Below are 141,365 nucleotides of genomic sequence, written 5' to 3'. Positions count from 1 at the left end.
AACGCCGCAGGCTCGGTAACTCCTTGGTTATCCTCGACAAATGACCGTGAGGTCTCTGCAGGCCTTCGACTTTGTTCGAGTTCAAAATGGAGCGAGCTGACAAAGCAGGCAGCATCGACGTGGATCCGCAGACACAGATCCCCTGTCCGAGGAAAATCGATTGTTTTTAGCCTTGATGGAGGCCCCCCGGCAATCCTTTCGAGCGAGGGGGGATCTCCATGATATTATCGAAGAACGGGACAACTTTCGATTGCATTGAAATGCATTACCCGTAGCTCACAATTAGTTCGTCCCAGCGCTCCTTCCCTGAGGACCAATGTGTTCTGACTCCGACGGAGACAGCCGACTCCTCGCGAAATATGTATCCGGATTGAGCGGCGGCGCGCTGAAGGACCGGCTATCGAAGATTTTTCACAGCTTGAATAAGACTGGAATCTGTCGCGACATTTTTCCCCAGGTTCTCGGACCATTTCGGCTCCCGTAGACTCTCTATGGAGGATCGCCTGGGGATGCCGAATATATTCAACGGGTTCCTCTGTTTCCATGAGCCATGACCCATTCTACTTCGGAACCTAATTTCTCCTATAGGATCTTTGACAAACATCATACAAAACATCATAGTGCACAACTTCGAGGACGGCTGTCAGGGGCCGTGAAAAACGCGACTCTTGAACCCTTGAATTGTCGCAGTCCACGTCGGAGCGCTCCCAGCGCAGTCCCGCACTGACTGCTCTCGTCTTCCACCGTCGCGGCTGTCTGCATGCCGCCGCGACGTGAAGTATAACTGTATAAGTATACCTCTCCGCTTCATCGCGAAACGAGTGCACACACAACTCATTCGCGGAAGATTTATTTGTTCAGCGGCAGATCGCTGTCATGTAAACAGGAATCTAGGCGCCCGAATCACAAATCTGCGAATGTCTGCTGAGCTGAGAAGATGATGCTAGATGTTTCCGGAAGTAATATTTCTCCCAACGCTGTGTACGAGGGGACTCTCCTCTCCCGATCAAATAATCCATTCATAGCTTGTTCTCCGTTTGAATATCCAGGTTCTAGGATGTTAATGTGTTGTTTGGGCCCCACAATAGTTTCTCCCTCGAATTTCATCAAGAAGTGTGCAGCTGAACCCGCTCGCGAGAGACCCCGCGGGAAAGCCAGGAATTATCCTCAAATCCGGTTGCGGTTGCCCCGTCTTCATGTTCGATGGCCACTCATGGAACCGGGAAGGTGTCTCGCATATCGAGCTTTCTCCTATATCCGAGTCTCTTGGAAACGGTCTCTACTGTAAGGGGTCAAGCATCACCACCCACTGAACAACATAGACTCGCTTAGCTCTCCCGACAACCACGTTCCAGAGAGCAGATAGGTTTCACTCGACAGTGGCGAATATACTCCTGAATTTCTCCATATCGGAAGCCAGGTACATTAGTCGGAGTAAGAGAGACTCGATGAAGCGGGCGTGCAATTCGATACAGGGGAGATCGGTCTCTGTAGAAGCTTACCCGGCAAACCGCCGCGCGTGGGATTCCTGCGCAAACAGCTCAGACAGAGGCTGCGAGACGAGCTGGATCGAATTCGGAAACTGAGGATGGAATTCAAGCCATATATATCGCACAAACAAGCAGACCACAGGACCCACCGAGGAGACAGGGACCGGAAAGCTCATGATTGCCAGACAACTCTCGGCAGTCAGCTTTTGACGGTCCTACGAGCAGGGATACTCAGCACGGGGAAGCGTCAGCATTCTCGTTATCTTCCCGTCGACTTCAGCTGCCTCCCAGGTTCGGTGAGCCCTGAAGGAATGAACTTCTGTCCACGCACAAGCCTGAGGAGTTGGAGTAGACCAGGCGCCATCATTCGTCCTCTCCTCGTGTACAAGCCAGTAACAAGGCGTTGAACAAGATTATCGTTCATTCAAGATTCATCGTACTTGCCAGGGATCTTTCGCTGGTCGTTTGCCACTAGGGACCTATATTCGCTTCTTCGGAAGACTTGAACAAATGACGGGACAGCAGTGGCACAAAGAACATATGCGAATCACATCGCTGCCAGCCGCTGTGACCAGCTGGTGCCGCTGTAAAGGTACGAGACTCTGATTATCACATGTGTTGCCGGGAGGAATGGGAGAAAGAACGTCATTCCCGCGAGACGTCGGGCTGGAGACGAGCTCGACGACCGTGTAGATGGGAGAATACGACAATACTCTGACCAATCGCGCCATGCCTTGAAGCGTTCCATGTTGCTCGCGATTCGGCAAGGAGGGTCGACCAGAGACACACGAGTAGATATTCTGTTTGAATACCCGTCTACGGTCGACATTCCGAAACCTGCCTCTTTGCCGCATATTGCCCTTCAATTAGAGATTGCCCATCGATTTCTTCCATCCACCAGCCATAGTTATGAGTCCGTCTGCTCCCGCTGGCATGAAGTACTGAATCATCCAGATGACTATAAAATGCTTCCACGTAAGAAGCTCTTCTTTCTCCCCCTTGGGGATCTGAATCTCTCCCATGAGGAGTACTCGCTTCATCATTCATCAGAGACTGCCTCGCTGCTGGAGACTGCCCGAGTACATTCGCGAACGCCCCCCCTTATGAGAAATTTCACTATGGTGTAAAGTCCCGCGAGGATAACGTGTGGCGGAGAGCGTATTTTCTCTTTTTCGAGAGTGTACTGGCCGCCTATCAATTCCAATCGAGAGGATGCAGAAGTTCTGCTCCCCTTTATCCTAGGTGTCTTCAATCTCGGGATGTGACGCGAGCCGGAAATTTCAGCGGGAAAGGAGCACCTCGATAGGTCACTCCAAGCAGAGGCGTTAGCTCCCGTAGCTTGATAAGTTAAGCACCTACATGGATTATCTCGATGAAAGGCGTACGGAATAAAGCCTCGAAAGAATCCATTACTTCCCGTGGCCGCGACGCCGTAATCGCGGCTGAGAAGCGCAGGGAGTCGCAAATTGGGAGCCCTCGGAAAAACCATCAACCAATCGATTCTTCCTCTTCATCTACTCGACTTATAGAAGGACGCAGGTCAGAACAATGAACAATCAATGTCCCCTTTCGAAAGCAGTCACAAGATCTTACGATTTACGCTTGATTCAATCCGTTCGATCGATGCTCAGGAGAGTAATTCACCAGCACACTTCTCGGAGCAAGCAAAATCGCGAAGAACATTTCTCAGGACAGTTTCATTTCTGCAGAGCCTCTCTCTGATGTGAAACGCTTTCCTGAGCACAAAACACAATCATCGAGGCTCTTCGGCTTGAGTCGCGCGCGACGCTAGTCCAACGCAAGGAGGTCACGCCTGCGCCGGAGTCCCGTTCGGGTTGACCGGATGCCGGGGGCACGGATTGGAGGATTTTTCGGAAAAGATCGACAGGATAGCCGCGCCCCCCACCGGCCTGGCTGATTTTTCCCGAAGATTTTCCTCCACCTAAGCTCCGGGAGACTCGTCGGATGCGAATGAGCACGATGTAGAGGAGCAGATATTCTCTCGGGGGACAATCCCCTGTGACCGAGTGATTCAGGGTTTGCTTTGAGTTCAGAAAGTCTGATGCGTAGACTTGAGAAGAAGCTGACCAATGCAGTCTGCACACACCGCGGAAGGCATCGACATCAGAAGCGATGTCGACCCTTCGAGATGGCGCGGCAGAGGGACGGACATTTCATCAGCATGCGCCACCGCAACGCCCACGTCGCAGATGAGCAGATCGAGCTCATCGGACGGAGCAGATACCTTACCCAAATTTTCTCCCGCGCGGGCGTACCATGCCTAGAAGCCTAACACATTGATGAGTGCTGGGAGTATGTGCATGGCTCCCTCATTGTCAGTCACGGAGAGCGTTGAGAAGCACCTCGTCCCGTGATCAGGAATTGGTTAGAGCTATCGACCGTTGTGCTCCGCCCTCGTGGTCAGACACCGAACTCCAACCATCATATCGGATGTTCCTTGAAATCGCGCGCCACTGGTCTCAAGCATTCTGTCATCTCGCCAACGGGGACACTGGCTACATAAGGGGAGGGGGCGCTTTGTACCGAGTTTTCGACCGTCTTGTTCTCGACCTCTCTCCGCGATCGTCGTCGTGAATGACCTCATCGTCTGAATCCTCTTCGATTCCGAGACCGACGTACTTCGGACTCGAGAGGATACTTCCCTCACCACCCAGTCAAGTTCGGGGGCGAAGCTTCTTTGCTGTGTGAGCCTCATCGATTCGACGGTCCTCAAACAAAACCCTACCGGCACATCACAGGCAACAGCAAGATTCCGCGTCGCCAGGACGTCTTCAATGAGCAGCGGCGTTATGATATCTCTGAAGTTAGTATTCTCAGCGTAGTTCTCACGCAGCAGCGCCATCTCGATCAGAATGAGCCGCCAAGGATTGGGTCTGCATTTAGCGTGTAGCGACGGTCTCCTCCGATCATCCTTGCCTCGTCGAGAGATATGCGCGCGGCCTGCGAATGGTGAGTTGGATTACTCGAGAACGCATTCGGAAACCAGAGGAGGTGCAACACGGGGGAGAATCTCGAGCCTTTCGTATGAGCCTCCCGCAGCGGGAGACGGAGTTTGTCTCTCGCGGTTTCTAGGAACGGACGTAAATATCACCTCGATGTAATCCCGCGCTTCCGGAGCAGCGGATCGCTCGGATACATCCCAGATAGCGACCTCGCTAGTGTTTCCAAGGTTACGACCTGGTTGATGTTTGACTCGCAAATCGAGCGGAGTGCGTCACTCCTCAAAGTGTTCGAGGCAAGGAGAAGAGGCTCCATTTGAACGGCCCGCCGACGCCTTCTCCGAGAGCGGAATTTTCCTCCGAAAATACCGGTGGTTCCTCCGCTTCCGCGAAATCCGTGACTGGGTCTCGTACGGAACGCTGAGACAATTGCTGACTGCTGTGCGTCCGAGGCGTGGAAACAGGACTGATCCTTGCGATGCCGTGCTCTTCCATCAAGTGCTTCATACGGGTACTCGCGTTTCGTCTGAATCGGCGAGCCTAGAATTCAGGGATAGGGGGATCGAGGGAAACCTAGAGTCTATGAACGGAAGCACGCACGAGTGTATCCTCTGGAAATTCCAATGTCATTTACTCTGCGCGGTGCTTCTCAAGGTGGGGCGCAGGCCCAACCAGGGGGGCACACGGAATTGACGCCCAACCAGCAATCTTTGGCAGGTGGGGCCGGGAGAAATGCCGCTGCAGTCAGGCCCGAATGGCACAGGCCTCACTAGAGCAGATCGAAGTCTCATAGTTCAACTCATCCACGAAGCAATGGACGGAACTCGTCAATCCGAATCTCCATTTTTAAATGCGTATGTGAGATTCTGATCCACCCTCCCACGGATGCCTCCGATAAATGCAAAGAAATTAGGAGAAAATAAATGATTGCGACTTGTTGTGACCCATCATTTCGGAGGCTCAGCGCTATCTGCACAACGACTTACTTTTCCATCATGAAGAGTCCAGAGCGAAAGAGGTCTAATATTCCCTTGCTCGGAGTTGAGCATAGAGCAGAACGGCGTACGCGTTTCTGCCCGCCGGCGCAAGGCAAAATCTATGAACAGTGGCGAAGTTCTGACATTGTGCAATCAGTATCCAAAAGAGAGTGCTCTAATATCCTGGTCGGAATCTTTCTGTCCACTGTCTTTCAGGTTGAGCTCATCTACTCTGCTGCCCACCACGTGCTATGCATGTACATACATACAGACAGTTGAGAGACCAAAGAGACGAAGACGCCAAGGAAACGGGGAAGGCTCCAGCTCCCGTACCCGCGTTCCGTTATCGCTGGCGCGCTTGCCAGTTGATTCAAGCTTTCACCCCCATCGTGGCTGGCCTGCCCGTCTGTTTGTGGTTCGTTGGTGCTCTCCGTGACGATGAGCATAGAACTTCGGGAGAGGAGCTAAACGAATTCGGGAGAGCTTGGGCGGTAGCATTCCGCTTGCTCCCTTTGCCCCCCTAAGGCGGTGAGGGAGGAATTAGAAAAAGAGAGCGTCAGGGGTTGAGTCGTCTCTACCATCACTGTTTTCTATGTACACTGGTGCCCTCCTTCGGTAGTTTTGGTGCCGTGGCTGCTGCTGTTGCCACTTTTTCGGGGTGAGGGAACGCGGACGAGCCCAAGAAGAGACAGAGGGAGGAGAGGAAGGCTCCACAACTGTCTCCTGGAGTAGCTGGCGGGGAGAGTCGGTGAGGTGGGGAGGGTCAGTGCGGGAGTCCCTGCGTCGTCGGATCGAGGGGGACAACTAGTGCGCACACAGCCAAACAACCTCATCAACGGACGTTCTAAGCTTCATTTCCATCAGCAGCTCCCTGGACGCAGAAAGGAAACATTTATTATTACGATAGTGAAATGAAAAAATATCCGCTGGGAAGCAGCTCGATTATCGCGAGCCCCATGTGCTCGATGGAGAAACTCGGCGAGGGAGCCGAGATCGATTCATGAAAAAAAAACGCCCGACTGCTCTGAAGTTATGTTCGGAGCTTGCTTTCCTTCCACTTCGTCGGCGCTGTTCCCCGCTCCCGAGCCGCACGTATGTAAATGAACTACCTGAGGCAATGCGTCGTGTAGTATTCTCGTATTTGGTTTGGCTGGGTGGGCGACTGACTGGTCTGCTCGCGCTCCGGTTTGCCGGCGGGAGCACTCGGACCATGGGTTCGTTGTGGCAGCAGCAGTTTCGATGGTGGAAATCCATTCGCTACTCCCATGACAAAGCCGCCGAATCCCGGGAGATTTTCGTTCTCCTCTCCACATTCGATGAAAGTGCAAAGACTCACCTCGCGAGCGTCGGTCGCTTTCAAAGCCCCGAAATGCTTGAGCTGAGCTCGCGGTGTTCCTCTTGCTGTCCATACATACATATGTATACGTTCGCCTACCAAGCTCGCCAGCATGTCCGCACACATTGATTACCGCTGTACCTTGTCGCCGCCGCTCATGCTTCTACAAAACGTCCCGTCTGTGAAGTAGTTAGTGGAAGAAGTGGTCAGGTAGCTCGGGTGAATGCTACTAACAGCTTTTGACTAGCTACGAGGTCTATTTCGGCGCAGTCGGCGTCTGCTCACCCTCGTCAGACAAGTGACGTAGAGTGCTCCGGGCAATGCTCTGCTGAACAGAGGTGCAAGGGCGTCTCGCTAATCAACTTCGGCATGCTCCGAGCCTCTTGTCCAGTTTACCGCTCACCCGCCGTGAAAGGGAACATTGCCCGGACATTCACTCATGTGCTGAAATATCCGATTGAAGGCGCAAGTTATTAGATACGCTCCAGAGGAAGGCCGCTACCCCAGAAGGACTAAGGAGAACACTGCGAGATGGACGAGGAGGTTCATCCCTCTTGATCTGGAACGATTTGTTCGGCCGACATTGTTCCGGCTCGATCTGTTTTCTGTCGTTGGTAAGATAAAGTCGACACTCGGTCGGCATAGAGACTTCAGCGGGCTCAGGTCGCTCAAAAATCCGTTCGAGTAAACGAGTTGCCAGTTTGTCTAATCCCGTGGCTCTGATGAAGCCGTGGTATTATCCTGACTGACTCATCGACCGGAGAGTCCGCCAATCCACCGGCACCGTGGTCTGGGAACCAGCCCGTGGCATGATTTGTCTGTCCCCGAAATGCTGATATCTCCGGAGCAGCTCTCGGGCCTTGGACCTCTCACCGAGCTTGGCGCAAATCAGCAGGAGGGCGGCTCCGAGTGGAACTTCGTAGGGGCGATCTATTCTCGAAACAGATAACCTGACACTGACGGAAAGCCATCAACGCACTTCCCCTCCGCATCCCGCCAGTGAAGCTCGCGGACTCTTGCCGTGTACAGTATGCGGACCCTCGGTACAGAAGATTCGGTCGAGTTGTAAGTTGTGCCGGGCCGATTGCTTGGTCGCGTTCGAGCGTAAAGTTTCTGCCATGTTGAATACTCGCTCATCGCGGACCCTACAACGGCTTTCGGAAGCAAGAGACCGATTCCTCGGCCTCGGTCCTCCCACGGGGATCAAAACAGTTATAATGGGCCGCGGGTCCGTTTATCGCGGAACCTCACCGATGGCCTGTCGACCAATTCTCGAAGTTCCTCGTATGCATGCACGTCGCACGGAGGTTGCAGCGACGATTCCCACTTTCCATCCGACTCAGAGCCCATGATCGAAATTTAAGAACCTCCCCGGCCGGTCTCGTAGAGTCCATAAGGACGTACGTTCTACCGTATTCCCCAATACCGCATTCGAGCTCACGTCTATCAAGTTCCTCCGAATGGCATCATTTGGTTAGGCCGCTTCGGCATCTCGGTGCGGTTTCGGCATAGATATCACACGATGCATGACCAGCTGGCCTAGTCGAGACCGGAGAGACACATGATCATTCGATCGCATGGCTTCGAGCGTCCCGACTTGAGATCGATACGGAGCGTCTGGGTCTCTGGTGAAGGCGAGAATCTCGATATCATTTACCTACCCGAGGGCGTTCTGCTCTAGCCTTCGAATGCGGCTCTCGATTGCGCTAATTCGCCGGTCAATTGAAGTGGACGCCATTTCTTACAGTCCCTAAAGTCAACGTTTGGAGCCTGGGCGCCGAACTACTCGCGTCATCAATGCATCCAGGATCGGAGTCGTTGCGAGTGTTATCACTTCATTCATCTTGTCGTTGTTGTTGGTGTTGTTGTTGTCGTCGTTGTTGTCAATGCTGCTGCTATCGCCGGTCAACGCTCCAAGCATTGCTTTCATAGCAGTTCTCTGCATCGGAGCCAAAATGAGACTGTTCTCCCAACCTGCACCCTGGCGCTCCGCCCCAGGCAGAATGGAAAACTGAACGGCCGTCATCAGCTTCAAGAGAGAATCCTTTGTTGCCGTGGCCTGTCGGCTGGTTGGAGCGTGTTCGGCGAGCTCAATGTCGCGCCTATACTTGGGTAATTCTGCAATTATCAGCTTTTCTCGAACATTATCATGGCACGAAGAGTCTCTCTCACCAGGCAGGAGAAAATCATAGTCGTACGATGGGAATCGGAGCTCTTCTCATTTGAATCATCCCCCCACGGGCTCTCTGTTGCGCTTCAGCAAAGTCAAGCGGAGCCGGTTCCGCATGTCGAGTCGCGGAACATCGCGGTTCTGGCTTCGGAAGGGGCAAGAGAAATGAACGACTGAGAAGCTTGCTCGAATGGAGCTTTCCCATCGATCCCGACGGTTCCTCGGAAATCCTCGTTCGGTCAGTTCCAGGACGTTTCATCGAACGGCCTCAAGCGCTTAGCCATGCCATCACGCCGGAACCCGACTAAGTGACTGACTGATGTTTCTAATTTGTATAAGGAGAAATTTATGATACATACATATGTAGGTGAACAAGGAAACCAGGATTTCGGAGGAGGCCAGGATGCACTATTCTCGATAACTCCCTCCTCCGGTTCTCCCTGCGTTTATCTCGTCGTCTATCCGCTGGCGCCACCTGCTGTTCGTCTTGCTCTGACCGCTTGTTCCTGGCTAGGTTTTTCCGACCGTTCGAAGAAACCTCTGATATTCTTCCCTTGATAGTTCCTCCCCTCTTCATGATCCGCGTCTTGCGTTCCCATTCTTTTTCGCTCGGGAGCTCTGGGTTCAGGATCTCTGGCACTTTTCGGGGTTCGATTCCATGTCTCTGAAAACTTCTTTCTGTGCACTCGAAGATTTCTTCGGTCGTGCAAACTTTGCAGTAGGTTTTCGGGCGGCGCGAATCTCCTCGTTCGACTGGTGAGCTCTCGGCGCTCTCGCTCGAGCCAGCTGTATCGAGCCATCTGCCTAGCGTCTAGCTTCCCCATGTGCTTCCCCACTCTTACACCATGCAAGTCCTGATTCCCGTACCACCCGTCACGACTCTACAAAAGACATTCCAGTGAGTCCGAGGGCGACTAGACACTACGGAGTCGTCCGTGCCACAACGAGAGCGGCTTCTGGCGAGATCTCCCTCCAGGCTTCGGTGATGAGGATTGACTAGCCCTGGCTAGGTTTCCCCCAGTCAAAGCAATGCGAAGCCCAGCCTGCAGTTCAGGATTGTGTCGGCGGCTTTTGCAGTCATTTCCAGCGAGAATATTGCTCTGGAGGCACCTGATTCCCTGCTTCTGGCATCAGACTGACTCAGTTTTGCCGTGTCCCATCTTCGGGGAAGAAATTCTCCCGTCGAGATATGCTCCATCGACGAACTCCGCAAAATCTTGGACGGGTCGCTCGGGATGGGTTCCGTTCAGGGAGAGCTCCGCGATCGTTTCGTTCATTTTCTCTCTGGTAATTCCGAGTCTCCATCCTCGGACTTTTCTCTGATGATCTTGTACGGAAGCCCCCGTGAGGCTTCCTTGACCAATTCGCATGACTCCTCCCATTCTTATCACAACTTTCTTTTCAGTATTTCGCCTTGATGGCTATCTCTCGCGGCCTTATCGGCCATTCTGAGGGCTTCGACTCCAGCCGGGTTCTGCCAGGTTCGCTTCCTCGCGCGGAAACAGAGTCGTCCCGCGTCGAAACATCGTTACCTAGCTTCACCCTCGACCCCAGACCACCAGCACACAGCTTCCTCCTTGCTGAAGTGATTAGGGGTTGTCGGATCAAGGCGTCGCATGCTTAAGCGAGGAGCTCCAATATGAATTTGGCGTCTACGATCATATTGCCTTTTGCTCTCTTTGATAGGATAATTGTTCCCCTCCTGCTTGTCGTCCCCTCAGGCGGTTCTTAGGCCTGATTGTATCTGTGGGCCCTGAATATTCCCGTGGTGGATCCCGAATCTTGCGCCACGTTCATTTTGAGAGGAATGACCGCTTGCTGTTTAGGCCCGTCCTCGACTTCTTTATCATGTACGACAGCCCCTGTCTTGGGGCTGAACTCTTAGTCCGTGGGAGGCTTCTCGCTCCGGTGATCTACATCTACTTCGATGGGCAAGTGTCCTGCTTCATCTGCGAGCCTTCCGCCCGCCTACACTGCGCTGCGTGTCATTTCCGTGCTGTACACCTTAATGTTTTGTTGAATCTATCTTTCGTCCTTGCGTAGTGCGGGCGGGCTGTTCCTGTGCTGCTGTCGTCTTCCTTGGTTCGGGTTTACCCCGGATTATTTCTGTTTTCTTCCCCGATAACTTCGTTTGCTTTGCCGCGTTCAACGGGACTGGAGCTAGAACTTCTGCCACTGCCTCTCCATAATACTCTATCGGAAGAACCGGCTTCCCTGAATTCCAGTCTATCTTCTTTGGTCCTCTGTCTTCTTTTCCATCGATTCCTGTGTCTTCCGTCCTGTCTTTCCACTTATATAGGCTAGGAGGTGGAAAAATCGCGATGCTGCGGAAGCGGGGAGGCAGAGTAAGCTGGCTTTACGGCACTCCGCTTCCCCGTAACACCGAGGAATGATATCTCGCATTAGAGCTCTCTTCGTGGAGCTCCGAATCCTCATTCGCTTGAAGAATCATTTTTCCTTAAAGCCTTTGTAAACAAGTCCTTTATTTCACTGACTGGCTGACCACGCGCCGCCGTCGTGGCAGGCGCTTGTTTTGGGAGTTTTGACGGGAGAGCTCAATAAATTTCTGCAGCTTTTCGGAGAGTTTGCTCGATCCATTTGTCGTACTAGTCGTCAGACACCTCTGCTTCCCGTACATCTCGCGTTGTGTACACCTACGAGTCATCATCTCTTCCGGATTATAACCCTAAATCACCCAGCGCGCTCTTTTCTTTAAACGTCGACGGGAATCGATCGCGTCAGTTTTGAGACAGCTCTCGGGCAGTGTACTCCAGCTTTTGGACCATCCCCTACATCTGGCTGGCGTCGATATGAGTCTTGGGAACACACTCAGGAGGGATTCGAGTCGCGATGAGCGGCAGGGAACGGTATTTCGATCGACAATCATCAGCTCAAGATCCGCATCCCCCTCCGTCGTCGAGGATGCGGATGCCCGCGTGAAGAATCATCACGCGGAATCCCATTTATCTCGGATCAACAGAATTATTCGCGATGCTAACCTCAAGCGAAGAGGAAGTTTCGTAGCGGGCGTGTATAAGGGAGACAGCTCGAATCCCAAATAGCCCCTAGGTACGTTGGTGACCGGTTCCGGATTAGGCGCTTTCAAGACAGCGCAGCGGCTAAACGTGGAGACGAAGTTCTTTCCTCCCATAGTGTTTTTAAGGATGACAGGTCGTTACGGAATAACCAAGGCTCGTTACAATTATTTCCTCAATTGCCTTTGTAGTCCTCTCGTCTTCATCTGATGTCCTCTGCTGCCGTGCTGAGAGGATTGCCGCTCGCCGCTCGCAGGAAGCCGCGCGGAGCAGAAGCGCCTGGCAGTGGAGAATGGTGAAACGCTGGCGCAGCTTCACTCCATCCGATAGTTTCCGAGCCCATTCTTTTCGTTATTTATCTCCACTAATTATCCACTTTGCTAATGTTTGTCTCCCCTGCGCCATGCAGCCAGCTGGGCAAGAGATTACCTACTCACTTCCATTCAGGCCTGTATGTTCATCTACAGCTCAACGACCAAAAAGAAGAATGATTGAAAAATCAGTCCCCCGAGCGAAGGCCGCCGTTGTCGGCCCGGAATTAAGCACCGTCCGGTGTTTTTCGGAAGTTGGACCTCCCCACTAGGGTGTCACGTCTAATGCGCCGACAAGAGGAGCAAACGAGCGAGCGAGCCAGCCAGCCAGCCAGCTAGCGAACAAGTGGCTAGTTCGCTGTCGCAATCGAGTTACTCTGCCGGGTGGGAAAGCTCTTTGAAGCTCTTCAGCCTGACAGTTGACAGCTTTCTGACGGCTCCTGACGCTGCAAATCAAATCCAAAGCAGCCGTGAGACCGGCCGACCTACAAATCTCCTCGCGGATGAACAGCGTATATGCTTCCTCCGTCTTCCGCGACGGAAACAATAGGAAAAACGCGTACACAAGAACATTGTCGCGAACCCTGGTCGATGGTTTTTCCGGAATGACGGCGAATGAAGGAAGCAACGCATTCTCCGACGACATCCTCGGAATGGCATCGATTGACTCCACAGCTTATGAGTATGAATAGAGGATCAGGCACATCGGCTTCCTTTGATCATACTCCTTCATCTTCACGGTTTCGCTCTCCCTCGATTCGAGTTTGACAAAAAAGGGATCGAGTCATCGACAGTCTGCCGCTTGTCGAGGGAAAATCGCGGGCGAATTCCCGCTCCAGCAGAGAGCTCGTGAGCGAACAAGCGAGCTCGACCCGAGACGGAACCATTCGATGCAGACAGGCAGAGAGGCCTCGTATAGCAAGCGGGATTGACAATAGCGAGTGCTCGTCGCCAGGGCACCAGCGGTGCTTAAGATATTAAATACGCGAGGCTCATTCCATTCATGCGTGCTGATGATGATGACGACGAAGACGGCGGCGCGCAGGCGTCGATGATGAGTGGATCGGCTCCCTGGCGATGGGAACTCGGCGATCCCGGTCTCCGAGTTTCTTGTCTCGCATTCAAACATTTCGAATTATTCGCCCCTGGATCCTCCGAGTCTGTGTGTGCGGGAGCCTCCGTCCCGACATTCCTCTATTGGCGATCCTGAACGAGTTCGAAGTTTCAATTCGAATCATTCGCCACTTAGAGTTCCGGGATAGGGATCACAGAATCTCGCTCACGCGAAACTCGACAACATTTCTCTGCAAACAATGGCGAGACTTGACCGAAGTCGAATCCGCTCCTTATCGTTCCAGCATGATTCCAGCAGACTAATTGTAAGTCTCAGTAAGACGCTCTGCGGCTGAGAGAAAACACCACAGCCAGGATGACAATTAATTCGAGACGGCGATTTTTTAGATCGAGACGCTGTTCGAGCGAAAACGGAGAGCTGTTCAAGGGTATGGCGGTGGCTCGGTGAGCGCTGCGTACTGGTGTACTTTGTTCTTCTTCTTGCTCGCTCGCTCGTTCGTTCTGTCCGTCCGTCCGTATGTGACTCTTTTCCCTTCTCGTCTCTGCATAAATTTCCCCGCTCGAAGCGGAGAGCTGTGTGCGCAGCCGAGAACAACACCGACCGACGTCGTTGCTCCCGTGCGCTGCTCCTGTTTGGATCGGCGGAGCAAGCACCTACGGTTTTCCTCACATTTCCTCTCCGATTCTGGCAAAGCTAGATTAGCGGTCGAAGCCGCGGAGATCCCCCACCATCAGACTCCCTCTTCTTTTGTCAAAGATACCTCTGGAGCGAAGTCGGATTCTTCAATCGTCGTCGTTCCCCTGAGAGGACTCGAATATTCTCCGAGCAGTGGCCTGGGAGCTCGTTGCGTATTTCATGCTTTGCAGCGATCAGAAAGATCGAAGGCCAAACAGTGAGCTCAAAAGCAGCCCAGCGTTCCTCGGCTCACAGTAACTGCCTCGTATCCTTTCCTCCTTGTTCCTGGCGCGCGTCGGCCCGGTATCCCATCCTTGCTCCCTTATCTTGAGCTTGCGGCAGATTCGGGCCGCCATCGCCAAGTGCCTTTCGGCGGCGTTAGTTTCGATTCTCCGCTGTCCTCCTATGACGACGCGATCGGTCGGATCGTCGTCCTGCGTTAACTCGTTTGCTGACCAGTGAATGCATATGCATGTAGAGTGCTGTTCACTCAGCAAGCCGTCTGTCCACGTTCTTTTAATGAGTGATTCGCGATTGTATCGCTGCCCCTCGCTCTCCAATGAGCGAGGGGCAGCCTGGGAAGAGACTCTTATTTCTCGATAGTCAACTCCCTCGTTCTGCTCCTTGTTTGTTCATCGCTGATCCGCTATACCGACGGGCGTTATCTCGTCCGCGAGGCTGCTATTCGTTCGGAAGAACTCTGCTAGGGGGATGGTGAACTATACTGTGGACTTCGCGAGAGCGGCGACCTGCAGCAGCCATCCGAGTCCAGGGTACACCGTGTCACTGACAGCGTCGCTATCTACTTGGGCCTGAGACGTTATCGAACCTCGCAGCAGACTTAGTGACGATGAGGGCATAGATGGCATGGAGGGGGAAACCTGAAGCGAGTCGAGTAGGCCACTCCCATCCGGAAAAAAAGCATCACTCCACAAAGGGCCCGTTTGAGCAGGAAGACTGACATTCTGGAATTTATTCTATCTTGCCAGAGGGAGCGGGTATCTCTCATCTCTAATAGGCTACCGCCGGTGAGCCTCTCAACCGAGCAGACTGACCCGTTGACAGACGGGATCCCAACGGTCACGAGGACCGCCACTGGGGACGGCCACGAGGACCGCCACTGGGACGGTCACGAGGACGGTCACAAGGACCGCCACAAGCACAGTCACGGGGCCGTCGAGCTACCGAGTCGGAAGGAGGGTTTCGTCTGGAGTTTCCGAAATTTTTCTTCTACCGTGGTGCACTCAGCTGTCCATGCGCCGCTTCGTCTGCTACAACCGCCGCGCCCGCGCTGCTTCAGCCGTCGCGAGAGTCGGGCAAAGCGCCGTTCGTGAACCTGGCTGGAGTCCATGCGAATAAATCTTCGCTGATGGCAGATTCCCCCTTCCCTCACCCCGCCCGTATTCTCCCTCCCGCCTTCTTACAACTTCCCTCAGCCCTGTCGCCTTCGCTTCGTCAGGCGAGAGTCAGCAACCAGCATCGAGAGCGGTATGGGATCCAGCAATAGAACATTTCCATATGTGCTCCCGCAAGGAATACCAGCCGCTCGATGAATCTCTAATGGCATCTTCAAGAAAGTCAGAAGGAGAGCCATCTACCGGCTGACTAGCTCCTTCCAGCTGGCGCATCGGAGAGCCACTCGTTGGCGCAATCGAGGAGATTTGTGCCGATGCCCTTCGGCGGGATGTCGATTGAGACCAAAATAGGAGTAGGCCGGTGATTCGTCTTCGATAGTTTCCTTGTTTCTTTCCGAAAGTCCACGTTTGAGTATACAGTGCTCTTTCGATCGTCAACCTGAAGTTAACCCGAACCGAGCTCGGAGGGAACCGGAGCCGGTAGGGCGAAAACGATGGGGCTCCATGGGCCTTGGCTACGGATGATAACCTAGCACTCTCTAAAGCGAACGATCGATCCCGTTTCGTCCGCCGTTCATCATGGTTCTGTTTCCTGCTCGCGCCCTAATAGCCAAATTGATCTTCCGACTAGCTGACTGACTCAGTAGATTTCCTGTCGATTCGTGCCATTCAGCCATCGACTGCGTGGAATCGAACTTCAATCGCACTAAACACATCGTATCGTTCCCGACACCGGAAACGACTCCGATTTGGATCTCGCCGCGCCGTAGCACGTCAAGCAACCCGACCGTCCGTCTCCGTTATTTTGCTTCGTCTCCGATCACAGCTCCTTTCGGGATGCCCGGATCTTATCCGCCTAATGCAGTTGAAAGGCTCCGTCTGGCTCTGGGGTTTCCTTTCAGTTTCCATTCGATCTCGCGAAGCCCCAGTCAGCCTTCCCGCATGAAATCATGATGGTATGCCTGCCCGTGCTGATACATCTGCTGTGAACGTTGGATCGAGGAGCTTCCCGTCGATTGTTCTCAGCCCGACCCGACAGCCGGCAGCAACCTATGATAGTCGTTCACATTTTCCAAAGAGGGCGGGGAGGGAGGGGGGTGAAGGATGTCCAAAGGTACTAAATGGCACAACTCGCAATTAGATAGAGGACATGTCGGTTCACGTCAGACAAGGAGCTGATTCGGATTTGAGGTCCTGACGAGCATTCGGGGAAGCATCCACATTATACAATACGCAACTCGTGTCGCTCGTAGGAACGGGGCGGAAGTATTGTCCTCGCCCACGACTTGCCTTTGTCTCGACTCCCCATTTCAGCGAGCTCGACCCAAATCGGAGCGTGGGAGGGAACACAACAGATTGGAGCAAAACACGAAGAGTGGATCCATCTTGGGGGAAATCATCAGTTGCTAGCATGACTGCCCGAGAACCGACAAAATTGGATTCCGGCCTAGCGTGCTTCGAAAATATGTTCTGGCAAGGAAACGCTCGAACAGGATCGATGCCCGTGAGAGAGAAGTGAGGAAGATGAATGAATCAAATAATCGTGTGCTTTCGAAATTCCTCCCGGAGACCGCAGAATAAACGATATCCAGGAGCTCAGGGAGCAAGAATACATTAATGGAGTGAAAGCTCCCTACGTGATCCTGGAGTCCACGTTTGATAAAACCTTCAACGTATGCCATTCCAACAGACAGACGGACGGACAGAGGAACACGTTGATGACACCGAGCGCCACCGCGAATAGCTTGTGAACGGGAGGTTGTACCGCCAAGATAAGCATCATAAATAACCTCGATAGGCTCGTGGAATGGTGGCATAGTGCACGTAGTTGATGCCGACAGCGACGACTAATACGGCCTCCGCGACTGCTACGACCACGGTCCGGAGCACAGTCAGCCGGACAAGCAGTACCTATCGTATGACCGTTACGCAGCACAGCCGAACCCTACCTCACACGAACGTCCAGCTGAGCTGTGTTTCAGCCACTCACTCAGCCAGAGCGCAAGACCGAAACAAGCCGTGCTGTCATCCGTCGGCCCCGATGCGCGCGACAGGCTCCATGTTCACACTGGAACTCGCGCTCTGAAGTTCGCGCTCCTCTCGCTCCAATGGAGTGAAATTAATTAAATTACGCGAAATCGACGGGTATTCTGAGAATATCAGTGTGTTCTCGCATCGATTCCGCTCCCACTCGGGATTTTGCGGCCCATGACGGCGTCACGTCTCCTCGACGTCCTCAGATGCCGCGCCGCGGACGCCTTCCGTGAAACTTCACATCGCTTCGAGTAGAGACCCCGACCATCGCTCACCTCTGCTGTGAGCCTCGGTGTTCGTGCCGCCAACGCCTGGAAGCAAGCTTCATTGCCCATTCCAACTGGAGGCTGGGACTTCGCTCGACTTCTGATCTCGCCCCCCTCGGAGCTCGTACAGAAAGTCAGTTGCGCAAGCTCCAGAACCGTTGGTGGGCACTCCGAACTTCGCGGAGTAGCGCGGGCTTGGGTGCGAGTTCGTTGTTCAACTTGTGGCTATCGAGACTCTTGGGAGGTTCGGTCCTTCCCTCAGGATCTGGTGATGCGCATCGAGGCTGTTCCGGGGATGGACGGACGGAAAATGTCGCGAAGACTTTCAGTCGAGGTGCGGAAGGGACATGAGGCGGCTGAGAGCCGTTCACTACCGACGGGGGTATTCTGGCTCCAGGATCGACTGAGTCGCTTGCTTATATCCCGTCATCGCTGATATAATTTATAATAATAGTAAAACGTGTCCCATGGAAGCCCTTGCTCGGAGACCCAGCTCCGGAAGAATGTATCGTCCGCTGAGAAATTCGAATTGCGGAACATAATGCTGGGAGCACTGACTCTCGAACTGGCCATGATTCGGCATCGAATGGGCCTCAGGACACTCGAAGAGCATATAACTACTATCCACACGAAGACTTCTCACTGGAAACGGACCCGAAGTCCTTCGTATGTGAATGTCACGGATCGGATCGCATCGCAGTGGCGACAAAAATGCCCACTAGGCTTCTTGACCTCCGACCTGGGAATCGAGAGAGATAATTCGGGCTTTCGCCTTCATTCATTGACGGTACATGCCCCTCCAGAAAATTCCGTGCTCTCAGGATCCCTCCGATGGAGCAATGCGGAAATGAAAATTGGGAGCGAGGAAGCCACACTAGCTCGAAGCTTCCCCACGACCATTAGGTCGCTGAGCCGGGCTTGGCTGGTCTGAGTGTCGTTTCATTGCCCGAGGGATCCGTTTGTCGGAGAACAAATTTGTTCTCCGCGTTCTCCCCTGTGTCTCTGTGCTCATTCTCGTTTCTCTCGTTGTGCCATCTCCCTGAGACTTCGAGACGATATTTTGACGATGGGAGCTCCGCTGAGCAGACAGTCCTTTCGAGGAGGATCGGCTTTTCAAACGATCATCGCGACCATCGGCGCTCGCTCGACAGGGGAATCTGAAGACTCAAGTTTTTGACTAAGGCTCGCCGGAAGTTTCGTTTCTGGAAATATCTTGAATTCGGTCACGTGAGAGGCTTGTCCCTGATGATTCTCATGATTCCATATTCAGAAAGCTACGCTTCACAAAAGCATCGACCTCGAATCGGAATCTGTGCCCTACTGCCAACGGAATTCGTTCCCTGCACTGAGACTGAGTGAGCGTGAGCTTCGAGGCGAGCGTGTGCCCCGAAGCGTTGGACAACGAGAATCGGGAACAATGAATATCGTACGATCTTGCTTCTGAATTTCGTGGGAGTCGACCCCGAGAAGGGTATCTCAGAAGACGCTTGGTACCCAGAGAATCAGGATTGTTAAAGATTTGACGTAGGACTACGTCATTCCGCTCGCTGAGGGGGTCTTCGGGACACATCTTGTCGGACGGGAGTGACCGGTATCCATGAATTCATGATCGAAAATCGGCGTCAAAGACTCGGAGACGGTTTTCCAACGGGGGAAAAACCTTCAACCAGGACTCATACACGTGGGTATACACGTAGGTCGACGGGAGGCTTGTACTCTCGGACGATATTCTAAGGCACCATTGTGAGCCGCAGGTCACGGTCTTAGAGCTTGAAGACTCTGCGTCTCTTGACCGCGAGACGGCAGACAGCAACACCAGCGGCGCTGCTGTGGCTCGCCTCTCCGGCATCTGACGCTACTACCTAGTATTCTAGTATGAACATGGAGCCGATAATCGTCGACGAAAGCGGCAGATAGCAGACTTACCCGCGTGCCGGAGCCGAGGGTGAATTGAACCTATGCTCGAGAATCGGTCATTTGTCGCATGCGGGGCTCAATGGAAATCGTGCGTCGCGTCGGAGGGCATCATTGTGAATCGCAGGTCGCGGTGTCGGAGCCTCAGAGCGAGTCAGGCTCACAAGACAAACGATACGAGCAGTACTCCGGCCGACATTCACCATCATTAAACGAAAGAAAATGAATGAACAGCCTCGGTGGACGATCCTGCGCAGGCCGCAAGAAACCATCCGAATCTGTGAATGAATTCCAACTTTCTCCGGCGGAGTTTCGCGCGAACTCCGCTTTGGCCGAGGCGGAATCAAATTTTTCATCCGACATTTCAATTCACTCCATTCTCGGATCACGACACAGCCGGTGTTCCCGGTGAGAATTCTCCGGGAAGGCGGGGGGGGAGGGGTGTGAGGCTTGGTCTCGCTTGAGATTCCTCGATGAAGTGTTGTCGTCGTGAATATCGATAACGAGAACTTTTGTTTGGAGAGAGGCGATTGGCGTGGGCCGAGCTACAACTGCAGCCAGCAGCGGCAATCGCAGCTGCTTGAGTGAGCTAAGGAGCAGAACGGAAGCGGCCCTTGAATGCGCGGATTTCCTTTCGCTTTTCTCGTAGGTTTGCTTCCTCCCCTTCCTCTTCGACATCGAGGAGCGTATTAACACCCCAGAAACCCTTGTGTCTGTTCCCCGTCCCTCTCGTTTTCTTCTATCGACGCGAGGCAGCTTGCGAGGCGGACGGACAAGCAAGCCGGATGGTAGGCGGACGAACGAACGAACGGCCAGGCGGGCCAGCCAACCGACGCCGACACCACCGCCAAGTCTACAGTAGGTCTTGAGGAGCAACATGGAGACGTGCGGATCGGAAAACGTACCGGCGAGGATGCAACCCTCCCAGGGGAGGAAACAAAAGCATTGGGTTGCATCGCTTCGCCGATGCAGACACCGATCCCTTATACCAGCAGTTTGTTTACGGTACTGCATATTTCTAAGTGCTCATATTCCGCTCACAGGGCGCCTTGTCTGCTGAGCACTGAGCCGTATACCGGAAACCCACCAAACGGCCATGATGGAGCTTGTTTTTCGTGGAAAATGTACAATACGTATCCCCGACGCTGAGTGAGAAGGCATGCGACGCCAATGAAATCCCGACGCCGAGCTCTCAGAAATAAGGACGAATCTCGGGCGGACAACTCATGATGGACAAGCGAGACAAAGAAACTGCGCTAGGAATAAGTTCGCTCTCGAGCGACGACCAGGGAAATTCTCCCGCTGAAGTAGGAGCGACATTACGCGGGAGGGAGGGTGTGGTGCAGACGGAAAATTCGAATTGTTCGTTCTCATTCGAAAGAAAAATGCGGAGCTTGCCAATTATCCACTTTTGATCTTGCCCGCACCTCATGATCATCCATTTCGAGTGCTTTCGAGACTGGTCGTTCGTTTGGCTCGCCGGCTGCACCGCGGCAAATATGCTCTGTATGATGGAATGAGAGACAATTACGTCCTTAGAGATTCGGCCGCGCGAGCGAAGAGGGTGCTCCTTGGGAAATGAGTCCCGAGCTCTTCCGGGAGCTGTTCAACTATCCAGGTACCTAACGGAACGAGGAGATGAATCCTAATGATAGGGATTGATCGAGCTTATCGAGCTCACAGCTCGATGTGCGACATCGATGCATGAAACCTTCTGGAAGTCTGATTTCCCGGAGAAGGAGGAAGCCTTGAGAAGAGCAACTGTTCCACAAAACTGAGGAAGCGTCGCACGGAAATTCCGGCAGTGGAGCCGGAAGACTCGAGCGAATACCCATAGGCGACACAGTCGGGACTCGTGGCAATCCTCGCTCTAGAGTCCAGACCAGCTGTTATCAATCCTTCCCGATCCGCGGAACCCGTGGCGGGGCTTTGGAAAGTCCGCGAGACCCCTCGCCACTTACGCCCTAGTGCAATGGTTCCCGACCAGGGTGGTTCCGCTGAGCCGCAAGGGTTCCGCAAACTTCTGCTCGCGCCTGTCTGAGTTTCTATTTTTCAGCCTGGTCAGACCGAATCGTAAAATCGAACAAATCAAGGGGGGGGGGGGGATAGCACGAAATCTCGCAGCTGGAAGAACGAGAAGGTTTGGGAAGCTTGCCTTAGTCGATCGAGTCACGCTTATTTTCCATGCTTTGCTTCAATCTCGAAAGCCTCGATTATGATAGGAAACAAAGACCACGGGGGATACCCATCTCATCGGAGACAACACTTAGAAGCGTAGCGCCGCAGAAGCCCCGAAAGTGGCTCGCGGAAATCCGGGAAAAGCCCCACGGAATGGAGTCGCATGCATGCTCCTGACTCGACGTCATCGTCGAGATCCACGGCTGTGTAAATCGACCGAGTCGAGGGTGACCGACATGCAAGCGACACATCTTCGAAAGAGCAATGATCGGCCAACGGCATCGTGACTACATCAGCAATATTCTCGACCGAGCCATAGCTGAGCTGGCAGCCGCTCTGCCTGACGCACTCCGTGTTTTGAGGTGCATCGGATCGGTGCTCCGTCCTACACTAAGAGCTCATCATGGCGTTTCAATCATACTTCCGTGTGCATCCTCTGGCGACATCAGAACCACCAGTAACCGGGAAAAATGATAGACCTCCGTCATTAGAGTGGAAATTCCGAGACTATACGTAAATCACCTGAGCTCTCTTTTATAGCTCTTATGTCTCATCCCCATCGGAGTCTCTAAGCCAGCGGATGGAAGTAGAGCAAATTCTCACCAGGATGTCATACGTGTCCGAAGATGAATCTCGCAGGGACATGAAGGCATCGTTGCTGCCGTGGAGCAAGTTCGATTCCGGCTCATTCGCTCACCGGCACGTTCCGGCTTAGATCTGCGGGAAGGACTTCTCTACCCTGCGATGGTCTTGATCGCCGTGCCCTCCCTCGTGGGCTCTGGAATATTCCTGGAGCGAATTCTGTCTTGTAGGGGCCGGGATAAGGGGAATCGAGAGAGCGGAAAGGAATGATCTGTTCAGATATCGGGCAGATTGTTTGTTTTCGAGATGCCTCGCCGGATAGGAGCATGGGCCTCGAGCTCGATAACCATTGCTAATTCGATTTGGAAGGCGATCTTCATCTTAAATTTTCTGCTCACAGTAGAAAACGGAGAGCGCATCGAGCGTGAAGCCGAGTCAGCATGTCGGGAATCGGGGGTGCTCCTGAATTTGATTACTCCGGCACATTCGATCGAACTTGATTCTATGAGTTAGATGAAAAGCAATCCCACCACATCCTTCCTCGAATTCTCCGCTCGGCTCAAGCCTACGGCTCGAAGGGAGGTCTTCCGGATCAACCGACAGAATAGATAAACATGGAGTGAAGTGTCAGATGTCCACTCACCCTTGATCGAATGCTTCCTTGAGCGAGCAGAGGGATGGGTTTCACCTTGGAAACACTCGAGAGACCGTACGGACGGTAAAATACATATGAACTGAGTTATCGGGCGGAACTCTTTCCGGAACTGCGGTCGGGAGCGTCAGCTCTAAACAGGAGCGCTGTCTCGATCAAAATCGCGACTGCCCGTCCCGGAAGCTCCGTCGAACGAAACGATTCAGTCGAGCGAGTTCCGTCCACTTTATTCGGTTCCTTCCCTCGGATTCCAGGAGCAGAGCTGAATTTCCTTTCAATGTCCGCGAGACATTCCTCCTCGACTCTCTTCCGGGAGCATTGATACATATGAACGCATATCTTATCGTCTGCCAGCGAGCGGCTCTCGCATCTTGATCGATCGTCCTCCAGAAAGAGATGTTGCAACCACGGGGGGACATCTTCTTGAAGGGAACTATTTTCCACTACTCCGCATGCTTTTGGGGGGTGCCCACCTCTCCAGCGCGCCCTCCCCCGCCCCCATTCATCCATACCAACACTGACGCCCGCTCTGAATGGGAATCGCGGAAGATTCCGCCAAGCGTCCACACACGGGGTTTTTCGCTGTTACTGTCTTATCGGTGCGATCCCCTGGACTCGAAACCGATCCTTGGGGCTGTGGAAGCGCTTTCCAAGCCCATGTGTCGGTCCTCTCATGTTGTGGGGAGTCAGTCATCATTATAATTATACGACGAGTCGATTTCGTCCGACTATTTTTCATTCTTCTTTCGGCTCCTGTCATGTGCTGGTGCGTTTCACTCGTTGCTCGGGAGCACTCGAAAGACGCTTTTGTCACTCCGTCAGTATGCGGTTCTCTTTCATCGGTGCAGCTCGATGGACTCCGCTTCCTCAATGGGATGAGGTCGGCAAGTCTGATGCATCCAGTGTGGGCTGGCGAGCAGAAAACAAGCCGAGTGGCCGGACGATGGGCAAAGAGAGCGAACCACCGACCGGGCCTTCGGGCCGGCGGTATTGCTGATCGACAGACCGACGCAGTCGGGACTACTAGTAGACGTTCCCTCTTTTCCCATCAGACAATCCATCCGTCACGGACCCCACCGCCCAGGCAAAACCGCACTTGATCGGAGCTCTCTCAGTCAGTCAACTCACTCTCGATTGGTTATCGTTCGCGAGAACGCTCGCATCGCACAACAGTGGCGCTTGGTCTTTCCTCTTGGAAAGCCGATATGTCCGAGGACGAGAGCACTCCGTCCCCGAATCTTCGTATTGCCGGCTGGAACCGCCAAGCGGACGTGTTTCGCGATGGCAATGTTGCGCTTGGTCGCGCCATATTTGATTGCATTTCTCTGACTCATCAATGCCGAACTCGTTTTTCCACAGTGACGCACAGTTCCGAAATCGCCCGTCAGGGTGCTCGTCGTCAAAAGCCCCCGGAAGTCAGGGCGGACAACCCTTGCGCAACAAAAGTGTGCGATATGATTCCCAGCGCCAATAAGATGAAAATGCCTGTCTCGGAATGGAGAAATCCCGACACGACCTATACCGACGCCGACTATCCGGGGACTGTGAACGGCCTGTTTTTGGAAACAAGCTCTGTATCCACGCAGGAACACACCGCAGTGAAGATTCTTCACACTCCGATGGGCTCCGTCGGGAGAGGTCTTACCGAGATAGGATAAACTTGCTCGAATCTCTCGCGATCCTCCTGATGGTCGATTCTGCGGCACAATGGTTTTGGATCAGCACACACGGCTGGCTTACTCGAAGACTATCCCCCTTACCCGAACCAAAGCAATCGGATGATCGAGGGAGCTCGACTTCGCCGGATATTGGGTGTGATGAAAAATCGAAAAACCCTGAATTTGACGAACAAGGGGAAACTCATTTAGGAGAGGCGGGTAGAATGTGTGGAATCGGGAACCCGGTTCCTGCAACAGGAGATTTGTGAGTTCTTCGTAGGAATAGAGCCACACGATAGAGCGAAGAGGCATCGATCGTCCGTTCAAGTCGCGCGCTACTCCACGAGGAGCGATCCGATTCTGCAAAATGAAGTTGCGATACCACTACTATACGGCAGACAGGCTTGCCGATACGCATGCCGTGTCGATTCGATCTCCGGTATTTCCATCGGGGAGCCGCCTTCCGTTCTGAGCCGCCACACTGTGTTCGAACGCTAAGCTCGGACCGGTCGACGGAGCTTCACGCCGCCGAGCGCTGGAAAACTCAATCCACGATCACGGCGAGCACCTCGTCGCGGAATTGGTCGGAGGTGTCACCTGAGTTCACCCGTTTCCATCGTCCTCGCATACATATATCCGTGGGTATATGGGAAGTGTACACATGCTTCGAGACAGACTGAGTGGAAGACCCGCGTTCCTGACCCGCTGCCTCTCTTGAGTTGCGCACCACTCGATCTTCGACGGGATATGTGACCTTTTGTGCGCTTGAGAGTCTATCGTGCTTGCCTGCCCCGAGTCATGGGCCGTATGGGGATGTCAGAGGCGGTGGAGGGAAGACCAACAAGCAACTGATCGGGAGAAAATACCTCGCGGATACTACCTCCCGCGAAAGGCACAGTCGCTGCCCTCCGTCAGAACATTGCTTGGCGAGGTGATCGGGGAGTCGGATGCTCAGATCTCACAGCGGGCGGTTGGACGGGGGCCGAGAGGGTCGAGGAGCAGACACCCTGAAATACGGTCGAATGAAAGGAGAGGGATGTAGTGTATCGAATATCAATATCATCATTTGTTCATCCATATGTGGACCCCCTCGTGATCAATAGGGATCATTGAATACAACAGCCTACTTTTTCGTAAGGCAAGGTCTCTTCGAGTCTGAGCAGCTCAGTCGGCTTGGCGGGGCTCCAGATGTTACTGTGGAAAGCGCCACAATCGACGCCCTCCCCCCTCCCTGTTATTTGCTCGCCCCGAGTCATGTTCAAGTTGAGATTAAATTTCGGCGTTGTCATGAAGTAGCCGACCAAGTCGCACTGGGACTTTGCGGGAGGGAACGACGAAAAAAATTGGGAACATGGCCGATTCTTTGGTCCTCTTCGTTGCACAAACCCAGAAATAGAGGAAGCGAGTCGGAGAGATTGTCGCGGAGATCGACGCACCCGGCAGCGGGATGGCTTATTAAGTCGCCGAAATTAATTTTGCCTCTCCGGCCAGACTCACTCACTCTCAGACAGACAGAGGGCGATCGGAAAAGGGAGAGAGGGCAAACTTTCTTAGAGTAGCGACAGAAGCTCCAACAGCAGTTCGCAGGCAGCGGCAACATCAGAAAAAAGGCCGCCATACACTGAGGAATCTTTATTCCTCCGCCGCATGTACAGCTTCCCTTGTCTACGACAAGGAAAGACTCTCTTCCGCGCTAGATCGGACCCTACCTCGGTTCTAGGAGCCTTTCGATTCGTTGACGACTCGGTCGGCCTGGGTTGGACTCCGCTTACGCCACCGTCGTGGGTAAATTTCGCTGCACTCGTTCTGATTGTATTCGACTGAAACTAACGCGAGACGTTGGATTGGAAACCTAAAACCGGAGTAGGGAGACCACGGTTTCGGTGAGAACGATCTTTAATTTTGTTTGATCTCGTCTTCCCTCCTCCTATTTCTTGATGGAATCCGATGTTGGTCTCATTCGTCGTTTTTCCTCTCTTTTGCGTCTCCCGACGACTGCTTTCGATGTTCGTCTGCCGGGCCGTCTGCCTCCCGCCTGTCTCCCCGCCTGCGTCTGCCGGGTGCTGGCGGTCGGTCCTCTCGAGCCGCAGACTCGTCTCCTTGTTGTTGTTGTTGTTGTCGTTGTTGTTCTCCTCCTCCAGAATAGCAGAGGAAAGGCACGCGGGTAGACCGACACGCCGTCGAGGAAAGGAAGCGGAGGGGGGAGACGCAAGGAAGTAGAGAGTTAGACAAAGAGCGAGCCAAGCTGGCGAGGGAGGATGCCAGCCTGGCGGCGCGCTCGTTCGGGAGACCGGGAGGCAAGCTGGGAAAGACTCCAGCAGAATAGCTGACTGCGTCCCAGGTCTCGCGGCTGCCCGCTAGGCAACCCGACAGACCGAGCTCACCCCCGTCAGCGTTTGAGCATCGCGGATGCCCTCGAGCCAACGATGCGGACTAATAGGCCACCCTCAGAGAGTCGCTTTCGGAGCGGACAAACGAAGAGAGAGTACGCGAACACCGAGCGACGCCACCGAATAATAGCAGCAAATCGGGCGAGAAAGTGAAAAAATTCTGCTCTATGCCAGAATTCATATAAGCTCGCTCAGAGTCTAGTCAGGAGCTGCATTTGATGGATAGCACCGCGTTCCGAGGAACTGGCCCTTTGGGGGAGGGACAGATCGTTTTCTTCCTACTCGCGCCCCAAATAACAAGAGACTCATTCGATGTTGTTTCGATCACCTTCGAGCACAGCGGACGTGTCGGAGGAAGAAATGCCATGTACGAAGCTTGCTCAATAATAATGTTGGTGGTGAAACAGGGGTGAGGCTTCTCCCGAGTCGAAGATAAATCACGAGCGCCAGCGCTGACGGCCCCATTGATACATGCTGCTTTCCGTGTGTACGCTATGAGCTGAGCGCGGGACGGCCGGCCGGCGACGATAACTAGAATACAGTAGATTTTTCGAGCTGCGAAAATATATCGCTTCATTCGCTTTACTTCTCGGAGTCGATGTGAAGTGAAGGTTCGATTCAAATCGAAGGTTCGATTATAAGGCATCTTCGTGTGGTCACTGGAATCGCTCTCAATGCGCACGAGAACATGTGCGGCGTGAGCGTTGATAGTTCCCGCCGAGACGGGATATCAGCGATCATTTTCTCAAGTTCACCACGGTCGGTCCCGATGCACGAGCGAGCTGGCAAGCGAGTGCCGTACCGATCGCGAACGGAAAGAAAAGTCCGTCTGTCAACGTGATATAATGCATGCGTCAGCGCGCCGTGCAGCCTCATCGCATCTGGCAAAAATGTATTAAATCTCTGACCGCGACAAGAAGCGAATACTCATGGAAACTCGTAAAAAATCACTGTTTCATGACGTGATAGCACCGTGAGTAGGCCATCCGCGCCGCTCGTCCCGACGCTTTTCTCATCGTTGAGGAGAGCGTTGCTCCGATGTGGTCGCCGCGTGCGACAGATTCCTGTCTAGAAGACCACGCGCGTCGCTGATATCAACTGGCCTTTATTAACAAGCATCGCTTCTTCTCAATATAGTGTTCCATTCGCAGGATGACGATGTGACAAGAGTCTGAGGGCGTGGCCACAGCTGCATGAGAGTCACCTGCTTCAGGTTCTCCTGCGCGAAATCGAACGACTCGTCTCCGTGTAATACAGAATATTGGCGTCTGCACAATCGTCCATTTCGAGAAAAAAAAACTCGAGTCTTCAGTGGACACAGGGAATCCAGTCACTGAGCCTTCGTGGATCTTTGCGATTGTGTTCGTTCAGGACGAGCATCCCATGCTGCGTGGTTCATCAGGCTCATCGATTAATCGTATCTATCGACCTCTCTCCGGATCTGAACAACCCACGAGAAGGTCGTCCGCCCCCTGAGGTTCAGCATACACCTAAAAATCGCCCGGAAAAGTTCCGGGAGTCCTCCCGGTTTCTGTGAGCGTGAGAAGCTCCGTCGGCTCGGGTTCAAGATGAAGTTCCGCCGTGAGATCTCCCGAAAAATATTTATGAACGTTTCCTCTGATGCCGACTCCATGTCGAGCTGCTAGTCCGTCATGAGAACTGCAGATGACGCGACCTCACCATCGAAGTTTCGACGAGAATACTTACAATGAACAGGCTGGAATCGGACGTCGACAAAACAGGGGAGTAGATATTTGTTTCGAGGGGACTTTGTCCGGAGTCCGTAATCCTGGATTTATAAATGAGCGAGCTAGAATAAAAAATCTGGATTGGTGGATGGCTCGACTCGATCGGCAGGGCCGTGCTAGACATATTCGGGAGATCGATCGCCAAAATAGATGGCGATTTTTCTCCACGGAGTTCAGTGACTGACGACAGACTTCGCGCGGCTCCGATCCGTATCGCTCTCGAGTCAGCGGTTACCGATGAATCTGCGGCTATGCAATGCACTCATAAAATCATAGAGCGAGCAATTTTCGAATTGATCTTCGACCGGCGATCAGCTCGAGATACATTGGATCATATTTCACGACACCGAGCGGCAGACTTGTCGGCAATCAGGCTGCCTGGCTGCCGGGCGTTCGGTCTGCGAGACTCCGAGCAAATGATCACCGATCGGTCGGGAATGCTGCCCGATGGTAAGCATGCAGCGCGCGATCGTGGATAGTGGTTTCAGTTTGAAGGTGCTCGAGATGGTGCGTTGTGAATTGAGTGCGATGAGAGAAGAAAATTCTTGGTCACCTAGGCCTCTCGCTCAGACGGTCGATCGAATGGCTGGCTGAGTAGCTCGCCGGCTAGCCGCGAACGCTGCCGTGACTCGAACGGGGCACCCGAAATCGCGTGCCGACGTTGAAAAAGAGAGCCATTCAGGCAGGCTCCGTACGAGGGCTCCCAAACGATGAATTGACGAGGGGCGAAATCGTGAACTGTAGGCGCCCATAGTGTCAGGACGATCGTATCCCTTCGGTAAATATTAGGTGGTACCTCGGATTTCATCGTTTTCGAGGGGCACCACTTCGCCATTCCAGCTGCATACGCCACAAGCCACGATGACACAAGAATCCATCTTGTGATCATCGCAGATTACGGAACAATCAATATTTGGAGCATCTGAGTGAGGTCGCAAGCACAAGAGAACGCGAAGCGACCGTCATAGAAATCCATCTGAAACCGTGGAATTGCTACGAGTCCTCCTCTGCATGCCTAGTGACGATTTCTCCGTTCGGCATGAAGAAACACTTCCGCATTCAACTTCCTCCGCGTTTTAATTATCGATGCCCGAATTTCGCTCCGAAGGCACTGATCCAGGTAACGGAAAACAGACATCCGAAGAAAAAGCGTGATGCCTCAGCGATTCGTATTCTGATAGATAGAAGGGCAGTCTCCGACATACGGGCAGGCTCTTATAAGCAAGCAGGTTGTGGAGCAGAGACGGAATACACGGCCAGTCTCTGAGTCCCTGATTAGCAGGCTTCTTCGAGGGTGGGGAGGGGTTCGGTGTCGCGGACTGTGGAATCTTCTCTCGCCGCCGGTCCGCATGAGTTTCCAGTGAGCCTTGGGCTCCGTGTGATTATTCGATTGCTTCGATATCGTATGCCAGTATGTGTGACCGAACTCCGGAGTATTACATATATTCCAATCAATGGACTACCTGCTCATACTTGAGAGGCTGTCTTGAGAAAGCTTCTATTGTTCCCGCTGTCTCGTAGCTGGAAAAATTAGGCCCGAATTTCACTCAATGCGTCTTCTTTGAGCATATGGGTCAACGGGTAGAGGAATTGATTGGGAATCGGAAGCTGCTCATTGGTCATCAGTCATCATGGTCGCAGAGAGTTTCGGTTTGCTACTCATCTTTGATCCAGATACCCTCAGAAGGGCCGAATGGAGCATCCAGCAGCCGTGCCCTATCACTCCGGTGAGAGCTGAGAGCGAGATGAAGGAGCTCATTGAATTTCCTAGCCTATTGCAGGCAATTTCGTTTCCGGTACCTAGTAGCTTGGGGCTTGGACCGGTGACGGATACCTAAGGTCGCCTGGTCTTAGATGGTAATTTGGAGTCCTAAGATGATTTTCGATATTCATCCAGACTCTCGAGTTCAGGCGTGGACTGAAAAGAGACTTTCCCGAGAGCATGGCAGACGTCTGGAATTTGTATATGAATTGTCTTTTCTCCATGTGAACTCCGGTCAGAGCGCGCGCAACGGAATTTTCTGAGCTCAGACGCTTAAAGGTCGTATATTCGAAGACTCGATTCAATTCCGATAGTTCTGCACTCATTAACTCATTCCGTCCGTCTGGCCGTTATTATGTTCATGATGACTGTTGGATAAATGACCGCATCGTTGCCGCGCCTGATCGAAATTCGAGAGACCTTTCTTGTTCCAGCCTTTCTGCGACCAATTCGAGCGATTCGGACCCCAGTGGAAAAAGTATACATCGGCGATCGATCACTTCGATTCGCCCGCAAGAATCTCCGTCATGATCGAGTCGTATCCCTCAATGTGGTTCCTCCGAGCCCGAAATCTTGATGGCGAGGAGGGGATGGTTTCCATCGAGCCGCAATCAAGAACGTTCTTAAAGACAATCCTGAAAAACCAAACTCTCGGATCCTGGATTTTTCAGAGGGTGTACTGCAGATCTTAGGATCTCATCTAGGATCTAGGCGATCAAACAAATCTCGCAATCGTTCTTCAATCCGTCGGCCTCAAAGCTCCACCCGTCTTCCTACGTTTTAGGCTGCCCTTTGGCCTAGGCCGACCTCTTCTTTACTGGAGGTTTACTCAGCTTGCTCCCATCACTCGATCGCTGGCAGGTAGGGAACAACATTGTGCAGAAGAGGAACTTATAGTGGAAGCCGGAAGAGGGATCCCCTGCCGGCCCGGATCGCCGTAGCGGTGTACCAGGCATATCCAGCGTTGGAGATGTGACTCGAGGAATTCTGATTCCATTCGACTCTGTTTCTTCCGATATCCGGAAATAGCCTTCGTCGTCCTCCATGCGACCGGTGTACGGACGAGGAACCGATGCGATGGATCGTGCAGGTCGAGACGAGGCGCGACGCCCGTCGTCACAATCGACTCTCACTGCTAGAGGCAAGCAACGGATCGAGCTGACAAGTTATCCACTTTATTTATCGCTCGTGGTTTGCCCCAGTGTTCTTCTTTGTTCCCCCTTGCTCAGACTCCCTCTGCTGTACGGAGGCCTTCTTCAGAAAATGATCGGGATGAAGAGAGCCCACATCTACTGCAGCACCAAGCGACTACGAGGATAGCCAAGCGACGAAGCGATGGAGACGTACAGATCGACAGGTAAGCAGCCAGGCAAGAAAGCGGGAACGATGTAGCCGGCTAGCCAGCGAGCCAACCGGCCGGCCGACGGAGGATCCGCCACTTCGCTTCATCCCGCGCTTTTCGCCTGCGCAGCACAAGATCATTTGAATCGTCGTTTACCGAGGGGCGGAGCTCGTCCGGGCGAAAAGAGGCGAACAGGAGGAGGCCTGCCACTTGCTTTAACTCGATTTCCACGTGATTCAGCGTCTCCAATAGGTGTAGACTTCGCGGGATCTTGGCCACTGGCAACGAGAAGAACTGAGGCGACTGGGGATACCGAGGCCGAATGAATCAAAGTGGAGTACGACTCACAAAATATCGCGCGATTCCCTCAAACCTCATTGGGGAGCTTCCGCCGCTGGATGAAGCGGCATCGCCGTTGCTGGAAACGGAACACTTGCGGAGCAAACTTCCGGAGCGACTCGACCCTGTCAGCTCCAGAGTTCTGGCATCGCGACCAGCCATGATCCTGGAGCCTGGTCAGCTCCCGGTAAGTCGGTTCGAGTACTGTCGATTCTTGAGCGGTCATGGCCACGTGTTCCGCCAAGATGAAAAAGAGGCTGGCTGCGAGAGGGAGAATAATTGATGTCTGTCCCGTCGGTTTTTACACTGTCGGTGACGAAGTCGCTATAGTAATTGAGCATGGTGTCCCTTGCGCCGGTCTTCGCTGATCATCATCGACGCGGCGTTTGAAACGCTTGCTTCGACGCGACCAACGGAGATTGATATTTGAGATGACATTCTGAGCCACAAACCCGATGCTTCTCCACGATAAGAAACCAAGGAATTGAGCGTTTTTCCGCGAGGGTGAACTACAGAACTTCTCTCCTTTCCATCCCTTCAATACCGATCAGCGCGGTGACCGAGGTGGCATCACGCGAACATAATCCGGGAGAACTATTAGCGGCGATGAAACGTTTTCGTTGTATTGAACTTCCTGACTTCCTCCCAGCATGAAGAGCTATCTATCTCGAGCTTGCGAATGTTCGCTACGTTACCGATTGTGACGGGGATCGGGGAAGCTCGACCAAGATCCCCATACATACCTCCAGGCACAGGTACGTGGAGCTTTTTTTGCTGAACTTCCTCCGTCCCGGGGGATGCAGCGCTTAACATTTTTGCCCACCGACGCCGACGTATGTAGGTACATACTCCCGGACGCCGACCATGATACGCTCGTATTTATGCTTCCCTGGGGCACTTCACGCGGCCAGCTCACGAGAACATGAGGAATGCATACAGGACTCAAGAGACCGGCGCGAATTTCCGGGGAAGCTTCGCGCTCCAGAGGAGAGCACCGCAAGTTTTCAGAGTACATACCTAGATCCACTCTGATCTCGGTCTCAAATCCCTAAGAATAACAGAAGGAGTTTCGGACCAATGATGATAGATAAAGACGTACAGCCCTTTCGGCCCCCATTCCTTCGCACGTCTCTGCTGCAGAATCCACAGATTTTCGAAGTCGTGTGATTCTCGATGAACGCCAAGCAATTTACTCATGTTAAAAATGACGAACTCGCTCTCCGGAGAAAAACGATTGCAACTCTTCCCTTGGCGGCATCTGGCGGAACGGAGAAGCCGAAATCCCACTCCGTTCCGTGCCGGACGAAGGGGTGTGTCGGCCTGAATTATAGTGGAGGTGAGTTTCACGCAGTCAACGATATGTTCCATAGGTACAACACATACAGCGAACTCCGCCCCGTCATTCCCGATTCGATTACGCGGTGATTCGATCGAGCGGGAACTCCGAACAGGCATGGTGCGGGTCGCAACACTTCGTTGAAAGCGGCATTGATAAGTTCTCACGGACACGCTCATGAATGACGTTATGACGACTCACAGAGCTCATTTATCGTGTAACTGAAGTCGCGACTGATTTACCTCACAGGATCGGCAACGGTTCAAGTTTGACCACGAGCACACACCGAAGTATGGAAGCATGCGAGAACGAAGCAGATTCGCCGGCTTGACTGGGCTGCGTGCTCGCTTTCTCCGGCTAATTGTGTCCTGGTCGTCACCGACCTCCTTCCGTGTCCCATTGGGATGAACTCTCGAACATCCGAAGGCCCTCTGCTGTGGCGATATGCTAGAACGCTTTTGTCTCATTAGGTGCCCTCATTTCTGGTACGGACAGAGCTTCACGTGAAATGGGGTTGCGACCTGGCTCTGATTTTCATCCGATCTGGAAACTAGCAACGTTGAGTCTCCTATCTTGACTTCCTTGTGTCAGGGTGCGGCACCAGTCTGGTGACGGTCGACCGTAGACCTTGGATGTAGAACCGCATCGCCCCCTCCGTACTCAATATCTGGACTCACGGACTGATACATGCGCTTCAGAGCCGGAAGACTCACTCTTGGCGCTTGTTTACAGAAGACAGAGTCTCCGCCCGTTGGGAAATACAGAATCGAGCCTCGAGTGCCGCGGTCAGCCACATGAAGTGTTTCTGCTTGAACGAGGCGTGCACGGTATCGGGAAGGTGCGGTAAGCGCTGATTGGGGAGGAGTTATCGCGCTTAGCAAGGCCAGAACGTCGGGCTGAAATTGAAAACCAAGCTATGCAAGAGAGTGCCTTCAGATGTATTCGATGGCTGGGTTCACGTCCCCCTCTCCGAATACTGTCCCGCTGAGCTGCCTCTCGATTTGGCTTTACGTTTTTTTTAATTTTACGATTTCGATTTATTGCGATGTCTGTCTGTAGCGATGCAACTAAAAAGCTGTTGTAAACTCGACATCGCTACAGCAGCCGAAGTGCGCCCGTCGTCGATGTCTGTTCGACGGCTTCTTCCGCTGCCTGTACGAGTTCTGGTTGTCGCTTCTCAAGATCTTCATTGGCAGTCAAATGCTGCCGTTCGAGCTGAGACCATCAGACGCTCGATCTGTGTGTCTGGGTGGGGAATAACCGTGAGTTGGTCCACGTGGAGTCGAAAATAGACTCATTCGGAAGAGATGGTCACCCAATTCTGTGATCATCCTCCGGTTTCTAGGAAGCCAACACGTCGAGGGGTTTTCCTTATTTTCTCCGCTGCTCCTTCCCTCCAGGCCAGCGGAGATGCAGAGCCTATCGGAATATCGCACCGACGAGCGATTTTTCGGTCTCGATAGAGGATTCGCCGGGCCGGTGCGACGACGAGAGTTGTTGCGCTTGGATCCCGCTGACCGCCCACGCCTCAGCGGAATTTGCCCCAGAAGGAGGATCCATCCTGCAGCGCTCGAGCGGTCGACTTCTCAAGGTGGAGGGCAACTCTCCCCGTATGCTGCCGTCGCTCCGATGAAGGAAAGGGAAACATCTCGCAGGAAAGTCAGAATTCCACGTCGATACATCTGATTATACTGACGCTAAGGATATGCTGGAATGATACGCTTTACACGACCGTGCAACGGATTCAAGAGCTCATCCCCCAGCCCTGCCAATCAGGAAGGTTCTGAGACATTTTGTTTCCCTCCGACAATCACTCCGAATTCGACGAACGAGATTGGAGCCGACCACATCGGGAATTAATAGAGCCTATTTCGATCGCGTTTCTCGGGCGTATATCAACCTTCCATCGGAAGCCGATGCCCGTGATACATACGTGATTCCTTATGCTGCGCGATCCATCTCGAAAGATCCCAAGTGGATCATTTCCTTACGGCCTGACCGGTAGATTTGTTCTTAATTCCTCCAACAGGGTTGGGATGTCTGGATATGAAGCCCAGTCTCGGAAAGGCGACAGACATTCCATATATTATGGAGACATGACATTTTCCTTCCGTTCGTCCACTTTCTGCCCGCCATGAGGAAAACGTCCGTTTGAGAGGGTTCATCTGGCCAATCATGGATCGAAATGCTTTGTCCGTCGTGCACTCCGACTGATCTTTAGATGATGCGACCCGAATCCAGGAGGGAGCCATCATCCAGCTCTGGAGACACCATGCTCTTTTAATGAGCGGCTCGTCCCATCGCCAATCGAGAGCAGACAAGGCTCGCTAAGGCTCCGCGCTGACATCTAATCGGGGGAAGCGGCACGTTCTCGGAGATTCGATCATGCGAATGGGTCGAGCGATAAAGTCATTCGGAATGGAGCGAAATACAGCCCCGAGCCATCGCGCTTCAAGCATCGACGGGAGAAATGTTTGTGCATCATTGTTCGCGCTGCATGGACGCAAATTCTAGATTCGTTTTTTCAACCGGATCAGGATTTTTAACTTTCAAACATGATAGGCTGAAGCCAACTCGGAACGATTACCATGCCTGTTCTTCTAGTCCTGTTTCCACCAGAAAGTCCGCCACACAAGTTTGCGCTCCCCAGCGAAAAATTCCCTCGTGTATGGGAGGTCTACTTCTCACCCTATTCAATGAGAAATTCGGTTATGAGCCCGTCTTCTCAAATGGGTACATAACCCTTGAGTTGTGCGGACAAGTACGGAGGTAGCATACATTAAACGTTTTTTCCTGAGTCTCGAGCGAGATGGCTCTCGGCTCGTAAGCAAGGGTACTCCTGCTCGGTACTCCTGCCGGACGCCTTCAGGGCGCGAGCTCTCTCTGGAAGAGATCAGTCTGCGCAGCCGCCAAACATCCAAGGTGAATGGACCCCTCCTGAACACATTCCTCTGACTACTCGAAAGTCAATCAATTGACTTGTTCGTGTTCATCTTTTGTACAAATGGATGCTTGCTCCTTGCATCCTCGTCGAGTTTCCCATCACTCAGGACTGACACTCGGCCGTTCAATCTCTCCTCCGAAAGCATCGTCAACCACCGCCTGCGTCGGCTTCAGGGGGGATTTCCCGCTGACTGCTTCAGCGGACGCTCCCTCCACAGAAACCCCAACATCAGGAGCTTCGCACCAAGCTGTCATACACCTTCCAAGACTCCGGAGTGCGGCCTCGCGAAGGGTGGCTGGCAGTCTCTTGCCTCCGCGACCGGTATGAAACGAGCTCTGATGAGACCGAAGTCGAGGACAAGCACAACTTGTCGGCGAAATATGCACCAGCTGCCGTCTGATTCCATGGCCCACATAGCGCTCGATCCCCTTGTTCGCCTCTCGAAGTTCCGATTTGGGATCTACACGCCAGGAAGAAGGCGCCGCGCCGGCTCTTTAGTGGATGTGATTCTTCTTCTCCCCTCCCGTTGCGGAAAAGCCATCAAGTCATAAACATCAGCATTCTGGGACATAGCCCTCGCGACTTTCGGCCGACTGTCTGTATATTCTTGGAGATCGTCCGAACTACCCTCGGAGGCCGAGTAAGATATTCTTGCATTGGTAATGTGGACTCTGGGCGGGACTCAATTCACAAGTTTAGGTGAAACCGATTGCCAGACGAGTCTCGTGAGTTCTTCACTCGACAGTCGATGGAGCCGCGGAGAATTCGTCCAGACTATCTAACTCAGATCTCGCCGCACGTAACGTCTCGGCGAGGCACTTCATGTAATGACCGAGGCGAAGGAATCGTCACCGGTGACATTCCCTAGTCTCAGCTTAGCTGGATCCAACCAGGTCCGGAAGTCGGGTGTCATGTACGCTGCGGAGATACTGTGACGATTCGAACATACAGCCGAGAGTCGCATCCGCTGAAGACGATGCCAGTAGTCAGGCAAGGTCTTCAGCGGATGCGACTCCGAAAATCCATCTCGACCTGATCGTTTTGAAAGACATGCAAGGTGATGTTTAACGAATTCCATTCTCTTTGAATGAGGTGGGCGAGAAGGGCTCCCGAGCGCATCGCTGGCGCTTCATCGCGGCTCTCTGCTTGGATTACAAGCTTGCAGCATGGGCAGACGGTCATCCACGATCATTGGAAATCTTCATCCTCCTAAAAATGACATACGCCGACACTATGCGGCGACTCAAAGAACTATAAAAAATCTATGCGGTACATGATCGTTTAAGAGCTCCCATCGCCCTCACATGCCAAATATCATGTCACGATCCCCTGAGGGTCCTTGTGGACCTCTTTTGGTCCAGATTCTAGACCTATGGCCTCTTTCTCGATAATTGTAGGTCCCTAGTTGAACAACGAGACGCTCATGTCGTCATCACGATTGTGTTCATTTCCGGCGAGTATTCCGGACAAACTTGTTACCGGAGAAATAATGAGTGGACACATTCCTCCCCTTCCGAAAGAAAGCGGAGATCTGCGGACCGCCATAGAGTTCTCATCGTCTCATGTTGAATCGAGAGGGAGGCCTGGAAAACATCGTATATGCCGGCAGGTATGGGCGCGGGAGCTCCTTGAGCTTTTCGCGAGCAGTCAATGAGTGAATCCTTTGATCGCGATCGATTCGATGAATATTTCCGTCGCCGCGAGGTCAGACGAAGATCTCCCTATAATGAGAAACAACTCAGTCTCTTGGGGGCATCCCGACCGCGCTTAACTCCGTCGCCTTCCCGGCGCGGAGCGCTCCAGAAGTTCAGCTGCGAAGAAACCCGCTGTTCTGCGCGAGACACAGAGCTGTCGCTTTGCCGGAGTGCGGAAGATCTCAGTGGATAATTTTACACTCAATTTCACTTTCTCCGACGGTTCATTCTCGTTGCAGATTGCGACTAACGCAAGCTAATCGCAAGTGGCTGCCAGCCGTTTTAATGGTCTGGACTTTAATGGCGCACAAGCTTCGCGCGATTTCGTCACTTGCTCTCTTGACGCCCTGTTTCGATGCCAGAGAAGGGGAGAACGGACTTGAGATAAGTGCCGAAGAGACTGACGGAAAGGGAGCGTGCACAGAGGGTAGTCCACCTGAGAGCCGTGACACGAGAGCACAGAAATTCGTTGTTAAAAATATAGTCTCGGCGTTGACAGATTCCGAAAAAAAACTGTTGTTCGTAGGTTATTTTTAAAGATATTGTGGTGGGCTCTGAGGGAGAAAAAAAACACACACACACACACAAGAGACACAGATCTCTTGGAGGACGAGCGATCTTTGTGACCAAAATACCGGCCAGGTGTTGAGCGACGGAGAGTTGAGCCGTGTCATGTGGAAGTCGACGAGCCAGGGTAGACGTTTGTCCCGCAGAGATTAATGAGTGCCCTCAGGGAGCTGACTAAAATAACATAACCAGCTCGTCCAGAGAATTTTTCGAATCGACTTTCCCCAGATCTATGGATCGAAGATGAGCAACCTTCGGTGGGAGCTGTAAGTTATGATTGCCGATTCAGGGCTAAGTTGTAGTTGCCTCGCTCCCTCGCGGTGCGGGGCTCATACCTTTCCTCCTTTCGCTGGATTCGAAAATCCCTCCGAGAAACGATGGTGACAGAGAAGATCCCTAGGCCCTAATGAGCGTAAATATATATTATCGCCCCGAGATCGATGACGATGAAGCCCAGTCGAGGAGTTCCCCTCAGGCGCGCATGTTGCATCACCGGCGTAGCAGTCCCTAATCAGGAGAATCGATCGGAAAAGTTCATTGGAATTGTTCTTTATTGAGGACGTCGATCCTCAGCCCGGCATTTCCAGAGCTCGCTCGAGAAAGATTTCGCGTCATATCCATAGATCCGTTCGAGTTCAAGATGGGGAATAACCTTTCCTGCACGGATATGACGCGTCCCGCGCGGTTGAGCTCCCTCAGCTCCTGGCTTTGACTTTTCTATTGATTTCCGTCTTCAAATTCCGCTCGAGCTCGGCGAGTTTTCTCCTATCGCCACTACTGAGAGTTTTCTGGATTTCAGCTCTCATTTGCTCGATTTGATCCTTGCGACGTTTTTCCTCCTGGGGTGAAATCTTCCTCGTCGGGTCGACTTGGTCGACGGCTGAGTATTTAACGAGTATCTTCCATGCGGCATCGGAACCTTTTTTGGTCATACCGACCATACGAGTCGCATTCTTGAAAAAAGTTTCGGCTCGACGGCGGAACTCTTCGCTATTCACTTTGGGTAGATTTTCCATCTGACGTGCCTCCTGTTGGCGCGCAGATAGCACCGGCGAATTCTGAGAGCTGACCGTTTTCGCGCGCGTAGGCCTACGTTCAGACCTCACCTGTTGCAAACACAGGAAACATAACACGAATATGACGACGTGCCGCCTCATTCCCGATCACTTGTAGAGGAAATGCGCTCGATGCAGGAGAAGCCGATCCAACACCTCGACTGATGATACTTTTATGCAAAATGACTCGGGCTTTCTCGCGGTAACCTTCACGCTCAGCATTGTTTGCGGCACATGCTGACAAAAGGAACGGGAGGGGGACACCGTGAGCCCTCGGCTTCCGTGCTCAGAGCCAAGGTCCGTTTCCCACCGGGCCGAGTCTTCCAGTGCTTCCGGAGCGTTTCCGTTATGCGGAGAGACGATTGAAAAAAGTCAAGCTCAACCGATACAGAAGGCGATGAGCTATCAAATGAAGCGTTCGTGATGTGATCCCTCTTTTCAAAATTTGTTCACTGCTGGCAACGCGCTTATTATATAGTCCTTCGGATTGATGTTACCAAGAGTGAATGGGTAGCATAGAGTCGCTGAGCGATATTCCTCCAAAGTATCGACATTGGCTCTATCTATTTGTTCAACAAAATGCTATTTTCATGTTCAGCGAGAGAGATGCTCGGAGGGCGTTTCACGGAACCAGTCCATGAAGTTCACAACGGAACTGCCGACCGATCCCATCAATGCCATATCGGGACATTGAACGAGCTCGTTCTCCGACTGACGAGGCCGGACAACATCGATTGAGTTCCCTTCTCGGGGAGATAACTCCTTCCTCGGCTAGAGAGCTCACCTACAACCTGACTCGAATTCTGTCGGGTCACGGTAGCTTCGATGGATTCATCTACAGAATAAAGAAGATTTGGGATATGTGCGCCCTGTGACTGTGGGGCAGAACGAGCAGTACCCGAGTGCAGCAGTTTTGTAATCGGACATGAGAATGACGCTGATAAATGAGACCATCAAGACGCCTAATCAAAAATGCCGAAAAACCCACGGATGAGAGAAGCTCCACGTAGGATCATGGGGAGAAAAGATGAGTTGATGAGAGCATTACGGGGATCTTTCGCATTTGCTGACAACTCGCTGCCTACAAGTCAGGCTAGTCCGGGAACCTCGCGCCTCCCCGGAAAGCAGCTCGCGCCTTCCAGATCGGAAGTCAGCTGGTCCACTGGAATGCAATTCCTTATCCCATTTTCCGTAATCATAAGCCTGGAGATGTCGCGGGGTATCGCCTCGGATAAAAATCGGCCACGGATTAAGAGCCACGTTTCGGTTAAGGAACTTATTCCGTCCTCACTCCTCACTAGAAAGACTTCCCGGAGACGGAGTTCGAGCCTCCGACCCCGTCTCATGATGCCCACGCTCAGTCTGAAGGACTCTCCCACCAGAAGGCAGAAGCGGGGCCGTGAGATCGAGTCGAAAACTCACGATCCCGCATAAGGCACTTTCCACCTAGCGAACGACTTTTTGGAGTGGATCGAGTTCGTCAACCGAGATCCGTTTCAGTGCTCAGGTCTTGATGGAGCGTATCGGATGTTTTGAGATCTACTCGGAGCAGGGGCGACGTTCCCGAGCTTGCTTGAATCTTTCTTCAATCCTCCCGGCATCTCATGCCGACAGGAGGGCTCTCTGTGGACCCGGAAAAGTGCCGATTGAGAACAGGAAACTCTTCGAGTCCGCACTCATTGGACAACCGAAAACTACGCCGTTGAAGCCTCGGACACGAGACGGACTCCCGATATTGAATCTCGATGCAATGTGGTTGGCCTAATTACAGGTCCCGGAAAATGCGTTCTCGCGGCATGCTCGAAAGAGAAGAAAAGAGAATGATCGAAATTCATGGTACCTTTCAAGAAGTAGTCAGGGAATCGGCTTGAAGCATGCGGTTCCGGCTCATATCGTCAAGGACCTGCATACGTCGGGAGCACCAATCAAATGAGACTTCGAAAATAGAGGAGCGATTCACGCTGTTGAGAGACCAGCGTGAATATATCATTCCGTATATCGCGCGAGCCACAGATAACTGATCGCTGATTGTGTCGGGTCTCATCGAGATGAGCTTTCGAGGCATTTTCCCCTTTCCCGTCGCTCTTTGTTTGCCTTATCTAATGTTGAGCACTCTCCGGCGAGTTTCCCGAGCAGACGCTGCCTCCCGGTACTTTTCGACACTTTGCCGTGTGTCCCTTGCGTGAATCCGATCGATGCTCTCCGGCAATGACCTATCCCAGGGGAAACATCATCTACGGAGTGCCGGAAACCTACGGAACATAAGGACTTAGGAGTCGCGTACAAATCCTTCTAGACGTCATGTCTGAGCTCACAGCTCGACGAGTCCTCTTTGGGATGCGACGATCGAACTTCTTCACGTTAGCGCTCCTCGGAGGACTCATGTGTTACTTGTGTTTCGGAGCACTTGTCTTCACCTACCTGGAACACAATCATGAGCAAGAACTCCGTAGAAGATATAGGAACTTCCGCGAGAATTTTCTCGAACTGCACCACTCCAACCTGAGCGATCCTGATTTGGAAGATTTCTTAGAACAAGCGATATTGCTCCACAGAAACCGCATCGACCCTGCGAGGAATGCAAGCGGTCAATTGTTATGGACTTTCTCGAATGCGCTACTGTTCTGCACTACTCTCGTGACAACGGTCGGCTACGGAAGCATCGCAGCCTTGACGACGCCTGGGAGAGCTTTTTCGGTGATCTACGCCATGCTGGGGATACCTCTGACATTATTGCTCATGGGAGCTCTCGTTGAAAGATTGCTTCAACCGTGCAACTTCCTAATGGAGTATTTCGGGAAGCGGGGCCGTACTTCGACCCTTGAGCTGAAAATCGTCAACCTGTTGCTTATCGGAAGTCTTTTCTTTACCTTTTTCTTAATGTTACCGTCTGTGATTTTTTCCTGTCTCGAGCCAAACTGGAACTTGATGGACGCCATGTACTACTGTTTCATTTCATTGACCACTATCGGTCTGGGCGACCTTGTTCCATACGGCGACACGGGCTTGGGCTTCAATGATCGCGAATGGTACATCGTATCTATATCAATGTATTTGCTCAGCGGTTTTTGCTTCGCTCTATTGTTGCTGGCAGTGTTCTACGATGTTCCTCAACTGAATCTTGGGGGCTATTTCATGTTGTCAAGCGACGTTACCTCGATCGACGAAGAAGCTACCGAGAGCGTGACCATATATATCTCGGCGGTGGAAAAGGAACGTTTGTACGAGAGCATGTACAAGACGAGAGCTCGTAAGTTCACTATGTGAGAGATCAGGAATTCGGAAAACACAGGCCGAAGGGAATCTCGTCAAACACGCCTTGCTCCGTGGAAGATGCAACTGTTGAAAGGTCGTTTTGTGTCTCTTTTGGTGTGGGAATATCGCGCGGTCTTCCTGGAGACGTCGTCTAAATTCCTCACGGACTCGCCGAGTACAACCGTTCCGAGTGCAAATCTGGGAAGAGGAATACTGAGGACACTTTGTGATAATGTGAAGCTGAAGTCGGCCTACCAATAAAGCGGAGTTCATCCGAGACCGCGGAGATTTCTCCCTCATCCAAGATAAGGCTCGGAGAGATCAGGCGAATGTGATGCTTTTCTCGCCCTTCCGCTGACCACGCATGTCACGGATTTGGACCACAAAGGAACTTTCCCTCAAAGGGGAGAATAGGAGCACAGACGCCCCGACTTCTCGTTTCCTCTTCCGTGTCAATGCGATGCTCCTCTGGAATTCTTGATTGCTTGCTCGGAGATACAATAATGTCTCGTGTCGCTCAGCCGCACGCTCGTCTCGTAGGCCGTCATTTTATCGAACTGAAAGACCTATCCTCGCAGTCAGATACGGGTCACTAGCCTCTCGGTTCGGTCTTCGATTGTCCCGCCGTTCTGAATCATACAATGGGGTGCCGGTAGACGAACTCGATCGAGTCTGAGAGGAAGTTCGGTATATGGAAAAATCGCTGAGTGAGAGAGATATCCCATTCCAGGCCGTTTCAATGACGAGGGGTGCTCAATTGTTATTCAGGGAAAACTTCAAGCTTCGTGTTTACGGAGGGAATAACTATACATCTCCGATTACATTCATCCTCACATCAAGCGATCGGCGTTGAGGGGAGGAACGATCGGAGGTGAGTCGCTCGCTGCTCCCTCGCTTTCAGGATGCGCTCGATACAAGCAATCGAGTTCTGTCCGAAAGTTTCGCCGCGCCGAAGCGTCGTGCTTCATTGAGAAAAACCAGTGGCTCATATCGCTCATCGGTGCTGCTTCGAGCAATGGCGCTCGCTGTGCCCGCCATAGCCGGCAGCGACCGGCAGCCGAAATTCGAAAGTTGCCGCCAGAAAGTTCTTCTTCAACACTTCTCCGCGGGGCGACGACGGCTCTCACTGAGTTCATCCGTTGAAAGTCGGATGGCAGTGCTCGGATCCCGTGAGATCTGATGTACCGCGACAGAGAACTCCGAGCTCGGAGTTTCTCGTTTCGATGATTATAATCCGCGGGTTTCCATCCGAGGTTCAGTGAACTGTCAGCGTCCGATGACAACAAACATGGCGGCGGTGGCTCCATGGCTCTTCGAGAAGCGGGCCTTAAAAAGGCCCCGCTTAGGGCCACCCGACGTCTATCCGCAAGACCCAAAGCAGAAAGAGGTAGGTGAACCCTCGAGCTTTCGAATGCGACCAAGGGCTCGACAATCCGTAGACAACTCGCCGAGATTCCGACTATCGTGACAGTCTTCGGGCTCGCAGTGGGATCGAATGTCTGATCAGTATTTAAATGATTTAGAAACTCGTCATGATCCCTGAAGGAGCCCCTTTCGCGCCTGAAGTTGGATATGTCTGACATTCGATTACGGTGCTGACTGGCAGGAACAGCTTAGATGTGTCGGATAATTTTCCGAGGTCTAGTTTCTCGTTCTCAACCGGGGGAACATTTCCAGGATGAAATCACCGCCACAAACGTCAAACAGGGCTATTCGGCGAACCCGATCCAAGATGAATGTGGCTCCGCGAGGAACTCGAATATTACAGCGGCGAAATTCGGTGCCTTCTTCTCTGGAATATTGGCGAAAAAACAAGAAATCAATACTTTGATAGACTCCGGTCGGAAGAAACAACAGATCAACATCAAAGAATGCTTCTGGCCCGTCACCGCCAAAAGCAAGAGCTTGTTCGAGGTAGGTTGGACGTTCCAGCTAGATTGGGACCTCTGGTTCGGATTCGATAGTCGCGCACTGAGAGCCGCTTCTTTTTCAGAACTGGTTCAAAGACTTGGCGGGCTCCAAACCGCTCACGTCATTGTCGAAAAAAGTGCCGTTCTTCAATAAGAAGGAGGAACTCTTCACAATACTTTTCGAATTCCAAGTGCCAACTGTGCGGGCGGCATGGTTCGTCAAAATGGCCAGTGTTTACACGGCGGCGATATCTGAGGCAAAGCTTAAAAAACGTCAGCTGCCCGATCCGTCACAGGACTGGACGCATTCTCTATGCAAGTTCATGAAAGAGCTTCTGCTTAGAATGGTTGAACAGCAACAACCGCCCCAGGCATCTCCAGCGGCCGGAAGTCAGGGAACCCCACCGCAACAACAGTCGCCGCCCGCACAGAGTCCGCCGACAGATCAAACTCTTGTCAAGCACTGGCAGTATCTCTGTCAACTGGCGAGCCATTGTTATCAAGACGGTCTACTGGATCAGCAAGACTTTCTAGTCTGGTCGCTGGAGCTCGTGGAAAGGACGAAGGGGCCCGACGATCCCACCCTAAGGATAACGTTGCCTCTGATCATGCAATATTCTACCGACTTTGCGAAGAACGAGATGCTCTCTCGTAGATTGATTTACCAATGCTGTAAAAAAGTTGCGCAGCTCGTTACGGACTTCACGCCGAAAGATGTGGGATCCGTGCCAAAAGTCAAGGAGAATAACTCGAACACCGAACAGGAACTTAGCCCCCTATCTCAAGCTTTCGTTGAGATCATGAGCTGCTCCTACCATCGGAACACATTCCTCAATATCTGTGCCCTCATACAGATGGTGACTCTTGACTGTCCGAGTGCGCTCGTGTTCAACCAGACCGTTCCTGATGGGGTTCCAAAAGAAGATGTTTCTTCGAGACGGATGCTCAACGGGAGCCCGTTAGACATCCTACCTTGTTCTCCCTCTCAGCTCCCTATAGTTCCGGACAGCCCGGAGATCCGTAAAGAGCTCCGCGAGGCCGAAGAGATGATTGTCCAGAGGAGCCGAGCCTGCGAGATGCGGTGGTCCTGCGAAAAATGGCAATCGACCGCCACTGGTGCGGTCATGACGAAAGTCCTCGCCACTCTCGACGCCCTCGATCGACATTCTTTCGACCGTGTCGACAACAGCAACTCTTTCGATACTCTCTACGTGAAAGTCTTCGCCGAATGGCCGAATCCGACACCTAGCCATCACGAACAAGAATCGGGGAAGAACAACTTCGTCCAGGAACTCGAACCGTTGGTAAAGCTGTTCTGCGAATGGGCGGTAACCACGAAGAGGCGCGGTGAGCACCGAGCCCTCATCGTGGCCAAATTGTTGGAGCGCAAACAGCACGAGATCAACCCTGCAAAAGACGACGACGAAGAAGATTCAACCTCTCCTCCGATTTTCCAAGATCTCCTAGTGAAATTCCTCGATAATCAAGCCCCGATACTAGACGAGAAAGTGGAAGAATCCCGACTCGCGTTCGCCAATCTCGTTCTACTCTTCTCCGAATTTATCCGATGGGACGTATTTTCCCACGATTTGTACATGTGTACCCTGATATCCAGGGGATACTTCGCTAACACGCCTGCGGTGGCAGCCATCCAGACAACGACGGCGATCTCTTCGGTTCCGCCACCGGGCGCTTGCTCCTCGAGATCGGTGAACACGCCCCCGGCCTCGTCCCTGGGCTTTCTGGAGCCGAATGTCGGACCGTCGCCGGGCATAGGATTCGCTGATTCGCGAAACAATGCGCCGAACAGTCAAGGCAGTCAATTGCCTCTCTTCGAGCCCGGTGGTCAAGTGAAACAGGAAGATGCTTGGGGAGGCAACGAGGGCCAAATGGACATGGACGATACCAATGTCGACGCAGACATTGACAAAATCGTGCAACGCATCTCGCAAGGTAAGCAAAAGAGCCCTAACTCTTCCCATGGAACAATACGGATAGAATCGGGCTCTGGATGTTGTGCCGCAACGGTCGATGAGTTGGCTTGCGCAGTGTATCATCGAGAGAACACTTTTCAGGACAGCAGAGCGATCAACCCGAACTCTTCTCCGACTCAGTGGGCTCGGATCGAGAAGACGGTAAAGAAGGTTCATCTCATCTGAGCAGCAAACAGTTACGTCATCTTCAGTACACGACGCATTTCCCGCTGCCAACTTCGGATCTCGATGGTGCTTCGCACGAGAGCAACCAGCGTCACGTTCTCCTCTACGGCGTGGGGAAATCGAGGGAGGAAGCGCGACATGTGGTGAAAAAGGTCGCGAAGGACATAATGAAACTCTTCTCGAAGAAGGCCTGCATGGATATATCTGAGGGAGGAAAGATCAAGAAGCACGCGAGGGAGTCAGTGTCCACTGAGGCAATCGTTCAGCGCTTCCAAAGTCTCCCCTACAACGACCAACACGCGGTCGGCGCCTCTGTGGCTTGTCAGCTCCTTGAGATCATGAACGCTTTCTCTTCTGGAGCTTCGAATTACCTCCCGTTGGTGAGTGCCGAACGAAGCGCTGAGCAGGCGAAGATTTCTTCCCTGGTGGCCCGCGTTGGTTTCCGGGCTCCTGATCGATATCGTTCTCCATGAGGGTCTCCAATCGTTGGATTTCAATCCCCGTATACTTACAACGAACAGCTAAATCTCATGAGTTTCGCGTGTCTCATTCCAGGCCGAATACATCTCATTCCTCTTCAGCCTGATGGAAATGGCGCAGAACGTCAATGGACTCCTCGAACTCTGCCTGCAGATGCTCAAAGAAATCTACGATGTGGAGCTTCAGCTCAAGAGCAAAGCTTCCGCTCTAGCTGGAGTTTATGTGCCGACAGTAACGATGAATATCGTAGGCTTATTGTATCGATACCATTGCTGTCTTCTCGCTTCGCAAGAGCAGACAATGCAGGCTTGTGATTCGCTTTGTCGATTGGTCGCCAATATCGAGGACATGAACGAGTGCTCCAGCGCTAAACGATGTACCTTGTGCTACGTGCACGATCTCTACCAATCGTGTATCTTTCTCAAGCAGAAATACGCCGATTCCTTCCTTGGTTCTCTGTGTACGAAGGTCAGTTTACGAATATGCGCTCGCGGATCTAGCGAGCCACAACCCATCGATCGAATGTCGAAAAATCGGTGAACTCGATATCACAGTCGCTGTTCTCCTTTTGCAGATCAAACAGACGCTTTACGCCCCTCAGACACCGAGCATACTGCAGTTGGTTTGGAAACCCACGCAGTTTGCGGAACTCATAGCGTGTCCGAAAAGCAGACCAGAGCCCGCCCAGATCAGCCAGCTAAACGAAAATCCCGCCGCGCGTTTCTCGTTCTTGTGCAATGCTGTGATCGCCATCGCGAACTGTCGTGATCTCGAGAGACTTAACGATGTGTCTATTTTGTGCGCTGAGATGACCGCTGGCTGCTCACAGCTGCCCGCCGAATGGCTGGGTGTACTGAAAGCGCTGTGCTGCTCCGCCAATAATACTTGTGGTTATCCGGAGATGCTGAGTAAGATAAATCTCTCGGACACTTCGATCCATGACAACATAGCGGTATTCGCGTCGATACTTGTAGCACGCCGCTGTTTCAGTTTACAAGACTTTGTCGTGCATGTGGCGATTCCATCGCTTCTGGCGGCCTCGCCGGTCTCTTCAGCGGCTCACGGCGATGAGAACTCCGAAAAAGGAGCTCGGCTGACATGCCACCTTCTTCTGCGACTTTTCCGCACAATGGAGTCGATTACCGGGGCCGTGCCCGTCGGCAAATATCTCATAAAGACCGCATGCGACCGGCACCTCCTCCTAGCAGCTCACAACAGTATGCGCGTTGAGCCTGTACTCGCTGTCCTGAAAGCGATACTCCTCCTGGGCGACACCGAAGTTAGTACGATTAACCCGCAGCTCTTCGAAGACGCCGACACGCTCATCATTGCTGGCAAAGAACCTCTGGCAGCTTTCGCGAAATTTGCTCTGGTTCAAATCTGTTCTCAGCAGTGGGTTCATGAGCGGTGCCTTCGAGATCCAGACATATTGTGTACGCCCGACCTACTTCTCGATCCTATGTTGACCAATCCTCAAGCGGAGAAACTTCTCGGACTCATTTGCTATCCGCAAAAATCCAACGAACACCGACGCAGCGATTCCAATGCGGATCATCGTCAGCAGTTGGTGAAAATCCTCTCGCACCTCGATCAGTGGAGTTTACGAGTCTCTTGGCTTCAGGTACGTATCTCGCGATTCCCGCGAGCTCTCGCCGAGCTCCCCGCAGCTGACAGAGAGCGATCGCGTCTATGTCCGTCGACAGGGATGGGTTCCGGTGTGCTAAGCTTCATTCTGAACTCTTGCAGCTCCAACTGATGCACATGCAATGCCAGCAAAACTCGGCGCTCGACGTCAATCACTGGCTCGATAACGTCGCGCGAGCGAGCATAGATGTTTTCCAATTGAGCGACAATGCTCAGAACCTGCAGATCGACGAAAAGAGGAATACAACGGGCCATTCGCCTGTGAAGAGGTCCCAACACGACACAGAATTCGTGTGGTTCGTCGCTCCCTTGGTTTCGAAGCTCCAAGGCGTGCAGGGGAAAATTCTCCGACAAGCCGGCCATACCCTCGAGAGCGGTAACTGGACGGCTTACGCAGCGAAGAAAGACACCAAAGCATGCAAAGGAGCTGCCCTTCTACACCATCAGCCTTTCTTGTCGTTGATGTTGTCCTGTCTCAAAGGCCATGACGAACACAGGGAGAGTCTGTTGAAGTCGCTGACGAGTCAAATCAACCAAGCTCTGAACACGACTCGTGACGACAAAACGATTCTGGACGATCTCAGAGCGCGCAAGAGTTTCCATGAGGCGCTCCTGCTGAGACTGAGTCTTCTCGGCGGTATGTTCGACATGATACAGCGATCTACAGCCTACACGATGGATTGGGCTCTCATCTTCATCGAACTAATCACGACCGGTCTCGTCGACTCACACTCTCACAAGGAACTCTTCTACACGGTCTTGGATATGCTCAGTACACTAATCCATACATCGTACGAAGGAACTTTCTCCGAGGATTCAAGGCGACAATATTTCGCTCTCATCAAGAAATTGAAGAAGGAAGTGAACGAATCTTCTCAAAACGCCGACGTGCGATTGGTGCTCCAGCTCCTGCCGTTCCCCAAGCGGCAGTGCACGGTCATAACTTGCGAACCGATGGGGTGAGTTTAATAATACCTTCGATTCCGAATCATTGCAACGGGGCGCCGATCTGAGAGAGAAAGATCCGTCCGCTCATCGTCAGCATCATTGGACACAATACTCCCCTTCGTTCACAGGTCTCTGATCGATACGAAAGGAAATAAAATTGCTGGCTTCGATTCGATCGACAAGAAGCAAGGTCTTCAAGTAGCTGAGAAACAGAATATATCTCCGTGGGATCTTCTCGAGGGTCATAAGAACCCCGCGCCTTTGATGTGGAAATGGTTCGGTGCCGTCCGAGTCGAACGGAAGCCGACGCGGCAAGAAGAAACCTACTCCAGTCTGCTGTGGCACACTCATAACAGTCTCATTAAGTCGAGCGACTATTTTCTCGATCCACCCCAAATACCGCAGGAAGATCTGGACCCTCCTCCTTCGATTTCTATGCCTGCAAGCAAACCGATGAGCAATCAGTTGTCCAATGTCATGCAAAACAACAATGGACCCACGGGACCTCATGTTCCCATTACAAACCAAAACCAAAACAATTTGATGAATAATTATGGCGCCCAACAGCACAACAACGTCATGAACACTCCGATAAGTCAACAGAACGCAATGGGTCCCCCCATGATGGGTCAAGGTGTACCCGGCGGGCCGCATCATGGGATGATGGACATCAAACCTGTCATGGCACATCCCAATCATTCGATGATGGCGTCCAATCCTATACAAGCCGGGCAATCGGGTCAGCCGCCACAGATCGAGGGAATGAGAGGACAAATTCCAGGACCTCAGGGAACAAACATGCCGCCCCACATGGGCCCACAGCACATCGGACCTCAAGGTCCGGGAATGGTGCCGGGTGGACCCATGGCGGCTCAGAATACACGTGGGTGTCTGCCGATTACATCAGATTCGTGAGAGAGCCTCTCGACGTCTCAGCAACCGCTAACGATGCTTTGATCCCTTCTCAGGTGTACCGATTGCGAATCAGATGGGTGTCGCAGGTCCCATGAATCTCGGAGGACCGGGTCAGATGCCCATGTCTCAGATGGGACCAGGACCCATGGGACCGGGACAACAGATGCCACCGATGCCGTCTCAAGGGATGCCACCGAGTATGATGGCTCCTCATCAAACGATGATAGGGCCAGCGGGTCATATGGGGCTTGCTGGCAGTAGCAGTCCAACGAGAGGAGCGAGGAAGCCGCGACAAGCTCGAAGACCAAGAAAACCGAAAGCGAGTCAAGCGCAACCGGTGGCTCAAGCTCAACCTGCTCCGACGGCCATACAAGCTCCTCGTGGACAGATGGCTTACGGAGACATGTACCCTCCGCCGCAAGGACCTGGTCAAGCCCAACAGCAGACTTGGGCTTATGGTAATCCTCCCGTCGGTCAACAGGGACAACCGGGCCAGTACTACAATCAAGGGCCTCAACCCTCTCAGCAAATGCAACGCTTCGAAAGGCAGCCGACAGCCATGTCACAATCGAAGGCCGCTCTATCCACCATGCTCCGGCAACGTCACCCGCCTTCGCAGTCCGTTGCGCAGCCCGCGTACCAAGCGAACCAGCCGTATCCCGGCGGCATGCAAGGGAATTCCTGTGAGTACCGATCCCTCATTCGCGAATTCGTGCGATGCCGCTCGACGCTCTCGACTGCCTTATTGTGATGCGAGCGGATTTATCGATTTCAGATATGATGAACAGTCACAGAATGCCGATGATGGGTGCTCAACAGAGACCCATGGCTGCCCAACGGATGCAGAATCAATTCAGCCAAGGTCCGCCCAATCAATTCGTTCAAGGACCTGGGCAGTTTGCTGATCAAGGTGAGACTTTCGCTGTCCCAGACACCCTTCCCATCGCCCTGGGGCCAGGTTCGTTGATTCGTAGGTCGGAACGTTTCCAATATCAATCAGATGATACGCTGTCGACAGGCGTTCCCCGACCACGCGGAGCACCTCCACCCAACATGATGGCGGGCCCGGGGGGCTTCGGGCAGCAGCAAGGGGGCCCCGGAAACTATCAGACTGTGCCCAGTGGATATTCCCATCAGCAGAATCTCCAGAGAGCGCAGTATCCTCTCGGTAATCAGGGTATCGGACCGCAAGGTCAGCAAGGTGAGAGATTCAGTATGGCTCAACGGAATATGCATATACCTACTCGAGAAAGCAGCGACAGTGTCCGAAATCTGTTGCCGTGACTCAGCGAACCGTTCTAATATCTGATCACATTCATTCAGGGGGTCTGATGTCCAACAGTTTCCAACAAAACCAGCAACAAATGTCTAGGAATCAATCGCCTCAATTCATGCAGCAGCGGCCTCAACAACCCGATATGCAAGGTTTACAACGACCGCAGTATCAAGGATGAGCATCGATTGAGCTGAATAGTATCGAAGGAGGGAATCCCCGTCGAGGACGAACCTCCCTTTCGCGATGGGCACGTTTATGCTCTTCTGGATGGAAGGTTGTATATATACTGATTGAAAATATAAGCGCGTTGCAATCATGTACGAATCGAGAGTGTCATCAATGAGTGCGTGATATTCGCGCCGCGGTGCGAATCGGCCGGGAAGCGATAAGAGTGGGGATCCTTAGGAATGCGCTCTTGATGAACGTGCGAGAATCCACGTAAATAGCAAGGGACAAACGACAGACGACCTGTCCGACGCCAATTCGATCGAGCCATGAATCTGAACAGGGATCTTTTTGTGGGGAAACGAATCCATTCAAAGCCGTGAAGAGCTTCGGATTAGAGGAACGTCGATAACGAAAGACTCTTACCTACAAGCATGCGAACGCCTGCCGGTTTGGAACCTCCCCATGGCTCAAGAACAATAATGATCATGGTAGACCCTGCCAATTGGGTTCGATGCTCGAGGGAAGTCTTGAGCCCAGGCTTTCCACCACTCTGTCGCAAATCGAACGAATTCGAACTTTGCCACTCGTTCCATTCTGATGAGGGAATTCCGCGGAGCGTGTCTTGAAACGTTTCGGCGGTCGGGACCCTCCCGGCCGGAACATTGTTCGTGTAGTTCTGAGGAAAAAAATGTGGGACAATCATGGGAATCAAGTTCCGCGCATGTGGAAGACTGACTGGCGTTCATTCCGGAGACGGCATGGGTGATGATCCTGGGCCCGAATCGCTAACGGGGGAGGACAAGTCGACGGGGTCTGCTTCCTCATCAGTGTCGGGGCTCTCAGGAGCGTAGGTCAGATCTTCGTTCGTGAGCGTGAATAGATGATTGATATTTTCGCGCCGATTGGGTCTGTTCGGCGTAACCGATCGAAGCAATCTTCGGACAGCGCCGCCAAGGCTCCTGGTCGTTTCTTCGAATCGTATCCCAATAACTTGAACAAGAAAAGCTTTATCCGATTGCTGCACTCGTGGGTCGGATGTCAAGTCAGACAGAATGTCCAAACTTCGTGAGTCTCCCTCCGAAGGGCTGCCGAAAACCGTGAAGATCTTCGAAATTCGATTCAAGGGATGTTTCTGAGGCAATATTCAGTTTCGATCCCGGTGATTCGAACATACTCGATGTCGAACGCTTGGCAAGCGACGAAGAGCTTGGTCGCCGGATCGGCGGGCAAAATTGACCTCAGGCGATCCTCAAGCAGGTACCTTCGTGAAATAAAAATCATAGTTTTGGAGGCAACCCAAGATCATCGACGATCTCATGGCATTGGCTCAAGTCAAGAACTCGGAGAATGCATGCACTGGAACGACTCAGCTTCAGTGGTGAAAGAATACACGTAGTCGTCCAAAAATGAAATATGATAGAGTGAAGCGCGGAACTAAGTATTCCAACACGTAATCATGGGTGTTAGCGGGAGAGCGGCTGCTTTGACCTAAGCCTGCAGACGTTGCTTGAATCGAGCTTCTGGGGATGCACTCGCTGTGAACGCTTTTTCACCGGAGAGACCAAATAATTTACAGATACGAACCCGTGCTACCACACTTCAGTCACCAGATTCAGCAGATGCGCAGTACATGTGACATGTGAGGCGTTCGAGAGCACGGCTTCCAAGCTGGAGCCCCAAGCTTTGTGCATATAAGCGGCATTATCTGTTGCAAGCGCGCTGACTTTCGAGAACGGTATTCTGTATTTGCAAAGTTCCGTAATGATACTCTGGCTGGAGGTCTTGGAGTTCGTCGCTCCCACAACTATTGAGTCCGGAAGGAAACTCTGTGACTTATGCGACGGCTCTTCTGACTGATTCCGGGGACACGGCAGTGCAAGAGCATTGGACGCATACCGCTCTTCTGCGTCAGTCGTTGGCTTGCATTCTCCTCGAAGGTGTATCCGGGCTGAGGTCAACGGTACCTCTGCGGTAGGTGATCTGTAGATCGTTGCCAGTCCTTCTGCCGGAGTTCACATGCACGGTTACGCAGTCACAGTTCCCAAAACTCGTCAGGTGAACCCTGAATGACGACAAATCGCCTCTGACGCATCCAACGGCAACACCGCCGGAGCGAAAGTTATCGATGGATGCGAAGTGGGCCTCGTATCCCGGTATGTCATTCAGTGCCTCAAGCTCGCTGTGCAGCCAAGTTTTCGTCATGATAGTCCGACATCCTCCTCGGACAGCATTGCGATGTATTTATTGAAGTTCTCCTCATGTTAAGCATGTGTATCCTGACTAACCCACCTGGCCGCCCCCGAGCGGCCTCAGAAGATGCGGACAGGAGGTTTCATTCGACCCGGTGGAGAGATCGCTTACCGTTACAGAATTCCAAGCCCCTGTGGCCATCATTGTACCCTCTCGTATTTGCCTTGGCTGCATCATTCCTCTGTAGATTCGTAGAAGATTTGATTGAGTTTGTCTAGATCATTCACATTCTTTATCCAGGTCGCTTTTTCACCCTCTGCTCTCCCCATTAGGAGTTTCCCCGATGGGTCCATCCAGCAGTAGGCGGAGCCCGGGGCCTCCTTCTTTTGCATCGCTGACCGACGGAGGGACTCAAGCTCTGCCAGGATCTGCTAATTGATTCTGAATTCTGGGGCATCTGAAGGAGACTTTGTTAGAGAGCAGCTTGCCCTGCGAATTTTCGGACTCATTGGCTTCCTTGAGGAGCAGATTCCCGGTCTCCTCGTTCTTGGATGACAATGAGCGATGTCACATTCCGTTGTTGCTGGCATGACTCCCACGGCTCATCAAAGGCATTCATTTCGGCGCTCTTGCGATAACCGCTGAGTGATCCCGATATGACGCAAAAGTTCGTCATGAAATCGGAGACTCATCCATCTACTCCTTACGATTCCATCATTATCAATGGGAAGCTGCTCCCCGCTATTCCCTTCATGCGCGATCACGATCATGACCAACTCGGTCTCGAAGTACCAGAATCGACCCCCTTTCTCAAGTCTACCGACACCCCTCCTAACACCCTCCCAATCCCAAGCCTCTGTCACATTCCTTCATCGTCCCCGTCGGAGTCCAGAATGAGGAACGCGGGCGCGGCCCTTGACCCCCCGGTGAAAAGATACACGTGAAGCGGCAACGCCGAATCGTTAGCTGATCTTTCGGACTCTCGAGCGGATGCTTGCGGAATGATCTGAGACTACTAGATCAACAGCCTTACCGAAGCATGTATCTCTTCGATGAGCGATTCCTGACGAGAGAGTGTGGCAGTGTTGACGTCCAGGCCCCTCCCACATTCGTCAGTATGATATATGAAGATGATGGCTGAACCATGTGAGCTTTCCCTAATTAGTAACCTTACGTTCAGTCACGACTCGAAAAATTTCCTGGTCGGTATTGTGACAGCCATTATTTGAACGAGGCCGCGACACCTGCTTACACCGAGGTCTTCAGGACCATAAGGAATGATATCGACGGAACGACATTCGCGGCTTACACAGGGGATTACGATGGCGCCATGCGAGCCGCCGTTAGGGAGGTATTCCCCACCGCGCTTGAATGGCTGCCGCTCTCATCCGGTCCGAGCGCTGGTCTAAAGAGCTCAATCCGCACCATCAGGCAAGATATATCAGGCGCCCAGGTCCATTGTGGACAATTTTCCGTCTAAGGGGGCTCTCGATAAGGGCTCTCGCTGCTTCTAGTCGCGGATATCCCGGTAGAGGTCGCGCAAGGAACTAATGCCGAGGCTCCAGCAGTCAGTATATCGATCTCGATCTGATCGAATATAGATATAGGTCAGTATATCGAATATGATCGATTCCCTCCGATACTGCATCCTATCTTGGAGGAGAAGAACGCGGAAGCTCCACATACACATGTCCCCGATCCGATTTCCGGATTCGAGTTTCATCTGTCCGAAATTCAGGAATTCCTCCTTCCCGTTCCAGCTCAAGCCATCCGTGGAATATGAGAAGTCGTACTGCAGGAATACCGTGTTCCGGGCGCCGAGCCGCACGAACAACGCCGTCGAGTCCGGCGGATGTATCGCCCGAATACATTTGAGGAAGCAACTGACGAGGGAGACAGAAAGCGCGGAATCTCTAGATAAGAACAAGGCTATCGGGAACGAATAGAGCCACTCATTATTTAGACACTAGATTATTTCCTAAGACGTTGTTAATCACATTCAATCGATTAACCTCTGACCTCGGGTGTTTTACCGAGCGGCTCACGGAGAGAAATCTCTGAGGATAGACTCGTTGCTTGGAACCTTATAAGCGAATGCAACGAGGCATGCTCTCGATGGCTTCCCTCCCGCACAATTGTATTGGTAATCTTTGCTGACGGGAAACACAGAAATATCTCAGCGAGACCATCATCATTCTTCTGAACACACAGGAGACGGGAGAGAGGAGTGCGTCCCGATGATGCGTAGCTTGAGCCAAGAAGCTCCCTCGCAGTCTTGCTAGAACGTAAGTCTCGCCTAAAACATTAAGCGGAGCTTCCGTTTATGAGTTCGCCACCCTCCTAGAATGAAGCCACGAATAGGAGGCGGCATTCCGCGAAACCTGATGGACGACGCTCACACTATCGACGATAAGAGCTGAGCCGGAAATGGAAGCGAGGACGCGATCGGACAAGACATTGGCGCTGAGGTCCGTGACCAAGGAGGACTCCGAACAGTAGCCAGGGAGCGCCCTGCAACAGCTCGAGTATATCGGCACGGGCCCCTCTGACCCCTAAGACGTCGGAATCAGCACCTCCGATGCTCCCACTCATCATCAAATCATCATTGTTCCTGAACATAGTGGGGCGACCTTTCATTCGTCGAACTTGAGACTATTCTTCCCGGGGAAATTCTGGGTTCATGGGGCTTCTTCATCCAACGAAGGAGCTTGATTACTTTAATGGCGCCGAGCGCGAGGAACCATCGCGGACATTGAAGTTTGAGCTGGAAGAGAAACAGGTACATTGTCCACATCAAGGGGCTCTAGGGGGATTCGGGATTTCCCACTCTGAAATCCGCATTCTGCTAAGTCAGTTGTCACCGAGGCGTCGCATCTTCGGGTTCTGGACTGGGAGATCCGACTTCTGAGTCCTCGAGATTACGCTCCTCTTGCAAGTACTCGAAGGACCGAGCGTTCCGCTGGGGCATTACGCCAGAGTTTCCGGCCCCGCGATGGATCGACTCGCGCCCGAACGCCTATACGAGTCAATCAATCTGTGCCAAGCTCGTCCAAGCTGCGCAATGTTTGGAACGAAATCATGCTGTGGAGACCAATCGATGACGCTCCGGATCCTCCGGAAGACTCGATCCATGCCGCCTTTCTTGAGGAGCATATCTTCAACGTATATGTATCGACGGACCGCGATGCAGTTAACATTCGAAGAAGGCCCTCTTGGGACTCTACAGACAGTGATTATTGCAACAGGTAGCACCGGAGGAAGCCGAAAGGTGACGGGAGCGAAGCCGCCTCTCACTCAGTTTAAAAAGTTTCACCAATCCGATACTGGGATGATTCGATGAGGACATCCCCGTTAGCAGAAACGGAACTGAGGGATACTTTTGCGGCTACACCTTGTACAGGGAACGCCAGCTGTCGATGTGCCTCTAGGCGAGTCCGAAGGGAAGTTTTTCCTCTGATTCCCCTCACTCTGGGTGAGGTGCCCGAAACTCGTCGACGCCATAGTTAGCTCAACGCGCGCACCGTTCGTTGGGTAGACTCTCGATGATCAACGATTCTGCTTCAAATGCATTTTCTCCGGAAGACTGCAAAGTTCTCTAGAGGAGAAGCGAAGAATCCAGATGAATCCTATCGAATACTGTTTTCCAGTCAGGATAGAGTCATCGCTGTGCATTCCGCTCGGTCGCTCTGAGTGAGTACTTCGCGAGAGTCTTACACGGATGGCCGCATTTGTTTACGTTTCGAGGGAGCAGGCTGTAGAAATCGGTGACGAGATTTCGTGGTGAGGTCCGGACGGTCGGCCATTCGTGTCACCGAAGCGGCTGGCGTCTCCTCGTATAACTCGAAGCTTCTCGCCGTCGCTGCCATGGGTCAAGAGTCCATGGATCACTTCGGCGAACGAACACAGTCGAACCTACCTACGGGAGACCCCTCACACGATCAGAGGAGCGGAGGAAGTCTTTCGAATGCGGCCTTGTCTCATGTGCCAGGTTCCCAGAATCGGGGCCGATGACGAAGCGGTTAGATGTGTAGCCTATATTCGGCCCCCTCCTCCATCCGAGCTCTTCAAGAAATTCCCCTAAGTTTAAGGTGTCTTGGAGGATCCTATGCCTCCCGATTCCCGTCCGGACACGGGCTTCTCTCTCAAGCTCCGGAGAATTCCATCTGGGAGGGGAGGAAAAATGGCTTTCGAAAGGTCGCCCGCTTCTCTACAATAAGTCCGAGCCGCCCCCACACAATCCGGATGAGTAACAACTACTCACATCCGCCGACGGCTGCGCTGTGGGCGACTGTCATGTTTCCTACGAACGTGCTCTTAAGGGATGAAGCTCCACTCCGTGAGGAACCGCTTACGGTTCGGAGATGACCTCGCACGGGATCTGGCGTGGGAGTGATCTCGGCTGTCCGCTTCCTTACGCAACTCCCATACAGGGTTTCCCGGCGGAATATCTTTGCGGAGCCTGAGAAAAAAAATCGAAATTCCCTCGCGGGGGCGCAGGTCCGGAGTCCGGATCTGTACTCGGGAGCAATACCTAGACGGTGATCCCGGCACCTGGAAGTCTGGCTCGGTGGTCAAACCCGGAAAATTTCGCAGCTTGACGCCGCGAGTCCCCGAACTTCCGCGAGAGGAGCGTTGGAGCACCCTCAAGGTGGAAACGGAGCGTCATAGAAAGCTGTGAGGAGAGGACAAAAAGGACATATCGTCCGATACTTAAAGTCCGCTCTATCATCACCAAAACCGTATTTTTCTGAAATCCTGCTAAGTAAGCTACAACGAGCTCCTGAAGAGAGCCGATCGACTCCCCAGTCGCCGCGGCGTCCCGGAAGCTCATCGCGGTCTCAACTGATGACGCGATCTTCTCGAACGAGAGACGATTTTCTCGTGGCGGAAGATCTGAAGTATGAGAGGGTAAAGGATAATGGTTCAGACAGATTTGATTGAGAGGAAGCAGCCGGAGAAATTGACGCAAGACTGACCAAGATGGACTTCAAAACATGGTATGTTATTCTCATTCTTGTAAGGAAAAGTATTTAACAGTGACTCCAACTATTATTCAGGCAACTGCATGGAAAATCGGTTGTCCATCTCACGCTTCACATTGCCTATTTCCTCCTTTATGTTGACTGGGGCTGCTAGCGCAGCATCTTCGACGGGATTATTCAGCTTGTCTCGAGATCCGCTACTTGATTATTTCTGCGAGTTGAAATCATCGCTATCATACATATGAACCGTAGATATATTCTGAATCATTGCTCCTCTTGCGGGCGTCGACGTTCTAATCGTCATCACAGTCTTTCTCGCTGTGGGTGCCGTCAACGGCACGGCGCTGGTATCGTGGTTTTATCATCCCGCATCCTCGATTACTCCCTCCAAAGAAGATTTCCTCGTCCATGAGATGACGGTACAGGGCTCAGCCAAGCGAAACCTCTTCATCGCTGTGGGTCAATGGTCGGAATTTTCAAGCTGCCCTTCGAATCCGAGCAGAGCGCGGTTCCTTTGCTGCGCAAGGAATTCTCGAATTTCTAACCTGCGCTTTCGTGCATGATCTTCGACTCCACCCGATGCTCGATCGGAATCTTACTCATCCATATTCTTGCATGATCGTAGTCCTGTTCCAAATTACCATGATGGTGGTCGTGATGATACATATAGCAAACAATCGCCGCTGTTTAACTGTGTTCCATAGACTAGCGAGTCCCCCTGATATACCACTGTTCTCCCCTCTGAAAGAGCTGTCCATAATGGGGCAGTATTTGACGATGTTCCGCAGAGCCGCGACTTCGCGACCACAATCGTAATATGTGATTCTCTTTGAGATCCCGGAAACGGACGCAGCGTGTTTCACGGGAAATGGACCGGTGAATAAAATGGACTGCTTGCTGCTCTCTCTTCTCTTTCCGGACAAGAACTTGATCTCTCGATTGACACATTTGGCAGTTTGCGAGAATGGGTCTCATTGGAATTCCTCTCTTGTCTCTTTCTCTGTCGCTCCTCATCGGAACTGTACTTTCTCTCCGCCAGCGTCAACTGACCACGAATGCCCAATCGTTCATCCGCAGGGATATGCGAGGGTTTTCCCACAAGGGCAAAAGCGGGCGAGCAGCCGATAGTCCTTCGAAAGGACCTCTCCATATATCTCATGGGTTCCTCAAAGCAACCTTCCCGACTCCCCGGGAAAGTACATTGAGATGAGGATTTTCCAGATGCCGGATCAATCTCTCGGCCAACCCTGCCGACTGCACCAATAGCAAACAACGTTGGTGTTTGACTATGTTTAATAGACAAGCGAATCCGCCTTATATACCGCTACTATACATATATGATCATGAACATCGTTCCATCCATCTTCGAGTCCTTACCCGCACACATTTATTCACTTGCGGTTCGAGAAATGCATATATCAGGCCGAAGAATTCACTGACAGATACGCTACTTTCATATGCACACCCCAAATCCTTCCCTCACAGTGCTTTCGGTCAACAACACAAGTCAAGAGTAACGATCAGAGTCTTGTTCGAGCAAGGAGACGCTTCGCGCCTCACAAGAATGAGTGAGGAGCACACGGAGCGCTGTCGCTTCGTGGGGGTTTCTCCGGAGGCAGACCGTTACAAATACGACTTCCTTGGCTCAATTGCATCACTTGCGAAATTCTACGTGTTTCAGCCTGAGCAGAAATAGGGACACAGGGACGACTCGCCTATGATGGATCGTCTATCTGATGTTTACGATTGAAGCTTCAGGAGTCTAATTCAAAGCACCTCGCTAGGAGAAGAATACAATCTAATGACGGAAAACTCAGCTACAACGGGTATACGAAGCCCATGAGTGATCGGGTCACTGGTGCAGTATTTATAAGAAATGCGGAAGCCAAGGTCGTGATGAAGAATGTTGATCAAGCCTGGGGCGTAGAGAGAATCACGTCAAGCTCGGAGGATTAGTCTGTTTTCGAAGCTGAAGTAAGAGGATGGAAGAATGCGTAAGTAGGGAAGGATTCTCGCGGCGTCGGAGTAAAAGTTCGCCTCACAAGTACTGTGGTGAATTCGAACGCAATCTACCGGTTTGAGTCTGGATGAGCTGACTCTTCAAGGATTCTTTTGGCTCTCCTCCCACCTAAGATGTCTTCCTTCACACCTATCTATCCACAGATCAATTCGAATATACATGTGTCACTCTACAGAAGACGATTGTGGACCAATCAGATGATCGTGAAGCGATGATGAGATGGCTCAAAACTGGGAGCACACCTGAGTCGACTTTTGTTTTGAGAGTTCCGAGCTAGAGATTGGTGTGAATGTAATGGGAACCCGGCATTTTCGCTTTTGCCGCAGAGGTACACCGCCGACTGAACGGCCGTTCGATACTGGTCAGTCCTTCCGCCCCTTTTTGGCACTGGAGCCCTAGAGGCTTCGGAACTTCGAGTGCGGTCTCAGGAGAGGAGTCTGAGGGCTGAAGCTTGCGATTCGCCTACGAAAGACTGCCTCCGGTCCCTCTGACCCCAGATTAGGATGATCGCGTTCCGGGGGCGTATAATCTCATCATGCTTCTAGGTGCTGTGAAAAAGTGTCTGGCATTGTTCGATCGCCATCGCCTGAGAAACACGCCGGGGTCATTGCTCGAAAAAATGGTCACCGTAGGGACGATACCCTCGACTCCCACGCGAGACATTCAGACCGCTCAGAAGACTCAGCCATGCTGTCGCTAGTCTGAGTATGGAGGAAATTCGACGAAGTCAGCCGAAGATACGAAGTCCGGGCTTGCGTTCGTCGAAGCGATGATCGAGAGTATCGAATAGGAGGTCAAGTGCGAAAGAAGCCCAGCCTGGTATCCAGTGATCAATGAGCCAGAGGGATATGAGTTTTTTTGAGAGGAAAAGAGTCGGAAAAAACATGCTTGCTCCCCGTACGAGCTCTCTCACAGCCGAGACATCATATGGACTTCGTCGTAGGCGTGTAGGGCTTCGGAACTTCGAGTCGCTCGGGGGGCTTCCGGGTACATGATGAGCTCCACTTGTCGAAGAAGATGACGAGCTTCAAGCCGCTAAGCGAAACCAGCTCGCTTCCTGAATCCCTGAGTCAAGCCGAACATCTGTATTGCGGTAGCTTCGGGACGCCGCGCCACCGACAGCTGAGGCTCATGTCGTTCCCGGCCAGAATCGTCGAAGCTAAACTCGCGGATCGTAGCGATGCAACCTTCAACATCGATAAATTCAAGCAGAATACTGCGCTCCGAGCGGTCCTCTTCCGAGCAGGATCCAGGGACGCTTCTTCCAGGCTTAATCGAAATTAGTCGCGGCGTAATGCAGCCAGTCTCTACGAGCTCCTCTCGGGAATCTAGATAATTACAAATACTCGGTCGGAGATAGACAACCTTGAAAGATGCGCAAGCGATCACCGAGGAGTCTTTCAAGGTGAGATGAGGTCCAACCAGCGCTCTATCCTGCACAAGATCACATACCTTTGTCCCGTACTCGCAACAGAATACTAGGGTCGATGCCACAACGGTCGCCGGCCCCCAACCCTCAGTGCAGTTCCGAACGCTCGCGAAAGACCTACCGGCGGCGGCGGCAAGCCCTCGAGAGCATGCCTTCCAAGCGCTACGAAAAAGTAAATTCAGAATGGGGTTGTGGCATCGCGCAAGGAGCCCACGGAGAGCCAACACCTCCATCCCTTTGGAATCCCATTGTAGAACCTCAAGGGTCAAGCTTCAGGCTCGCCATCCCGTGCACACTTCCTCTATGGGATGGGGTGACGCGCTATAGAGCGGGCAGCAGTGGATGTCGCGACGCTGTTCCATTCTCCTCCGACTGGTGGAGGTCTGCCATGATATCCGCGAAAATCCCACCCAGCGAAATAACTCGTCCTTGAGATGGCTCCCCACTGCTTGCTCCGCTGAGACAAGCCAGCCCCCGTTTCCTTATGCAGCTGCCGTTTTCGACTCATTGCATTCAATTGTACGCTCCTCCCCGCATGTGTTTCGGTTGCGCAACACGATTCCTGCCCTGTTTCGATCATCGCATGATTCCGTGAGTATCTCCCTCATGGCGGGTTTCCGCATGGGTGACATGTCTCGCTGCTTTATGGGTACGGTCCTCTCAGGAAAGCTGTTCATCTGACCGGCATTGTTCGAGCGGTATAATAGATTTAGCTTTGACCTGCTCCGGGATGACCATGTCCGAAAAGTCTCCTGATCTATATTGCAATCACTCATTATATGGATGATGATGATGATGATGATATGGATCTTCACGAACTTCTTTGAATGGCTTCCAAGTTTTCGGAAACTGTTCTCTCAGCTGTTCAGCTGATATCGGGGCAGAACATGGACGTGTTCTCATGCTGACGTCTTCATCCAACTTCGGCCAGAGTCTACCGCGTTCACTCAAAGCTGGCGGCGATTGGTCATCATCAACTCCTGAGACTATTATCATTCTCTCAGCAGTGCCCGCGGCATCGCTTATAGGAATCCGTGGAGCGGAATCGGGAGCATCCGCGATCCGTGTCATTCTACCTAAACTTATCATGGTCAGTGTTTGTTGTTCTCCGTCAACGCTATCGGAAAAACGATTAGTTGATTCAAAGGCTGGAGATGCGTACAGAAACTGGCTCGTCTCCGATCTGAGAAAGCGGAGAACGGGGTCCGGAAGTTCGGTCTCCATTGGAGCCGTTCTGCCCTGGAGGGATATTGACTACGGCTGTCGTGGTCACCCCTCCTGATGGGGAACTCATCGTCGTAACCGTAGGGGCAGGATTGTTGAGGCTGGAACGTGATGTCAGGCCGGCTGCCGGGATGACGGTGTTAGTCGGGATGGTTTCTCTCTCTTTACTGCTGATAACGAGGAGATGATCTGGCAACGACGACGACGGAGCGTTTCCGCCCAGTCTTCTCGATGTTGACGACAAGCGGACCTGCACGTCGCTGAGCTCCTCATCGGCAACCCGACTGGCATCCGAACCGATGACGATACCACCATCACCACCGCCGCTACCCGAACGCTGAAGGAAAGGCAACAACGAATGAGAAGAAATCGAACAAGAGAAATAGTAGCGACGGAGCTAAATCGGTGTTCAAGAATTAGGAGCAGAGTCATCTCCTTGTCGAAATGAATTGATTCTAGCAGCGAAAATCAAACTTCCTAATCACGATGATAAACATGGGATGAATGACAATAATCTAAAGATTGCTGCAATAGTCTCAGCCAACGACGACTGCCTCGCAGGCGAATTTCAGGGGCACAATCACCCACTACATGATATTCGCCGACGCGAAAGGTCGAGCAAGAAACGGTCTGTGTTAGGTAAGCAGGTCATCCTCAGAAGCAGGAACGAACGGATCTCCGAATGGAGCGTCGAGAGTCCAGAGCACTACATGACCTCGGAATAACCCTAGGAGTCGATGAACTCAGCCGCCTGGCTTCATTCAAGTAAATTCGAAACATGCCGCCTCTTCAGCGATCGGGTATCGGTACATTCAGCGAGGCTCAAAGCTGGATGGTGAGTGTTCCGCCCATACATCGCGGAAGACTATGAGAGTTCCTGGTCTATATTGCCGGGATAAGGTGTGAGGTCCCTGCCATGCTCCCAGGCGTAATTCTAGTTCGACAACATGGGCTTCCTATCTTATCTCAAGCAAAGATCTAAGCACCAGAATTTCTTGCGCGACGCAGAACTAGTCAATCGATGACCCCACGAGTGGATGCAAACGCCGGGTACAGTTGCAGATTATGATGAGGAATCATTGTGTCGAGGCGGGCGGATCGTTCCTCCACACAGAACATGATTCGGTGAGGCCGGAAACGGGGCGGCTGGCTCACCATTGAAGTTCGGTATCTGTGATCTCAGAGGGAGTTCACAAGTGATACCTGGAGCGGGAGAGTGAAGCGTATCCGGAACGAAAGCACGCCTATCTGCCGGCTCCTGAGAGAGAATTTAAGCGGCAATGGACGGGGAAGGAGTGGGAGAAAAATCAGCTAGTACGAATCCTACGACGGGAGGTCTGCTGAAGCGCTCAACGAATCTACGAATCGATCGATCTCTAAGCATCCGTCTATCAACCAATCCAGGAGTTAATCAGCCATCGCTTGTGCTGAACGCCTGTCACGAACCTGTTCGGGAGATCGGCGCTTCTATTGGATTCAGGGTATCGTTCGATCGTTCCTCCCGATAGGAAGCGTTACGATAAAGAGTCGATGGGGCCGAGCATCAATCGACAGGTCCTGACTAGAGAAGATTTCGTTCCCATGTACACAGTCGAAACAGGGATTCAAGGCCGGAGGGGGAACGTCTTTGCGGTTGCTGCTAAACTAAGTCTCTCCAGCTCAGCTGACCTACGATTCGTCAGTCTATCCTGCCGGAGAAGGCTACTCTAGTCCAACATTCGTCCTCAGCCATGGTGCTGCCAGGAGTGAAGGAAAACATTCCGATTCGTGTAAAGTCAAAGTATCGTACCATTCAAGTTTATTTCTATTGATGTTTGTGGCTTCCTCAATCGCGAAATCGTGTGTTTAATGTTCAGCTGGCTTATTGTTCCTGCCCTCTCTGACTTTCGACCCAAGCTACAATGGGTCTACAACTCCAATTTCGGCTTCTGCTTTTGTTCCTCCGCTGGGTTTTGATGTATGTAGGGTGAAACTTGTCGCCTTGCTGTTTTCCTCGCCTGTATTGTACTTGAATTCGCGGTAGTCCGCCCGGTACCCCAAATTATTTATTGTCGGTTTCTAATTTCCTGTATATTACCGTGAGTGTTGCTGTAGGTGTGCACCTCAATAATTATTGTTCACAATATTATCCTCGGATCGGCGGGCCATCTACCTCATAGACATTTCGGTCAAGTGTTACCTGCGTTGACCGTGAGCCTGGTCGATTGAGAAGTCGAGTGATTCCTCATCCAAACTGAGGGATCGTCTCGCGATCGGGCTTTTTACAGATCGATGTCCGCAACCTAATGACTCAACAACCTGCCTTCGGTGCGTGGGTCATGATTTCGAGCGGACATGCTCATGACTGAGTTGGACCCATATCTTCGGGCTCAAATTGTTTGGGGTTTCTATCTCGAAAGCTCCGCTTGAACCGTGATCAGAGAATGGCCCTGTCTTGTTCTTGTAGATCATCTCGGATTTCAGGATCACTAGTATCAAAGTACTTCTTAGGATTTCTCCCTGCCCTGCCGTCGCTGTGTGAGACGGGATACACTACTCCCTATAGCATTTATGCTCTCGACATGCTGGCGCACGTTCATGTGATCTCACTCGATACTATGTACTGACTCGAATATACGCCCAGTCGTATGTATGATGCATGTCTTTTTTTGTGAGTTCGGTGCATCTGTGTCTCTGGACCGTTTGCAAGCGCAGGGAGGGGAGCTTTCCCTTTGAAATCTGCATTAGTGTTTCCCCGCTATGATCCCTCTGAAAGTCACACACTCGACTGCTTCATGTACATATGGATTCGTATCGTGCGTGGGAAACTCATCCAGCTGACTTTCATTGACGTGATGCCTACGCAACTGGGTTTTCGAGCCGCCTATGCCTGCGTGGTCGACCGATCGAGTCAGGAGAATGATTCTTTTCATTCTTCGCTCCATTCAATCCTCTCTTTCACTTAGTTCGGGTGCATATGTTAAATCGCAATGGAAGTGGAGACTTCCGTTTAAGTACCTACTGAGAATCCCTGGACCGCTCCTGAAGGCTCAATATTGTGTCTGAGAATCAGAGCTCCTCACTGGATGTTCATGCATGGCCAGTGGATAAGGCAGGAGTCTCTGTGGTTTTCTGACTCCTGATCGACGTCCAGACCAAACTCCATGGAGCTCAAGTATGGAGCTCGACGTTAGTAGTCTCCTATAGTTGAACGCGATGTATATTTGACATAATCGCGGCATAGTTCCATGTCTTGGTGTTGTTTCGTCGACAGCTATCGAGGGAAGATCATCAGGCATCTTCCCCTATGCTCCGAACCCTCAATGCGAGCAGTTTGAGGTGGGATTCCCAACAACGTTCGACTGAAGTCCCCCTCGTGGCATGCTCCAGACGTCTCCGAGGTTGGGAGAGTAATCGGCAACTTTCCGCGGAACGCGCGGAGACGCTTGTGTTGAAGTTCGACTTGATGCGACGATCAACACTCGGTTCCCGCATCATCATGTCGCTGCGGGAGACCGTTCTCCATCTGCTAGAGGGCTATAACAGTCGTCGAGGCGGTCCGGCCGTGGTCACGCTGTAGAAATATTCTGAATTGTCTAATGCTTGTGGTCTATTGATCGGTTCGGACTCTCAGGAAGCAACCGCGCTCTGAATCGATACACCCCATTATTGATTCATTCCGTAACTAGGCAGAACTGCTCGAATCGGCGAAAAATCGGATCGAGGAAATAGGAGAGAACCAGCATCTATTCTGCCTTCGATGGGATGGCCATGGGCGAAGCGTGCGAGTTGGGCTTGAAGAATGCTGCTCATCGCGCAACCCACTTACCTCTGTGCCGAAAATCGTGAGCTTGTTCGCAACTCAAAATCTGAATTCTCTAGGAGGGAAGAGGTGCCCGAGAGAAGTCGGCATCAACAGCTTCCAGGATGGAGAAAATTCAGCAGAATTGACTCGGCCCGGTGGGATGCAGGCCGAGTCATTAAAAAGCGTGTCTGCTATCCATGCCTCGGATTGCCGCTTGAGACCGACTCGGTCTTATGTCGATCTCGACAAAAAATTAGTGCTCCTTAAAATTATCGGATAAGATACGATCAGGAAAGGATACGTACATAATTCTCCCAGCACATTCGCCACCGACGTCGGTTAGGTAACGTGAGTCTTATATGACGCGCTTGCATCTAAAATATCGGAGAAAAACAGTACGATCAGCAGATATCGATTCAGGGTGGAGCCTCGACCGTAGATTCGCAACAATGGTAATATTCACTTCATCGTTATGACAGACATCTCATCGCCAAGACTTCATTAGAGGAGAGAATGAAGAAGTTGCTTGCAGATATATAATATTGGTAGCAGGGAGTCCGCTCAGAATAAGAGAAACACCAGAATGACGAGCCGCAAAGATCAAGTCCTGTGGGAGGTCTCTCCGACACATGGAAAGTGAATCGAGATACACATGTCCAGCTGTAGAAATTGGCGGGCAAGGGAAAGGTCTGAGAGATCGGACTAAAGATTGAGTGATGAGTGCTCCAAGTATAGCCGGGAGCTCCCAGCTATAGCCCAGCTATAGGAGGTGCGGCGAGAAAGAGGTTTCCGCAGACACGATTGTTTGATCGCTGTGCTATGAAGAAGAACGTCCGAGAGAAGCCCGACCAGGGACACCGAACCCTCAGTCGGCGGACGCTTGCTCCGTGCCGCGGCTCAGGATGGATAGTCTTGGTGCTTTTGCCAGTTTTTCTGCTCGAGAAGAAGTGTTGGTGAACATTTACGACATTTTCCCACACGTACACTGAGATTGAAGAAATGACAGAAGTCTCTACGCATGATCTTGGCCAAACATCGGCCTTCGGGTCCGTGATTGTGCATGTATTTCGACGGGAGGGCAAATTCAGTTCACAATGAATACCGTCCGATGCTGCATGTTTATTCGAATTACCAATATTCGCTCTTTTTGGAACACTGATATATCATACAGGGCAATCGCATCGAATATCTCATGATCAAAGATCGATCGATGGGTAAAACTAAGGTGACTATTGTGAAAGCACAGTTAGGTGGATGAATAGCAGGAATTGGATCGGGGTTCGATACCTTCTAAGCGGAAGATTGAATAATTCCCAAGAAATAAAGTTCGTGACAGGGAGTACGATCCAGTCTGAGAGGATTCAAACGCTCCTTACGCAGCTATGACAACAAATGAATGCTGGCGGAAAGAATTGTCTCTTCTCCTATGGAGGAAACGCCGAGAGAAGCCGAACTGAATGCTTTGCTGAGCCTCCGTGCTCACCTCCCCGCCTCCGCGAGCATGCAGAGAAAAGCGGGGAGTCTTCGTCAGACCAGGATACGACGCCTGCTTTGAGAGCGCTCTCTTGACCTCAGAGGCTCGTAGATCTACGAGAAAAGTCGTTCAAGATTGAACATGCGTTATCCCCCTTAGGACACTCGAGGCGAATCTGATTCTTCCGACTCGATTCTCATGCCCGGCTCAAGACACTCGCAATATTGGAGCGATCTCATATGAATTGATTAGTATTATGTTCTATGATGATGATATGCAGAGCAGTACACAACCAGGTTGAGAGGAAAATCATGTGGGACTCTGCCATCACGACAGAGAGCGACAACAACTTCTTCAGGAGATCCGAATAAGACTGCCCGACTCATTTCTCCGCAACGTCGATCACGTCTCGGCTGTTGGGCTGCCCCAGCACTGTGATTTCCTAGGTTTACCCTTGAGCGCGATACATCTAATTTTCATCGCTCACCTCTCCTCAAATGGTCAAATGTGAGCTTCTAGTCGATAATATGGAACTTATTCTCTCAATTTTCGGGCGTGTAGCCAGGATGCGATTGAAGTCCATTAGACAGCCCGGTCGTGAGTTGGCAGTGACCTTGCTCGGTCGCTTGAACGATGACATCGCCCCACAGAACTATTTTCAACGTCAGATATTTGTTCTTGAGAAATTACGGGTGTTCAGGTGCCGTCACAATAGTGACAACATCAATTTGGGCATCCTGAGTCGGACCACTCATCAGTTCGTCAGATAGTCTCGCATGATATTATCCATCATCAGATCGAACCCGACAAATTCGGAACCTTCGGAAAAAATCTCAGGCAAAAACTAAGTTTGCTGCTCGGGCACTCCCAGATACTTCTTTCTGCCGCTCTCCCCAATCGCCCATTTGGATTCGGTGTCGATGAAAGACATCCTTGCGCTTTAGAGTATGAGCAATACGCGTTCCCTTATGCCGACGCTCATCGTGGAATGAACAAGACGTTGAGTCCCGAGGAAGTCAGAAGCAAGAATAATCTGATGCCAGTCAACACACAACCTGAGTGATCGTTTTAACAACAAGATGAACAACCCTGAAGGCGGTAAAAGGTCGCCCTTGGAGAGAAAAACTGAGAAGATTCGAATTAGGTCATTGGAACCTGTCCAAATGTCGAATTTGATCGCTTTGCGCTCACTTCGAGGGGGCGATGCGCAGTCTATGGTTCGATCATCGAGTCAATTCGATTGGGGAGTCATTCGAACACGGAGTCTTCGAGGGCACGGAAACGCTCCTGATGCCGTTCAGGATCAACACGATACGAGGCCCCCCGAGACTCCTGACATTTGCTTAGAGACTGTCGTTCCCATGGAGTTCACGGCTTTAGAAGAACTGTGAATCCTATCACGAATGGTCCGACTTCTCAAAAATCACTGCGGATTTCTATCGGAGTCGTCCGTCAATCAATGGCAATCGGTAATCTCCCATTCGGGCGACTCGGCCCGTAACGCTCGAGAGGGACCTCAAACAGCGCTTGCGGGTTTCGTTCTCCAATAACATCACGAGGTGATTTCGGAGCGACGCCGACTCTCGATTCAGCCGGAAACTTCAATTTTTTGTTGTAAAACTGGGCCTTCAATTTAGGTACACGTAGGTTTGCTCGAGCAGAGCCCGTTCCGCGAAGGTGCTACAATTGACTTTCACAAAGTGTGATTCATGTATATTCACTATGAGCTAGCTACATTATCAGTCATCAGTCTTCCGGTGATTCCTGCTGCTATCGGGGTGTTGAATTAGGGTCCGACGAGCTAGTACGACCACATAGGTAAGCGCCCTCTCCGGGAGTCGCTGACGGCTCCCCTCGATAGTTTCATCATAACCTCGAAAATGGTAGCGAGTCTTCCTACTAAGACTTCCGATGCTCCCCGTCGGAATCATCGGACCATATCATGTGATGACATGCGACTCCGGGTCGCGCCCTGCAGTATTTTCCGTATCATCAGTTTCTTCGATTCGCGTTGAAAAAACATTGCGTCATGGTGCTATCCATTTGATTCGCGGCTCGCGTTTGTGAATGTCCCCGACTTCAATGAATCTCGCTCGGAAATCGAATATGTGGGGACCGCTATCCTTATGTGCCGCGACATCGATCTGGGCTGACTTCACAAGGGTCGAGTACCTAAGTGGCTCAATGTAAGATGAGTCAGAGAAAAGTTCACTTTATCATCGGTGCCATCGAATTGAAAGCTTGATTGGATGAATGTGACGCCAAAATGCGCACATATGTAGATAGGTAGATAAGGGTTTGTATGTAAATGAGTGAGTCGATTCCCTCCCTCTCGAAACCCACGCGTTGCTCCGAACGCTCACGGAGTTTCCGAAGATCATTGATACTCGCACCTCGACGGGCAGAATGGGGGAAAATGTTCCCATCTTGAGGGGCTGGACCGGCTCGCATTAAAAACATCGGGGGAGTATCGTTTGCGTTCGTCGGACAAAGGTTCTTGCTCTTCGCAGTTGAGCTCGGGACGAAACCTCGAGTTGAGTTTCTGTTGTAGCTCCCGATTGTCGAGGGTGAGACCATTGGAGCCGACTTGCCCTGAGTTTGAGTCTCACTTGTTCCTCAACCGCTAATTGACTTCCTTAATTCTGGGGCTTCTGGATGACCATCATCATAGTGACGGGCACGTCGCTTTCCGTAGTTCTCGCAGAGATCATCACGTTTTGACACTTTCATGTAGGCTCCTTCGTTTGCTCGAAAGCGCTTTTCAGAGTCGATGAAGGTGCCGTGGATACAGTGGTTTCGGTAATTGCCGAAGTGAAGATGTTCTTTCATGCTTTGTCGTGCTCAAGTATATCCGCCGACACATACGTAGCTTTCGCAGTCGGTTTGCTCCGGGATCTGACTTAATAGATATTCCGATTAGTGGAGCGTCGAACCGTCGGATATTGAGACCGTCGGCGAGAGACGAAGTGGGATCTTCAGCAGATCGGCTGATTGTTTCTTCCAGGATGTTTGGTCGTTCGTTGGCGTACCCAGCCTTCACTGAAGGAGCATCTCTGATATCGCCGTTCGATGTCTGGGTCGACTATCCGTTTCTCTTTCTAGGGCGCGCATTCTGAACGTATCCGCAAATAGATAAGTTGCCAACAAGCGGCGAAGTTCCTGATGTACCAGATGGAGTGGAGGAGTCCATAAAAGCCCTCGGTGTCTTACTCCTTGCAATGTACTTTCGTAGGAGTGGGAACACCGTCTTTTCCGGAAGCATCAACGACGAGCAGGGTCTGAGTCATTGAGTTCTTGTTTCTTCTGAGTGGATGGGACGGACTAGGCCTCTCTGAGCATAGAAGCTGCTCCTAATATCTGCTGCTTCCTTCTAATAAGCGACATATCCGCGGTGCGATCGATTGTCACCAGACACAGACGTGGAGCATCATCAGTTTTGCAAAATTCTATATGATTTCGTCAGAGCCGAATGGATGTCGATCAGTACGTCGACTCTTTTACCAAGTCCATGTCGAATGTTCTCCCAAGTCCACACCAATCGAACCAGTGGTTCCTAATGTTGTCTCGTCGTTCAATCCCGACGCTCAGTGCGCTCTGCACCGAGATGAAGGCGGTGTCAGCTACCTCGTGATCGATCTGGTGGGGTTTCAAGGTGACTCTGAAGCTGACCAGGTGGTGTCCATGAATAGCAACCCGTCACTGGTTGCTTAGGGGTTCTCCATAACAAATGTTGTGCAGGTTACAGAAGGTACCTTGAGGAGGATAGAATACAGATTGTGATTGTGCTTATCCCTGACTCCGAGTGATGCTGTGGGAGAGGGAGAAGTAGTCGCAATAATAGCTGTGATGAAGGTAGTAGTAGTGGTAGTAGTAGTAGTAGGAGTAGAAGGTTGTTCGCAGCAGCAGCAGCAGCAGAAAGGGGATGACAAGAAACTTGACACACTCAATAGCTGTGAGCTTCGTGTGAATTTTTTTTGCTCGGAGACTCGTGCTCGTGTGATGGCAAACATGCTTAGCGCAGTTTGCTGCTTCCGGGAACGGTGCTTTCTGAGCTTCATGAGCTTCGGCTCATCCGCGGAATCCATCCATCAATAGCATCTTTGCTTCGATCGAGTGTCACTTACGGTTGGTTCAGTGATAAGGATGAGCGGTTCCAGCTTCCAGTGAGACGGTGTGGAAGCTTGCGTTTTATCTGACTTGCTCGCTCGTTCGCTTGCTTGTGCTCATAGGCTGATAGTGTATCACAGAATGTAGAGATGACAAAGGGCGGGAATGGCGCAGCGAGTATTCCGGATCAATATCGACGTGACGGCAGTGAATACCCCGCTGGCCTGGGTGACTCCAAGCGAAAGCGGAGCGGAGAGAGCCACCCTGCTCATTTCATGTGAACATCACATTCCAGAGGTGCATACGTGAAACGCAATCTTCCTCATGATGATGGAAGCGTGACCAGAATCTCTGACCTCTCTGAGTATTCCGATTCCCCTCATCGTTCCGGTGTTTTTTCGTGATCGTGCATGAGAGTGGCAAGCGTGCGTTTCCAGTGAATTTCTCGGATCGGACGGCGTCCGGAAGCTTCAGATCTTTATCGTCTGAATCGATTTCGAAGTCGAGTCAGGATTTCTCAAGGATCGATCAAGCAGCCTCCTGACCTCTGTCTCACCTCAGCTGCATGGCAACTTTGTTCGCCGATTATCTCCAAATCATAAATTTTCTGTTCTTACGCTATATATTTACGTATGCCTTCACCTCCGATCCGAATTCTCCGAAGTCGGTCGGCCGTATAAAAGACCCCCATCCTCAGTTCAGAATTTCAGACGATAGAGAACTATCCGCGTCAGTCAGTCGACGGATTCGGCGAGTCATCGGCACCGAATCCCCGTCCCCGATATCCGATGAGAAAACCGATTCTGAAAACGTCGCGTATCGTGTATGTTGTGCAGGTCTAGTGTGTGGAGTATCGCGTCTTGTGCTGCTCTCAGCAGTAGCGGTATTTGCCGTGATCATGGTGAAAATGTTCAGCGTGGTTGCTCCGACAACAATGCTTGCTGTTGTCATTCCAGTCGTGAATGAGGCGTGGATCGAAAGTGCTCCGGAGTGCTGCCGCTGTTCTTCATGAACCATTCATGAAAGTTAGTGATGAAGGAAAGCGAGCGAGGATTAGGGTCGGAAGGAAGAGAAAAAAGAAGCTCTCTAATCGCTCAAAGAGGCAGACAGATAAAAAGTCGGTCGGTCAGCCAATCAGACAGTCAGACAAGGTAATCAACGAATCAATCAATCAGTCAGTGAGTTAGTCAATCAATCAATCAGTAAATCAGTCAACGGAGGAATTCAAAAATCATTGGTTCCGCCTATTTTCGAATGACGCCGGAACAACTATACTACCATGTGTTAGAGCGATCATTACAAATTCGGGATTGAGTGGGCGATGCTGAAGCCTTTTTTGTTCAGCCTGAGAGCGAGAGGTTCGATTGCAATCGATCGGGCATGGAACCTCAAGAGGCAGGCTCTCCCAGGGCCGCGGTCGCTTCATCGAGCCAGAAGACGAAAAATACGAGGAACGCTGGATTGACCCCGTACTTGCGTATCTTTCTGCACATCGTGGGGCGAAATCGATGGGGACTCTCTCAGATAAGATCCGTTCAGTAGAGCGCTGTGACATTTGCCATTTTTTTCGAGTCCGACATTCATTTGACGTCGCATCCATCGTCTAGAGAGGTACAAACCGGTCGGCGGTCTTATTGTGTACAATGTTCAAGAACAGGCTCATCATAGAAATGGCGTGGCTGACAGAGTTCTCCGCTACGACGCGACTCGAGACGTCGACGTCGGTACAGATGAAAGATCCACAAATCGGATCGTTTGGCCATGATCCGTTTGAAAGAAGAAGGAGCTCCGGATCAACGAGCTCGAAAACGTTGGAATGGCTACGTGTCAGTGGTTTCGAGATCGATGTTCAACTGTGTGTGAACGTGCTGCGACGAGCCCTGGGAGGCGTTCCGGAGCCCTGGGTGATGATCTAATTTCTTCAACTTATGTACCTGGTATTTCTTTCTGTTGCAACGCCCCTTAGAGCCGCAGCAGGAATTAAGCAAACCATGTCTCTCGTTGGATGCTTCTGAAGCAGCTGGAGACAGCGGGGGGGAAGAACTCGGCCTATTCGGATTCCCGCCATTGTATGGCACTTCCAGCTCTACGAACTCCCGGTCCTGGAAGGAAAATCGGAGAATTCGAAGTTCGTAAATGAATCGCTCAGTAGCGTGCAGGGGGAGACGGTCCGCCCTGGGGCGGCATTCCTGAGTTCAGCATTCAGGGAAACGGCGATTCCCTTGCAGAATCTCGGCATTCCGGTCGAACGAATCCGGAGAAGAATGGGAATTCTCAGAAGAGTCCCCCTCGAGGGACGGCATTTTTGTCGATTGTGGTCAAAGAAATGAAATGTCCGTTCACCGCCTCGGGCGTCGCAAGGAGGTTGCGCGCCACTGGAATCACTGATCGGATCCGAAGGCGCTGTCCACAGAGAATATTAAGGAAAGTGACCGTTCCCCGGCGAGAAAATGAATAGCTCTGCCAGCGGCCAAGACCACGGCTTTGTCTATATTCTCTCATGACGATCATCTCAAGAGCTTTGCATCACGTCATGAGGCAGGGGCATGATCCTTCCTCCCGTTCGTGCTATAATTTTCAATTAGAAGAAAAACAGACGCTCGCATTGATCATTCCGCGGCACTCCTCAGAGCCCCAAATCACCTTCTTGCACAACTTGATTTAGTCTCAAATCAGAAAGAAGGGACGATGCGACCTCGAGCATGGCGAGTTTCCCCAGAGGGGGCTTAGCTTGGAGGCATCCCCCTTTAAGGGCGCCCCATCTTGGGAAGACTTGACGTAGGTATTGTTGAAAAAGGCTTTGCGAGCTGAAAGCTTTTTTCACGACAAAAGTTGGCGCGACGCCAAGTATCTTATGACTTATGACCGGAGAACCCTCGCGGGAACGGTCCACATCAGGATTCCCCGACCGAGTCTCTGTGGACGCATTTGGGCTGCCCTTCCTGAGTGGTTCACTGCGTCCGCGGGCTAGCTGCAATGTCGGTTCGGAGCTGACGATTGCTCTTGTGCGGATCCTTCCATATGATCGAGTCGGGCGTACAGTGTGTCGGGGTCCAAATTCAAGCGCTCGGAGACGATCGGTCCTCTTATCCGTCTGAGGGTGATCGAATTTTGATCTAACCGCGCTAATATGCATGCGATCGACCATGTCACAAGACCGCCGATAGCGCAGCGACAGACAAAGCTGCTCTCCGCTCTCATGGGGAAGCGGGTCTCAGAGAATCGTCGGTAGCCCAGAATTATCTGTCGCTCCTGATGCAAAGGAGATCCTCCCCAGCTTGCTTGATCTGGCAGAGGTATCCGTGACAATTATTTCCGGTGTGGCGATGGCTATGCCTGCGCCGTTCGCTCATTGCCAAGATATCGCAATCGCCCAAGACTTCGACGATCGTCAACCTGAAGCTATACAGCATGAGCTCGTAGTAACTGACCGTTGTTTTCTCAAGGCAACGCAGCAAATGATGATGCTGCAGCTCGAAGATGTCTTCTGGACCGTCATCGATGTCCTGACCGCTCTCCTGTGCAGCAAGTTTTGCTTCCACCGCCTTCTTCTTGGATACAAATGCCGCGCCGCTTGTAGCCTTGGCTATTCGGATACGTGCCATTCTTGCTTTCTGCAAGGGAAAAATACATAGATCAGGGGCCGTCTAAACTCAATGACTGCGGGGAGCAGATAATCAGTAGTCCAGGTCGATCTTCATCCTAAACCATATCAGAGCCATATCGATGAATTTCCTCGGCTCATTCGCAGTCGGATCGAGTGAGAGGCTTTCTCGAATGTTAGTTGGATGATCCAGAGGTCCCATATGTCCATCTTGAGTGGAGCAGCTCGTCGCCTATACGCCAGAATCGGACGACAAGAGCAACAGAGGCACATCTGCCCCTCTGACGAACCCATCATCGAGATCGGAGGCTTACCTTTTGAGCCTTTCGTTTGTCCGCCCGTTGGCTTTGGTGGTAAATTCTTGAGAAGTTCGACACAATGACAGGTACGGGCAACGCGATCACGAGCACTCCACTCAGTGAACACACGCCGCCCACGATCTTGCCCGTTATTGTACCAGGGACCATATCTCCATATCTGCAAAAGAAAGTCCACCTCAGCTTATCTTTGAGCCCACCAGAGTCTGCACAAGGTCGATCCACGGATCAACACCCAATGTGATACTACAATCGAATAGTACCTTCAAGCCAGGATTGATTAAATACGCGACAAATTCCTGTTCATCAAAGCTCATCTCAGAATGATTCGCCCTCGCCGAGGCTCCCCGTTTCTACCACGCGCGAATTCGGAACGAAACTCGGAAGGGGACCCTCGGCTCGGGCCATGCCTCTCGTGGAGGGATGCGGGTTGCTAGTGGGCAATTTAAGCAAAAAAAGGTTGAGGTTCGAATTTCTGAGGTTTTCGAACACCGTGCCCTCGTTGTAGAAGTTTGACGATTCCACAGGTATGAGATTCTATTCAGGGGGCGTCAGTCGAAGTCAGCGTCTCGTCAGGAAGTACCTAGCCCGGCGGTACATCCATCCGAAGATACGCAGGAGGGACTTTTTCGATTCTGGAAAGCGGTTAGAGACGTGGAAGCCGGCAATCGGTTACGCTTCAGATGAGACTCACGCCGCCTGAACCAGGTTCGCACGGTCATCGAAGAGAGATTGATATCGAGCCATACGAGACTTTTCCTCGTTTGTTTAGCAACATCTCCGAAACGCTTTCATTAGCCTTTTCACATCCTCGAGTTCACCATCATGAGGTAATGAGTTTGCCCCGTGCAATGTGGAACGAATTCCTTCGGCGCATCCCGTGGGCGTTCGAGGCCATCGCAGTCAGCGAACATCGATCCTCGCTCAAAATCATCGCAAGTTGTCTCCTTCAGCAGTCTTGGTTCCGAAGCATACGTGACACGGAGAGCGCTCGGCTCTTTTGTACGAACTGGTGAATGGGAAGGTGGGTCTCTCCGGCATTCTAGGTGCAGCCAGACATCGAAGCCGATGGAAGGTTCCGAAGACTCTACCGTGGATGGCCGAGCCTGTACCAATGGTCAAAATAGCAGCCTGCCGCGAATGGCTGAACCGCGGGCTCGCAGAAGCGGCGAAGTTTCGTCAATGTAGACTGAAGAACTCCGAACCGAACCCTCTGGTCGAGCATGAATGCATTCAACATCGGAATCTATGCTTGGATCCATGATTATACTTCAGAAGTTCTCGTTTGTATCAAGCGATCCGTGCATCCTCCGATTCCATCTAGTCTCTCCAGGCTCAGCATATTTTCGTTAAATGGAAGAGTATGGGATCATCCGATGACGGCATCGGACCCGAGTGCCTCCAAGCTAATAACTCCCTCCTCAAATCGGAGCGTGGAGTGATCGATAAGGTGTCGGCTGATAGGCTCTTTTGAGTAATACGCTTCACTCGAAACGATCATTCCTTCCTTCGACAAACCGAGCTGAAGCAGGATTTTCCATCGGAGGAACTGGCCAACCGACACGAGCTCCGACTCTCCCCAGGATAGCGAAGACGTCAAGAAGTCCACGCAGAGTCGGCTTGAGACTCAAGACCCGGAACGACATCAGACGCCGCACGGTGAGGAGGTATTCCCGAGCTCCTACTGATAGTTCTGTCATCAGTCAATATGATTTAGCGGCATGGGCAAATGATCTCGAATTAATGGAGTATCGTAGATTCCGGAATCTCCCGAATGTTCCCCGAGTACCGACAGAAGAACTGGGGAATTCCTCGCGAAGCCAAAAGAGTCCTGGTAGACAGTCAGCCTTTGCGAACTCAATAGACCTTGTGAAGTCTCAGCATTTTCCGGACTTGTCCGCTCCCAGAATCACTCCGGCATTCGGTCGGCCGATCCTTCCCCGTGTGTCTGCCGCAGTTTGTCTCCTAGTGCTGTCATTTCGACAAGCATTCAGGTCATGCTCTGACGGTCTTGCGAGTTGCGATAGGGAAATTATGCTTGTCGACTTCTTCGTGTCTCCCGAGAGCCATTAGGAACCAGCCTCAGCACTGGGCGGTCGGGTACATGAATATGCAAGTTGGACTCAGCAGAGATCCTCGACTACACGTATCTCGACGATCAGACTCCGACGGAAGCCATAAGAGTGCATATTGTAGATTCGTCCTGAGCTCCCGGGCGATTTCTCTTTCTTCTCATCGCTCGATTCGAGTTGGATATGAGAGCTAGTGAACGAGTCGGAAGTGTCGGACCACCTGAAGATCACGTTGACATCCCAGCCGCTGACCGGCACCCGCCAAAGAGCTTCCTCGCGAAAATCTGGGAATGAGATATCGGCGTCTCTACGCCCGATGGAAAAAAAGGAGGTTTTCTCATGCGTGGAGGTTTTCCGCGGAGCAATAGCTCGTGAGGGATTTCATAAGAGATCAAGCGAACGGCAAAAAACAGGCGGGGGGCACCGGAGCAAATCCTGTCGTCCTTAGTTGCCGAAACGCATCTCCTCATCTATGATCATTGACAAGCCACTGAGAACGAGTCGCGCGGATGAAGTAATTGAAGGAACCTCGGATCAATGGTGCTTTTCGAACTCTGAGCTTTGCCATTCTCTGAATTCCAGATGACTTACTGAAACTCCCATGACGAGAAAAAACAGATCCCGTGTGTGAGCCTCGCAGAGGATTCCTCTGAAGGGTTCTGTCATTGATTCAAGTTCGGACCATCGCACTCGAGTTCGTGGGGCTCCGAACTCACGGTACGCTCAACCTGTGCACTCAAAATCAGCGATACGCTGTTATGGAACATACTTGCGCGTAGACTATATGGCACCAACAGCTTGTATCAGAGGGAGGCTCCACTTCTCTTGGAAACCGGGTGGCCTTCATTCCGAGCAGTTTGTCGACACAGAGCGTTGCTCTGATCGGGCAATTCACCGGATCTGCGATCTCGGTCTCGAAGTGGAGTATCTGTCGGGTCTCCAACGAAAAGTTCCCCAGCCGGGGTTCCCGGCCTAACGCGATCCGCTACCGAGCCAAGATCCTTGTCAGCCTCGGTTCGGCGACTCCTCATGTAGACTTCCTAACTCCTCGTTCGAAAAAGGGGTCTTCGCTGGTCCCGATTGACGGCTATTGATGATATCCGACGATTGGTGATCCGGAAGATCTCATCTAACCAACCGCAGAGGTGGGTAAGATTCGCCCTCAACTTCCCTGATATTTTGCGAACCCCCTCGTTGCAAGAAACGCGTTCCGAAATCCTCTGTCTTCGTATATATTGGAAGGGGCTAGACTGCGGCTCGATGGGCCCTCGGAGGGGATTAATTTCGTGGATTGCTTCTGAAAGGCTCCGAAGTTGACTTGAATTCGACAGCGTTAGGAAATCAGTCAATCGCCACCCTCGGTATGAACGTCAGCAATTCTTGTCACTCGCAGGAATGGTCAAGAGACAGCTCCAGGACCACGACGAGACCGCATAGTAGGCAGGCTGATGTAGCGTGGGACATCCGTCAATGTCGAGCCTGCTCCACGGTAGATAGATGAATACATGGGTGTGGAGGACAGAAATTCAGATCAACACTAGGTTCGGTAACAATATGCGCTCAATAAGTTAAAAAGGAGGAGGCGTCGTACTTCCCGACGGAGCGGCTCCACCATTGTTCGACCGTCATAATTCAAAGAGGCCCTCGGAAAGAGCCTTTGAGCGAACGTCCGAAATTTTTGCCACACTTTGAGCGGGACCGTGATCTCGGTCGGAGTAATGCGGCGGATTGCATGCACTCATCTCATTGACACCAGCATTGGCGCTTCGACCTAAATGAATCTCTGCTCAAGATTCGCACAATCTGACCTCACAGGTTCCAATGGATCGACCTTATCGCGGCTCGGCAGGAATTATTGCTCAATTGGCCGCGTGATCAGCCTAGTTCCAGTCCCGATGATGCGCCGAGGGGCAAAGGCGCCAGAGTCGGGGAATTTCTGGCAAGTTCGCAGATTCCTCGGCGAATTCGTCTCCGGGGGGGCAACATTGGAGAATTTCGTTGGGTGTGGAGGAGCTGCTCCAATCCGAAACAGATGAGAGCCGTGGAGAGGACTTCAGCAAGATTGCTGTCACTCTTCCCGTTACGAATATATTGCCGAGATACGTAGACAATATCTGCGCTCTATCTCGACGGATACGCACAACGGTTCTCGGAAGAGAGCAGAGCTCATCAGAGTTCCCGGGGACGCTAGGTTGTAGGGCTCCGACAGCTATATTGGTAGTTGTTGGTGGTTCATATTTCTTGCGAGGATTTCGCTCGATGAATAAAGAGATGCGTTGCATGAATCACCATCGTTCGCGCAGACTTTGAAGGGACCAGAATGAGCCTCATCGCTCACTGGCAAAATTATTTACGGTAGCTCACTGGAATAGGTGCCATCTCGGCACTCTACCCGTAAGATCCTCTTCTCACGCTTCCGGTCTGACTCTCCGGAATTCTCGGAGGCTGGCTCGGCTCAGAAGATGAGGATATACTCGACGGTGGAGTGTCGTAGGAATATTCCCCTACAAGCATCGCAGGACTTGACTCGCGCATGAGGCTAAACTCGGACAGCATAACTACTCTTGTTGTCGCCCTCGAGTGAAGACTACACAGGTTCTCCGGGGAGTTCTGTCAGTGAATCCGAACGGCTACATCTCGAGAGTAGCTCGTAGCACGGCGACGTCATTTTTTGATCAGAAGAGGCCGCCCTCGCGGACTGTGGTCTTTGATGGGGGCAACACAGGGTTCGAGCCTCGACCGAAGGACGAGAGTCGACGTCGCTTGCTTTCCGATTCTACGAGGTCTTGTAAAATGAGGCTAGAGCAGACTCTCGCTTCTTCCTCTTTCGTCAGCCCCCCGAACTGAGCACGGAGCTCCGCTCGTGCGACGGACAACTCCCTGCTCGTACAGAGCGGAAGGTTTTAGCGGGACCATGCTGACAATCGAGTGTTGGTTGCAGAGTTCCAGCGAGGACCATGTTCATCATTGACTCAGTGCCCGCTCACCGGCTTAGGTGTCGGTTCGCCGAGGTTTTATCCAAGGTGCGAGAATCAACGAAACTTTGAGCTTATTGACCCATTATTCGAGCTCGGTGGAAAATATTCCCCCCAATCGTAACTATAGGCATTGTTCGGCCCGGAGCAGCAGACACTGTTGCTTCCCGTTTCAAAGACTCTCGAAGCAGGTTGGGAAATACCTCCGCAAAAAATTGCCACTCACTCTAAAAATCGTTGTTCATGAAGTTCCCAACCTTTCGGGAAACGCCAGGCCGCTGTACTCCGAACGACCCTCGAGATATCGCCATTTGCGCTTGACGTAGTCTATAGTAGGGACTTTCATCAGGAATACGTGGATCGAAAGACTAACTATGTGTACATGGATCTCGGAGTCACCGTCGACCTCAAAATGAGAGCAGCGGCGTCCAGAAACGCAGGTTCAGTGAACTCTGAATTCGATTCGATGTTGGGACCTGGAGTAATAATTATCACCCCCTTGCCCGGCCTCTCCGCCGAGAAGGAGATCAAGCGAGTCGCTCCAGAAGCTGCATGATCCCGTCACCGCTTGTTGAATTCAGTTCCTGAGACATTCTGCCTGGCGGCGCTTTTTCCTTTTCCCTCCCGGATCCCGCTCCGCCATGGACATTGAAGCCTCGCCAATAGTTCTTTCTCACACTCGCTGATGTCTTTTCGCGCTTCTGCTCGCTCTCTGACTTTCTGCTTCGCTCAAAACTGATATGGCCTGCGGCCTCAACGCCAAGCAACCGCATAGCCGCCGTTTTCCCCTCGTCAGCCTCCATACACATTTGCCCTTTTTGGACCGGGAGCCGATCACTCGCCATGCTGGAAAACGACTCCGTTCATTCTTCGGTATCAAGGGATCGAGGCATCTGTAATGCGTAGGACCTCGCTCACTGGCTGACTGCGTCGAGGGCGAGAATTCGGAGCAAGATCAGAGTGAGGTTCTCGATGAGCACCGATTCTTCCAGAATCAATCATGCTCTGCTCCGCTACTGCCCCTCAAATCTTACGCTAAACTTGATAGGGTAAGTATTATCATCCCACGCCGTAAGTTTGCATATGAAGTCAATTTATAGGTGGTGGCGGGCATTCTTCGGAGTGGGCACATGATGAGACCCGGATCATCTTGCTTACGTATTGGGTGGAATGGGTCTGAACCCACTACTCTGCTGGTTTGCTGCTTTGGTTTGAGGATTGTGCCAGCCATCTCATTCCCCTCAGATGCGGTACCCTCTCCGAGCGCGCGGGAGGAACACACGGTGCAGTCTCTCGATGTGTTTCTCCACGACTTGGGTTCAAGGCTAGCTTTCGCATTGTCTGGTTGTTCAACTCGATTTCGTACCTCTGGAGACGCGACTGTCGAATGCAGCGTGGATAGGACGCTCATCACGGATTCGGCAGTGATCGGAGTTTCTCGGCAGCGAATTGACTTTGGGGTGAATCCATGTGCAATGCTGTCAGAGTCCGTGAGGCGATTGATCGTGCGATTGGAAATAGATTTCCGGCCATGTTGAGCATGGCGGAGGCTTTGCGGTCGAACTCATTGACGTCATCCACTCATCGCGGGTGCCGCTAGAAAATTCATGGAATTTCGGCAAGAATCAACTAAAACTTCCCCACGCTCCCTCGGCTCTCCTCAATTCTTCCATGACTTTCAGGCTCGAATCTCCTGGCCAGGATCATTGCCAGCATGTTCGCCCTACCGGCCCGAATGTAGCTGCCGCAGCGCCGGCTAATTATTCCGCATTCATCCTCTCTCAGCGTCCAAGTTCGAATCATAGTCTCAATGTAGGATGAGAAATTCCCGATTCGAACTCGTCCACGGGCTCACTGTCCGACAGGATATGTCAATCTACGCGGGGAGACCGACATTCGGCTTCCGCGTACATGCATGAAATGACCTCATATCCAATCTTCCTCACGATACTTCGAGTTCATGGAAGTCAGCATCATAAGCGCCAGGACTCTGCTCCGGGAAACGGCAAGACCTCTTGGCCTCGCGACGAATGAATTGCATATGCCCGCAGCTGCGACTAGACCTGATGAAGACCTTATCAGTTATCCGTCTCATCAGTGAAGAATCCGATCCAGCGAGAAATCCCCAGAGAGGTTGGTCGAATCCAGCAGTCGGGCTGATTGGCAATCGGCTTGTGGGGCTCACACCCACGAAGGGTCCGGTCCGGGTGACGCCACGTTAAGATGTGCTATCTCGAGTTTACGAAGTTTGGCGAAACTAACGTATCACTTTCAAAATTACAAGCTAAAGCATCTGGTGCAGCTGCACGACAAGCGGGGGGCACCAGATCGATCGCTGCAAGCTTCGGAGTCTCGAGTAAATCGGGCGAGTCGCACCTTCCGCCGCCGAAGAAATCATAATGATAAAGTCAAGATAAATGATGGAGTCTGCCCAAACTTTCACGCTCCGTCTCTGCCGTTGTCTCGATCATTAATTTTAGGCAGTCACCCTTAATGATTCCTGAGAACCCCGCTGCATGGGACTCTTCTTTCGCGCCAATGTAAGCGATGAATTCCAAGTATTTTCCTGACCCGACCAGTGGTCCGTCGCAAATTCGAGGGACCTCCGTTTATTCCATGAGGTTTCTCGCTGCTTTCACATGGCGGAAGGGGCGATGCTCGAGCGGTCGGCTCGTGGAGTGACCACTTCTAGCGGCTTTGGGACGCAAGCCTCCGTCTTTTCCACGTCGGCACGTTCGCCACATTCTTGTCCGTGCCGAGTCGCAGCCTCCTCCTTGGCCCGACTGACTGAGTGAATGAATGACTGACCGACTGACTCACTGAAGGGCGATGTCGGTTCCTCGTCGTCCACATAAGAGCATATTTTGTCTGCGGTGGATGCGTCCGCCAGCGGGTCTTCCGAAAGGCGCTCGGGGGAAGGTAGAAAATGGAGGAAGAAAATGAGGACTTTTGATGAAGGTCTCGAGCACGGCGCACTCTTTTGTCCCTCACTCGGGACAAAGACGCGGGCGAGATGACCATTCCCGCTCGTGTCCCGCGCGGCACAGTTCCGCGGTGGATCGAGCCAGATCGGGCAGAGAGAAACTTTTCAGGAATAGCAGCCATAGAAGCCCTTGTGTGAGTTTGTCGAACCGCAAGGCGGGCTCACATTGAGGTACATTGCCTCGTTTTCGAGCTCATTTGATGACGACTCTCTAACTTCTACATACCAGACTCGCGATCCTCTGGGAAAGAGCAAAGCGACAGTATGAGGGAGTCCTTAACCCAAAATCATTCTGGAGCCGGTTTTCCAGGTCGAGGAAGAGTGCTGGCGGGGCAAAAGAGCTGCCGATTTCGCGATGTTTCTCCTCAAACATCGAGTTTCGGGGGATGGGGTCCTCCTTCATGAGGAAAACGAGCGATTTATTCAGAAACTGACGACATTGAAATCGCCGACCACCGTGTGTATTCCGATTGAAGGGAAAGCTTATCCATTCTTCGACCATCAAAAAACGGCCCGTCGATCAAAGACGGTCCATCGATTTCTCCCGCCCCCGACGAGAGAATTCAGTCCAGTAACTCACACTGGCATACTATGCTGTACGAATCAAGTACCGGGAATATTCCAGTACAAGCCCCTCTCCAATAGTAGCTCTTGCCCAATAGAAGCCCCTCGGCGGGATTCTCGAGTTTGGAGCCCGTCTCCAATTGAAACCCATCTGCGAAGGGGTTCGAAATAATAGAAGCCCGGGCGCGGGAATATTTACACTATAATTACTTTGAGCTCTGGGCCCACACGAACGAGCCGCGAGAGAAGCTCCGAATTCTTCGCGGCTCGCTTACCGAAACCTCCTGCCCCCAAAAAAGCCCCTTCATTAGAGCCTAGAGACCACCCGTCCTTTCCATCTATCTTCAGAATCCGCCTGTATATTAGAGAGTCCTCGTTTCTTAGAATATTGAGGAAGGTAAGTGAGTTACACGAGAGACGATCATTTACGAGGATCGCTGTTGAAAGCATCGTCTGAGGTAAGAGCCCATGAGATCGGCTCTGCCTAGGAACATCATAGCTCATCGGACCTTCCGAACAAAGAGATTTTGCTGCAGTCACGGAAACGCGATTCTGCGGCTAACGCTTCAAGCGATTAGCGGATGCCGTCTCTATACAACAATGGTACGATGTCGCTCTCTCCGCAGCGCAGCGGTTCTCCGGCAATTACATTACAGAGCCAGCTCTGACGCCCTCCTCTCATGCGAGAAAGCATCCTAATCAATGATCAGGAAAGTCGGGATTGGCCTTACAGTGTTCACCGCTACTCGATTCCTGTTCGCTCTGGGTCTGCAAGCCCGTTCGAGTGACTCCAATCCCGAGAGAGGCTCGTCGCGTCTCGATGCACTAGCCTCCGCTGGCCGAGAAAACACACCGACTCTTCGTCCGGGACACCTACACTGATGCTCAACATGCGATGGACGTCGGAAACGATCCTCCCTGATTGCTGAAGTGCGATATTTCAGCGGAGAGATAGAGTAATCGGTTTCGATCTCTTCATCCGAAATTATTGAAGGGCTCCTCGCTTCAGCGGAGTTGCCTGGAGGGAGCGCGACGAATTCCCTTTACCCTTACATCTCCCGATTCATCATTCATTCCTGACGGCTCTCTTATTCCATCGGGATCTCGAGACTGGCGATGTTCGGTCGCCTTCCGCGGCTCGCACGATCTCTCTCCCACAGTGGATCTCACATTGTGCATTTCACATAGAGCTCCCGGAGAGTCTCCCAGAAATGAAAAAAACGTACCTGATGTGTACACGTATTAGCTTGGTTGAAGCGGAGCTAATCGCCGACGGACAAGAGCGACACGTCGACGATAAGCAAACTCTGTAAGACACTAACGTCACGCTGACCTCAGTCTGACCCACTCTTGTATTCTGAAACAGTCATCGGGGATTCGCTCAGATCCGTATCGATCGCAAGTCAATGTTCAGCCTTAAAATAATCACCCACAGGACAACCAGCCGACGCTGACTGAAAGAGACGCACAGCTCGTCGCGAGCAAGCCATACTCGGGATAAAGAGTATGCGCTGCTCCGTGATGCAAGCGTAAAATGTCGTAAATGGAGGTCGAGACTCGACTTCTCGGGAAAGGGTGATTCGCAGATTCAGCCAGAAATTGCTGTCGGGAGAATCACGCGGTGCTGGAGACGCGAAAAAATATACCGCGGAGAAGTTTTCCGCACGCTTGTCCTTGATGCGTGAAGGGCGGTACCGTATCTCCGGGGACTTGCTAGATAGCGGATCGGAAGAACTCTCGAGCTAGGAACGGAGATCAGAGCCGCCTCCAACGAACTCATCGGGGGCAGCATTTGTCGACCCGCTTCATCGAGAGGTTCACTCGTCCCGCTTTTTCCGGCCCAATATAATCGCGGCGGCCCTTGTCGGGCGCGCGTGGCGACTCTGTCTGGGGAAGAGGGCGCTCAAGCACTCACACAAGGAATCCAGAGCTACCTCTCATGAACGGAGGAGCCACAGTCGGCGTCTGGATCAGAAGCTGCGCACCTCCCGATTTGTATCGACTGCTCGTCAGCGATTTTGGTGGTCACCCAGCCACCATGGTTGCGAGTGGGCTAAACGTGCATTTTCAGCGGAGGAGTTTTGAAATCGGCATTTTTTTATGAGCACTCGACTAACGAATCGCACGCCGTTGATATGACAATGAATCATTGTCAATGACTATTGCATCCTGGGGTTTTCTCTGACGCACAGAAGAGTCCCGATGATTTGCACCTCGACGACTCGCCAATCTCGGACGTCAGCTCGGACGGGATTCGGTCGACTTGCCCTCAGGCCCATGTTCGTGAATCCGTTGATTCGCGGTTCTTGACGGGAATTTCCTCCCCATCCGCGGCAGTGTCAATAGGGGACTGGCGACTCTCCATCCCGTAGGCGCGATTATCATTCAATCCCTTCCAGGGAATGAAGAGCCGTTGAGAGTTGCTCAAACAATGGACTGGTATCTGAACTCAGAAGCAGAAAACGTCTCATCGCGTTCTCCAATCACCCGATTCGGGAACGGTAAATTCTGCTGTGGCATCGCATCACATAGAGCGCTCGGTGATCTACCGGATGGCTCCTGAGACGAAGCAATAAATTGGACCACTCCCAGCGTCCAGATCTAGATAGAGTTCATCCGCTCGGTTCAAAGGGCTTCCGCATGTATTCGGCCCTAGGATTCCTCAAAACAACATGGCGTCACGAAGGGCGATCTTGTTTCACACCTGACCCCTACGGCGGCATGTTGATGATTCTCGGCTGGCTCTCGATGGCTCTCTAAGAGCCCCATCTCCGCCCGCGCATCTTGAACTCGCTTTCGTTCGGACTCCCGGGCTGGGAATTATTCGCAGACCGCGATTTCCCGCCAACTCCAGGAGGGACAATGGAGGCCGCAACATTCCGCGAATCGCGCCATGAGTCGCCACGAAATCTACAGCCTCGCCTTCAAGGCTTTATGCGATCTACCTACAAGAGATTTTCGAGATCTTCAAACTCCTGGAGAATTGATGCCGATCATTCGCGATAGGCGCCCGCTTCCCCCTGAAGAGTACAATTTGTCCGACCTCAACGAAAACTCTAAATGCAAATCGAAATATCGTCACACACGATGAGGCTGCACGAATTGAGATGAACATGACGGGCGGTGACCGCAACCACTCATGCGAGTCGGACCTGTAGTATTCCAATTGAGAGACGGGAGTCGGGCCCATGGGAAGACGTGGGACCGACAGATACACAATAGGGTGTCGTCGGAGTAGGATCCAGATTAGGCAGTTCGCCAAGCGACTAGACGGAGCCGAATCCTCGAGCCATTTTTAGTGATCGATGGCACCAAATATCACACGGCGCCAGGGATCCCTCATCGGCCCACACGGTCTCATCTCGATCTTGGTTCGATTCCGAAGAGGACTAGAGCGGCTCCTAGTTTCTCCATAGCGAAGTGAAATATGTACAGTGAAGCCTCTTCCGTCGTGCCTATTCGGTTCTGCAACCATTCGCGATGGGTGAGAATCCGCATCGTACACACAGGGAATCCACCTCTATCGAGCACGCCCAATTCACAGATAAAACGTCTATATTTTGAATGACAGGTTTGTTGTCGTTGACGTCCTCGCATTCGAGACTCCCTCCTCATTTTGACCATGATTACAATAATAATAATATGCCTGACAATTGATGATACAGAGTCCCGGCCGGAAAGTCCTCAGGAAGTGACCGTGGCCAGCCCACGGCAGTCATTCTCTTCCGCAAACTGCTGGTCTCACTCTTCCACGGTGTATTCGCAAAAAGTCTCCCTCCTGCCAAGGCTTTCTCTGACGTAAGAAGAGACCTAGACCGAGCTGGCTTGCCGACTAGTTCGCTCGCTTGCCGCCCTCTTTTCACTTGCGGCCGGCTTGCTGCTCACCCTAACAAGCTTCCAGACACATCCAAATGAATCCCCAACGTTCCCCTCCCTCATGCATACGGGCAGATGCAATTTCATTCCCCGAGCGAGCGAAGGTGGAAGACACCTCCCCGATGAGACCTCAAGGGTATCGGATCGTCTCAGCGGCATACCCGTTCTCCGTGTGGATTTCAGTCTAGGGAACGGGGGACAATCTGACAACACGACGCACCAGACCGCTTCCCCTACCGCACTCTAAGTTCTTTCACTATACAGGATTCATTGTTTGTCTCTAAAAAATCATGTTCCGATGCGGCGACGGGCATGTCGCTTGTCTCTGAGGATTCCCCAAACCGTTCTCGCTCCCCGCGCGCATACCCATTCACTTGTTGACCATCAAATCTCAGTCACACTGCCGCCACGAAGCCGCTTGACGATCGTCGACCACGTTGAATTCGCTCGTTGTCGCCGATTGGTCGGATCGACTTGGTCTCAGGCGCCGACAGACCGCGGTTTGTCGGTGACAAATAATAACAAGGGAGGAATCCCGAACAGCGAGGAATTTCTAACATGTTCGAATCTCATCGAGTGTCCGGTAGAGACTTTTCATTCCACGGTTCCCGAAGCTGCAGAGACATTTTGCCCTGCTCGGCCCGACAGCCGCGGCGCGGGAATAACGTCACTTTCTTCCTTATTTTTTTTTCATTTCTTAAGACGAGGACTTCGTTCCAGGTCACTTCTCGAGATTCCGATGCCACAGATGATCGGTGGATGGCCCGCCCTCCGGGCGCGAATGGGTGGCAACTGTACGCAACGATTTCGGAATCTCCCTAAGAAGTTAGTGTTTCTGCGAGCCTGTTTGCGCGGAACCCTTCTCCAAGTGTTGTTAATGATCGTATATGAGCTTAGATAAACAGCATCGATACTCCGCCAGATTTACGAGCGTTTCGTTCGTTTTGCGTGAGTGAGAGCGATAGTTGGAGCAAACAATTCGACCTAGCGACCGACGAGCGATCGGGCAGACAGACAGACAGAAGCATGAACGAATTGACTTGCAGACTCGCCGCCACCACCACCGCCAGCATCATCATCATCGCAACCATCATCATCACCGTAGCGAGCCACACCACTATAGAGAGCGCCAGTCGGCTAGCCAGCGCCCTGTCAGCCAGCCACACCGGTAAACTGACCCTCGGAGCAGCGACTGTTATTGCTGCTGATGCTGTCAGAGCTTCTGGCAGCTCTCAAGTGAGCTTGCTATGCAGTTGCTGCACCGAACTCTCGTTCGTCGGACCTGACCCGAAGAACCTCCTGCTCACTGTCGACATAATCCGCAAACGAAAGTCCATCCGACTCTAGGTGGAGCCGCCTCTCTGCCGATGTCCAACTCAGATCGCTTCGGAACGTCGTTCCCCCCACGGCCGCTCCGAACGTCGAGGGCCAAGTGCCGGACAATGTTTCGGTCTGTCGGCCGTCCCGTCTTTGCTCGACGGAGGAGGGGTCAAAGAGTTTCAATGGGGGAACGCCTTTGGAGCGGACTCCAACAAGCTTGCAGGACGCGGAAGCATGTCGTGTGCAGAGATCCAGACGCTTCTTGAGAGCTTTCGTTTTCGGGGTGTCAGAGTCAGACAGTTTTCGACATTTCGGATGACCGGCAGACCGGTCTGCTCTTCTCGTCGTGGCTCGGAGGGACGTCAACCCCCTGCTTCTCTTCTTTCCCCACTGCCCCCTCCGCCCCTCCCCTCCGGCCCCACGACCGTAGCGGCAAGCAACGATCGAAGGCTTCTCTTTCGCCTTCCCCGCAACACTTCGAATACAGCCCCGACCGGACGGTAAGCGAACACCCAACGCTCCGGGACGGCCGACATACCACTGAACGATGAAGCAAACGACCAACCGGATGACGCTCTAACTCGTCGGCGATAGCGGAGCGTGGATTTGAATTACGCCCCCAGATAACGTCTCTCGGATCTGATATGTGCCTCGATTCCCTCGAAATACGCATGTCGGAGGCGTTCAATGATTCAAAGCCTCGGGTCGCCGTGGACCGGAGAGGAATTCAGGGGCTGAGGGATCCCGCTGCAAGCAGAAGGCGGGAACTTTATTCAGGCTCTCCAGCGGAATGCCTTGCCGCAGATCCGAATCATCCGGCCGGTGCGGATCAGTCGCGCTCCCTGAACCTGTTTTTCGACGCCGGCGCGGCGCCCGGGGGCATGGGACAGCGTCGAGGGGAGCATACGACAGACGAGCTGTCTGCAAGACGGTCCACGGGTCTATCCATGGGCGACGAGGAACACTTATTCGTGTGTGGAAGATCACTTGTCGAGACAATAGCTTTATGAAGACACTTGTAGAATTGTATCTAAAAATACAGTCTGATAGAGCAGTCCTTGTTATATATTTAGTTTATACTGAGCCCGGCTAGCTGGCTGCGGGTCTGGCCGGCCGGCCGACCGACCAACCGGCCGGCCTGTCTGCCTACCGAGCCGGCGGCCGAGCGGCGAACCGACCAAGCAGGCAAGCAAGCGACTGAGCGACCTGCGAAGCGTCGGTCTGAGCAGTCGGGCCGCTAGCGAACCAACTAGGCAGGGATGCAGTGCGCGATTGCTTCTGTACGAGAATTGCTTTTTAGTCAAGCACACGCAGTTGTCGAGGATGAAAGTCATTATGCGAGATTTGAAAACACCCTCGTCCGAATATAGCAAGCGGTCCGACTGGGATCTTTTATATCATCTCCCCTTCCCTCGACAGTTCCGGCGCGGCCTTCTTTCTACCACGGGTACGGAAGGGACGGCGGTAACGGCGTCAGCGGCTCGACGGCAATGCGAGCATAGGAGGCATCAAGAGATTCCAGATGAGACGGCTGAAAACGCATGGAGCAGCAAACTCCACACCGACGATGGATCGCCGATCGTGAGAATGCTTCCCGTATAATACGTGTTCGCGCTCAGGTGCGGAGATGTCTCAGCCAGATACAAATCTATCGAGATGCGCACAGAATCACAGACGCCTCCCACTTGTTAAGAGTCAGAGTCGATACGGGAAAACAATAGGAGAAGCAAGTCTGACGGGCAGATGTCATCTTGAAGAACGCCTGTGCTTAGATCTGCACTGAAAGCTAGCGATCCGTAGAATAACATTTCGATCAAACATTCATAGTGCTCGGCGTCTTCGATGTGACAGATCGTCATGAGAATCTCATGAAAAGTCGCTCTTCCGTTCTGTCCGAGTAGCCTGGTGTCGAGGGGAGTGCATTCGCTCCCCGATTGGCTCTGTCCGTTTGGTGTATGTACACGAAGGCTGGTCGATATTCTCAAGTGCGGTATTCCCTGCTCAAGCCTCCAAGTCTTCTGGGCTCGATATGCGGCGATATCTCGTCAATAATATTATGATCACGGGGAGGATTGATCCTTTAGCGTCAAGGGAAAAATACGCGCAGTAGAGCACGTCTTCCCGCTATTCGACGAAAAGCAATCGGACTCGCGTCGGCCGGACATTCAGCAGCGGGGCTCAGATATGATCGGGAATTCTTAGTCTGTCTATGTGAATTTCCTGTGAGGGCAAACCGTCGATTGAGGGTTTGCTCTTTCCGTCTGTCCATCACTGCTTTGGCTTCCGGAGATCACGATGCTCCCCGACAATGATGATTGCAAAACTGAGTCAGAAGATCACGGCGTCGCGCGATCAAATTATTTCGAGAATTCGAAGAAGTCCCAGAGAGATTATTTACCGAGTCACGGTGCATCGTGCATCGCACGATTGCAGAAGCTGTTATTCACTGACATGCAGCCGAAGATTTCTGACATAACAACACTCAGGAGTTCTGCCGGACGTATGACTCAGGTGAGTTAGCCGCAATACGTCCGGGTCCCGACTCCAGATTAACCGTGATACTCGAAGCCTCGTTTCGATAGGCGGAATAGAATCTCCAGGAGCTGCTCTCACTCACAGCCCGATTGGCTTATCACTGTTGCCGTCTCTCTTTTGACGTCTCGGGACTTTCCACGGAGGAAACCTCAGCTCCCATTCAGGAAAAAAACCAATCGCCCCCGGTACGCTAGATATGCCCACGGTTTCGGAGGCTCACAGGCCTCAGAAATGATATTCCGGACGAGTATGCACTATATAATTATTAAGACGCTCGGCTTCTGTGAAGAGCCGTCCGGGACAGCCGAGAAATTCTACAGTTTCATGAAGTGAAGCTGAGGCGGCGAATGTTTCATGGTCCTGAAGTTCGGGAACTGACTAAACTCGCTGAAAATCTTTTTCGAGAATTATCTTTCGAAGCTACTCTACGGTTCCATCTAAGAAATCCAACTCACCCAAGTGTGGTCATCGTAACGATTGTGTACCAAAACGCGGCCGGAATTGAGGTGAATGTGGTTTCATCGACGTTCTTCTCTGCGTAGAACATGACTGTGGCGAAGATGATGATGGCCATGGCCAGCGAGAACACTAGGAAGCCCAGTTCGGAGGCGCACGACTTGAGTGTATAGCCCAGAATTCGCAGTCCTTGTGAATGACGCGAAAATTTGAAAATTCGGAAGACTCGGAACACACGAAGAGTGACGAACGCGCCGGATACGTCTCCGTTGTCCTTAATGCCAAGGCCGATGTAATACGGCATGATGGCGACTACGTCGATAACGCTCATAACGCTGCGTACGAATTTGCAGCGTGCCGGTGCGGCGTATAGCCGCAGTAGGTATTCAGCTGTGAAAATCATGACACACGCAGTGTCCAAACAAAAAAAGGCGACTTTATAATTTTCGCCGCACGGTATTTTCTCGCCCGTCCCAACATCAATACCACAGGGCACTGTTTCCACCACATTGGCTCCGACGGAGACCGCAATGAAAAAGCCTGTCACATAGTAGAACACTAGAGCTGCGGTACTGGTGTGCGGGTTTTCGAAGGCTCTCCACATCCTCTGTCGCAGGGTTGAGTTCGCCAGCTGCGTTTGCTCGTTTCCTTCGGACATTTTGTCATCGAGCAATCGTTCAGCATTCTCTCTCTTTCTGTCCCTATAGTCCTCATAGCAGCAGTCCCCGATGACGTCGGGGACAATGCCGAAGAACGCTAACTCTTCATCATACGACATTAAACATTCGTGTTTCGGGTAGTGCAGCTTGCCCGTCCGATAATAGTTGAGAATATGTCGGAATATGTCTGGATCCCGATCGAAGAAGTATTCCTTAGTCTCTTCGTCGTAGAAGAACTCTCGTTCGTTCGATCCTAACAACGTGTCCGGGAATTTCTCCACAGTGTTCCGCCAGGTTTCGAAGCGTCGCCCGCTCACGTTTATTATGAATTTTTCATCTTCTTTTTTCCGTCTTTCTCGAGTCACTGGAGGGGCCGGCAGCGGATTGTTCGCGATCGGTACCCAACCGATAGCGGCGGCTCGTGCAAACGGCAGCCACGCGGCCACTGAAGCCATGTTTTCTGCTGGTGCTACTCCTTGTTACGGACTCGCCTGATGTCGCTCTCGTAGCTCTGCCGGTTGTCGCAAACGTCGCCTAAGCTCGATTGATATGTTGCTCCCCACTACTGCTTCGAGTGCCGCAGCAGAAAAAGCGTCGGCTGAGCTCACCGTCACTCATAGACCCGCAGAGGAACGAGCAGACAGTTAGACAGATAGACTTTCGATTGATGAGAGGGCGATCTCGTAGATGGCGAAACCTTCAGTAATTCAGCGGGTTGGCGGGCGGGCGGGCGGACGGACGGACGGATGGGAGGTCGAACGGATCGACGGACACAGCGGCAGATGTCACCGCGATCGTTGCGTCCGGTCAGAGCCGTTCGTTGTTGTTGGTGCTGCTGCTGCTTCTTCTTCTGCACAAGGAGGAAGTCTAAGTGTGCAGTCCGTGTGGTCGCGTGTCAGCGAACGTCGACTGGCTGACGCGGCCACTCCTCCTCTCGTTCTGAGAGCAGGGGCAAGAAAGTTGGAAATTCCACAACGAATGTTCAGTGAAGCCTGAATCCAGTAGCTTCGGCACAGGGGCAGAAGGTAGCCAAGAATTTGAACGTATTTTCATTCAAGCGATTGTCGCATCGTATTCGTTTTCTCACGTCCTCTTTCCGCATGCGGCGAAAGCTGCGCTCTCGAGGAGCGAGCATCTGTGGCATTGCATACGCGGATTTCCAGTCTTCTTTCTACCTGTACGTGACGCCAGACCCTATGTGGATTGCGTCGTTTCCTCCAAGGCGAGGCACTGTCTCGCGAGGGAACACACACCTGTTCCAGATGAGTCGATGAGTCAGCTAGTTGTCGGTAGCTGCTTGCTTGGTCGGTCGGTCTGGTTGCGGCGAGCGCTTGCAATGTAGCCCAGATGGTCAGATGTTCCGCTAGATGATAGGTGAAGCAACGATCTCGCGGGAGGGCTGGCGTGAGCGGGTCTCTTGGCTGAATGTACGCGCAGCGACAGCCTCGCGGCTTCGCTGACTCTCCCTGAAGCTGGAGGGGATAGAGTTTCCAATTTTCGGTACGGAAGCGCCGTTTCTCTCCCCGCTCCGTGTCGGGGGTCGCTGACAACGGCTGTTGCGGCTTTCGATGCTTCGGGCGGAGAATGTCGACCGTTCGACTTGGTCTCTCACGAATCGAAGCTCCGGACTCTGATGCTGCTGGTCGGCCCGAATGCTTTATTTGTCGCTTGAGTGCTCGATCGGTCAGCCGAGCATACGTTTATATTCCTTGACGCCTCGCGGGGAGCAGATGCTGGCCGGGAGGGAACCCAGCTCCGATAGGGCTTCCTGGATGGGAATGAGGTGAGATTGGGAGCGCGATGATTGAAACTCTGCATCCACTCCAATCAATAGCGATATCTCCAAGTTTGCCAAGAGTACAGGTAGTGGTCGTCGACGAATATCCAACTGCGTATGATTCTCAGGCAAGGATAAGCCAATCAAAATCCTCGGAACGCTCGAGGGGTCATGCCGCGTCTCGAACGGGACGGTCCTTCATGAGTAGAATGTAAGCCGGATCGATGCGTCGGCTTCGGTCATGTATTTCAGACCCTTGAGGCGGATCCGGTCGTTGAGCACCAGGTCCACGATTGGAGGATAGCGCGAAGAATTAAACGACGCGAGGGACGGGTGGAACGTGGGCGAGTCGGTAAAGAAATTCACAGCGAGTCCGATCACGGATGAATAGTATTATGATATATATCATAATCCATCCAGGTAGATAAATCGGGAGCGGCGAAAGCGAGCGGGGGTTTTCTCTCTTTTCTCTCGTTCCGGGAATTTTTGGAGGACTGCGTCGCAGGAGCTCGACGAGCTTCAAATTTTCTTGATTAACGGCTTCAGAATTAGATATGAGCGTCCCCTCGTTGAGTAATTGGTCGATTGAATAATTGTAGCTCGGCGTCTCGCTCGCTCGTTAAGCAAATCCTTGGTTGGTTGGTTGTTTGGCTGGCTGTTTGGTTGCTTGGTCCTGCGCTCGCTCTCTGGGACGAACGGTCCTATTGTCGACGAATCTGAGCGAGATAACCAGTTGTTCAGCAAACGACAGCGGAACGGACGAAAAGCTGAAGCGAGCGTATGCTCAACGATGTTTCGGATTAATGCATAGAAGGCTCGACTTCCGATAAGAGTCCCAAACAGATAGGCAATCCAGTTCCATGAGACGATGCGGTCTCGTGCGGGATGAAAGCGATCGCAGGGGGATGCCTGAAGATTGATATGGACACGGCTGCGATATATTACCCTTCGGAATCAAGTTGCGCGATCGATCTCTCGACCAGGCAAGCGGAGGGAGAAGCGAGCAAACGATCGCCTCATTGATTGCTTGTTTGCTTGAACTATACCTGATCGACCGAATGGCGTCGACGAGATTCAGTGTCACCGAAATTCACAGTCACTCACACATGCACACACGCACAACAAACACAGTGCGGCGCAGAGAGAGGAAAAAAACTTGGTCGAGACTGTGTCCGATAATTTCACCCGGAGCGACCAATGCGACCGGCTCAGGTAGCTGGCGTTCCGTTGAATTGCGAGTTCGCTGGCTCAATCCTCGGGGGCACTGACTGGTTTTACTTGCTCCATCGATTTCGCCGGATCTGCACCAACCGAGCTCGGAATGATTCCGTCTGGGAGTTTTCCGTTCTCTCCTCTATCGACTTTGCGTGCAAGCGGGAAACCGAGGTACCGCTCAGTCTTATGGGAACACCGAACTGAAAAACGGAAGACGAGCCTTATAATAACGTTCCAAACGCTGCTCCCTAAGCAGCTGTTCAGGTCACTTGACCAACTGAAGGCGACACTCGACAGGCGAGTTTTTCAAGCGTCTCGCATCCTTCCGATCTCGATGTTTCCGCTCGTGATTCTGATATCGCGGTCGGGATTCATATCCTTGTCCCGTTCTCGACAAGTTTTTGCTGTTCGTTCTCTGTCTTCCTCGATCATACCCGAGTAGAGTTCCGCGAGATGATAAATAGAATATAGTCGCCAGCAGAGATCGTTGTCGTCAAGTGGACCTCTCGGCGACTGTCGGCAGGGAGCTCTGCGAAACGGTGAAAGCACTGCAGCCGATCATTGCGCTCAAACTGCTTCCGATGGATCATCGTCGTCGATCGCTTATCACATAGCATTGCGTTGCAATCTTCAATTCATGGTGGCAGAACTTTCGTCTGCTCACGGCGCGGATTGAGGGGGCCGGCGACCTCCTGGCAGAGGTATCTCCCCGTCAAAGGGATATTGCTCCCGATTCCTCGAGATCGAAGCGCTGCTTGCTTTTATCGACACAATTTATCTGATAAAGCTATGTCTCTCCGCCTCGCTCTTCTTATTGTTATAGAAGTCGACGTTGATGTTGTTGTTGCTGCTGCTGTAGTTGCTGATGCCCTTGGCTTCGCTGATGCTGCTTAGATTGCTTTTGCTGCTGCTGCAGCTGCCGTTTCTGTCGGTAAGTCGAGAGCTGTGATGTGGATGGAGATCGTCGTCGTCGCCGTTGCGATGACTGGAAGTAGTTGTTGAGGGGAACGTCGTCGATACTACCACTGCTGCTGCTGCTACTGCTGCTACCGCTGAAACCTTCGACGCTTCCGAACAAGACACTGCAGCAGCTGCTCGTTAAGTTACTTGACTGCACCGAACTTGCGAGAACATCACTGATCAATGCAACACTTGAAAACGTCGCACATATTGGCATGAGGTTTATAGAGCAGCAGCAGCGGGGTGCGATCGAGCTGCCGATGCTTGCTGTCTCTGCTGGAACTCTCTCGCGCAAGGCTCCGGTCCGTGCGCTCATCAGAGCGAGCTCGCGCTGGCGCCCGTTCTACAGCAGACGAAGAGACTCACACACACACACACTCGCGCACACTCGCAAACGGACAAGCTCACACATACACACGCAGATATACGCACGCAAGGGGGCCAGCGAGCAGTAAGGCAGCCGACATACACATACGAACTCTCGCACACACATACAAGCTCACACACACACATCGTACGAAGACACACATACATGCACACTCACTCAAACACATACTTTTGAGAGAGGACTGTCGGGGAGAGTAAAAGGCCCTTGAGCCCGCTGTCGAAGCCCTTCGGGGCTGGGCGAGCCAGCCTTCCGGGGTGGATACGTCAAGCGCCCTAAGAGAGCCACGACTCATGCGCGCGCATTCCTCCTTCTTCTGACTGATCTCTGACTCGGGTCCCTTTCAACCGGGCCCGCGCTAGACCGACTGCAACTGGCGACCCCTCGTGGACATAAATCCCAACTCCCCACAGGTGGTTGTTCTTCGTACTGTTCCGCTACTCCGAGCGCCTAATCGTCTCCTACAGCGCCCGGAAGCCGCTCGTCTCCCATGGAGGCAGATCCAGTTCTGAACCTTCAATCGCACATTCGCTCGCCCAATCACTCGATAGCTCATCAAGCCGTTGTTCTAGTGTCCTCCGGGGAGTGGTATTAGAAATGATCTATCGCGGTGTGCTCGCCGCGGCGTTCTCCGATCCAGCGGCCAATTGACCATGGAGTACCCTCAGGATGCAGTCCGGATTTATTTACCGTGTCCCTTTCCAAACCCGCCTTGGCCCGTCCCCGTTCGCACCGAATTCCCGAAAGTCATGTCCCGGGGCGAGTGATTAACGGTCCTTACGGAAGACCTGGTGTGCAGTGAGCCCCGGAGAGGAAATTCAGCTTCGATTTCGATCCATTATCGTTTGGATTCGTCCATTATCGATTCGATCCTGGCTTCAGCATTCCTCTCGATTCCCTCATCGCGGGGTGCCAGCTTCTTCTGCCTTCTGATTGGAACGCAAAACAGGAGATCCGATCAGACAATCACAACGGCATATGTAAAAAAAATTGCGTTCGGAACCCAGTCTCCGAGTTGATTTCTTCCGAGCGACTGGCCGCAGGAGAAACTCAGCTCGACTCGAGCTTCCTCTCCTTTCCCGATCGCATCAGAAAGCTGTGAAGTATATAGTACGCAAACCTATATCCGCATGCTGAGGGTCTCATCCTCACAGATCGCGCCCGCCGGAACTCCGAACAACCCCCCGCACCGGCATCCTGAATTCTCATCATCATCATCATCGTGACTCGGTCTCGCTCATTGTCAGATCATACAGTACTGGCTTGCAATTCGTTATTTTCGTATCATGGTTGTTGACGTTCCGACGACATTCACGGCTTTCGATAGCGCATGGGATGAGACCGGGCTCCACCAGAGTGAGAGAGTCTCATACGCTCAGCGAATTTTCATCGAGAATCGGGAACGAGTGCCGAAGATGGGTAAACCTTGAACAGCCCGTGGTGAACAGTCCGTCCGATCCATTGTTCCACAAGTTGATATCGTGAGAGTTTCGATAGAGGCCTCGGATCTCTCGCAAAGATTACCGTGGGAGTTACGCAAGGCAGGTTACGAGCAACATGCTTATGGGTTGCAAGTTCAAGGAGCGAGCTCAGCAGTCAGCAGGATGAGTTTGACGGGGCGAAGTTCTTGGACTAGCTCGAATTGAGAAGTCTCATGAGCGGAGGCTCACCTGGAAGCACTCACAGCTTCAGAGGAAAAATGACTGCTGCCTCGGACCCGTTATGACTAAGGCAATAATCACTGATGACGTTCGGAAATTCCGTGGCTCACTCCGAGAGAGTTGGGCCGCCTCGAGAGTGCTGGATGATCGAAGCCCAGCGTGAGTCGAAACCTTGAACCCATCGAAAGCTCGATAGCGAAGTTCTGACCACGACGCAATCGATTGCATGATTCTCAGGAACAAGCATCGCGCTCCCTCCGTCCAATGCCGAGAGACTTCGGCGTAGTGAGCCCGATTGAGCTGAATTGTTCCACAGACAACTTGCATAGCGCACAAGATCTGATGGAACAGAGATACATCTCCGCGGAAGGTTGGGTCAATTTACATCGATCGGCATCCTCGAAGAGCACGATATCAGATCGTACTTGGAAGATCCTGTTCTTTGTCCTACATGCGAAAAAATCTCTTGGAGACGGGCCTATATTTCAGGACGTCTGCACGAGAAGATTCGCACACAGGGGTGACGAAGATCGTTACTCATTGAGAGACAGGTTTCAGCTGCCAAGATCGACACAGATAGCGCCCAATACCGCACAACGCTCCCTTCGGTTCATGCGTCGGCGTCGTCTCTCAGGAGAATATTTGAGGGAGGAATTAAGGTCGAACGGTCGCTCTGCTGCTCCTTGGGGAGAGATGATCCATTCCTGATTCCTGTTCCCGGAGGGTACAGGACTCGAAGTACATCTTGGAATCCTAATCTTTCTATCGGTCGGTCCCTATCAAGGGCGATGGACTAGCTGACGTGCGACGTCTCCAGGATCAAAGCAGGTCTACGATGAAGCCCTGTACCTGAGTGGATGAAGTTTACCGTTAGATATGTCATCAGGTACTATATCTCGAAAGGAATAAGTGGAGAGACAACAGTCAACGGACTAAACTAAGCGGTCCAGACCAGACGCTGATGGTAGTGAACCGCTGGCGGCTGTCACATTCCTCTTCTCGAACCGGAACTCTATGCACCTCGTCGACTCCGGTGCCCTGGGACGCCTCTGATTCTTTTCTCTGATCCGTGGAGGTCTAGCGTCCAATAAGCCCGAGGGTCTTGATTGCAACCCGGTCAACGATGAACCGGCTTCCGAGCTCACCATATTTCGAAAGTCCTCTTCCCTCCGCAAGAATACGAAGTGAATCGGATTTACGAATGATTCTCCCGCGGGAAAGTATTAGTGTCATAATAGGTGGATGATTCTCCCATGAGACATCGCTGCCGGGGGTCTTGGAGTGAGCGAGGCGTCGTCGCAAGCCGGACCACCGCCTGAGGCGGCACTTCGAAACCGTCCGGGAATTTCGTTTTGACAGGAGAACTTCAGAGTGCAGCCCCTTGGAGGCAAAAATATGCGCCGCCCGGAGCGCACCTCCCCGCCTCACGACGCTGCTGGTCTTCCGCTGAGGACCCTTTCCTTATCTCTAATCTCTGTTCCGAGGAAAACTCTAGCCCATCCACTCGAGAGAATTCGGGTATCGATCCAGAAGAATTAAGATTCACATTTAGATACCTGTGGGATTCACATATGGATATCAGCTGGGATAAGACACAGGGTGGATTCAAAGGGTCAGCTTCTGCTCAGGAAGGCTCATTCATCATATTCGGTGTGATCGAATCGTCACGGGCTCCAGGTCTGGTCGGTGACCTCCTTCGACCGTGATCTAATCGGCGGAGGTCCTGAATGCGGTCTCAGCATATCGATCGGCCATGCCACCCTCCGATATCTCCTCACTCAGTAGAACGATTTTGACACTATTCTGTCGCGAAGAAAGTTCCAAGCCATTTTCGGCCTCGCCCCTGATCCCCGATGACGTTGCTCAGCTCCTTGAATGAAGACTCATAACTCACAACCTCCGAGTCTGGTATCACTTTCGCCAATCCACGGACCAAGACGAGCTCTGCCTGCTCTCTGTCTGTCGGTACATAATATTCAATTTCGTCGCGGCCCTATTCCGAGGAAACCCCCTCTCCTGACTGCGCAGCACGAATCCATCATCGTAGTGAAGATACCTAAGGAGTTCTCTTAGGGGATTCGATTCAGCGCTATGGAGCAAAGATATCAAGGCGACCCGGCTCCGGTGCTAGTTTTATCAAATTTACTTCGGACGAGTTTGCGCTCTCGAGCGAACTCGGAACAGGGCTTTTCGGTCAATGACAGCGCTTGCGAAGCCTGCTCAGAGCACCATCAGGTGAGACCGATGTGACTGCTCCATTGTGGCCACATTGGCCTGGATCCCAACATGAGAGTCGTCCGTATCTATGCTGCGTCGCCCTGGCGAGTTGGATTATTATCGACATCGGCCTCTGCTCTCCAATAGCGGTTACGACCCCTCTGAGTGTGAGTGAATCACAGATTCCGTCCTGAAAGGTCAGAGTGACTTTCTATAAGGCTTGAAGGATCAGCCGCCTGATGCTTCTGGACAAGCTCATGACTCATGATCGTACATGAGCAATAGGCCACACTGCGATAGAGGGTTGCGGAAAAGTTCACGATGCCCCTCCGAGCGGTGCATCACTGATCCGTGGTACATGCATACCTGGGCGCAGTGGCGGATCCAGGGGGGGGGCCAGGGGGCCATGGCCCCCCCCAAGAATCTTCGATCCCCATACAAAAGCATGGGCCGCGAGGTGGCGCGTCATCATTTTCGGCTCTTTCCCCCCTGAAAATATGACTTGGCCTCCCCCAAGAAAAAAAGCTGGATCCGCTCCTGCCTGGGCGGAGTTCTCTTCCTTCTGGTGAAGCAGCTCGCGAGGGAGGGATCCCATTCCTCCTCAAAAGGAGCGGCGATTGCGGAGGTAAGCTGAGGTACGTTGAGGAGGAGTCTGACGATTTCAAATAATCCCCCCTGCTCGCCGCAAAGATCAGTTTCTATCTTATTTGAGTTCTTTGATCTCTCTCCCGTATGGCGGGCTCGGTACGTCAATCGTCCACGGGATCTGACATGGCCACGGCGGCTACGAAAAATCTCACGCCTTCGAGATAGAGCACCGTGACGGGAGGCCGAGTAATCCCGGCACGGCGCGCGACCCGCATTATTGGTTCGGAGCGTCTTCGACTCGATAGCTCAGTCAGAGGAATCTCGGCCTGATCACGGGACAAGAATCTCCGACGAATCGCGCGATCCACATGAATGTTTCTTCCAAAATGCTCACAAGAATATCAGAGCCATGTTCGGGGATGGATCACTGAGTTCCTCCATGGTGCTACATGGTCAGCACGAGATACATGGCTGTCCCCGCTTACGATCCCTCGCTTAAGAAATCACTGGCGCTAATCGTGACGATCAATCGAGTGTTTCACAAACGACAACTTGATAGCCAAAGCATGCATCTCGCCAATGATCCGCAAGCGGGCTCGATTGACGATTTGGCAGCCGAATGAGCTTGTCGGGCGACTCATGGAAAATGACTCGAATCGTAGAAGAACCTACGATTCGAGCAAGGCTCTCACCGCTCTAGAAGAGAGGATTATAGATTCAACGCCATCGGATACTCGACTCTCACCCTCCCGGGGCTCTCTTCTGCGCCTGTGGATGAGGGCGTCCGTTTCCACGTTTTTCGTTGCTCCCCAGCTACGAATCCGGGCGAGAACAAGGGAGCGAAAATCCCGAGACCTGCGATTTCTTGAAAATTTATTTTTATTGTCTCTCATCCGAACTTTGCGTTCGATGCACGGAAAACTTTCGAGGTTTGTCCTTCTTGCCGAGCACGACGACCATTTTTTCCGTGGATTTCTTCGTCCGGGACAGAATGTGCTCTAATTTGGATATGAATGTATCCACATCCTGTAGCGTGGTCCCGACGCCAACCGCAGCCGTGAGATAACTATGCGGGTATTCACTGTGATGCGAGCCCCATCCAACAAAATGATAGCCTTCTATGTCTTTGACTGCTTCTGGGTTGACCGTTCTCGTACCGAAAACGAATCTCGTGAATAACATTGAGCCTATCGAGCTCACATCATCTATACCTTCGAATCCGTTCAGAGTGAGCCCGATAGAGATGTCGTTCGAGGCGATTTTCAGAACCATCTGGTTGTGAGCCTCTGCTAGTTTCTCAAGCTCTTCGCCAAGGTAGTAGAATGTCCCCTTACGTTGTTTACATATTTCTCGATAGCCTTTTATGCCGACTGTGAGCAAGGTTATGAATAGATCCATCGTAGGGGATGAGGAGCCTCTTCCCGGATAGGATCGAGCAATAGCCTCGATGAACTCTTTATCGAATCCGGCTATAATGGCACCTCCCACCGGCACCATGAAGTTTTTGTCGGTGCTCTGAACGTAAGCGTGTATGTGCCCATGTTTGTGGGCTTGTTCCAGGCGGGCCATACACTTCGTCGACTGCACCCCGTACGCATTGTTTGTTAGGTGCATGAGATCGAACTCTTTGCAAATTTCCGAGATGCTGACTATGTCATCCGGTTTCCTTGGAGCGAAGCACGAAGTTGTGGATAGAACGCATAATATATTCTCTGCGCCTATCTTCGAAATTGTCTTCCTCATCTCTTCGGTGTTCGTGCATAGCTCATGACCTTGGAGCTCTTCCTCAATGATTACAGGTGTCAAACCGGCTGTCAGAATGCATTTGAAGCATGTTTTCTGATCGATTCTCGGCCATAACACATACTTGGCCTTAGGTTTTATCGAGCGGAACGAAAGTAAACACAATACTAACGCCATTCCAGTGGCCGTCGGTACAACGAAGCAGTGTTTAGTGCTTGGTGCGCCGCTAGCTTGGAGCACATGAAGTACCATCGAATTCGTCAATCGATTCATAAGTGTCGATCCAGCCGCCTTGGGCTGCTGTTCCTGAATGTCGCCTGAGCGCCCTATACCGTGGCCCATTCGAAAATGTCTCTTGCGGACGATGTCCGAAGCAAATCGACCTTCGCGTTCTCCGAGCTGTGTGCATCCTAAGAAGTTATTGCTGTCCATCAACGAGAGATTCTGGAGGAGAAGTTCGATGGTAGGTTCTTCCCATCCCACGTCGGGACATTTTCCTTGCTCCAGCAAGAGGTTGATCCGGCTCTGATGGATTCCAAGTGCTTGCTGAGCTTGTCTGGAGTAATTCGTTCGCAGCTGGTTCACGCTTAGCGCGGCAAAGCTCTCTTCATTCATGCTCGGAAGCTCCTCGTTGGGGTTTTCGAACGCTCGAACGTTGGGGGTTTCGCTCGCACCGCGAGAGTCACATGCTTCTCGGATGGAGTTCTGACGCACACGACACTCTTAGACAAACACAAGCGGTCTAGCGCCGCTCAAAACCGTTTCGAGGCAACCACAGTGAGAATCTATCCTCTAGTTTACGACCATGACAGAGCGCTCTCTTCTCCACATTGCTGTTGACTCTGCCTGTGGCACGACGGCAACGTCGGCGACCCGCGTCGATATCCGCATCGACGGTCAGCTGTTCCGAAGGGAAGATGGATTCCCTCTAGCTCTAGATGATCTCATGAGAAGCTCTAGCGCAAGGAACCATGTGCACGATCGCGCAGTGTATTTCTGAGAGATTGGGGAGCTGTATCCCGTTGATCGATTGATCTCTCGATGCGGAAGATTGGTCCGGAGACACCCCTTCCGGTAGAAAGCGGTAGCCCGTAGGGACGGACAGCAGGCGAGCTCTTCCCCAAGGGGGAGCCGCGCGTTCGTCGGTCAAGTGCTTTGTTGTTGATGGTGACAGGGGCTTCCCGACGCCGCTCGCGAAGGAGGAGGGTTCTAGAGAGTGATCGTAGGTGATCCGTTCCTAATGCTTGCCATTGTCTCGCGACTGATGCCAACGAGAGAGTTTTCGGGGACATAACTGACCCATGAACATGGAATTCGACTCGAGCGCTCCTTGGCCTCGCGAATCGCATTATTGCGCACAGGATACCGGAGAATTTCGACTCGATTCGATGGGGAGGCCAGACCCACGGACTGGATATCAAGATAAGCCGAGAACACACCGATGTAGAACGTGGCTGTTGTTGGATGAAATGCTGATTATGATTCATGGTCTCCGGCTCCGGGCAGAATCGAGCGCTTCCTCTCGATGCTTTTGCGCTCGGGAGCGAGCGATCATCGATATCCGCAAGCTTTTGCGGGTAGAACCTCCTCAATCCCCGTGCCGCGGATTCTCGCGCCTGAATGCGGATTCAAGTTTTTCCCTCGAAAGTGACCCATGTGGGGTGCGTGAGTAGAAAGGAACGGAAGGGCATTTTTCATCGGCAAGGTCCTCCGATGGTGTATCATACATATAAACAATATATACATATCACAACAATATCATACATATATCATACATATCGAACACCCGGCTCGCCGATCTGCATACAACGGCTCTGCCAGTATCCCTTCCTACTGCCATAGACCGGAGCCTGGAGCGCTGCGGGTTAGATAGACGTCCGGAGTTCGGGAACCTAGATCACGTGCCATAAATACTTCATCGTTCTACGAAGAGTACAAGAAAGTATTCGTCTTCATCCGAATATATTCAACGGGGGAGAAACCGTAGCGTGATGAAGAGAGCGGAGAAACACAGGGCAACTATTCAACAGTTGGAGGATGGAGTGAGCCACGGGCGGGTATGTCTTCCTTTGAAGAGATTTCTGAAGTTGGGCCAACGGTCAATACATAACGGATTTCAAGGAGGTAGGGTGGTAGTGATGCAGTAAATTCAGGCTCTTCGTGTTTTTCCTTGTCAAGCTCACGATGAACTCATGTCAAACTCCGGAACAGCATAGGGAGAATAGCGAAACCCCGAGTCCAAAATATCCATCTTCGTCGGGAACTGCGATGTTCCCAAGCGTACAGTCTGCTTCGGAAGCTCGTTTGGAAGATGGGGAGTCGTAGGTTGGGGCTTTTCGAGGAGCCGACCCGGAACGAATCACCATAGAAGAGGGAGATTGACGAGACGGTCTGGGAAGATGTTACCACCTCTTCCGATGAATTTCCGATAGACAGTCTCACGTCCGCCGCGCGAAAAGGTGATCATGCCGAAAGGAGTCTTTCGACTGGGGAGGTACGACGGAGGGGTGGAGCAAGACGGCCGTGCTTCTTTTTCCCAGAGAATGGGTCGCTTTTGAGCAGTTTCATCGAGAACATTTACTCGTATCCACCTCGCCGCCCAGAAATTTCCGAGTTACCATCAACCTGGTGAGTGCTTACCTACACGGCAACTTGCAGGAATGAATGGATGGAATTGGTAAGCAGGAATTCATGGAGCAGCCAGAGTTGTTCCAGGTGGAGAACAAAATTCTTCTCTCGATAAGATCCCTCTGCGGATAGGAGGAAGCGGCCCGGGCTTGGTTTCGAACTGACGACATGACCCTCGAATGTTAGTTAAGAGCGGATTGCTCTTGTGTATCACCGCTAGGGGCGTGTAAACTAGGTCTCGGTCTTGGACATTCTACGTTGATGATTCCCTGACATGTGCCGGTAATCCGATGACGCGGTGTCAGATCTCGAGTGATATCGGCGAGGGTTCTCCTGCACAAGATTTTCTAGGGAGAAGTGCTGATGAAAATCACGCAAGATCTCGACAAAATCGCCATGTCTTGTCAGAAGGGGAATTACTCACGGGTGCTTCGAGCGTTCCGATTTCGCAGGAGCGAAACCCGCATCGCCGCCGATAGGAGCGGTATGTGAGTCATCGAAGAGGAGTGATGCTGAGTGCCAGAGCGATGAACCCTGTCGGCTGTCAATATGCCGCGCACCCGATGAGTCAAGTCTCCGAAGATCCTCCGGAGACCTAATGGATCAAGATCCGTGAGGAGGATGATGCACAGCCTTAGGGGCACCTTGGATCTACCTTATTCGTTCAAGGGACAAGACACCGGGGCAGTCAAGGGCGTAGACGATGGATCTTCGGACGAAGATTTGGAAGGGAGCCTCGACCGTAGAGAATCGACCTCCCACCGGTTATGCTTTCATTGAAGAGCTTCCAATATACCCTGGAAACGCGGGAAGCAGCCGACCGACGCGTCGTCGTCGAGCAAGACCGAGTATCTGGCAGGTTCGGCCGCGTGCCGAGAGTTCAAATGGCCGCTGGACCTCGATGAGGTGCTCGCTGTCGAAGTCAGAAATCCGCTCTCGCTGTACTGCGACAATCGGGTTCCTCTTACAATCAGGTCAAGCGTACGATTTCGTGCGCATTGATGACTTTTATTTACAATGAGCATCAATGGAACATCCCTAGGCGAAATTTTCAATTCCCATCGATTCCAAAATACAGGCCGCACAGAGCGCTCTGGATAGCACGCTCACAAGCGATTTTCGATTCGAATCCACCGGCTTTCTCCTGCTCTTCTGCTCCTCGGATATGATTGAGATAACCAAAATCTTCAAGCTCCTCAACGGTAGGTGCAGGAGGTCCCATGATGTCGATTATTAGCGGTTTGTATTCGTAAGGTGGCGCTTCGGCAGCTTTCTTGACTGGCAGGAATTCTGAGCCCTTGGAACCAAGTTTGATTCCGGTTGAGAAAGCTGTCGCTGGTCGCGATCTCTCCTTTGCCTCCTGTTCTTCCTTCTCTAATAGCTCTTGTTTCTGTTTATCGTGGAGCGCGACGATCTGTGCAGCTGACAGGTCAGAGAACATAAGCTCATCGATGAGATCCTCTTTTTCTTTGAGTAGCGCTTTCTTGCGCTCGAGGTCTTCCCGTTTCTGCTGGTCGACTCGAAGATCTGAACTCATTTTCTCCTCTTCCAGGAGGCGCTCGACCAAAATGTCATCCTTGGTCTGACGTCCGCGGTTCTTGTTAATCATTGACTTGTTGTCTTTCTTGTACTGGTCGATCTTCCGACGCGTGGCGTCCACCTCAATGTTGTTTGTGAGTTTGAAGACTATATCCTCGACCATCTCGAGGTAATCATTGTACTCCCGGAGCGTTGCGAAATCCTCTTCCCGAGCATTGAAGTCTTTGAGGACTTTTTTCCGAATGTCTAACTCTTTTTCCACGATCGGGTCATCGAACACCTGTCAGAGAAATCAGATTGAGAGAGACATGATCCTCGTCTGCGGGAACAGCACTTTTCTACGATTCGATCGATTCATAGGACAAGTTCACTCAATAATATTCACGTGATGCTCACTTGGAAGCGGAAGCCGTTCCTTCGGAGCAGTACATTGCAAGTTGTACAGTTTCCGGAGCCTTTGATGAACACGATTTCGACACATTTCTCGCATAACGGATGGCCGCATTGATTGACCATTAGTTTCAGAGCGGGGTTGCGGAATTTAGTGGTTTTGCATCGCGGGCAAGCGATATCGTCCATGATGACTGATGACTTTCGCTGGTATCTCCCGGTGATAGCATTCAGCCGATCACATACCTAAGTGAATCGCTTCAGCAATCGAACGGCGACCCTCTAAATGGAGAGAAGCGGTATGGGGAAACCACAATCAGATGTTGACGCGGTCCAAGAGTTCGAAATTGTGAATGCTTGTTACTGTCTTGACGACGATGATCTCGCCCTTCGTGTGTCGTCGGTCGTCGTCTCCTCGTGCCTCGTCGCCTCTCTCACCTCTCTCTTGCTGTGTGCAAAATTCGGAGAGACAATGATGCTGATGATCCCTGCAGCCGACAGCCGAATATCCGGGCGGCCCCTGGACCGAATGGCACTCTCTCCGCCGACGCTCACGCATCGCTGACTGATCCCGGGGAAGATCCCTGAGGGAGAGGAATTGCAGGTAGAGGAACCGCGAATATGCCCCTGTATTATATTATCTAGGTACTATTATTGGTGCTTATTATACATAGGTATCAATAGGGAGATGCAGAAAGCCATTTGGGTACGGAGGTACTCCCTGTTAGTCAAATCAGATCCGCCCCCATCTCCGCACGGAGTTCCCTCAATACAGTTGGAGTTGACGAATGAAAATGATGCCATTCACCCATTCTAGCGAACGCCACAAGGGGGTGTCAAGCGAGCTGAATGTAATCGAAAGAGAAAAATACTGAAAACCATTAGGGACGACATCGCTCGCTCGCGATGCAAGACAACGGAGCTCCGCAACCCCGTTCAGAAGCCGTTCTTGCCGTGGGCATTTGCCGTGTGGAGAATGCGGCGAAATTTTCCCCATCGAAAGCTCCGGGGCATTCGGAAAGTTGTCGCAGAGAAATGCCGCGATCCCCAGGACCCAAGACGCACTCACTCTGAACGATTCGGGAAGCTTCGTCAAGATCGTGGAATCATGGGGAGTCTCATGCGAGCGCTCCCGGCACATCAATTCGTGGCGACGGTCGACTACAGGCGGACAAAGGAGGAATATGCACCGCGCAGCGGGTGCGTAGCCAGAGGAAGCTCGTTGATCTCGCCCAATGGCTGGCTGGGTTTTTGAACGTCGGCCCATCGGGGCGCGGCCGCGGTAACAAGGGCCGCTCGGGGACCTAAACAACCCTGGTCACGGCTGGAAGGTTCCCGACCGCTTTCGTCACTTGAGCTAAAACTCTCTCTATTGCGAAAAAGGAGCTTGTTGGAGGTTGAGGAGTCATGAGGAAATTCCGCTGAGTTTGGGACGTGACACTCGCTACGAAAAAATCTAGGTTCTTTATTCCATAGGAGGATGACGATCAATCAGAAGTCGCTCCCGCCGCCGCCGGGACACTTGCTTTATTTATAGCCAGCTTCAGCTCCGCAGATTAGTGAGCTCCAAGGCATTCGGACGCTCAATTGGATGCTTCGGCATCGGTTCCGCCCTTCACGAAAAACGCCGGAGTTCCATGCGGAGGACTGTCCGGTGAAGAACGGGCCCGTCTCCGACGATGCAACGTCCTCTGGCAAACATCATATCACGCTCGCTTGATGGTACAATCAGAAAGAGCGCGGCTCCACTGTCGCATACGAGGCTAAAGGCAACTCTCGTGTCCAGAAGAACCTTGAGTCTCCATAAACGGATGTCTGTTGTAGGAGCGTTGAGGCACCTCGTTAGTCAGAGGATAGGTCGGAGCGGAATACCCCATCCCATTATTCATTCTGTTTAAAAGATCGGAACCTGACGCCGAACCGCTCCGCTAGTGCTTCGAAAAGCGCATTCCCCGGTAGCTTTTGGTGTCTGTCTCGCAGTTTATGAATGGCTTCGCGGACCTAATGAACCATCAAGAGAGAATTCTCAGACTGAGGTCGTAAGACTCAGAAGAGCAAATCGCAGATATTGCAATAGTTGTTCCTAAGCCTAACGAAGTTCGATCATCCTCCTCAAAGCTGTCCGTGGCTCACCCTCTCTGCGAATTCTTCAGCACTTTCATCAACTCCGCAGTGAAGAGGCTCTCCGATGTAAATTCGAAGCTTCACGGGAAAACATATCAGGGGCAGATATACAACGATTCCTGTTCTCTCGTATACGGCCTTGAAAAAACCTGTGAGCGGGCCGCATAAACGCTTACAACATGGTACGTCTCGGTAGGTTCAAACGCTACCCACTTGCACCCGAGGGATGTTAGACCACGATCTTCTCCTCGCTTACTTTTCAGACCGAAATTCATCACTGACGGTGCTGGTTGAGAGTTCGCCGTGAACATAGGGATTATAGGAACCCCACACTCCTTCGCCACTCGAGCGAATCCATGGCGGCCATGCCAGAGCAGTCTACAACCAATGTAGGCATTAGACTCATTGAAGTGCTGTGGCTTATCCAAGCTCAAGGCATAATTCAGGAAGTATCATTCGCATCCCAGTCCAAATTCATGCAGTAACTCGTCTGGAACTTCTTGCGAGTCGAGGCAGGGATTTTCGCCGTATCGTGTTCATTAGGAAGCAGCACCGAATGTAGAGTCGGAGTCCTTACTCGTAGTTTTCACTGAAGACCCCTTCGCGAGCTCCGCCTGGAGCGACGTGGCAGATGTTCCCCTTCTTTAGCTTTTCGACGAGCGTGTCTCGCTCACAATAGAGATCGAGGATCTGAAACGGAATGTGTATCCGGGGTAAGATACATGGAAATCAGTCGCAAGCCCAAGGAGACTATATGCGCTGGATTCTCAAGAATCAAGATTCATTCCCATCCCCGGACACGACGCCATGAGGTTTTTGGTGGATTTCCAACAAACTTCCGATAGCTCCATGCTGACATGAGACAGCGTCGGAGTCTACGATACCTTGCAGAGGCCTGGCACGACCCGAACCGAGTTACGATGAGCGATCCCCCCTATACACTTCCTTGCTTTGAGACAAGATCTGGCCCAGAGATAGACGATGTCGTGAGTCACGAGAGCGTGGTAAAAAACTAACAAGGCACCCGTGGTCTCCGGCAGGTTTTCCTCCCCATGGATCTCGAAACCTAAAATCACCAGATTTACGCTCAAGGCTCTATGACACTGGGGGTACGTATGTTCTTCGAATAACAGGTTCTTGCTGTTCCGACCGCGTCATTACCGTGGAGCATTTTCAGATAGAAAAACGTGACTAAAGCTGCGGGTTTCCTCGTGATTGTACATATCGTTTCTGAACGGAGGAGAATCGATATCGTGGCAATAGCGTTGGCGACTGACGCTAAGAGCGTTATCGGCAAGGTAGTGAAGAAGAGCATCTGTGAAATCGCAGGACGGAGTATGAATGAAAGCATGATGAATATATCAACCTCCAAAATCATAATATCCCGAGTTTGGTGAGAGGGTGTGAATGAAACTCACGATTAGGAATAGTACCATGTTGTATGAACACATCCATATGATTCGGGTGACGGGGATCACCATGAATATCAATAGGTACCTGAGAAGCTCGAGATGAAGCGGCGAAGACCCCATTTCTCAGAATTGAATACACCGACGAAATTTAGATTCCTTTCTCGCTCTCCCTCCCGCGGGAATCCACGATCTTGACTTCAGCAGGAACACCCCCACGTGCGCGTTTGGATCCTTGACGGGAATCAGATCAAATGGCGTATTCCGGGATTTGATAGGAATCCTTCACCCGTGGGACGTCCGTAGCCCCGTAGCCGGTTTAATCGATCGTCTCGATTTGATGATTCGCTATCGGTGACTCTCGGATTTCATCTTCCACGGGGAACATCGGCTTACGACTGAGAGGAGACTTGGGATTTCACGAGCTCAGACAGGCTCTGAATCTGAGGCCGATGTTAGCATGAAAGCAAGCTTGAATAGCTCCGACAGGTGCGGAAAATCCGACGGCGGGGAGAGAAGCTTCCTTTGCTTATAATGGTTCTGACGGCGGGATATCTCCTCTAGGATACCTCATTATGAGCGAGATAGACTTCCTGCGATTAAGGACGACAACATCCGCGGACACAATAAGGAAGCGCTCCCCCTTGGAAGCAGACCCTCGGAAGCATGGGTGATGTCCAGGTGGATTGGTGGACAACATGGCTATCTGGATGGGTGCTCAAGGAAGACCCCTCCGTCATTCGGAACAGTGTTTGCTGTTTCTTTCTAATTTTAGCTTTGAGGAAAATTTGTCTGATCGGAAAATATAACCGGAAGTAGGCGGGGAACCTGTCTCATTCAACATGGCATCTGTTTGGGTCAAATTAGACATTAAAGGTGGAGCACAAATGGTTCGAAGCTGTAATGGGCACCGTTAACACGAGTCCTTCGCTCTCAGAGATTCGTGCTATAATCGGATTCCACGCGGATTGAAACTCGGATCCCATGCGAATAAACCTAAGGATTTATCTGGCCTGGAGCCTGAAACCCGAGGGATTTCTCGCGAACCTCCTGCGGGTTTCCCTCCGCGGGGCGCGGGCTTCCAGAAAGTCCGCTTGATTGCGTGCCCCAGGGAAACACACGCTCTGTCTGCCTCTCACGGCGCGGTCGCGGTCGCGTTCCGATGTGGAAGGCATACCGAGTCCATCTCACTCCCCACTATTGCGTCTATCCATCGTCAGGCGGATCTACGATACTTTTCCCACCTAGTCAGAACAAACAATGCCCACATATTCTTCAATGTAGTCTCGAATTCGAGGCGGTCCGGAGTCACATACTCCACAAAGAGAATCGCCCCTAATAATGCTGTTAACAACCTGTTCGCGTGGAGAGTTTCACGCCATCTCAGAAATGGAGTTTACCCCCTTTTATTACCTCAATAAAAGCGTTATGAAATGAACGAGTGTCTTCCCGAATCTGCGACACGCTACACGCGACCGGCATCCTGTTAGCGTCAAAGAGGCGAGAAAGACAAACAGATTTCTCTATCATAAGTTCAAGGACAGAGAGGTCACCGGAGCCACCAATTGCGAGTCTCAAATCGACACCTTTGAGAGGGTCAGAGCTCGTGGAGAGAAACACCCAAGATGTGTTATTACTGCATCCATTGTATTCTCTCTAGCGAAGAGGGATGCGAGACGAAGGGGGCGCATTCCCGTCTCCTGCATCCATTGTATTCTCTCTAGCGAAGAGGGATGCGAGACGAAGGGGGCGCATTCCCGTCTCCTGCCCTCGGCGCCAGACCTGGGCGCCGCGATTAAACCTTGTGGCGGCGACAAAGCACGCCAGGGCGTGTTGCGATGGCACGGCCCGCCGCGGGACAAATCAGTCGGCGGCGGCTCCGTAGCGCTCGTTGCTGCACTCGAATACACCATGCTCTCATCCCTGGATGCTCTCCTACAGCGTATTGGCTGCACATTGGCAGCGTAAGTTCCTTCTGTAATTCTATGGTTGCTTCGTAGAGGTCCGGGGCCGCCTCGTCCCGAAATCCTCGAGAGGAATTTCCGAAATCGATCACGCAAAGAACGATCATGTTTATGGGTGGTTTTTCGGATCCCTGCATGAGAATCACAAGATCCTTGATCGCCTGAAATACGCCGTGTCACGGACTCAGACGTCGAATCGGGACACTACTTGAACGACGCGATCAGCTTCGAGTCAGGTCTGATGTCGACTTCCAACTCCCGTATCTGAAGCATAGTCGCCATTCACAATCTTGCGATCCACAATGCCGTCGCCGATCTCGGCCGGGCCCTAGAAACTCGACGAACGCACGAACACACATATGATGCCGTCTGATCGGCGCTCGTGACCTGTTTAACTCATAAGGTAAAACTTCGCAATCAAGGAAATTCCGTCTTCTTCGCCGGGACTGAGCAAACGGTCGAGGGAAGCTGTCTCCATCAGAACTTCGTGCGAGACCTCGTACGACGCGACTCTTGATTCGGAAAGCCGACAAACAAAGGTCCGCCTCCTAGGCAAGTCACCTCTGGCTGAGACCTCTGGGATCATGGGCCGACAATGGTGGGTCTTCCTTATTGTACGAGGGGTACCTATGGAACGGAAAAAAAATCAGATAATATTTTTTTTACCGCAAGATCACCGTTTATTCAAAGTATTCGCCCTCGCTACATATACACTTAACCCATCTTTTTAGGAGGAAATGAATTCCTTTGCGGTCAAACTCTTCTGTCTGTTCGCCGAACTAATCATCCGCCCATTTCGCGACTTCTTCGAAAGTTCCGAAGCGGGGATTGGTGAGGGCGCGAGCCATGGCTGAGAATAGGTAGTAGTCTGAAGGAGCGAGGTCTGGGGAATGGGCCGGGTGCTGGAAAACTTCCCAGCCCAACCCCTCCAGAGCTTCCCGCACGGGTTCCGATGTGTGGCATAATGCGTTGTCATGCAAGAGGATGATGCGGTCCCGACTTTGATCTCGATTCGGTCGTTTTTCCCCCAATGGCCCGGTCCAAACTCATGAAGTGTGCCTGGTAACGTTCAGAACTAAGAGTTCCTCCTGGTTCCAGCAACTCGTAATGGATAACTCCCTTCACGTCCGGCCACACAGAGAGCATGGCTTTTTTTTCGAACCGATTTCGCTTCCCCGACACTGCTGCTTGCTCCCCGGGGTCAAGCCATGATTTTTTCCGTCCGGGATTATTGTAGTAGATGCACTTCTCATCGCTTGTGATGATTCGGTACAGAAAACTCTTCTTTCGGAACCTTCCCAGCAATGTTTGAGAGATGCTCAGTCGGTCGTTTTTTGTGGCTTCTCATCGTCAGTGAGCTGGTGGGGAACCCATCTTCCGAGCTTCGAAGTTTTCCTCTTTCCCTTGAGGCGTTGCGAGATTGTTTTCTGTGCAGCTCCCGAATTTTTGGCGAGTTCACCTTGCGTCTGGGTGTTCTCTTCGTCCAGCAAGTCTTGAAGGTCTTGATCGGAAAACTGTTCGACGGGTTTTCCCCGCGGTTCATGGCTGATGTCGAAACTCTTCGATTCGAACCTTGCGTACCACGCGTAAGACCGAGCTTTGCTCAGAGCTTGACCGCCATATGCCTCATTGAGGAGAGGATGTGCCTCACTTGCACACTTCTTCAAGTGGAAGGAGGAAATCAGGAAGTTCCGGATGACGCCCTTGTCGGGCACGAGTTTCAACTCGGGCGCTTATGTTCGATGCAATCCAGGGGCATTGAGCTGAGCGAGGCAAGAGCTATGATGCGAGCGCTCAATGGAAGGCAGCTAATTGTAAGCAAGACCACTCACGAGCGCGCTCCGGGTTCCGACAGAGATCATCGTCATCATTGAATTCTCCCGCCGACACTCGACGCACACTGCACACTCGACGACACTTGCCGTCTCTTCTGTGAGATTCTGCATCATTATTCTACGTGAGCCTCATGCATCGGGGTCACGAAACCACCAACTAGAACAGTGCCGAACGAAGATATCTCACGCATACAGAGAATCATAGAAAAGGTACGCCGTTCGATCTTCCGAACGTGCAATGATAGGCTCCGGTCTTTAACAGACGGAAATACCATGTTCTCCCTCACACCGCGGATCGTCCGTCGACATCTGACGATCGATCGAGCAGAGGAAGACTGATTCTCCTGACAGGGTGCATCGGGTCATTCACAAGGACTGAGGGAAAGCCCATGAGCTGCCTCCATTCATATGCGGGAAGGCTAACGTTATCACTGATGGGATTCTCATGCGTGGGGGCTGACGGATGATTTGTTTCAGATGTCTTGTTCTCGTGATCCGGACTCGGATATCGAGGATGATATCCACATAATAGCTTCGGATGATGAGGATCTGGAATTAGTGGAAGAGCTAGATGGGGGCGAAGCATTCCATTCGGGGAGCGACGATGAATCCGAATCACAGGACGCCGATAGTGAGTGGTGCATACATACATAAGATCTTCCCTATACTGGGAGCTCCTCCGTGGTTGAGCAATAGCGCAATATTATTTTCGCCTCGTCATCCGCAGCTATGGATTTAGACAATAGAGTCGTTTTCCAACCGTCGAGAGACGATTCAATTCGAACACTCGAGGGACACACTGATGCCATCTTCGCCGTTGAAGTTTCTGCATCGGGACAATTACTTGTCTCGGGAGGAAAGGACGATCGCGCCCGGCTATGGGATTCCACCGGGCAGGAGGTTCTCGAGTTCGCTCCTTTCAAAGACTCGGTCATTCACGTCGGCTTCAGTAAAGATGAGAAGTTCGTGATGGCAGCTGACATGGCAGGCAAAGTGAGTTGATGTACATGTTGGCCAAGTGTGCTCACAAGAACGGGGATTCTCGCGTGTCCCTCGTCCCAGGTTGTCAAGCCTGGACGAAGTACCTACTAAACTTTCGACCCGCAAGGTGCAAGTGTACGACGTTCAGTCGAGGGGGTCAGTCTTCGAAGCGGAAGTCGACGACATCACATGGACAGCTTGGCATCCCTCGGCGGCCGCCCTCGTCGCCGGTACTCAGGATGGCTCAATATGGCTATGGCTGATCCCTCACGGCCACACTAAAACACTGCCAAGTTCTGGAGAAACCACGACCAGCGGCACGTTCCTCAGTGATGGGAAGAGGATCGTTGCAGGGTGAGTGAATAAATCACAGGTCGTAGTAAGGGCACCGTCTTCAATGCCGAATGCCTCTGCGTACGGGTGATATCCATCGCAGGATGAAGGTACTCCGAGAGAGAATGAATGATACTCCGAGAGAGAATAAAGCCACCTAGATCCCGAGCTCTTATCGCGGTAATAAGACTTCGAACTCTCTCTCTCTCTCTCTCTAGTTACGCAGACGGCTGCCTGAGGCTGTGGGACCTGAAGACCTGTCAAGCCTTATCCACAATATCCAAGCTGCACGAAGGCGAAATACTTTGTGTGGACGTGAACTCGAATGGCGTGGTGGCTACCGGAGGCACGGATGGGCTTAAATTCGCCAGCGTAATAACCGGTGAGGCTGATTGATCACTCTGCTAAACTGTCGCTCTGATGAGGCGCCTCATCGAGTCTTGCGAGCCTGATTTACGGAATCGTTTCAGGGAAATCCATCCTGTCGCTGAACGAGTTCGAGGATTGCGTGGAATCAGTGAAATTCTCCAGCAATAACAGTTGGTTGGCGGCTGGCAGCCTCGATGGTAGCTTCGTTATCTGGGATGTGGCCGCAGGTCGTCAGAGACACAGGGTGCAGCTCGGAAATGAAAGTGGAATCTGTAAATTAGCTTGGGCAGGACCGGATCGCGTGCTTGTGGCCTCCCTCGACGGTGAGCGATCAGTAATGCGGAGCTCAATCGGCGATTCTTAGATTTGCATCCACGGTTACTCGAGGGAGAACGCTTTCAGGTAAAACGCGTGAATACGACGCTCGTTCCGGGGACCTTGTGAGATCTTGGGAGGGACACACGAGTAATCTGCTCGATCTCAGCGTCGCGGGCACAATATTCGCTACATCATCTGAAGACAGAACCGTGAAGATATTCGATAGAATGCTCAGATAAATGTATCGTACTGACGCAGGGTTTCTGCTCTTTGGTCTGTCTCCGAAACTGAATGAGTGCCTTCGCTGGAAATTCGGGCGAGGGAGCTGGCGATTCGTCTCCGCGAGAAATCAGGGTCGACATTGGGCCAGGGTTGGGTTGGCGTGAGAAGTATGCATACGCTTCCAGAATTTTTCGAGAGCCCGTTCAGACGCCAGGAAAATCAAGTGATAAGGAAAAAAATCCCGCGATTGATCTCGTCTCTCGAGAGCCGTGGTCAGATTCGACGCGGAGGATCGAAATGCCCTTCACGTAGGCAGGACCACGGGTTTTCGATTCCCTCCGCTAACGACTACAGCTTCGTATTCGGCGGGCAAGCAGACCGAGGACCGTGAGCGAATCATTTGCCCCCTAGAGTTCGGTCAACTCGCGCATCTTCAAGTTCGCCTTTCAGTAGTCATAAGTCATAAGCGAGTTTTATCTCTGACATGATCTCAATATTCAACATGCTATCGAATCGAACAATTGCAATTGATCTCGGCGCGTATCGCCGCTCTACGTTCTCTATCATATAGTCCACGACGACTCGCTTCTCCTCCGCAGATGTGAAGAGCTTCCTTCCGAACCGGCCCTCTGTTTCATCCACCGTATTTTTCCTGTAAGGGGCAAGATGATCATTTCGACGCTCCCTGTCGATCATAACCCTGAGCTATATTTGCTGGAATGTGCGTTTCGGTGGCGAAGTTCGCGATCGGAGTACCTCAGAGAAGAGGGATGTTTGTCGGTGAGGGGAAAAGATTTCGCTACGAGGGCGACATCAATGGAAGCTAACAGAGGACATCGAAAACAGCGTGCAGCGTGCCCGACGTGCTAAAGGTCCTAGAAGCAAAAAGGCAAGGCAATGAGAAACTATTAGTGAAGACTTGCGACCGAAACCAAGCTGTCGGCATCCTTCTGCGAGCTGACGGTCGTTCCATAACACATCTCAAGAGTCATAAGCAAGACAGACACCGTAGAAAGAACACAAGCAGTTAGCCTCAGGAGGGAACCACGACACCATGAAATGACTCAGGTCCTATCGGAGGGCCCGCGTGCAGTTGTCAGGAATGACAAGGGGACTCCTCCCATGATTTCGATTTGTTGGGAATGGGAGGGGAGGTCGGGCTGAAATGAATTGCGACGCTGGCTTGGGAGAGAGGGCTGCCATCTACGACTACCCTCGGCCCTCAGGCCCCGACTTACTCCTCCCCAGATGAATAATGATCAGCGCCCGCCGTGGAAGCACTCATCCATATCCTCCTCACTGTTTCCGCTGCTTGCATACAATAATACATAGGTAAGTTTGGGCTCAGTATGCTTGGCGTAGTCCCGAGAGCTCTCGCGACGGGGAGCAGCTGCACAGAATCAATGATTCTGTGAGATTCCCGCAATCTGATCCAAGCTTTGTTTACTATCATCATACACTTGCACATCCTCGCCAACGACTTGAGATTATCATATCATTGATGCGAGTTAGTTGCAGGCCCCTCTGATTCATTCGGTCTACTCACATTGTACCCTTTCTTAAGAATTCGACAGAGACAATAGAATGCTCTCGTTAGAATAAAACTGAAGCATAACTCTCGCCGAAGGAGGCACACATGCATCACGGGTCGAGCCCGCACCTGCGAGATTCCGTTCCCTCACTTGCTAGAGGCTTACCTGAAGACTGCTCATGACACCCGATGCTATCGAAGATAGTCTGCTGGCTACCTTCGTGGCACCATCTCGCAGGCCCTCTTTAATCTCGTATAGATTCGGCGTATGAGACGACAACGACCCTGTGGAGCTTCCCGCGTTTTGACCATCTCCGAAGTAGTCCGAGGATGAGATCGAATTCGAACCTTCGAATCGTGATAGATTCGCTCGAGTCTCGAACTGTGGACGCATTCAGGGAACGTATTCAGAGATTGACCCTCGGACTCATCCTTTTCATACAGTATCGAATACCAGTTGAGCGAGACTTCGAAAACTCACGTCATTCGAGTGATCACCACCGAAAAACTGCTCCGAACTGATTGACTTCGCGTTGGCGAATTTCTTCACAGCCTCCTCTGAAGCTACTTTGGATGTGGCCGTCATCGAGTCCATGGTCGCAGATTTAGGCAGGCGTGTTGCGATCGCCTGGTGGAGAGGAGCAGAGAATTCCCATTGGAGGCGCATCCATCAGAAGCAAAAGAAAATTAGCATCAGCGATTGAAAAAGAGCTAGCTTACAGCAGCAGATGTAGTCTTGGCACTTGCGGGCGTTGCGGCGGAATTTTTCCGTGCCGCACTTTTCTCTACGAACTCATCGAGCCAATTGTCGCCGGAGCTCTCGGTCTTCTGTCCAAGCGTCCACTCATCGCTAGCTTCCCAATCGCCTTCGGAGCGACGAACCCAGTTAGAATACTTTCGCACCATATGCGCCCGGGATGCAGCCAGCTTGACAATGATAGTCTTCATGGAGCTGCTCACCGTTCTTGTTCGTTTTCGGGAATGGTGAGTCGCAGTACTTCGGGGGGCCTCCGAAGCCGAGACTCTTCAGCGAGTTCACAATTTCGAATTCGCCGTCAGAGCTATCGAAAAATGTGGATTTCTTCTTCGAAGCCTTCTCTGGCTCTTCCTGCTGACTGATGATGGTCATGTCCGACATGGCGGAATGAGATACTCCATGACCGCTGACGAAACCCATGCCTGGAATCCGACCATCCGGCCGTACTCTCGTTAGATGCCCGTAGTCAAATCTCTAGCGTGTTGCATGGCCTTCAGGGGACTCACCTAATCGCTCCACTTGCTCTGCCCTCTTCGGATCCAGGGTGCGGAACTGTTCCTCTTTTTTCTTCTGCTGTTCCGAAAGTTCTTGATACGCGAGGCGCATGCTGGCTCTGTTCGAGATCAAGTTTGAGTGAGTATCGGATGAAATGAGTACGAAAATTAGGGGGGCGCCTTCGAAAAAGAAGATATCTACAGAATCGGATCGCTGAGGAAGCTGTCGGATCAATCGCTGGAATCCCTCCCGGAGGCATGGAGAGGGAGCTCCTGCTTCCGAGCTATTCTTCCCGTCCGGAGCGATCGAGTACTCCACAGAGAGCAGCTACCAAGTCATCGACTTTCCCTGTACCGCGGCAAGAATCCAGCTACAGCGACAGCTTGACGAATGCCCAGTGACCTTCAGCAGGTATTTTTCTCTTCCAGCGACCAATTGACTTTTCCGTCCAGACGTGCTCACGGGTAGGAGGAATATACTTAAGTCCTTCAGAGATCCCGACTCCGGAGAGCTTCATCTCCACAAGCGTCCCGTCAGAAGATTCAACAACTGGATATATCCCTCCGCGCGTCGAACACGGTGTCGTCCCTCTTGTACCTCTGCTAAAAGTCACTCGCAGTGATTCATAGGGGTGCTTGGGTAGCTCACGGGATGGAGTGAATAGTTGGCGAGACGCGTCCGTACCTCAGCCCATGAATCTGCCAGACGAGTCGCTCAACTCGTTCATTTCAAGCAAGCATGAGTAGCAGAAGTAGCGCTATCTCCCGCGCACTGAGAGACGAGCTATCCAGGGGCAGCTGCAGCGGCAGAAGAAGCGGCTTATGGTCTTCGGCCAGGTCGACCGTGAGAAGCCTTGCTCGACAAGCCAAGCACAAGTCAAAGTTCTGCGTTTTCACCGGATTGTGTTCCCAGCGAAACTCATACGTGAGCCACGCAATATATATGTATCGAAGCACCCGGGCGGCCTTTCATGTAGGTTTCTTGGAGTCCCTTTCGAATCGCTTTCATTATCCCCCTGAATCGTTCAGTGTTCAGGGTCAAGTCGCTACCACAAGGCGCTGCGTTTTTGTCGAAGGAGTGTCAGAGTTCAGCCTTGCTTTACGATATCGTACGATTCGAATTCGGGCGTGACTCTGTGGCGTCCAGATTTCAGAAAAAGTGATTCAATCCTTGTTCGGACATACGGGATGGCCGACGAGTAACTCACTGCATGGGATCATTGCCTGTCTCGATTGGAATCATCGTCATCGTTCTTTGGTATGCGTCGGATACCCGATTGAACACAGCTATAGCGAAGGGAAGAGCGAACTCCAAGTACGAGTCGAACTCTGATTCTGAGAACAGGGATTCTCTTTCGACATTTGATGACCGAGTCACGGCACCGGGAGGAATTCGGATCGAAGCTCCAAGTGAAAGAACGACAATCGGGATCAACTCACATTTGCTTCTCCTTCTGTTCTTTCGTCTGCGCGACTTGCAGTTTCTGATTGGCTTCCATTTGGGCCTTGAGTTCCTCCTGCATTTTTGCTTCTCTTTCCAGTTCATCGAAGTTTACGCTAGCTTTCTGCGCACCTAAGCCGCCAGCTTTCCTGGCTCCGAGCTGAGAGAGTCCAACCATTAGAGGGGAGGATAATCCAAGGGAAAAGAAGCGGGTACCCCTCGAACCCTCACGAAGCAAACTTACGCCACCACCGATCCTCCTTGCACCGAGAACGCCAGAGATTTTCTTGGCCCCTAATGAACTTCTGGAATTATCTGGAATGCTGCTTGACTCGGATTTGGGCTGGGTTTTTCCAAAAATATCGTCGTTGTTGTTGTTGAGGACATTGTTGCTAAAAAGAGATTCTTCGGGCGCATCCAAAACCTGTGAATAAAATCGTTCAGAAGTCAATTATTCTGCATCGAACCCGCATCGTCTTGGGTCGCTTTCAGAAGCACAGCGATGTCAATTGACCTTTGTGCTTACCTTCGGCTGCTTCGGTTCGAGAGAAGAGTGCTCTTCGAAAAAATCGAAGGACTCTTCTTTGCCATCCAGGTCGGTACGCGAAGCCGGGTCGGTTGATTCGTCAATCCATAGCTTTGTCCCGTGAGTTTTCATTGCCTGGATTGCCTGGATGGAGAGGAACGCTTTGGAGGGCAATCATGATCACGACGTGATCGCCTTCAATATCGAGCGTCGGAACGGGAGGACGTAGCCAGGGATGCCTACCGAGTTATGCAGTTTCTCTCTATACAAAGCCGCGGCCCTGCTGTTATATTTCTGCTGAGCATCGATTTGGTGACCACTGATCCCATGTTGAGCAAAATACGATGATGCAGCCGCGTTGCCTCCGAGTTGCATCGAGCGCAGCTGGACCTTCGTTCGGAGGAAATGCTTTAGAACGAATCAAATAGAACGCGATTCTGGACTATCTCAGATGTAAGCGATGGGGATCAACGCCGATGAAGGATGCCCGATTCGGCTTACCCAGGAGTAGGTTGTGTCTAAGTTGGTAGATCTCACAAAACTGAGGTGAACTCCGAGGCCGCGATGAACTGCTGAACAGTCGATGCAGATGAAAACTCCGTAGGTCACCGAGCTCCACGTAGGATTTTTCGCGCCGCAGTCGAAGCATTGCTGGACGAGAAGAGAAACTTCTTGGTTAGAAGAGCCTGTCTTCGATCGAATAGAAGTCAGCGAGAAACGGATCTGTCGGAGCTTGTGATGATGTTCGAAGCTCGCACCGAGTTCCAAACAGCCTGATACGGGTTGTCTCGAAAAACTTCCCGGGCGCACCGCAAGACATCAGAGACAAAGCGTCGACAGTCACGGATGGGCAGGATGGAGGTATCCGAAAAGTTTTGGACTCATAATCGGAAACATGACTCTCGTCGCGATCGCAGACTATGCATCGGGATGGAATAAGCGTTCCGTTCGATTGATGTCGGGTATTTCCGCAACTGAAGTCGAATAAAGTATCTCCGGATATAAATGACCCTGGAGCACATGGCGTATCGAATAGACGAAATAATCAAAATTTCGGTTTCGGAGAGCCGGAAAATGTGAAGAGCGTGAGACTATCGCGGGAGGTGTTCGGTCAAACAGCTGTCCATCGAGCTTGTGGTATGTGAGGTTTTGAAGCGGGGATTACCCCCGTGGAGCAAGATTTTTTCCACGTCGTGAGCTCACCTTATTCGTCGGAATACTCCGCAAACGCTTGAATACCGCTGTGATGTCATTTTTACTCGGATTCCCCGCCATGCTGAACCTCCGAAGGGCTACAACTAGTTTCGATGGAAGGCTGACGTTGCCCTATGTATGAGAAGACATCCCTAGCCAGTGTCTCTGTCGTTCCCTAGATGCTGTCCCTAGATCCGTCCCCAGATGTGCTTAGCAGCGTAACTATTCCCTTCCCGAAACTCAATGATGATCGAATTAGAGATCATGACACTCATGGGGAGGGGCTCGGAATTTCGAATTTGTCAAATTTCGACTCCCGAGTCCGGAGTCATCTGAGAGAGGAACCCATTCTCAAGACGAGCTAAATGCTGAGCTGCTCCAGGGTCAAGAGTTAAGAGCCGAACCAGCTCCAAAACGCTCGAAATTCGAATTGATATCTGTATCTTCTCTCGTTACTCGGTACCTGTCGATAGCTGCACTCTCGGAAAACACAATAGAGCGAGAAGCAATCAGGAGCGGAATGAATGTCCGACAAGAATGGCCGGCTCCTCATTCTCATCCCACAAAGATTTACGATTGATCACGACGTTCACAGGCGAGGAAAGACGAAACCCAACATATCTCACGGCTCAGACGGGCATTGAGACAGAGACGGTTCCTGTCCGAAGTCGCCTCATTCCCCCGCAGTGGTTCGTGCACCACTCGAAGGAATACTTCCCAGAGTTTATTGGCCGCAGTACATACGCGGCTTAAATGCTTTATGCATTAGTAAGCGGATGTTCATGATTCCTCGTTCAGAGGTTTTTTTTTGTGAATCAGCAGGTATCGGGATGGCAACAGGAATCGATCGGACTAGGCGAAAGAAGAGATTGAAGATTCGCCGAACGGTACCCGAGACTACGCTGGAGCCGAGGAGGGGTTTGAGCGGGGTCTCCCGTAGTCAAGCATCTTCGGCCATACCCCTGTTCGAATAGCCCACGCGATCCCAGATGAGGCCTTTGCGAGACCTGTTGTATCTTGTGACCGTTTTGAGGCCAGGAGTAATGATATCAGAAAATTCTTATTGGTACCTCTGGGTGCGTATGGAAGCAAGAGAAGTCACCCTTGCTCGTCGTGAACGCATTTTAAATGGTATCACATGCATGACATTGCTCTGAAGTCACCTTGAGGAAATTCCGACTGAGTAACAATAGACTCCAAGCTGGATGTATCATAATTCGTTCCGTGTGCGAGATCGCGATCAAAGAAGGTTCCTTTCGCCCCATCTCACCTCACACAGAACCCCGATTCACCTCTCAGAACTTGCGGACTCATCAGTCAGAGGAGAACATGCCGTTATAATTATCGCAAACAGAGCGCGTATCTGTCGAGGAATAGCCGTTCTCGCATCATCGCTGAGTTAGTGCGAACCCTCAATGCGTATCGTCTTCTAGAAGATTCAACGCGAGGCAAGCGTCTCGATGGGTCTCATAGACTTCGCTGTTCACTGATCTGACTCAGGTCTTGGAAGGAATGCGGCCCTCCAATCTGTATCAGCGATTCAGCAGTAGCCGACAATGAAAACATTCTAGATTCTTGAGAGGAACCGTGTCGAGCCGCATCCGCCCCAATGCATCGGCCGAATATGAACCGGAATGTCCCCCAGCCGGCTAGCCTTATCGACGCCGGGAGGCTTTTGCCCGAGCATTCTATGTGTGAAAGTTCTATGGCGCAGAAGGGCGATCTCGCGAACGGATCATTCGCGCACAACGAGGCGGAGGTTGTTGGAGTTGAGTGCGTTGCTGTCGACGATTTCGAATGCCAGTCTTGGCAGCGAAGTGAACTTGCTGTCAATTTCCGAATTGCACAGTCAAGTGAGCTAGCGTCGGCGTCGGGTATCGCTCGTGCATCTCCCACTCCGGAGATCGCCGTTTATATCTATCAATCAAAGGAGAGAATTTATTCGTACCTATATTCATCACCAGCCTGGGAAAGATTTTCCGGTTAAAAGTAGTGTGACACCTAGATATTTTAATCGGTTCACGAAACATAGCGAGTGCAAGCCGATGTGTAGAAGATCGTCGGCGGACAGGTTTCCTCCTCTCCTGAACTTGACGGCTTCCGTCGTTCCCTCGTTGATCGTAGGTCCGAGATGCTCTGACGCTGTTCGAAGTCTGTGTAATGCCTGTAATGTAATTGTACGTGAAATCGGCTTCTTCCATGGAGGACAACGTCGTCGGCATACATGATCGATCGCACCCAACTTCCCTTACCCTGGATCCTCGCCGGTAGGTCCGTCAGGAGTACGGAGAATAGCAACGGTGATAAGGAGTCCCCTCGTGGATAGCCCGATGTCTGTAGAAAAGGGGGGAGCTCAGATATCCCGTCGTCGATCGTAATCGGGTTGGGTTGAAGGATGGACGAGAGCAGCCGCAGGATCTTAGGTGGGACTCCAACGTCCGCTAGAATCTGGAGAACCTTGTCCCTGGGTGCTGAGTCGAACGCAGCTTCATAATCCACGAATACCGCATATAGGAACGATTTCGGTTGTGCGAGAGTTTTGTCAATATCTTCCATGAGAATCTGACATGCAGTCGATGTCGAGTGTCCGTCACGAAAAGCGTGTTGCTCTTATGGGATCACATCGAGGTTCTCAAGGAAAGATGATAGGCGTCTGGTGAGCAGGCTCGCGAGATGTTTGTAGCAGATGTTTTTCTTGGCGATTCCCCGCCAGGAGTCGGGTCTCGATGGGTCACCCTTTCCCTTGGGAATGATTGGAAGTAGGGCCTCCCGCCAGTCCAAGGGCACCTGTCCATCTGCGAGACATTGATTGAAGAGAGCCCTCCCGCACGGCGCGAGGAATGCTGCGTCTCTCAGGTGCTTGTTTCGCAAGCCGTCCGGGCCGGGGGCCTTTCTGGAGCGAGATGTCGTAGAGATGATGCGACTTCCTCTAGTGTGAAATCGCTCTCGAGAAACTCTGCTTCGCCTGTCGACCTTATGGTCAAGCGCTGTGGCACAGCTCGGACTTACTCGCGGCACGAGTCAGTGGAGGCTAGGATGGCTCTGAAGTAATTCATCAGTTGCTCCTTCGCTACCGGGCAGGCGCGAGTATATGGTCTAGGAATCCACTTGTACGGCAAGCGTTCGGCAAGTTCGATCAGCGCTCTCTCTCTCTTCCAGATGACGTAGCCTTTGTGTTCTGTAGGTCTTCCTGCACAAGGTCTTGAAGTAGACTGCGAGCGGTTTGAGCATGAGGTATCTCCCGGCAAGCGTCAAGCGCTTTGACCTCTCCGCACGGTTTGGCAGATGGAATCAAACCAGGGTTGTCCTGTTCTTGTCGGCCTCTTGGTGATGCTTGCTCGAAAAATATCCGTCAACTGTCTGGAGAAGTCCTCGATGTCTATACGTTCGGGAACGGGAAGAACGGCGTGTGACAGATCAAGGAGGATGGTGATACCGACTGTCTTCACGGTCATGGATTTCCACAGGTCCTGAAAAGGAAAAAGAGCGATGCATACACCGGGGTTCTATTCAAAAAATCGGGAGTTTCCACTCCGTGCCGCGGCGGACCGTGTCGAAAAGCCGCTCGGAGCGATGGCTCGAAACTTCCAAATGTTTTGAAAAAAAGGACAACGTCGCCCCTCGTCGAGTCTTCCTCAAAAAAAAACCCTGTCGTTTTGATGCGAAACCCCGGAGGGCTGCCCCTCGAAGTCCTAAGAAAAGTGCTGCCCCCGCTTCCCTCCCGCCCCCATCGCCATATACCGTTGTTATCGCACATTGTTGCTAGTCTACTTCGTTCCGTTTATGCAGCCCCGCTCGCAAATAATCCTCGGGGAAAATACTGTCCTTCAGTCCGACACGCTCCGCAGTCTCGTGCCACAGATCCTCGAAATCTGCCTCTTCTTCGCAGATTTCTCCATCACTGTGATCTCCAGGCCTGATGAAGCCACTGTGACACCAACATCGGATGATTGTTGGCCCAGATATCTCAGTCCAGGCTGATGCAATCATGAACATGGCCTGCTTCACGTCAATTTTACACTCCTTGTCGATATCCAAGTCGTTGAGGATTATGCGGGGCAAAGTCGTTCGGTAACGAGTCTTTAGAGCTCGTATGATCCCGAGATCGAGTGGTTGAAAGATCGATGTGCAATTAGGTGGGAAGTATTCTACTCGGACATTGGAGAGGCGCGGAACAGCGTTATGAGCCGAACAATTATCGACAAGAAGAAGGATCCGTCGGTCTTCCCGCTTCATGTCCCGGTCGAGTGCTACCAACCATTCACTGAAGAGCGTCCGAGTCATCCATGCCTTTTTATTGCCACGGTACTGGCAGGGTAAAGATCGTACATTCTTCAAACAACGCGGTCTTTCTGACCGCCCGATGACGAGAGGCCTTCTCTTGTCCGTGCCGCTCGCGTTGCAAGTTGCAACATAACAGCACCGTCAATCTTGCTTTAGACTCCTTGCCTCCCGCGCAAGATTCCCCCTTGACAACTAAGGATCGCTCCGTTAACAACTGGAAGAACAAGCCCGTCTCGTCGGCGTTGTACACATCATTGAGGTCGTAGTCGGCAATAATGTCCTTTATCTGGTTCTCTCGCCATTCTCTCGCTGTCTCCGTCGGAGCAGCGGCAGATTCTCCGCAGATGACTTTGCTGCGGATTCCGTAGCGTTCGCGGGAGCGGAATAACCAGCCCTCACTCGCTCGGAAATCGTCATGGCCTAATGCTCGAGCAAACTCCAGTGATTTCTGCCGGAGCAGAGGACCTGAGACCGGTAGATCCCTCGATCGCACCTCCCTCAACCAGATGTAGGTCGCTCCGTCGATATCTTCATGCTTCGCAGTTCTCAATCGCTTGCGGAACGGATCAAAGCACAAGTTCTGAGCCGGATCCTCGATTTTCTCTTCATCTCTGATGAAAGTCGAAAGCGTGGGTTTGCTAATTTGGAACTCGGCAGCGATTCCGATTTTTTTCCTCCCAGCTTTCACTTGAGCTACCACCCTCTTCTTGGAGTCCAGAGAATATTGTTGTCTCTTCCGCTTCGACTGTTGCTCCATGCTCCTTCGAACCGACACATCCAAATCCTTTCCCACAAGCAGGCGAGACTTGATGAATCGATCACCGACAATTGCGAAGCCGTAATTCCGTATGCAGAACCATCCGCGATTACACCACAATTAACGATCTTAACGTGAGACGAGTGCGCTTCGAACGCGAGGAGAGCGAACGTCTCTTTTGCCGCTCCCTGTGGAGTGAATGTTCGCAAAGAGCGACGCGCACATGACACGCTCTCGGCAGGAGAAATTCGTTGTATCGAGTGAATTCGCGGGTAAAACCAGTCATTTCTCGTTCGTTATACTGAAAATTCGTTGTAAAGGGGTCCGTTGTAGTGAGAGAAATTTAACCGTGTTTCTATGGCGGGCCAACCAAAATATTTTTTTCCGTTCGTTATAATGAAAATTCGTTCTAACGGTGTTCGTTGTAACGAGATTCTACTGTATACCTTCAAGCAGGACGGGGAAAGGTTTCGTAGCGTACACGGCGAAATTTCGGATAGCCTGCTGCCAGCGACTCGGAGGCAGCTCGATCTCCTGCAGGGCGCAGCAATGCTTCATGCGGACGCTTATGAAGTTATGAATAGGGCCTGGATTTTCAGGTACAAAAAAACCCGAGAAAAGGCAGGCAAAAAGGCGCCGAAACTCGACGAAAAAGGCACTATAAAGGAGAAGGAAGGCAACGAAAATCTTCGGGGAAAATCAATGATTATGAATGCCCACGTTTAATTAAATAAAAATAAATTATGCCCAAATTTAAATGATGAATCATTATTTCAAGTTAAAGCCGAGGGAAAAATTCTTGCGGGACAAATATCACTTCCAGCCCTCCCCTAATCCTAATCCATCACTGGCCGATATGAGGAGTCTTCTCGCTGCGCGGTCGAGTATGTTCGAAGAAGATACCAGCCTCTCGAACAATTTCCTTTCTGAATGAACCGAATGTGAATGAGACATATTGTGTGATTATTTGAGTCATTCCTGCGTCGGGGGAAAACGGCCTCCCGGTGCGAAGGCTGCTTATAGGAGTCCCAATGTGCTCTCTTGGGGAACATGCCGAACGCGGAAGCTCGAACAAGACGTCCTGTGGGCTCTCAGCGACATTTACTCAGCGATACGCATTGTTTATGGGGCGGGAGCGAGTACTGGGCTCTCAGAGTAATTATTCCTTCTGCGGGTCTCACTCTTCGAAGAGTCTCTCAACAATTCCACAACCAAAGAGCTTTAGTTCTCGAATATATGCGTGTACGTGCGATGACCCGGAACTCGCGTCCTAGGACGATGCTCGGATTTTCTTCTAAAGAAAAGAGGAAGGGTCCTCCGGGAGGAGCAGAAACAGACTCGACAAAATTCGATAGCGATCTCGTTGCGACTTTCTGTCCATGAATCTCTATCTCTACTTGGAACTCGAACTGATGCAGTTGGCCCAGACAGGGGCGTAGCTAGGCATGATGGCGCCCGGGGCAAAAGTCGCCTCTCCCCGGAGCACAATCCCGATCGGCGCCCGGGCGCCCCTCTTCACGAATTTCGACGCCTGAAAGTACTGTTTTCTGGTTATCAAACCCCGGAATGGCGCCCCTCTTCACGAATTTCGACATCTGAAAATGCTGTTTTTTTGGTTATCAAACCCCGAAATGGCGCCCCCAAATCGGTGGCGCCCGGGGCGGACCGCCCCCGCCCCCCCTCCTAGCTACGCCACACGCCACTGGGCCCAGAGATGGTGCACATTTGAGCTACGCAGCGCGCGCGCGTAACACGCTCCGGTCACAATTTCTTCCGGGATTCCCACAAGCGCGGTGGAAGACGGGGACTTGACCAAGCTGATCGCTATCATGTCTAGCCTTCCAAATCGCGATAGATTCCGGAATCCGGTAATTGAGGACTCTTTTCCACATTCCCATGAAGAAATATCGGCCGGCCCTGGGGATAAACCCAGGACCTCCCAGACAATCGCGACGTCCACTGGGAGACACTGCGCGGAGCCCTTGGGCCATCGGCGTTGAGGTCTTCACAGTTGTGGTGTTCGTCGGTAAAGAAGAAGTTCTATCCTCCTCCTCTCCCCGTCAGAGTATTTAAGGAAGTCGCGGTCGATGAATAAACAGTTCGTGTCGTTGGATTTTGCTGAGTTGTGTGAAGCTTTCAACGTGATCCACCTTCGTTGTGCGCCGCGGATGCCTCAGAGCAATGGGCAAGCGGAACGGGTGGTTCATACCCTGAAAGACTCGTTGGGCAGTCTGGATTCGGAGGGCCTCGATCAAGCGGTTACGGCATATAAGCGAACGCCTTGTCCAACGCTTGATGGTAAAACACCCGCTGAGGTGTTCCTGGGACGGAAAATCCGTAGCCAGCTGTCGGTATTTCGTTCCGGTGGATCAAGTCTTCCGCGAGCCAGTGAGGTTTTTAAGCGGCAGTTCGATGCCCATCACGGAGCGATGCCTCGTAATTTTACGTCGGGGGAGGAAGTTGTAATCGAGCGTCATGATGGACGTAGGATTCCGGCGGTCTTCTTGCAGTGCACCGGTAATGCTATGGCACGCGTTAAAGCCGAAGGTTCGGTTCGAGTACGGCATCTGAATCAGATTTGGAAGCATTCATTAAAAATGCCTCTAAACTATGTGACAGCCCATGCTGTGTGTCGAAGGATTCATTTTCCGTAAAGATCGACAAACGGATTCGAGAACAACTTGGCGCTGCGTAGTCAAAACTTGTAAGGCTCGGATAGCTACGGAGAATGAGTCGCACGGAGTGAGTTTTGAATCGAGAGCTCGATGGATTTCGTCGACAATTCTCCAAATTTCGCTATCCGCCGAGCCTCAGGAGCTCAATTCGGAATTTCCGCTGCAGATCCCGCCGGAGCATACTCATAGTTCAGATCCAGTCGACGTCAAGATACGGGACAAGTTGGGCCGACTCAGGGAGTCCGCCACGCAAGGACCGACAGCGAAATCGACTGCCCTCGTAGCGGAGGTGGTCGGCGATATCAGTTCCAATGCGGTTCCCGGGAGGCTACCGAAGGCCGATCTCTTACGGCGACGACTTGCGAGCGCCCGCAAGCGAGCGGCCCCGGCACTGCCTGCGAATCCATCGCATCGGAGCGATCTGATCATCCCAGATTTCTTGAAGGTATGCGAGTAGAGCAGGCATCTCGTGACCTGCGGTATCAGCTCAAATATCACGGGCTGAGGTGTTCCATGCAGGGAGTAGGGCCTCTCTGATAGCGTCCTTCTGGCTCTGAACTTTAATTCTCTCCGTACTTCAGACTACGACGAAAAAGAATCGTTCCTACTCCACGATTCCGGCGAGGGAACGACGGATAGGATCCTAATATTCGTGACGCCAGCGAATCTTAATATCCTAAGAGAGAGTGACGAGTGGTTCCTCGACGGAACCTTCAAAGTTTGTCCCTCGATCTTCCATCACATGTATAGCATTCTTGCAAAGTTGCCAGATGGCATAGCGGTTCCACTGGTATATTCGCTTCTGCCATCGAAGAGCTCAGTGACATACCGACGATTCCTCAGCATTGTCGCTGACCCCCTCGACGGTTATCAGCCGCGGCTGCTCCACGTAGATTTTGAAATGGCCATGGTTCGCGAGCTCGAATTCTTCTTCCCGGTAGCTGATATCTTAGGTTGTAACTTTCATTTTAACCAATGCATCTGGCGTCATATCCAGGCAGACAGCGCCCTGCGCAACAAATACATGGATGACGAAGACTTCGCACTAGATGTTCGAATGTTCGCGGCCCTCGCTTTTGTTCCGACGGATGATGCGCTTTCGGCTTTCGCTTCGCTCCTAGAATCAAACTTCGTTTGGGAGAATAATTACATCCTAACCGACTTCATAAACTACTTCGAGGCGACCTGGGTCGGCCGTCCTCGGAACCCGGCGATCATGAAGCTCGAATGGTGGAATGTCCATGAATTAACGCTCTCAGGTATCGGTCGAACAAACAATGAAATCGCGGGTTGGCATTCGGCATTTGCCGGCAGGCTCGGAGCAGAGGCGCGCACAGGGGGGGGCCAAGGGGGCCATGGCCCCTCCCAAAATTCTTTGGTCGTACTGCTGAAGTATGGACCCTGACACGGCGCGTCATCATTTCGGCCGTTTCCTCCTCCAGAACTTGAGTTGGCCCCCCCAAAAAAAAATCCTGTGCGCGCCCCTGGCTCGGAGCAAATAATCCCACCGTTTTCAAACTCATTGATCAGCTCAAGATAGAGTAGGGCTTGACCGAATTCCAAGTCGCGAATAGTTCCGCACAGGGGCACGGTGTTCCATCCAAACGGAAATATCGAGATAGACAGCGCAGATTGTTCGAAATTGTGTCGTCGTATTGTAGTTCTAACGTTCTGTACTTTCTGCGGGCTATAGCCAACAACATTTCATTCTGATAGAGAGTTGAGATGAGATGGACCTATATTAAAATCACACGACGTGAATAAATTGCATTGTGGGGTCGAGACGACAATCTATTATAGTTACAATCCATATTGCAGCGAGCAGACTCAATCAAGGAGCGTCCCTTTGCACCGCGATCAGGATATCGCTTTCGCATCCAACGCTCCTCTTCGGAGCCTCTGTGCTCTAATGAGGGCTGCGCTCGAGCCCGCGTTGCCTTTAGACTGAGTTCGCGCTCAAATTCCCTTGCGCTCAGATTCACGCTGCGCTTAAATTAACCTTGCGCTCAAAGTTTCGCTGCGCTCTACCTTACGCCGCGCTCAAACTGACGCCGCGCTCAAATTCGCGCAGCGCCCAAATGTACCTGCGCTCAAATGTTCGGTCACCAGCTTCCGATCCTCGGGGTAGCGCGCGGGGCGCGCAGGAAAGCCTCCACATTCTGATTCGAGCGCAGCATTTCCATTTCCACAGTTTGGCGATAGAACCTTGAAGTCGATCCAGATATGCCACCATCGTCTAGAAAATCAAGGCAGTGAATGTGTGGACAGGATATGGGGGAAAATGTCGAATGTCGACTTGCGGAATTCGGAGTCATTGTCTGGAGCGTGAACGTTTCTCGAAAAATCAGTTTTAGACCGAATCAAAATTCATAACCTCGAGAATTGCATCACTTTCAGCCAGCGTGAAGTCGTTCGCCGACATACACTTCGTGGCTTCTTGGTCATAGTTCAATGCCGGGACTGCGTCATGAGGAATTTCCATCTCGTTGGGCTTCAAAAAAGAGACCCTCAAACTCGGGCGACGCTCGAGGATTTCCCCGAGTGGGTTTTCCAGCCGCAGGAGTCGTTGAACCATCGTCAATGTACTGTTCCATCTTTGGAGGGAAATGGTCTGTTTGGGCAATGGCTAGAGAGCGAAATCAATCGCGAGGAACAAAAACGGACTAGGCAGTTTTGAGAAGTCTTGCTAAGACTCTCTCTTCGTGAATTCAACCCTGATCTCGCTGACCATCCACTTCGAACGAGTAGCCGGCGAATAGCCCGGACTTTTTTATCGCGTTCCGGGCGTGTCATACGCCTCCATGATCGCCTGAGTTTCGAATCCTGGGCTCTGTTCCCGCGTTGGAATGAATATTGTTACTGAGAAGCCCCACCGATCAAATTTGATTATGAGTCGCGATGGAACTGTCAGGTCAGTACACAGAATGTGCGATTTGAGTTCACCTGGAATTCAGTAGCAGCGATCTCAGTCTCCCCTGGAGTCACCAGGTCACAAGGTGAGTAAACTCTTCTTCGGTTGTGGCTCCGGGTGGCTGCTCCTCCTCCTTCATTTCGTCCAGAGCCGTCTTACGGGGGTGATCGGTTCCGCGTTCAAGCGCTTGCCTCTGAACGTGGCAATCACTGCTAGGTGCAAGGCATGCGCATAACACGCTCGGTGAAAGAGATGCCTTCCTTCCTTCAGTCAGCCCTGCGAGAAAATCTTACTAGCGCCGTCCGTGACGAGAATCGCTCGACTAAGATCTTTTCTTGAATGCCCTGCAGAAGAAGTCCCAGATTCTATTGGAGAGCATCCTTGATAATCCCGCAGGACATTCTTGGCGTCGCCAATGTCAAAAAGTCTTCCCATCGATTCGATGCTCAATGATTGCAAGCACGGTATCGCCGAACTGCAGTGCACCGTCACCCCAAGCATAGGCTCAGTTTCGTCGTCAGACTCCACCTCCGCGCTCAGCGTGAAAACGCAACCCCCGGCCTTGAGTTGTGCGATTTCGGACATCAGCGGACCGTTCGCACGGCTGAACTCACGGTCCAAGGAGTCCTTCGCTATTTTGGGATTGATCCCAATCCCATGCGCCAGAGAGCTAGTCGGAAGCCTGGGCTACCGAGTTTATGGGCTGGTATATTTGATTGGGCTATCCATAAGCCGCAGAGTAGGTCGCGGAAGTCCTTGTCGTCACCACTTTGTCTCTTCGCGGAGGCAACCCTATTATCGGAGAGCTCGCCACCGCTCTCGATGAGAGTGCTAACGCTTGCAGCCGTATTCGCGCTCGAAGTATCTCTCTTCGCGGCAGAGGTGCTCAATCGACGGTTCGGGTCCGAGGAACATCTAGAGAGCATATGCTCAGTTTCTAGGTGTCGTCTGAACGTCTTGTAATTCTGCCTGTTCGAGACGAATCCCGACTGGTCAGGACATAGCAGACAACGGACCGCGTTCCGATCTTGCCTGCGGGGGCCTTATTCCCAGATTGGGTCTCCTGGGAGAAGACAGTAGACACAAGATCAGGCTGAAAATTCAGTTCTATACTCTTTCTCTCCAGAACATTTCTATGAGGGATCCGGGAATCGACGGTGAGAGCCCACTCTCCGACAATCCTACTCAATCTTCGGGGGGTCTTCATGGTATGTGTGGTATGCGGGATAGATCAAGACAATCGGAAACGAATCGGTAGGCACTGTTCGGTCTCACAGGTACCGGGAGGAGTTGTAAGGCGGATGAACTTGAGACTTGCCTTCCCCACTCTCCCGTGACCTCGCTGCGTGACGCTTCCAGGAAGAAATCTGCGAATCAAGTTCTGTATCAATCCGCAAGGGAGGTTGAAAGCGGGCGGCGCCATTCATCGTCAGAAGCATCATATCTCTCAGACAAAGCGTCGCATGTCGCATGTGATGTGAACATACATATGTGTTCTCAGCACCTGCATGTTGGCGGCCAAGACAAGGCGCGAAGAATCATAAACAGCTTGCGACGCGTCGTTCAAGAAGGTTCCAGAGTACAGCTCCTCACTACGAACTTTCCGGTGGATAAGCGAATACGGCTCATCTGAGCTGGATATCAATGATTGCGGTGCCGAACTATGATTCATCATTGGCTACTAAGGGGCGAAGCGACCGAAAAATCAAATACCGTAAATCTTCTTATAGAAGCCCGGGCTTCTATTTTTTTCGAGAGCCTTCTCTGGGGGGCTTGTATTAGAGAGGGGCTTCTATAAGAGAGGGGCTTATACTGACTCGAACCCCGGAACCCTGACAGTTGAAGAGTGGAGAACTACCGAAGTTCGACTCGCACTTTTATTCTCACATACTTGAAGTTACTCCGGTGCTCTCTCGGCTCTCCACCGTGAGGGGGAAGTCTCCCGGGACACCAGAAGATCCCGTACGATCACCCGGAAGGGGGCTACTATTGGAGAGATGGGCTTCTATTTTGGAGATGGGCTCCTATATTTTCGAACCTCGCCGGAGGGGGGCTTCTATTGGAGAGGGGCTACTATTTGAGACTGGGCTTCTATTAGAAGATCTACGGTAAAACGTATCTTGTATCAGACCGACGATCTCTCGATCTGTTCTGATGACGCGGCTCCGAACTTTGATGACCGTCGATTGAGACCTCCTTCGTGACTACGGTGGGTACTGTCTCGAACCTTGTACAGAATACGATCCGAAGCATCGGAGGCAGAGGCCAATGCTATCATGAATATTCCTGAAATTTTCCCGTGCTCCGAAATCGTCAATGTGGGGCCTCTATTGATCCGTGACCTACGATCGAGGAAGACCGATCAAGGGCGACACCTAAGCGCTCCGTGACAGTCGCGGAGACCCACAGGACCACGCTCAAAGCACGAAACTGATCCGGCACGAGGAAGGCAGCAAGCGTCGTGGTGCTTTTTGGTGCTTCTTTCTCGATTGAGCGAGTACGAAAGCGAAGGAGAATTAACGCCGTGCTTCGGTAGATGCGTGCTCCCATGGGAGACACGGTTCGTCGCGGAGTGAAAGAAAACGCGCAAGCCGATTAAGGGTTATCGCCATGGTCACTCCGGTCGGACTGGATTGGCTGCATCCGAGGGACATCATTAGGTTTCTGCGGTTGGGAGACAGATAATTTCCGGACTTCTCATCGATCCCGATTCCTTTGAGGCTCCTTTGAGGACTGTGTGAGTGTAGCATCACCTCAGTTCCCCGGCCCTCGAGATGTGAATTCTTTGAATTCATTCATATGCGGGCTCTGTTGGCAGTTGGGCAGGCCTCCTGGTAGTGTCCGGACCCCTCATCTCGAAGCCCATTCTGGGAATGATTCTCCTGAGGCCCTGCCTCTTTCGGAGGCTCGGCGGTTCTGAATCCGATGGCAATTGTTTTTCGCTTCTGAGGATTCGTCGACTTGATTCTCCCGGGGACCCTATGACTAGGTATTTTATCGCCAATTGGTCGTGGCATGGCATCTTCGGACGACAAGTCACGGGTTCACGGGCCGTCACGGATTGTGACGGTCCGCTAGGGCGCGCAAGACCCGTCAATCTCGAAATTCTCAATGAATCGCCCATGATTGGTCCAAGGTTCAGATACTGAGAATCTCTGGGAACACTTGACTCAAACACAGCTCGAAAAATTCGATAAGCTGAAAGCGAGCTATCGGAAAGTCGCCCTTGGTGTTCATCGCTCATCCAGAAACCGGCTTGTTTACCTGCTCACGGAGACACCGCTGTTCTCGGAGACCCTACAGAAACAGTACCGTCTGCCAATAACGGCCGCCTACCAGACGCACCTCAATACCTGGCAGGAGAAGATGTCGGACATCAACGCAGATTTCCTGAACCGCCCCGCCATGACAAAAGACACGTGGAAGCAGCCTGGATTGAAAAACCGCCACCGATGGACCCGAGGAGCAGTACATGGCTTTCACTACCAGATCTGCCATAGACCCAACGCTCACACGCCTGACGAAAACTGCCGCTGCAAGCTCTGTGGAGGGGAGTGCTCGGAATATCACTTCTACAGTTGCGAACGTCAGAAAGATCTCAAATGGAATGACGAGTGATAAAAAAATATGTACATATACTAAATCCTATACACCATTTAAATGGTAAATAAAAGCTTGTTTGGGATACTGAGAATCGCCGAGATTCGCGTCTCGAATCTCGAATGCGCGCGCATCCTTCGCCGTTAGATACCAGAAGCCATCTTGAATTTCAAATCGCGCCACTTGCCTTTTCGTCCGTCTTTCGGAATCACGTGCACGTGCGAACGTGGTTCTTCATAAATGTGAGTTTTTCCTACAATTAAGGCTGGAAATTGATGCAGCGATCAGTGGAGGCTCTGATCTGCTAGAGAAATCGAGATAATTTCGAGTTTTTAGCGAGGATCTACAAGCATCCCTGTTGGAGCGAAATCAGTAGGGCTATGGGGGCTGCTATCTTGGGTTTGGATTCGGCCACGTCGCCACAAATTTTAGCCCAAATCAAATTTTGGGTGGTCAAAATTTCTTGAGGCTTTTTTCCACTCCGAGAGGCTGCATCCGCGCGGGAAACATACGAGAACGGTATCCGTGGCTAAATCCCGGGGAAAACTACGAGAACTCAGGAACCTCTCAGATGAGTAATCATCAGGTGGATCTCTCATAGAATCTCTCAGAGCAATCTCTATGTTATACTCGCCGCTCCAAGAGATGGGGTCCCCTCGTCAGCCGCCGCTGAAGGAGAGCTCCCCTCGACAGTCGCCGCTCCAAGAGATGGGGTCCCCTCGTCAGTCGCCGCTCAAGAAGAGCTCCCCTCGACAGTCGCCGCTCCAAGAGATGGGGTCCCCTCGTCAGTCGCCGCGCAAGAAGAGCTCCCCTCGACAGTCGCCGCTCCAAGAGATGGGGCCCCCTCGACAGTCGCCGCTCAGGGAGAAGTGGTCGGGTTCAGGGTCGCCGCTCAGGGAGAAACAGTCCGGTCGACGCCGACGGTCGCCGCTCAGGGAGAAACAGTCCGGTCGACAGTCGCCGCCCGAGAAGCAAGCCCCTCGTTGAGAGACCTCGAAGCCAGGATAATCTTGAACATGGCTTCAACTCCTTCTTGCAATATCAGGGGAGTTTGCATTGAAGCCGAGAGGTTCCTTGAAAGGTCAAGGCCCTTGACTGGTTCTTCACCCTGCCGATTGCCCTCGCACTGGCCGTGTCGAGTGAATATCATTCTGGGCGGAAAGTCACCGAAGTTTTTGGTCAACGCAGCATCTTGGGCCGGACATGACGATGGGGAGAAGATGGACGAGTACATGCGTCTGGAAATTGTAAATCTGCTCCGGAATGCAATGAAGCGTCTTGAGAATGCTTTCGCGAACGAATCCCAGGCAAAATCCATTCGAGGAGCCTTCGAGGCTGTGTTGAGAAGTTCGTGGACGAACACGAA

The 141,365-nt window shown here is 52.1% G+C and overlaps 8 protein-coding genes and 1 pseudogene across 8 annotated transcripts; 3 read left to right on the top strand and 6 right to left on the bottom strand.

The window, feature by feature from the left end:
- The first annotated feature begins 42,004 nt into the window (after positions 1-42,004).
- LOC100901298 (potassium channel subfamily K member 1) lies at positions 42,005-43,372 on the top strand. Its single transcript, XM_003742049.2, has one exon. It carries the CDS (start codon positions 42,147-42,149, stop codon positions 43,110-43,112), a length of 966 nt encoding a protein of 321 aa, XP_003742097.1. The 5' UTR covers positions 42,005-42,146; the 3' UTR covers positions 43,113-43,372.
- A 1,016-nt stretch (positions 43,373-44,388) lies between these two features.
- Positions 44,389-52,610, top strand: kto (mediator complex subunit kohtalo). The gene is made up of 12 exons (XM_029111106.1): positions 44,389-44,487; positions 44,778-45,014; positions 45,094-46,963; positions 47,086-47,549; positions 47,725-48,117; positions 48,224-49,270; positions 49,396-50,252; positions 50,370-51,130; positions 51,210-51,839; positions 51,932-52,066; positions 52,175-52,357; positions 52,480-52,610. Exons 1-12 carry the CDS (start codon positions 44,389-44,391, stop codon positions 52,608-52,610), a joined length of 6,807 nt encoding a protein of 2,268 aa, XP_028966939.1.
- Positions 52,611-64,362: 11,752 nt separating this feature from the next.
- On the bottom strand, positions 64,363-95,626 carry Shal (Potassium voltage-gated channel protein Shal). Its single transcript, XM_003742052.2, has 5 exons — positions 94,512-95,626; positions 77,729-77,891; positions 77,242-77,424; positions 75,745-75,912; positions 64,363-64,782 (listed from the first exon to the last, which is right to left on the bottom strand). Exons 1-5 carry the CDS (start codon positions 95,624-95,626, stop codon positions 64,363-64,365), a joined length of 2,049 nt encoding a protein of 682 aa, XP_003742100.2.
- A 9,227-nt stretch (positions 95,627-104,853) lies between these two features.
- Positions 104,854-106,332, bottom strand: SecS (Sec synthetase). Its single transcript, XM_003742051.1, has one exon. It carries the CDS (start codon positions 106,330-106,332, stop codon positions 104,854-104,856), a length of 1,479 nt encoding a protein of 492 aa, XP_003742099.1.
- A 2,999-nt stretch (positions 106,333-109,331) lies between these two features.
- On the bottom strand, positions 109,332-110,653 carry Mat1 (CDK-activating kinase assembly factor). The gene is made up of 2 exons (XM_003742048.1): positions 110,281-110,653; positions 109,332-110,164 (listed from the first exon to the last, which is right to left on the bottom strand). The coding sequence occupies exons 1-2, from the start codon at positions 110,461-110,463 to the stop codon at positions 109,397-109,399; spliced, it is 951 nt and encodes a 316-aa protein (XP_003742096.1). The 5' UTR covers positions 110,464-110,653; the 3' UTR covers positions 109,332-109,396.
- On the bottom strand, positions 110,591-113,834 carry LOC108864080 (transmembrane protein 68-like). The gene is made up of 7 exons (XM_018639016.2): positions 113,817-113,834; positions 113,560-113,713; positions 113,283-113,464; positions 112,976-113,088; positions 112,655-112,776; positions 112,408-112,547; positions 110,591-110,722 (listed from the first exon to the last, which is right to left on the bottom strand). The coding sequence occupies exons 1-7, from the start codon at positions 113,832-113,834 to the stop codon at positions 110,591-110,593; spliced, it is 861 nt and encodes a 286-aa protein (XP_018494532.2).
- Positions 113,835-117,659: 3,825 nt separating this feature from the next.
- On the top strand, positions 117,660-119,856 carry LOC100901020 (angio-associated migratory cell protein). The gene is made up of 7 exons (XM_003742047.1): positions 117,660-117,816; positions 118,084-118,237; positions 118,334-118,599; positions 118,715-118,941; positions 119,139-119,302; positions 119,391-119,612; positions 119,692-119,856. Exons 2-7 carry the CDS (start codon positions 118,084-118,086, stop codon positions 119,844-119,846), a joined length of 1,188 nt encoding a protein of 395 aa, XP_003742095.1. The 5' UTR covers positions 117,660-117,816; the 3' UTR covers positions 119,847-119,856.
- A 1,248-nt stretch (positions 119,857-121,104) lies between these two features.
- ArfGAP3 (ADP-ribosylation factor GTPase activating protein 3) lies at positions 121,105-125,901 on the bottom strand. The gene is made up of 13 exons (XM_003742046.1): positions 125,782-125,901; positions 125,080-125,229; positions 124,822-124,968; positions 124,579-124,722; positions 124,297-124,476; positions 124,052-124,212; positions 122,624-122,730; positions 122,321-122,539; positions 122,081-122,226; positions 121,842-121,988; positions 121,527-121,742; positions 121,376-121,387; positions 121,105-121,137 (listed from the first exon to the last, which is right to left on the bottom strand). Exons 1-13 carry the CDS (start codon positions 125,851-125,853, stop codon positions 121,126-121,128), a joined length of 1,713 nt encoding a protein of 570 aa, XP_003742094.1. The 5' UTR covers positions 125,854-125,901; the 3' UTR covers positions 121,105-121,125.
- Positions 125,902-129,534: 3,633 nt separating this feature from the next.
- LOC100901583 (tigger transposable element-derived protein 6-like) lies at positions 129,535-130,813 on the bottom strand (annotated as a pseudogene).
- Between the last annotated feature and the right edge of the window lie 10,552 nt (positions 130,814-141,365).

The sequence above is a fragment of the Galendromus occidentalis genome, unplaced genomic scaffold (assembly GCF_000255335.2).
Source record: "Galendromus occidentalis unplaced genomic scaffold, Mocc_1.1 scf7180000077266, whole genome shotgun sequence".
NCBI lineage: Eukaryota > Metazoa > Arthropoda > Arachnida > Mesostigmata > Phytoseiidae > Galendromus > Galendromus occidentalis.
Note: the sequence above shows the minus strand (reverse complement) of the source record. Positions and strands in the feature narration are given on the sequence as shown.

Bases quoted from the DNA above. Each gene is read 5' to 3' on its own strand.
- ArfGAP3 (XM_003742046.1), bottom strand. From the start codon at position 125,853: ATGGCGGGGAATCCGAGTAAAAATGACATCACAGCGGTATTCAAGCGT. The intron at 122,540-122,623 runs GTGAGTCCCCTG...GTCGGATTCCAG, and splicing joins AGAGCAAGTGGAGCGATTAG to GCATGGGTTTCGTCAGCGGT. The intron at 122,227-122,320 runs GTGAGCAGCTCC...GTCGCTCCGAAG, and splicing joins CCCGAAAACGAACAAGAACG to GCGATTGGGAAGCTAGCGAT.
- Mat1 (XM_003742048.1), bottom strand. From the start codon at position 110,463: ATGGACGATATCGCTTGCCCGCGATGCAAAACCACTAAATTCCGCAAC. The intron at 110,165-110,280 runs GTGAGCATCACG...TTTCTCTGACAG, and splicing joins GGAACGGCTTCCGCTTCCAA to GTGTTCGATGACCCGATCGT.
- LOC108864080 (XM_018639016.2), bottom strand. The intron at 113,465-113,559 runs GTAATGACGCGG...TGGTGATTTTAG, and splicing joins CTATCTGAAAATGCTCCACG to GTTTCGAGATCCATGGGGAG. The intron at 112,548-112,654 runs GTAAGCGAGGAG...GCCCGCTCACAG, and splicing joins GATGAATTTCGGTCTGAAAA to GTTTTTTCAAGGCCGTATAC.
- LOC100901298 (XM_003742049.2), top strand. From the start codon at position 42,147: ATGTCTGAGCTCACAGCTCGACGAGTCCTCTTTGGGATGCGACGATCG.
- kto (XM_029111106.1), top strand. From the start codon at position 44,389: ATGGCGGCGGTGGCTCCATGGCTCTTCGAGAAGCGGGCCTTAAAAAGG. The intron at 50,253-50,369 runs GTGAGTTTAATA...CTTCGTTCACAG, and splicing joins ATAACTTGCGAACCGATGGG to GTCTCTGATCGATACGAAAG. The intron at 52,358-52,479 runs GTGAGAGATTCA...ACATTCATTCAG, and splicing joins CGGACCGCAAGGTCAGCAAG to GGGGTCTGATGTCCAACAGT.
- Shal (XM_003742052.2), bottom strand. From the start codon at position 95,626: ATGGCTTCAGTGGCCGCGTGGCTGCCGTTTGCACGAGCCGCCGCTATC. The intron at 77,425-77,728 runs GTAAGCCTCCGA...TTTCCCTTGCAG, and splicing joins ACAAACGAAAGGCTCAAAAG to AAAGCAAGAATGGCACGTAT. The intron at 64,783-75,744 runs GTACATAAGTTG...CCTTTCCTTCAG, and splicing joins GCAACAGAAAGAAATACCAG to CGTTCGGGTAGCGGCGGTGG.
- LOC100901020 (XM_003742047.1), top strand. From the start codon at position 118,084: ATGTCTTGTTCTCGTGATCCGGACTCGGATATCGAGGATGATATCCAC. The intron at 118,238-118,333 runs GTGAGTGGTGCA...CGTCATCCGCAG, and splicing joins CGAATCACAGGACGCCGATA to CTATGGATTTAGACAATAGA. The intron at 118,600-118,714 runs GTGAGTTGATGT...TCGACCCGCAAG, and splicing joins CAGCTGACATGGCAGGCAAA to GTGCAAGTGTACGACGTTCA.
- SecS (XM_003742051.1), bottom strand. From the start codon at position 106,332: ATGAATGAAGAGAGCTTTGCCGCGCTAAGCGTGAACCAGCTGCGAACG.